Raw genomic sequence first — 144179 nt, forward strand, 5'->3', positions numbered from 1 at the left:
GGTGCCATCCTATACCAGCTTTTATATTGGCCATCAGGAGAAGTCCTTCCTATCCTGTCAACACCTAAAACCCATTGTCTGATTCAGAGTAATTGAGACATTTTCATGATCTGGACTCATGGTATAGACTGCTTCTTCCATAACCTAAAAACCTACTCCCAAATCATCTTAACCTGATTATTCTCAACTCAATGCGCCATATCACTAGACATCGATATCCATAAATACATGTCAAGTGGACCAACCACCAACAGTACCTCCCTCCACTTTGACAGCCGTCACCCATTCCATGTCAAAAAGGCTCTTCCATGCAGCCTTGTCACACGTGGACTCCCTATCCCCAGTGGAAAGCAGGAGTTGTCTAAATATGGCAATAGCACTACCAGAGCCACAGTATCCTATCCGTCTCATTCATAAATAGATCTCCCGTGCCATCTCCTCATTTCACACCTGTAACCCTGCTAACCAGACAATGGTCAGCACTCATCTAATCACCCAGGCCTTGAAAAGCTCAACCACATCCTTCACTGGGGCTTTGGCTATCTCAGATGGGGTATACTGTACTCAAGATACTACCCTATTCCTGCAAAGTAATGTTCCACTGCCCACACAATCTAGAGAACATCCTTGTCCGCCCCTAATCCTGTGAGTGACCCAGGTGCAAGACCTGTCCCACAGATCCACCCACCACCTCCTACAGCAGTCCAGTCGCAGGAATCTCCCACCATATAAAAGGCACGATCATGTGCAAAAGCAACCTGTTAAAAATCAGCTATGCTGCAATTACCATACAATTTTCCATGTAGGGATGACAAGTAACCAACTGTTCACTCGCAGTAATGTCCAGCACCAAACTGTGGCAAACCACAGACTTGACATTGCAGTTGCCAAGAGGCTGTACACCACTTCAACAACTGCTTCACTAGACATACCATTTGGATATTCCCTTCCAGTGCAAGTTTCTCTGACCTACGCAGGTGGAAATTGTCTCTCCAGCACATCTAGTGCCATCCACCTGACCTAAACCTCTGCTAATTTGTTTCCCACTGTATCACTTCACCTTTTCCCTTCTCTCTTCTGTACCCACCAATCTTTTCCCATTCAGACAATGTACTGTCTTCTCCAATCACTCTGCCACCCCCTCCCCCCCCACCCCCACCCCCCAACCCCCCCACCCCACCCCGTGCAGCTACTGCGGGTGTGTACATTTGGGTGTTTGTGTGGTTTCCAAACTAAACCATGTGCATTTTAGATATGTTAGATCCATATACTTTACCTGAAACTAATTCTCTGAGGTACTGAGACTACTGCTTCCTGGCTCTATTTTCAGCTAACACAGAAGTATTGTCTACAAACAAAAGTGTATGGGACAGGATATTTACCAGTGAATCATTCACACGGGACACCAAAAAGACTGTTGTGTGGCATGTAGACAACCCCCGAGATGGTCCACCAAGGCAGTGTGACTGCAGGAGCATACAGCAAAAACTCTACACAAAAGATGGTCCAGCACTTCTCAGAGCTTACAGTCAAAAATTATCAGGCAAGGTGTCCATATTATGCAAATTAACGTAGGATTAACAAGTGACAAATGCAGTTACCAAAGCAAATTAGATGATGAGCATGCCGTCAGTATTATAGCTCTATAGGAAACGCATTTAGGTGATAATTCAGAAGCTACATGCAAGATTACGCAATATAAAGCAATATCAATACTCCTCTCAATTGTTAGGTGCTACCACAATAAATGAAAAAAGAAACAGCTCTTGGATTATGCTGGCTTAAGCTGTCAGAAAATTAGTGATGTAGAAGTAATTAGAATAAAACTCAAAGGCCTGGTTATTACATCAGTCCACAAATCACCTAACGGAAAGTGTCTGACACTAGTCTTACACACAGCAACTAGACAGCACGTATATGTTTAAGATTTTAATTCCAAAACACAACCCGGAGATACATAAATAGAGACAAAAATAGAGAACCATTGTTCGAATGGATCAACACACAAGAAATTATCTAAGTTTGATGCCAAGGAATTTAAAACGTTTTGGGCAGGCAGATGGAAACTGATACAAAACCTTACCCATCCATCTTTTCCACTGATGAGAACAAATTACCACTGAATCACTCAATAGTAGTACTGAAACATTTTTCAAGGAGTGTACATTGGCTCACAAAAGTTATCATTGGTGCTGAAATATCAGTTACAAAATACATTGATAAACCCACATGGAAATTTGAAAAAGCTAACTCGATACAATACACCCAGGAAGTGGCGTTGAGTATGCAAGCAGTAGTAAATCGTGCCGTAGAAAATCGTATTACATTTAGTTTAAAGTGCATAGTCTGCCAAAACAGTATTCATAGCGGTATTTGTTTGTGCTCTTTTCCACATATATGGATCCATCTATCGTGTATGAACAACAGAAAAGTGATAAATCCGAATTGTGTATGTGGCTTTGTTAAGTGCAGTGGTCGAAAAAGTGCAGTCAAGATGTATAATGCTGGTACTGAAGAACTCATCTCTGATGTGCTGAAAGAAGAACTCGCAATAGCTAAAAAATATATGAATGACATCGAATCGTTAATTAATTCTTTGAATGTCGATTTTAATCCTTTTGTGAAAAATGTACAAAGTGAAAACTACAACACTCTCAAAGAAACCGTTACTGAAATTCAAAGTGCTCCAATATCTGCTATAGTTACGAAAAACTCGTTTGCGCCCATTGCACAAGAGAAACACCGACAAATGAAATTATTGAGAGAAGACGAGACAAAACCAAAAGTTTATATCTTTGCAGACAGCCATGGACGAGATTTAGCCACTATTCTTACGAATATGCAATCTAAATTTTCCGTTACTGCCACAGTAAAACCCGGGGCTCCTTTCCAGCAAATAATTAAAGATTTAAGCCCTCAACCAAACGATGTTTGTGTAATTATTGCTGGAGCTAACGATGTTTATAAAAATGAGTCGAAAAATGCAATCACAGCATTGCGAAATGCACTGGAAAGAATCTCGCCAAGAAAAACAATCATCGTTAGCATCCCATATAGACATGACCTAATAAACAGTTCATGTGTAAATAATGAAATCAAATTCACAAACAGAATGTTTCAAAAGGTATGCAAAGCATTCAAGGACGTGAAGTTTTTGGACAGTAATTCCGAAGAGAGAAACCATTTTACTCGGCATGGAATGGACAGGAACTGGCTAGGAAAACGTGTACTCGCTAAAGCATTATTAGCAGAAACATTCAAACTATTTGAAAACACCACTCCTCCAATCATTCTAAAAGCACCTGTGCCCATTGAAACTGTACCATTGGAAGAAATACATACAGTGTCGTCAAAATACTCCTTCAAACCTAATGGAACAGCTGAAGGGAAGACTTCATATGCAGCAGCACCTGTATGTGAATCAACACAAACAGGTCTTTTATACAAAAGCAAGACAGCACCAGCAGTTACAACTCAAGTGGGAAACGTTAGTCCACCGCCAACTTGTGAAGCAGCAGCATTTAAGGAGGAAGAACAGTCATCAATAGCAGAAACAGCAACACCAACCCCCACAGGATCAAGTGTACAAGCCGACAGTGTAGAAACCTCACCAACAGGAGATCCACCCTCTATGGCAAAAAGGAGCACAGTAGTGACTGCAGCTGCTCCACATAGGATGTGCCTGAGATCAAGAAAGTCCTCAGCTGCAAATGGGGATTTTTTATGGTACTGGGGCAGAAGGGGGAAGGTTCCAATCAGAATGTAAGTAATATAGTTAATAACAACAAATGTGGGTGTTACCAGCACAACAGCTCCCTCTTCCCTGCAGAAAACTGTTCCTGTAATACTGGTATATCAAAAGTAATAAAACTCAGTCCTAGCAATGGTAACACCACAACTAATCATGTAATTAAAAATGAGCTCAAAATTTTTCACCAAAATATTCAAAGCCTGCTCTGTAAGTTAGACCAATTTATTGTAAATATTGATGAACCAACAGGCGCAAATTGTGCTCATATTCTCTGTCTGACAGAACACCATATCACTTTTGGCATTGAAATGCTCAATATACCAAATTATGGTTTAGCTACCTCATTTTGTAGAAAGCATATGTGCAAAGGTGGGGCAGTTATTTATGTGAAAAACAGCCTGTCCTTTGATACAATAGATGTAGAGAAATATTGTGTAGAGAAAGACTTTGAGGCATGTGTCACAGAAATAGTAGAAGGTAACAAGAAACTGGTAATCGTAGCAGTATACAGGGCTCCATCTGGTAATTTTAAAGTATTCATGAAACAATTAGATTCTGTGCTATTGTATCTCACAAGAAAAAATAGGGACATTATAGTGACTGGAGATTTTAATATAGATTTCCTAGGAAGCTCATCTTCTAAGACAGAGTTTGCAAACTTAATGCATACCTACAACCTTGTCTCCACTGTCAGTTTTCCTACAAGAACTACTGCCACTTCCAGCACTCTAATAGACAATATCTTTGTAGATATGAGTAAAACTAATCACATCAAAGTTGAAAAAGTCATAAATGGACTCTCTGATCATGATGGGCAAATACTCACAATTGACAACTTTAATACAAATCAGAACAAAGCTAGTGCACAGTGGAAAACCATTAGAAACATGAATGAGGAAAATATCCAAAAATTCAAATTATGCATTCGGGAGACTGACTGGAGGTATGTTTATCTTGCAAATGATGTTAATACAAAATATAATTTATTTACTGATGAATTATCAGATATATTTGAAAATGTCTTTCCAAAAAAGGTCTGTAGACTACAGAACAGGCAATCAAGCAAAAAACCATGGCTCACCAAGGGCATAAAAATATCATGCCAGAGAAAAAGGGAACTGTATATAATATCTAGACAATCCAATAATCCCCTGCAGATGAAATATTATAGGACATACTGCAAAATCTTAACTAAAGTCATTAAAAAATCTAAAAGTATGTGCATGCAATCTAAAATTAACTGTTCAAACAATAAAATCAGAACAATTTGGAATGTAATAAAGAGGGAAACAGGTACTTCACCATCTGACAATGAAAAATCTGCTGTCCTAAAAATTAACGATTTGGAAATAACTGATAGTAAACAGATAGCAGACACATTTAACAACCACTTTCTAAGTGTCACCTCTCAAATAGGTTCAGTGGTGACCTAAGAGAAGCTTTAGATATTCTGAAACTTAACCTCCCACAATGTTTTAATGATATAAATGTAACACCCATAACTGTTAATGAAATAAAAAAAATAATTCACTCATTGAAAAGTAAAGGATCTTCAGGTATAGATAACATCTCTAATAAACTGTTGAAAGCCTGCAGTAATGATGTAAGTGTAGTACTTGCTCACATTTGCAACATGTCTCTTTATGAGGGAGTTGTTCCAGAGAGAATGAAATATGCCACTGTGAGACCTCTTTTCAAGTCTGGCGATGCTACAGATGTAAAAAATTATCGTCCTGTCTCTCTCTTAACAACATTCTCAAAGGTTCTTGAAAAGGCAGTGTATAACAGGATTGTGGCACATCTTGATAAACTTAATATTATTAACCACAGACAGTTTGGTTTTCAAAAAGGGGTTTCCACAGAGTGTGCCATATATTCACTCACAAATGATGTCTTGGAGTCTATTAATAGTAAGAAGTCACCAGTTAGTGTCTTCTGTGATATTTCCAAGGCCTTTGATTGTGTAAACCACAAGATACTCTTGGAGAAGGTCTATCATTACGGAATCAAAGGGCCTATAGGTAACTGGCTAAAATCATATCTTCAAGACAGGAAACAAAAGGTGGTTCTACATGGCTGCAACAAAGGATCTCCTAATCTAGTGGATTCTGAATGGGGCAAAATTCAGCATGGAGTTCCCCAGGGATCTGTCCTTGGACCCTTGCTGTTTTTAATATATGTTAATGATTTACCCCTGTCCATTAGTAAAAATTGTGAATTCACAATGTTTGCTGATGATACAAGCATTGTCGTTGATGGTCAGTCTACTGCTGATATGGAGACTGATGTTAATGATATACTCAGAGAAGTTACAGCTTGGTTTTCAATTAATTCTCTTTCAGTTAATATTAAAAAAACTATTTTTATACAGTTCCACACAAAAATAAAACTCTAGAAAGTATAGTAATTGCTCATGACAACCCGGAACTAGAACAGGTGCAATCCACTAAATTCCTGGGGGTTCACATTGACAGTAGGCTCAACTGGGAACAGCATGTGTCCCTTACTCTAAAAAGGCTTTCATCAGCAACTTTTGCTCTAAGAATAATTACTCATTTTGGGGACATCAACATTTTAAAATCGTCTTACTTTGGGTACTTTCACTCATTAATGAGTTACGGAATAATATTCTGGGGTAATTCACCAGCCTCAAAAAAAATCTTAAATGCTCAGAAGAGAGCAGTCAGAATCATGTGTGGGGTTCCTCCACGAACCTCATGTAGAAAACTTTTTATACAGTTAGGTATTCTGACCACAACATGTCAGTACATATACTCTCTGATGAATGTAGTTAATAAAGACTATGCTCAGTATGAAACAAATTGTTCATACTATAACTACAATACTAGAGGTAAAGATGATCTACATGTTGAACTAAAAAATTTAACACTTGTACAGAAGGGAGTAAAGTATGCGGCTATAAAGACTTTTAATGCATTGCCTAATTATATTAAATGTACAATAGAAAATGAAACGCTGTTCAAAGGTATGTTAAAAAAATACCTGCTCGACCATCCACTGTACTCGTTAGATGAATTCTTTTCCAGAAGTAATGCCCTCCCTTAATAATAGATGTATTTAGTTATTAGATGGATGATACAATATTATGTTAATGTTATAGTGTTAATGTTATAGTTATAATGTTATGTTGAGAATTGCTATACTAGTTTAATGACAGCTTGTAATATCTATATCATTGAATTATATTACTATTCTGTAGCATTAATTGTATTTGTACAATTGTATTGACATGTTCTACATTCAGGCGAATCACTCGCATGTACGGATCTATGGAATACGCATATCAAATAAAAAATAAAAACAACCCGCACTGGACACCTCAAAAGGCAGAACATTGGGAATTATTGTAGATGTAGCTAAATGGAATATCTGAAGGGAGGTAACAAAATAATGTGTACTAGGATGGGACAAACCTGCCCAAGTCCTCTACAAAGGATACCAAGGGTCTAAATAATGTTTTGATAACATTTTGTATTTAAAAATATTTGTGTGTATAAATTGTTCATGTTGATGTAAATTTGACAATTTAAGAAATGGTCATGCTTAGGAACAATGTAAGAAATAGGTGTTATGTAAAAGCCAGTGTGCTTTTGTTTGAAACGAAAATAGCTGTGGGGAGTGGAAAAGGTGCGAAAGGCGAATTGGCGTGCTACCTTGAGCAAGTGTGGGAAGTAAGTCACACAGTCTGTAGGCGGCAGTGATTGAGGTAACTCCTTTGTGGAGCCGAAGCTTTGCCTGCAAATTTCCATAAAAATGCCTTGGTTGAAGACTGCAAACAGCTTACAGCATAGCTGCGAGTTGTTGAGCTACTGTATGTAAAACTGAATGAAGCCAAGAAGAGAAATTGAGCCCATACAGCAAGAAACTTGCAGGCCATAGTGTGGGTAGTGTAGCCGTCATAACTGTTCGCCAAACCCAAGCATATAGCCACCAGATAAGATTTTTTTCTATTTTTACCTTTGTACAGCATGAACCATTAATTTAAACTGTGATTTAATAATCATTCTTGAAATTTACGGAAACTGGCTCACCCTGTCATTTCATCCTAATCATACATCCGTATAGGGTTCCTTCCTGGTGTTTGATTGATCCGAGTGTCCTGTTTTACAGACTTATGAAGTGCCAAGTTAATATAAAGAGGAACCATTTAAATTGCTTTAGTGTAAATAATAAAAATGTTTTCTTAACTATTGCAAAGTGTTATAGTTTGCTTACATAAAATTCAATCAGAGTGAAGTGCCAAGTTAATATAAAGAGGCACCATTTAAATTGCTTTAGTGTAAATAATAAAAATGTTTTCTTAACTATTGCAAAGTGTTATAGTTTGCTTACATAAAATTCAATCAGAGTGAAGCCAAGTTACTAGAACCTGTTAGATGGCTATACAGAATTAGTTCAAAGAATAATAGCTTTTGAAAGTAAATTCCACCAAGAAAGAGGTTTTCTTTAAGTGAAATGTTCAGTTAAAAAGTGTGTGCTTTAGTGTCTAAGTATTTAAGTTTCTTGATTATGGAAAGTGCTTTTCTAAAGGTTGTTCCCCCCATCCCCGGCTAATTTTTTTTACCTTCCTTGAAGTTATCTACTGGGCTTTTTCTTTTTTTAAATCATAATGTATAAAGATGTAGCCCAAAATTGTTTAAGTGGGGTAATTTATTCGAAGAGCCAAACTAAACAGTAGCAAGAAAGTAGGCAAAATTCACATTTCTGCTTCTCCAATACTTCACTATTTCATTGCCAGGATAGGTTGGTGACCATTAAGTACATGTTTTAAACCACTAAATGAACTTGGAAATGAGTTGTCCTAGCTTCAGTATATTATTATTCATACTGTGTTTCTATCTAGCCACTGGGTAAGATCTTAGGAAAAGAAGTGAATAGTCCAATTTACTTATCCATTAGACGCAACACACGGTAAATCCTGTAAGAAGGATAACTCTATTGATTATCTTTTCCTATAAACAGGACTATCCGTCCACAGTGTATTTTATTTGGAAACTAAACAAAATTTTAGTAAGAGGGTTATACGTGGCAACATAGAGACAGGGTTTCTGTTATTTACATAAAAGCTTACTAATATCATAATGGTAATGTTACAAGGTCCTATTAATGTGTGGTCATCACATTTGTTAAATGTCTCACCACATTCCTATTGAAACTATTTACTCTTCTTGTAAATAACACCTATGACAAATTTATACAAATGTCCACTAAGACTTTGCTCGTCAACTTTCATTTAGGTAACAGCGATCTTTTAGATGTATTTAAATCAGTACTGTTAAGAAATACTGACTAGCTTTATTTTCAAGAATCTCAAGTTTAAGTTATACATACTGTTATCCTCCAATAAGAATCATTGGCCGATTCTTCATCTTTGACAGGTTCAGCATGCCTGCAATGCAAAACATTACCTTTTGTATTAACACATGAAATCCAATTTTTAAATTTAATAAATGCTTATACAAACATAAAGTTTCTTCAAAAAATGTATTTCTGACAACTTCCTGTCACAGATAATTTTCACTGAATGTTTCAACCCAGTTATATTGCTGATGAGAAGCAAATGTTGATCTTTTCCCTCTCTTCCTTCACCATCTCCTGTTTTGTTCACCTTGACATATTTCTACCAAACAGACTACCCCAATGGATCCACTGCTTATATTTAACACACAGTAAATTCAGTGCAAATATTTCCTTAACACAGGATGTGCATTGATGAGCTTGAATTAATCAGAAAAATATAAACAGATACTAACCATTCCACAGCTCTTACAAAATACTTGCATTAAGTAATCATCAAAGCTACTTTTTGTACAGCAAGAGGACTAACAGTCAAAATGGTGCTACATGCTACAGGCAGTGCAATACAATTTATTTTACTCATTGCTACAGCAATAAATGTACTTATAAAAATATTCAGACTTAGACTATAATCAAATACAGAGAGAGAAAATATTCTAACTAAAGAGATATAGCAGCCATAGGCAGAAACAAATAAAAAAACTGATACTAATCTTAGCTTTGAGGACCAAAAGTTTCTTCATCTGGAAAATGTAAAAAGAGAAATGAGACTGTTCAAGAAATAAGGATGATAATTTAGGATCTTGAGTCATGGAAGATGGATGGTTAAATGAATGAAAAAACTAGACTGGACATGATGAAATTCAGATGCGAAAGAGCAGCAGATGATGTAATTTTAAATGCTGAGAAATAAGATCTCTTCAAGAGGAGCCACCAAAAGGTCAAATAAGTGAAGAACAAGCTGAAAATACCGGTAAATGGGCTAAAATGGCGGCAAATAGATAAACGAAACAGAAAGATAGTGCTGAAGAACAGGCAACCAAACAACAACAACAACAACAACAACAATAACAATAACAGCACATTGTAGCAATATATAATAGCAGTCCCACAACATCTGGAGGACGATTTTCCACTAACAGAACAATAAATTCATGAAGCCATCAAATCATTCCAAAACTTCAAAGCAACAAATGAAGACTCCACTACAGCAAAATTATTGAAATAGTCAGAACACACAAATGATCTACAACTGCTGTTTGAGAACATTTGGAAAGCTGAAGAGATTATTGAAAGCATTAATCCACAGCTATGAAAAAAAGGGGACACACAAAATGTCAACAATTGCAGAGATGCCTGACTTCTGCCAGTGGTATACAAAATATTATCAAAAATTCTCTGGACAGAGTTGTAGAAACTTTAGACAAATAACTGGGAGAATCTCAAGGAGCTCTAGAAAGGGAAGACCCTGCACAGAACAGATGTTTATTAGAAAATTGATAATTTTCCACAGACTGTTAATCACCAAACCAATAATAGTATCACGTATTGGTTTCAAGAAAACATTTGATTTGGTAGGCAGAGAAATTATGGGTAAAATCATCAAAGAATTTTGTGTTAAAGCAAACATAATCCTCAAAACACTAGCAAATAGGGTGACTGAAGCTAAATTTATGGGAGAAGTATCTCAACCATTTGAAATAAAAACTGGTGTTAGACAAGGGGACAGTTTATCACCTTTACTGTAACACTACATTCTAGAAAAAATAGAAAGTTATTGGAATTTGGAGAAAAAAATCACAAAATTGAACCAATAGTTTTAGGACGAAAAACAAATGGAATTAAGGTAAACTGCCTGGCTTCTGCAGATGATTCTGATATACTTTCAAAAAATCTGACAGACAGTTATTAAAACAAATCTTTTGGAAGAAATAGCAAAGAGAGCTGGTCCCAAAATTTCAGCCAAAAAAACAACATTGATGACAATTTCAAACAATGCATCAACATTCTTAGAAAAACAAAAATGTAAAATAGCATTAGTAAGTAAATTTAAATATATTGGACAAACTGTACAACAAAATGGACTAGAAGAATTAACAGTAGATGCAAGAGTCAGCAAACTGGAGAGAGCAAATCGTTTGACAAAGGATATTTACAACAAGAAATGTACAACTAAAAAAAACAAATTTAAACACTATCCCACAGTGGTATGACCAGGATGTTTACATGGATGAGGATGCCTAATGATGAACTATAAGCTGGACAGAACAGAGGTTCCACAAAGGAGCATTATTAGAAAATAATGGTTGCAATACAAGCTACAGATGGCTGGAAAATGAGAAGTAATGAGGAGATATACAAAAATTTTGAGAAAATATCAGAAGTAATGGCTAAAAGAAGATTAATCTTTTTTTAGAGACCTCTACTGAATGAGTAGTTCTGGAAGAAGCAATCAATGATTGCATGGATTACAGAAATAAGAAAGAAACAACATCAAACAATCAGAAATAATAGAAAGAAACCTTTTTACAGATAACATACTGAATGTAAAAGGATCATCACCTCTCCAAGATCAAAATTAATTTCATCCCTCTCAATAAGACTGTGAAAACCGGAAATAAATTTCATAAATATGATACTGCGAAGCTCAAAATCAATCAAAACGTAATGGAACAATGCCACCAGTAACTGACAGTTGAATCCCATAAATGGGCAGACATTGCCTCCATGATCCAACAAGCAGCTAATACTACAATCCTGACAGCTAAAAAGAGGAATCATACATGGTGGAATGAGGTTTGTGGTGAGGTGGTGGCCCAAACAGCAAGTGCATGGAAATAGTGGAACTCTACCAGGAGACCTGATGATTTTGATGTATTCCATGAAGTTCAAAAATATGCAGCCAGAACTCTACTGCATGAGAAACAGCAGTTAGAACAGATCGATCAGCGTTTCCAGATAAACAATGTCAGAGACTTCTATCAGACGTTCAAATCGAATTTGAAAGGATACCAAGCCCCTAGTTTTTGTTTTAGAGACAAAAATGGAAAGCTCAGTGTTGTGTACATAGTTCCGCGTATTCAGCGTGTACACAAATTTCCCACTAGAGTGCGCCCCGCTAAGCACAACAGCGCAGGCGCAGCACTCGTCCATCTCCCCACTACGAGATGGCGCTGCCATAGAGACGGACCAAATTCTGCTTCCGCCGATCCGCGTATTAATATGTAATGCAGCCAATGAGATTGCTGCTAACATAGAACACTTTCTCCTCGCGCATCACACACACGCAGTGATACATGAACGTGCGAGGTATTATAACGGGTGTAAAGATCTTCGATCAGTCAGTCTGCATTTGTCTGCACCAGTCTGCATTAGTCTGTACCAGTCTGCATTAGTCTGTACCAGTCTGTACGAGTTCTACAATTGTCTGTGCCAGTCCATAGTCAAGATCCAGTCTGCGCCTAATAAGATTACCATATTCCTATACATAGCCATGAAGATAAATGTATAGACACTTTTGTCAAGTATCCGAGATATATGTAAGAATAAGATTAACGTACCAATACCAAAGGAACTTCAGATTGTCAATTGTAAATAGCATCCAGAACCAAGTTAAATAATTTTTATATTTGTTATTATTTTAATAAATGTGTGTGAAAATTAATCAAGTTCTATTTAAAGTTGGTCACCATCAATCTGCTACTCTAAGTGTGCAAGTGGCATTTCTATCGTCTGACCTAATGGCAGAAGATAAACATGCCATGATAAGACCACGAGACATATTGCTGACACTCGCTTACTTCGTTAGAGCAACAAGTCAAATAATCTGATGGTGTGTGTACTGAAGGTCTTACAGTACGCACACCACACTCGGCCTGACCAACAAAGAGAACTGCAAGATAATGTCTCGTTACTTTGAAAACCTACTTAATTGTGATGAACCGAAAGAAAGATTCCCTGTATGTGCCCCAATCCACAAACTACCCCTCATCTCCATCTAGTAAAGAGGAGACCAAAGAGATCATCAACAACTTTAAGAATAATAAGGCAGCTGGAGAGGATTCAATAGTGGTGGAACTACTGAAGCTGGCAAATAATGAAACTCTAGATATACTAGTCCAACTTTTTGAGGAGATCTGGAGAGCTGGGATGATACCAACTGAATGGCAGTCAGCTTTAATCCATCGTATACACAAAAAAGGTGATAAATAGAATGTCAATAACTATAAGGGTACCTCATTAGTATCTGTTCCATATAAGATTCTCTCCAAAGTGATACAGAATAGAATAGAAGATCATTGTAACCAACTGATTGGGGACTATCAAGCTGGTTTCCGAAAGGGCGATTCTTGCGCAGAACAGATCTTTAACTTGAAGAACATGATCAGGTACAAAAAAAATTGGAAAAATAACTATGTGGTCATATTTGTTGATTTTCAGAAAGTATGTGACTCCATCGACTGACAGGCAGTAATGAATATTTTGGAAAAGTTTGGGGTGGATAATACATCAAGAAAGCTGATCAAACAAACTCTTACTAACACAGTGTCAAAAATTAAATTTATGGGTGAGGTACCTGAACCTTTTCAATTGTGTCTTGGAAAAGGTCATTCAAGAGTGGAGAAAGTTATTAGCCCAAGGAGAAACAAATGAAGAGTGGTTCAGACTTCGTCCTAAGAACAAAGGGGTGTGCATTGGCTGCTTAGATTTTGCGGCTGACCTAGCCATTTTTGCTAACAACATAGAGTCAGCAGTCAACAAGATAAATAGGCTGTCAGAAATTGCTGAAAAAAGTTAGACTCCAGATCTCTATTCAAAAGACAAAACATATGACGAACATCTGTGATGGACCTGAATGGATGATAACCAACCTGGGAAAAAATTGGATGAGTTAAGAATTTCAGGTATCTCGGTGAAGTCATCCACCTGGAGAATGGATTAAAAGAAGAAGCAATTGTCGGGATGAGGAAGTTAGACCAAGCATACCAACTGACAAAGAATACTTATAACAAAAAGTCTACGAGTATATGGGCCAAGTTCCAACATTATAATACAGTTGTAAAACCTGAGGGCTTATAAGCATCCAAATCTTTGACCACGAATAGACAAGGTAAGCTGAGCGGCTGGAAAAGCGTGAGTGTAGGATATTAAGGAAAATCCTAAGGTAATAGATGGGTCGATGGACAATGGCGAATGAGAGCAAATGAGGACTCGTGCAGCAAGACAGAACCTATCACAGCATCCATTACGAAGAAATGATTGTTATTTTATGGTATCTCATGAAAATGGACGGTGATCGACTAACAAAAAGAATATGGAGTTTCATCCCATCTAAGAAAACGAGGCCGAGATGGTTCAAAGAATGTGAAAAAGATCTTAAGCAGATTGGTATCTCAGAGAGAAATTCCTGAAAGGAACAAATTTAGAAGATTGGTGACCAACTACCAAGGTTTTAACATGGCATCAACATCCGAAAGACAGTGAGGACCATTATCTGAAGAGCATAAAAAGGCACTTCTTGCAGGGGCTCAGAAGATACTGGCAGGAAGTCAAAGCTGGAGCAAGAACAAGACCTGGACACTAGAGTGAAGTCGGTTGTTACCACGCAGTCCGTAGAGACTCACCTCAATAAAAAAAATAAGTAAATAAAAATAAAAGGCTTTCAATGCAGAAGAAATAGGGGATTGAGAACAACACGAATAGAATAAAGGGGGAAAAACATGAGGAGGAGATGGACGAGTACTGGAAAAACAGGAGACGACAAGGGAAGAAGAAGAAGTGAAGTTATTACATGATGAGAGATGGTGATTGGATTTGATTTGATTCAGTTTTCATTACATACACCGAAAAAATGAGATGATTCTCGAGGGTGTGGAACATGTCAGAATGTATAACACAAAACATTTTAATATAATGAATACTACCCTGATCATTTGTCATGAGATTGTCAAAATAGGTGAATACAATACAATAAACTGGAAAAGCTAATATTTACAGAATTAATACGCTGTCAGAATGAAACATTGTTATGCACTATTAATAAATTTATCATACACAAAATACTTAATATTGACTGTTGCAACCAAGTGCTGTCAAAACTTATATCTAACATATTTTTACTTAAGCTGGCCTAACAGTCTCTGTTAGGATATTCATCTATAGAGTAGAAGGCATTGCCTATCAAAAAGTCATTCAAACTCTGTTTAAACTGTGCTTTATCTGAAACCAAGTTTTTAATGGTTGCTGGTAATTTATTGAAAATGTGTGTTCCTGAATATTGGACCCCCTTTTGGACCAACATAAGTGATTTTAGGTCTTTATGTAGATTTTTCTTATTCCTAGTATTGATAATATGTATTGAGCTACTTGTTGGAAATATAGATATATAACTTGCAACAAATTTCATTAAGGAGTAAGTATACTGAGAAGCAATGGTTGGAATTCAAAGTTCCTCGAATAGGTTCTACACGATGTTCTTCAAAGACTGGTCCCAGATACTCCATTGCACCATTCACCGAACCTGATAACCCCGAGCCGTCAGTAACAAAAATTAAGTCTTGCTTAAGAGATTTACAACACTACATGCACTTGTTACCAAAGTCTCATTTACTTTTAGAGCTATCTGTTCCACTTCCTTTTTGGCCCCACTTCTCTCTGTCTTCACTATATCTGAAACAGTTCTTATTTTGTTGCCCGATACAATTATCATTTTCTCTTAATAAAGCTACTTCGATTTCTGGATTACTTGATTCAATATTTTGCAGTATTCTTTGTAATGCATTACAATTCTAATATCAGAAACGTTCCTAGATAGTAGATACAGTCTCCTTTTTGCCCCACATGATATCTTTATTCCTTGTATAATCCATGGTTTATCTTTTGACTTCTGTGTGATCTGAGTTACCTTTAGGGGAAAACAATTTTCAAAAGAGGAGGTAACTTTATTAATAAATGCTTTGCATTTTCCATTTGAGTCAGGTAAACATCTCTCCAGTTCATGTCTTTGAGCAATTTCCTGAATTCCTCAATTTCTGGCTTATTTATTATCCTCCTGTACTCAGATTTAATATTTTTTTATCCTGACAAGTTTCAACATTTAACACAAGATGCTGCACGTCGTGATCAGATAGTCCATTTACTATTGGTTTTGTGATATGACGTCTTTCCCCTAGATTTGTTCATAAAGATATTATCAATAGCAGTCTCAGAGCATTTACATATCCTAGCTGCAAAGTTCACAATAGGAACTAAATTGAATGATAATGTTAAAAACACCAGCAACCACTATTTCCCCTTCTTTTGTTTTTTACACAAGCTATTCCTTTCGCTTTGTGAAATGAAGCACTGCCTAGTTCCAAAACACAGGACTACTATGACAAGGTGAAATGTTCTCAGAGTGCTACATGTATGATAGTAAATGTAATCAGCACTATAGTTGTTTTCTGAGTAGTTATGCTGTGTGTGTTTCATTCAATCAGATGAAATGGAATAAAATCATCAATTTATTTATTTGGGCTCTTTATCACCAAGATACATTCAATGTTGGTTGAGGTTTATCTTTTGAATTCACTCCAGTGTAGATTGTCAAAATTTTATCAGTTGTCAATGTACTTGTAACACAGTTTCCGAATTTACTGCCATCCAGGAAAGTATCGCACTCAAATTATTCTCAGAGACTGAGAGATGGCTGAAACCGAGAGCAGAAAGCTCTGACATATTTAGTGATTAATGGAATATATATCAGAAAGGCAGGTTAGACACTGTAGGAGAGGGAGTGTCCATTGTCTCTATTGAGGTCAAAGCTGATTGTGACAGTGAAGTTATCTGGTTGCGTATAACAAGTCTAGGTGAAATCCCGTTAATTAATGGATAATCAGCCACCCAGTTCTGCTATGACAGTTTTGGAGCCATTCACAGAAAGTCTACAGACAGTAGCACGTAAATACCTAGATCATGCAATACTAGTTGGAGGTGAATTTAGTCTACTGAGTATAGATGGTAGCCTATGGCTTCATTGCAGGGGGTGCAGTCAATCTTGTGAAGCACTTTTGAATGTGGTTTTCGAAAATTGTCTTGAGCACCTAGTTTGCCATGCCACATGCAATGGAAATATCTTAGACCTTGTAGTTACAAACAGGCCAGATATCATCAATGACTTCAGCATAGAGATGGGGATTAATAATCATGATAACATCATAACAACTAAGGTTACAAAAATTAATAAATCAGTCAAGAAGGCTAGGAAAATGTTCATGCCAGAAAGAGCAGATAAGCAGATGTTAGCATCTTACTTAGACAGAACTGACATCACTTAGTTCCATTAAGATGGACGTAGAGAGATTATGGTCAAAGCTTAAACAGATCGTGAATTGCACTCTCAACAAGTCTGTACCTAGTAAACGAATTAAGGATGCAAAAGAGCCACTGCGGTTTAACAATGAAATTTGGAAAATACTGAGGAAGGAAAAGCTACTGCACTCTTGGTTCAAAAGAGAATGCCAAATGGCAACAAGGAAAGGTTACTACCACTGTCATACCTCAGCAAAAGATCTGGCTGAGAAGCAGGGGAATTATTGTCCTATGTAAAATCACTAAGTGAGTCAAAGAATTCCATCAAGTCACTTGACCAGTCTGGTGTGGCAGTAGGAGATAAATGTTTTAAATTTTGCATTTAAGAAATCATTCATGCAAGAGAATCATATAAACATACCGTCATTTGACAATAGCACAAAGACACCTAACAACAATCACCACAAGAGGCCAGCACTAGCACAAGTTGTTCACATGATATTCGTTGGACTGTTGCCTGTAAACCCGTCCCATGTCAGTGCTCTTGGAAGAGAGCTGTGGCAGTGACACGGCTCTGTTGTTGTTCCTGTGCAGTGATCTGCAAAGACGCGACGGTACGGGACGGGGGGTCGGGTCGAGATTCAAGCAGTGATTAAATACTTCATAAAGAAAGGTATGAAAGTGAAGGACATTCATGCCGATTTCCAGAAAACACCAGGGGACTCTGCTCCTTTGTCTTCAACTGTTGCTAAGTGGATAAATGAATTTCAATTTGGTCAGGAGAGCTTAGATGATGATCATCCATGAATAGGTCAGCCAAAACGTGTCACTACTCTAGAAATCATTGCAAAAGTCCGCATAATGATCAAGGAGGATCACCAATTTAGAGTGCATGAAATTGCTCACGCTTGCCAGATGTCATCTGAAAGGTATTCACAAGATGGGTGCCGCGACTCTTGACGCTGTGTCAAAAACGCATGAGAATGGACATATCACAACGATGTTTGGCCTGTTTTAGGAGAAACAAACAAGATCTTTTGTCCTGGTTTGTGACCACGAGGAAACTTTGGTTTACTACTATACCCCAGAGACAAAGCAATAATCAAGGCAGTAGAAATAATGCTGAATCTCCGCCGCCAAACTCCTTCAGCGGGGAAGGACATGGCGTCAGTGTTCTGGGATGCGCCACCAAATTCCTTCAGCGGGGAAGGGCATGGCATCAGTGTTCTGGGATGAGAAGGGGATTCTGTTTGTACATTATCTCCCCACTGGGCAAACAATTACTGGAGAATACTATGCTAACCTTCTGGACAAATTGCAACAAATGATATGCGAAAAAGGCCAGGTTTAATAAGGAAGAAAGTCGTCTAGCATCAAGCAAATGCACGCTCGCATGCATGTACCATCGCCATGGTAAAATTACACAAATTAAGGTATGAATTGTTGCCACACGTGCCTCTTCCCTAAACTTAAAATTTTTCTTTGTGGATGAAGATTCACTTAAATGAAGAATTGATAGCCTGAGTTGACAACTATTTTATAGGCCTGGAGGAAAATCATTGTCGAGATGGGATCGAGGTATTGGAACACTGTTGGACCAAGTGAATTAATCTACAAGCAGGGTACATTGAAAAACAAAAAAGTTTCAGTGACATAAGTACATTTTTTCTATTCTGTTTCAAGAACTTTTCAAACCACCCTCGTAAGCATCCCCGACGCCTGAAATAATTAAAAACAAATAAGTCGCCAGTTGCAGATGGAATCTCAATTTGGTTTTACAAAGAGTGCTATATGGCACTGGACCCTTACTTAGCTTGTATTTATTGTGAATCTCTCACCCAGCAGAAAGACCTAGCAACTGGGGAAAAAAATACAGAGGCGTCTCCTGTATATACGAAGGGCGAAAGAACAGACCCGCGAAATTACAGACCAATACCCGTAACATCAGTTTGCTGCAGAATTCTTGAACATATTCTGGGTTTGAATCTAATCAGTTTCATAGAGACCAGTAAGTTTATGTCCACAAATCAGTACAAAGCATCGCTCATGGGCAACTCAGCATGCCCTTTTGTCATACGACGTCTGTTCAAAAAATTCCAAAACTTTGTCCACAAAATTTTCTATGCTTATCTTTTAATTACTATGGATTGTCTCCTTCGAATTACTCTCCTCCACAATTGATACACTGCTCCCAATATCATTTCCACTTCCAGGAGCAGTCTTGACACACCTCTTGCTGGGTCGCATAAAGTGCCGTCTGCGAATTTTCTTTTATCTCATCTACCATTGCAGAACTTCATCCTTTTCAACTTTGGAAATAAAAAGAAGTCTGCAGGGGTCATACTATTCTCGCAAGGAACATCTCATTCTCATTTGTGAGATCCAAAAGTTTTTTTGGTCTTGACTCATGAGCCGTGGAATGAACTTGGCGGCAACACAATGCATTCCAAGATGCTGTGTCATTTCATAACATGATCCAATTGAAATGTTACATACTTCTACAATCTCTCAGACAGTGTATCTTCGACTGCCACACACAATTTCTTTGACGTTCCTGACACAAGCGTCATCAGGGGACATCTAAGAGCGTCCTGAACAAGGATTATTTTTGACTTTTGTAAAGCCATTTTAAAACGTGTGAATAATACATAAGACCAAGTATGGCTTAAGCACTCATCGCTATAGGCTCCCAGCATCATTTGGTGTGTCTGTGTAAAGGTTTTCTTGAGTTTCACGCAAAATTTAATGCAGATGCATTGCTCCTCTAACTTTGCCATCACAAAATTCACAAACCCAGATTCCATATTTCTTGATTTCCGAGAAGCATTTGACATAGTGCCTCACTGCAGACTTTTAACAAAGGTACAAGCACATGGAATAGGTTCCCAGACATGTGAGTGGCTCAAAGACTTCTGAAGTAATAGAACCCACTACATTATCCCGACGGTGAGTGTCCATCAGTGACTAGGGTATCATTAGGATCATTCCAGGGATGTGTGATAGGAGCGCTATTACTCATATTTTCTATGTGCATAACTGATCTGATGGACAAAGTGGACAGTAATCTGTGGTTGTTTGCTGATGATGTTGTGGTGTATGGAAGGTGTCATCGTTGAGTGATTTAGGAGGATAAAAGATGACTTGGGCAAAGTTCCCAGTTGGTGTGATAAATGACAGCTAACCCTAAATGTAGAAAAATATAAGTTACTGCAGATGAGTTGGAAAAACTAATCCATAATGCCAGAATCCAGCATTAGTAGTGTCATGAATGAAGTCACATTGTTTCAATATCTGGACATAACGTTGCAATGTGATATGAAATGGAACAAACTTGTGAGGGTCATGGTAGGGAGGGCGAATAATCATCTTTCGTTTGTTGGGTGGATTTTACTACAGTGTGGCTCAGCTGTGATGGACATCACATATAGGATGCTAGTGTCTGGGATCCACAAGGGGTCGAATTAAAGCAGACATTGGGGTAATTCAGAGGCAGGATACTAGATTTGTTAACAGTAGGTCGAAACAACAACATACAAGTATTATGGAGATGTTTCTGGAACTCAAATGGGAATCCCTGGAGGGATTTTGAGGAACACTGTGCTGACTGCAGAACAATTCTGATTGCACCAACATACATTATGCGTAAGGACCACGAAGATAAGAGACGACAAATTAGGACTCATAGAGAGGCATATAGACATTCACTTTTTCCTCAATCGATTGGCAGATGGAACGGAAAAGGAACTGACTACAGTTGAAATAAAATTACTTGATAGTTGGCACTTCAAACGCCAATAAGAGTAGTCAGCGTCACACTTGAACTGTCTGCTGTTGCCAAACTCCACCAAAATTGGCCAGTCACTTCCAATTCCTGGTTCAGCATTCTTTCTTGATGTATTTGTATCCCGAATTACGAGCCCGACACTTTTATTATGTATTTCATGACACGCGATAGCTACACCAAAAACAACACACATTAACAATGCTAATGAAAGACACACATTTCATTCATAGCACTAACCAAACACTACTGAATAACTCAGCACAAGGTGTGATTCAGTATCATACATATAGTTATCATATTCACAGAGATCATCTTACATTAGATAAGCTTTTCACTACATTGTGTGAAACTGAAATTTTTAAGGTTGCAGTTCATAGTTGCAACTGGGTCACTACATTCACATATATAAATACTTCATGCAGTGCTGTGGCATAGCACAATGGTTGGCAGATTAATCTAATGTGTAGCATGTCGTAGGTTTGAATCTCATCAATGTAGCAAAATTTTTATTTCTAAATCTAACCAAAAGAGTGTGATTATTATTTTCATTCAATTAATTGGTTTAAATGTATTTTTTTATTTTTAATACTTTACTGCATCATTTTTCATCATTGTTTTGACTGTTCTATTTGGTCTTATTTTTCTTCCTGTCACTATTTCTTCATTTGGAATCTGCCTCAGTCATCTATAATCCACGAACAAGTGCCCACATGGACTGTTCACTGGTTTCTAACATGGCAGCATGTGCAGCTAGAGTAAGGATAGTTACAGGTAACAAATGAAACGGAGAAATTTTAATTTGCTTTCAGCCCTGAAATTGAGTTTTTGTTGTCTTGAGTTTACCCTTAAGCGTTAGCTTTAATCGCCATGAACAAAGCGATCATGATATTAGTACTGCTGCAGACTGCTGACCACAATTTTCTCGGCTGGGTTAGGACACAAGTTTACAGTCAGGGATACAAAACGGGTCGTCTTCCCCAGTTCAGTCACTGGTCACTTTAAATCAATAGTCGACAGAGTATCCAACATTTCTGACATACCTTGCACCAGTCACTAGAAAAATTGCTCTGTGTTAAACGTTTAACATAATTTGTGAAGTGAGCCGCTTGTTTGTTGTCAACTGTAACCAAACGGTAGCTGGTAGCCAATGTGGCAACATTGTTGCGGCAAGTGATTGATGTCAACTATCAAGTAATTTTATTCAGACTATTGTAGTGAGACAGGGTACCTTCTGCCATGCACCATATGGTGGCTAGTGGAGTATGTATGTAGATGTGGAATCAGTCTTTCCTTCTCATCCCATCTGGAAAGTCTCCCCTGATCTGCAGTTCTGGGTAACTTTCTCAAAATCTACAATTTTTCCTAGACCTATCCTTCACCCCTCTTCCTTCCACTTCAACCCTTCTGCCTGAAGAATGAGCTACTGGCTCTGAAAGCTTGCCTAATTATAATCTTCTTTTATGTGTGTGTTCTGCCGCCACTTAGCAAGTAGATTGTTTATCTATCCAATTCAATTATCATGTAATCAAAAGCTGCATTTAACATGCCAAGTCTCTTTTACCAATCACTTTTAATATGTCCTACAGAATGTACTGTCTATCCTGTCCTTTTTTGAGATTACTGTTTTGTTGTACTTTTCTACAGGCATCATCTTACTTATTAGGAGTCAGTTCCTTCATGTTGTTGTTGTTGTGGTCTTCAGTCCTGAGACTGGTTTGATGCAGCTCTCCATGCTACTCTATCCTGTGCAAGCTTCTTCATCTCCCAGTACCTACTGCAACCTACATCCTTCTGAATCTGCTTAGTGTATTCATCTCTTGGACTCCCTCTACAATTTTTACCCTCCACGCTGCCCTCCAATGCTAAATTTGTGATCCCTTGATGCCTCAAAACATGTCCTACCAACCGATCTCTTCTTCTAGTCAAGTTGTAGAGCTGCATGTACTCGGGAAAAATTACGGCTGTAGTTTCCCCTTGCTTTCAGCCGTTCGCAGTACCAGCACAGCAAGGCCATTTTGGTTAATGTTACAAGGCCAGATCAGTCAATCATCCAGACTGTTGCCCCTGCAACTACTGAAAAGGCTGCTGCCCCTCTTCAGGAACCACATGTTTGTCTGGCCTCTCAACAGATACCCCTCCGTTGTGGTTGCACCTACGGTACGGCCATCTGTCTCGCTGAGGCATGCAAGCCTCCCCACCAATGGCAAGGTCCATGGTTCATGGGGGGAGTTCCTTCATAGTCAACAGTTAAGGAATGGGTGGCTGAATTCATATGTAGCATATGTCTCTGTAAGATGACTCATGAACAACTTCCTAGAATTACAATCAAATATGAAAATGCTGAGAAAGAACACAGTGTGATATTGCAAGATCAGTAATTAAAAAGATGTGCAAAACATTTGATGCCGTGGCCATACCAGAAAGTGAGTGGCATGTCTGTTGAAGCCTGACTACAACCTAATGTGAAAAACAATTTGGGACAATCTGACACACAACTGATTCTATGCACCAATCTGTTCCCGTGGATGAAATGAAACAGCAGTTGCACAAAAATAGCCAAGGTGACTTAATCGGAGAGAAAGAGTGGTCATTGTTTTCTAGGATGCAAAAGGGATTTCTATTTTAGATTAGCTTGCAAGACTGAAACAATACCTCACAAATACAACGCAAGTATTCTGACTCAACTGGATGAAAAAATATGGAGCCAAGACCCAGGGGGAAAAAAAAAGTTTATTGTCAGTGAAATGCATATGGTCACAAAGGCACTTTCACAATAGGAAAACTGGGAGTTTCAAGTGTGAAGTCTTCAAATATCTATTCCATTCTCCAATTTTTTCACATTCTGACTTTAGCTTCTTCTTCTTTTCTTTTTGTATGAATGATTCACTTAAGACTACATGCGTCACAGCTCAAAACCGTTTTGTGAGTCAACAACTGGATATGTTTTCACTGGTCTGTCTCTTGTAACTCCGTTGGACATGGAGGTAGCAAATGAGGATGTAGGATGTCCATGACATACTGCTGTGCTGTCAGAGTGACCTCAAGTCATATCCGATGCTGCCCCACACGCCCTCTCCCTATGTCGTTGTCATACTCACTGACAACTGTCATCGCGGGTCTTGCAGAATGTCTCACTGCTGGTCACATGACAGGTGCAGGTGTGAAAGGGTTACTATGTGCTCGGCGTACATTACAGCAATTCTCCCATGGGCTCGTCAGACACGGTAAACCGGAAGCTTGCTGACAAGCACACCACCCTTACGTTCCCAAGCAGTCCAACATGGGGCCACTACCACATCTGAATGACTCACAAATCTGCATATTGCATAATTCAATCAGCCTGGCAAATGGAGACACCCAATTAGGCCCCTTCAAATTTTGTTGCGTGCTGATAATGCTGACTCACAGACGTACAGGGCATCTGTGTCCTTCACAGGGATCACTCAACATCTTACACTCTTCACATCTCTTATAGCTCCTACCATTCTTGGTAACAATCCGAGACACAAACAAAGCTAATGCAATCTGGTGGCCTTTGTATCCATTTCAGAGAGTTGCGACTCTCATAATTTACCACTGGTATGCACACTCGTGAAACTACGTTGCTTCAGGGAGCTTCCCTTTTTTTTCTTCAAGCTGTTTAGTTCTTTGAATCCATTTTTCTTGTAGCTCAGAATAATTATTTTATTGTGTAGCAAACTTACAGACTAGCATTCTGGTCTGAGCTGTCGGAGTTGGCGGTCATGTGTGTGTGAGGTGTTGTGGGGCGGCGGATGTATAAGTTTGTAACAATAATAAAAAATCTGATTGCTGGATATATGCTTGCGTGTTGAATCAGTTTCTAGCTTTTAGAATGTTGTTATTGCTGTCTTTTGCCGTTCTCAACACTGGCTCTCTATTTACTCCGTGACCCCCAGAAAGTGATTTAATAAAACTTGGAGCCAGTAAATAGATATCCTAGTGCCCACTTTGCCTGAGAATGTTCTTATAGCTGCAGCTTATAGCTCTGAGGAATTAGGAGATTGTCCGGGATTTCTAATCAAAAACGGTTTTCCAAAATATTTGAGTATATTCTGAAATTCACTAATAAAAACCACAAGTATCCCTACAACCTAACTAACAGAGCAGTTCAGAGTCTAATGCGCTGATGCAACTATAAATGTCCGAATTAAATGTTAAAAGAATGCTCGCCATAATTTGATGAAAATATTTCATCAAACGCCACGCTAAATATTTGGTAGAATGTCTGTCCCGCGACGGCACGTGAAAATACGACAATACGCAAACTGAAGCTAGTTAATGAAAATCATTCCAGAATTAACACTTCACATGAAATGTTCTCATGGTTCCGCGTATCTCTAGTAACTTAATACGGCACCCGAGGCTGTTTGTAGCAGATACACTGATGCGACGCGACTACCGACACAGATGGCGTGTCATTCAGCGTCTGGAGAGAACTGGGGCCTTGCTTCCTCGCGCAGTGTTCTTATATATAAAGCCGCGGTGCGGACGGCTGAGGGAACGCCTGATCAAATCCGCTATCCCGACTAGCCGCTGGGCTAGTAACGCACCACTTCAAGTTACATAATAATTTATAGCTTCTTTGGCTGATGGCCGAAGAAGCTCTTAATTTAAACGTGCATTCAGCACGCAGGTAAGTATTGATAATAAAATTTTGACGTGGCTAAGTTAAATACTTTAGGCGAGAGAATTAATTTAATTGCCCTGCACGCACTAGATGAGCTCTGAACTGGCCCTGTTGAGATCCGCTATCGCTATAATTTTATAGGTATTAAAAAGAAACTTTACACATCTTCATAATCATAGCAGACCTCCAACCTATTTAAATCTAAACAACCTAGCCTTATTTATTAACCTACTTAATCTATCTCGCTTCCTTCAGTTTTGAGACGAAAACCAGAAAATCATGAATTTCCACTAAAATCTTAATATGTGAAATCCAAAGTACTGTTTTTATTAAATCATTATGAAAGATGAATCTAAATATAAATTTTGAAGTCTCTAGCTCTGTTCTGTTGCGCCAATGATTTTTCCAGAAAAACGTCCAAATCTCGGAAATGGCTGAAGTTATCGAACTGATATTTAACACACATTAATTTAATATTATTTCTGACATGCTAGAAAAGTTTTAGTTCATTTGTCCTGTAGAACAAACAAAAAGAGTGCCTCAGACTCTGTTCACTTAATATCTGTGGGTGGGTCACAATGAAATGGGGATATATACATTTTATCCTTCAACATTTTTCTGGAACAAAGTTAACAGAACCTTTTCAATTTTACTCTCGTGGTTACTTAACTGTCATAAAATCGTTAAACAAATGGCTCAAAACGCCTTTAGTCATGTATTAGAGAAAATCTATGCTCAAGGCATACAGTGATGAATCATATTTAATCTGAATTTATTATTTCTGGGCCGGAACACTGAACCAATGCTCGGTACATCCTTGATACATTTGCATTTTAAGCACTTAACTGACTCATCTTTGATTACTTTATTCTTAGAGATAGTATGAGTATGATTAGGGGTTGTTTTCTCAGCTTCTTTGTACATGTGAGTAACTTTTGGTAATAGTACAGTTTTGAGTGTTCAAAACACACTACGTTTAGTTGACTACAAAATCCACTTATTGGTCCTCTGCTGTTGTCAGTTCCACATCTGCAATTAGGTACTTACTTACTTTGAAGTGTATTTATGCTGAGCTAAAATAATGTTTCACGTCTGTCAGTATGTTATTTATTTATTTTGCTAGTGTATGTACTTATTTAACACTCACTCTATTAATATTTAAAGCATAGGATAGCACATTTATTTCATATTCATAGTGTATTGCAGCTGATTAGTTTGCTGACGTGGCAATCCATTTCCACTCAATCGGACGCTGAAACCACAGGTAGTCTCTTTCAGACCTACCACTAAACTGCATCAAATAATTATGGACGAGCGTAATGCTATATTCCTTAAACCTATAGGACACCATGAGCTGCTCTGTCTCATTTAACATAAGGGTACCTATGGTCGCATTCACGCCTCCAACTCATAACCTCAATACGTGTAGGTGTATCCTGTCACACACTACACTAAAATAATGGCCAGCTCCAACCTTATAAATACTTCAGGGACGTGTCCTTCACGTCTCAACCACAAACACTGTTCAATTCTATTATACTGCCTTTCCTTGCTACACAAGGTGAGTTTATCCTTACAACTTATCTGCATATATTTCATACCACTAAGCAATCTCTTTTACTATTTATTAGTCAGCTCTAAAGCATACACTAGGTCTCATTGACACTTCAGATCCTGCTTGTACATGAATTCATACATCTTTTTAAATTACTGTTGGTGGACCATTTCCAATAAAAGAACACTTTGTAGTTACTATATTACCAGGGTACTATACATAATTGTTACTCAAATACATTTGTATCTTAATTACGTCATACTTCCCTATTGTTTGTCACTATTAGGTTTGTCACATTAGGTATTTTTCTTCACTAATCGGTAGATAGAATGGTTGCATAACTCATGGCTTGATAGCCATGACAGAAAATTTTCATGTCTGGAAAGAAAAGGTCGAAAATTTTAGTGGATAGGAAAGAGGAAGAATGAGTGAGACCTGAAAGGGAAAGAAGATCTCACACAGCTGGGACTGCACAGCTGCCACACTGTGTAGAGGTTACAGAACAACCTCCTCCCTACAGCATTCATTAGCTTAATGCTGTATTGATAATTATACTGGAAAATTTAGTATTTGGAAAGAAAATGTCGAAATTTTTGAGGATAGGAAAGATGAAGAATGAGTGAGACCTGAAAGGGAAAGAAGATCTCACACAGCTGGGACTGCACAGCTGCCACACTGTGTAGAGGTTACAGAACAACCTCCTCCCTACAGCATTCATTAGTTTAATGCTGTAAAGAAGAGTTAGAAATTTTAGGTGGATAGAAAAGATGAAGAGTGAGTGAGACCTGAAAGGGAAAGATCTCACACAGCGGGGACTGCACAGTTGCCACACTGTGTAGAGGTTACAGAACAACCTCCTCCCTACAGCATTCATTGGCTACCTATGAATCTGCCAGGTCGATCTGAAAATACTTTATGATGCCTTTTTAGAACCTGTCTCAGTTCTTCCTTTTGATTGCCTGAAATCCTATCGATTTCCTGCAATTTAGCTTCTATTTTGTCTAAAATAATTGCTTCTTCTTCTTCTTCTGTGTTCAACTTATTGTTATTAAGATTAACATCCTCGTCCCAATACCTCCTGTTTTTCAGAACTCGTATAGGCAGCTCCCAAGTTTCATGATCAGTTACTACATGTTTATCACTAAAAGGTACTATAATTACTCCGGTTATTGGCAAGACCATTTTTAACTGGCTTCTTTCAAAGTCAACAACACTCTGATATTTCGACAAGAAATCTATGCCAATTAAAACCTCAATACTGAGATTGTTTACAATTAAACATGGATGATCAATTACATTACCATTTATGTTAAAGGGTAGCAAAGCTTCTTGCTTTACTGTTTTTGACACCTTGCCAGTAGCACCAATTATTCTTAGTCCTGATACCCTCATTACAGTAAGTTTGTCTTTACCAGGTAATGCATCAAAGAAGGACTGAGATATTGCACTCACCTCACTTCCACTGTCTAAGAGACAACGTACATTGATACCCAACATATTCACTATTATTATAGGGTGGCTTATTCTAGGTTGTACAGGTGGTTCCTCACATTCATCTAGTAGTTCCTTTTGGATTTGTCTCCAACTAAAGTGATCAACATCTGTCTTCATTACATTTAGGTCACAGTGTGTAGGGGTTTCCTGAATTACATTTTCAGCTGCCTTTTCCAGTCTGTCTATTAATTTTAAATCGAAACACCGCACGACTTCATTACATTTAGTTTGCTGAACATGACCCAAATTACTATAGTCTGAGCGATTCTGCGCCTCCAGACCGGGCATAACATTAGTTACAGCTAAACCACTTTCACCATTATCGTTGGTTTCCTTCTCAAGTGACAACTGGTCACAGCTACTGGGTTCATTGACCCCAAACAGCCTACCCTCTACATTCCTACTTATCTCCTGTCCTAAATCTATTAGTACATTATCAACATCCTGCACAGGCACTTTAGATAAGAGCACATCATCCTCATCGTAAATATAAGCATGAATTTCTTCTGCTTCTTCACCTGTCAATTCAGTATTTTGTAGCTCATCCCTACTGTTACACTGCTGCGCCTTCTCTTTCTCTTCCCACTTAGAAAGCGTTTCTAACACGGTATCTATCAAATACTGTGAGTGATCTAATATTTCTGTTGTATCCTTAGGTGCTACCGACATTTCATCCATCTGTTCAGTTTGAGTATTCTGATCTGTCTTACCCATTCCCTTAACTACTGGCTTAGGAAAAGTAACCGCCTGGTGAGCGCCAGTGTCCTCATAGACGGGAACTAGTTTTCCTGCCTAGGTCTACTACTGTTTCCTTTATTTTCATTATAGTTAGCTGGCATAGCCTTACTTTCCGTACTGTTGTTTACATGCATATTTCTGTTTGGAACAAAATTATTATCCCTTGGACGCCATTGTTGGTTCTGATAATTATTTCCCCAATTCCTATCTCTCTTAGGATGACGAACACCTACTGTTCTGATGTTTACATTGCCATTTTGCTCGTTCCTAAATTACTATTATTATTATTGGCATTACGGTTATTACGTGCTTGCTCCTCATTGGCAGCAACACGTTCTACACGTTCCAAATATTCAATGAAACGATCCAGATTGTCTCTAGGGGCTGATATAATTCTAGTTTGCCAGTACCATGGCAGTTTGGTTTCCAGACCTAGTATAATCATTTCTGGTTTTAGCTTTTCCGCCAAATGTGACAAACGTGAAATCCATGACCTAGCAAACTCTTTAATAGATTCCTTGCCTGCATTGAAGCGTTTTCCACTCCAAAATTCTCTCAACACTTCATTTTGCTTATTGCTAGACCAATATTCATTAATAAAAGCTGTTTTAAATTCCGCTAAAGTTTTACATTTCAACATAACATCAGCTGACCAACGCATGGCGTCACCTGCTAAATGGCTTCTAATAAATGAGATTTTCTCTCGCTCAGACCAAGTTGGTGGAATCACATCTTCAAAATCGTTCCAGAAATCTAGCGGGTGGATATTTTTATCTGGATCGAACTGCAAGAACTGCCGACACCCGATAAAAGCAGCGTTTGCAGCTACAACTTGTTGTACACTACCATTACCAGAAGTTACTGAAGCTACTTTACTTTCAATGTTAGCAATGTTAGTACTGATATTTTCTACTTTCATTTCAACATTATCTACTCTTTGTACAATATGAGTAGTGTCAGTTTTGATTGCTTCTACTTCTGCTTGACATATGTTTACTTTTATATTAACATCTTTAAATCTATCTGAGCACAGTTCAGATTCTGCCTCGATCTTTTCTGTTAACTTGTGCTCCAGCTTCGCATCTTCCATTTGGAAGTCTTTGCGAACCTCAGCAACTTCGGATTTAACTGTTTTATACATTTCAGAAAACTGTTGAGCAACCTTTTTCTTAATATCCTCATGATTGCAATCAATTTTACAATTCAAACTGTCAAGATCCTTTTCAACTTATTGCAACCAGCCTTGAAGGTATCGTCCATTACCTCCAATCGTTTATTAAAACTAGTTTGGCTGGCCACAATTTCATACTTTAATTCAGCATTATTGGATTCTAATTTATTGTCCATTGCCTCAAACCGTTTATTAAAATTTGTTTGACTGGCCACCATTTCAGACTTTAATTCAGCATTGCTGGCAGCTATTGCTTGTAATATAACATTTAAATCAACAGCCCCAGCATCTTTGGGTTGCTCACGAGCTGGCTTTTTATCACACTCAGGTGACGAAAAACTAGCTCCAACACCAGAATTATCAAAACTAACTGAAACTTCTGATTGATTAGTCATATCTAACTTCTCCTTCTTAAACTCTACCATCTCTGATGACTGTTTCATTTTTAATTCATCAGAGAAACTATCATCCACTAAATTTATCATTTCTACTTTCCGCTTTACTACAGGAGTCTCTATTATTGAATCATTGCCCCTTCCCACACTACTGCCAGGAGACAATACTTCATATTTCACCTTAACATTACTACTTTCATGCATATTTACACTCGAACCGTTGTCTGGATTTACAGTTCCCTCAACAGACATAGGTTCTGATTTAAGTTTAACCTCAGTTTCTTTTGACGGTTCCATCGCCGACAGTCTTTTAGTGCAGGTTAGTAAAATTTTTAACAGTTTTTCACTTAACTTAGTTCCTTCTGCACGACGTATGGCGTTGCCGGCGCGGCGTACCAGGATTCCTGATGCGACGTGGCACGTTAAACTGCAGACGGCTCTCCGACGGCTGTTGTGTGTTAGCGTGGCCCGCAATTGCAGGCTCTGCGTCGGCTGCTCCAGCGGACGACTGCGGTGCGGCGAGACTGGCTTCTCGCGATGCCGGCAGCACCGCTAGACTCAGTGCCAGCTCCGTCAATCCAGATGCGTTGTTAATCCAATTGCGTCGTCCACATGCACACGTAACACATTCACTGTTCTATACTCAGTTGCGTGTCGCATTTCACTCGCGAATCCGAATAGTTAAAAATCACTTTCACTTAGTTGTTTCCCGGCCGATGCACCATATGTGGGGCGGCGGATGTATAAGTTTGTAACAATAATAAAAAATCTGATTGCTGGATATATGCTTGCGTGTTGAATCAGTTTCTAGCTTTTAGAATGTTGTTATTGCTGTCTTTTGCCGTTCTCAACACTGGCTCTCTATTTACTCCGTGACCCCCAGAAAGTGATTTAATAAAACTTGGAGCCAGTAAATAGATATCCTAGTGCCCACTTTGCCTGAGAATGTTCTTATAGCTGCAGCTTATAGCTCTGAGGAATTAGGAGATTGTCCGGGATTTCTAATCAAAAACGGTTTTCCAAAATATTTGAGTATATTCTGAAATTCACTAATAAAAACCACAAGTATCCCTACAACCTAACTAACAGAGCAGTTCAGAGTCTAATGCGCTGATGCAACTATAAATGTCCGAATTAAATGTTAAAAGAATGCTCGCCATAATTTGATGAAAATATTTCATCAAACGCCACGCTAAATATTTGGTAGAATGTCTGTCCCGCGACGGCACGTGAAAATACGACAATACGCAAACTGAAGCTAGTTAATGAAAATCATTCCAGAATTAACACTTCACATGAAATGTTCTCATGGTTCCGCGTATCTCTAGTAACTTAATACGGCACCCGAGGCTGTTTGTAGCAGATACACTGATGCGACGCGACTACCGACACAGATGGCGTGTCATTCAGCGTCTGGAGAGAACTGGGGCCTTGCTTCCTCGCGCAGTGTTCTTATATATAAAGCCGCGGTGCGGACGGCTGAGGGAACGCCTGATCAAATCCGCTATCCCGACTAGCCGCTGGGCTAGTAACGCACCACTTCAAGTTACATAATAATTTATAGCTTCTTTGGCTGATGGCCGAAGAAGCTCTTAATTTAAACGTGCATTCAGCACGCAGGTAAGTATTGATAACAAAATTTTGACGTGGCTAAGTTAAATACTTTAGGCGAGAGAATTAATTTAATTGCCCTGCACGCACTAGATGAGCTCTGAACTGGCCCTGTTGAGATCCGCTATCGCTATAATTTTATAGGTATTAAAAAGAAACTTTACACATCTTCATAATCATAGCGGACCTCCAACCTATTTAAATCTAAACAACCTAGCCTTATTTATTAACCTACTTAATCTATCTCGCTTCCTTCAGTTTTGAGACGAAAACCAGAAAATCATGAATTTCCACTAAAATCTTAATATGTGAAATCCAAAGTACTGTTTTTATTAAATCATTATGAAAGATGAATCTAAATATAAATTTTGAAGTCTCTAGCTCTGTTCTGTTGCGCCAATGATTTTTCCAGAAAAACGTCCAAATCTCGGAAATGGCTGAAGTTATCGAACTGATATTTAACACACATTAATTTAATATTATTTCTGACATGCTAGAAAAGTTTTAGTTCATTTGCTTGATTTTTAAGGTATTGCGCAACATTTATGACGTCAGAGCTAGTTACAGCAGACTAGCTGACACTCAATGGAAACTGATGTGAATTTACTACAGCGTGAGTAGGCTGCTTCCCTACAGTGTGCTTGCTTGTGTGAATGAATGGTGTGTATTTCTATTTCTTTTTCTGATGAAGGTTGTGGCCAAAAGCTTATGTGTAAGTGTCTTAACTGTGCCTGTCTGCATTTTAACGTGCCATCTTTATGGTAATTAGCACTCTATCTTTTCCTACACTGCTGATATTCCAACCTGGAGTTTCCATTGTTTGAACTTACGGTCTACTGTTTTATGTTGCAGTGCACTTCTACAAGTGTAATACACAAATGTTGCCTTAGGAAAGAGTCACAATAACATCCATGTCTACCGTTTGCTATTTTTTACGAAATAGCACATCACACTCGAAATTTAACTTAGCCAATGAAATAAGTTTGAAGATTTATTGTGTGTAAGAGACACGAGGGCCCACTGTGTGGGAAATGTGGGAAGTTCTGTGCAGAGATGGAGTTATCCACAGACGCAGTAAGTCTTGGGAGCTATACGGGTGTTTAAACATCGACACCTGCTGGGATGAGGGGCCACTTACTCTGAGGTGGCGCTGTGCCAGCAACGAGCTCAACCCATTGATTAGCACCACAGATGACAATGAGCAACCAGCTGCTTCTCTGTGCAGAGATATAAAATTTATCGATTTTGGACATCTTTTGACAATCTGTCACATGGAGAACAATGTTTACTCTGGCAATTTTAACACTAATCTAGTGTTCTGCAACATATTAATGTGAAATGTTGTCTATGATGTTGAAGCGTGTAAGTTAAACTGATATCTGAGAATTTGTTGTTTTTGTGGCATTATCTGGAAAATGGCCTCTCTTGCAGCTCCAAGCATAAATGTCAAGTGAAGAAGAATGATTAGCACAGCACACTGGAACCGAGTAGGGATCCGGTTTACTGCTCGGCCACTAAATTAGCATATCGTGAGTACACCAGAAGAGACGCTGTACACACTTGCATATACTACATACACAAGTACAAGCATCGATCAAGCTACTGCGAAACTGCACTCTGTGTGACTCATCACTACATCAGAATACTGTAAATGTGGTGATTCCAATTTCTTAAGGTCTCTTCCTGTTTGTTTTCATCAGTAGGATCTTATTTTTCAAGTATGTGGGAATCCAATGAGCTGCCTGTTTGGATACATTCTTTCTGTATGTCCCACAAGTTGGATTCCTTGGAGACACATTGTAACAAGAGCTTTTAGGAATTTGCCTGGAGATTTCACACTGGGTTCTGTGTGATGTATCCCATCCTTTATTCTTGGACCTAAGATTTTTACTACAATTTTACATTCTTCTAATTCAGTTTGCTGTTTTCATGTCTTGTGCTGGACAAAGAGTCTCTCTCATGCATAAAGAAATTCTAATTTGATCACTGTTGTACAATGTTAGATTTTAGAGTTCCAGGAAAAATACTTTTAGTTAACTGAGAGACAGTTTGTACTTTCCGAAGTCTGGATTCTATGGCCTTCTTTTCATTATGATGTTCAGTGGTCTTTTTCACCAAATTATTTAAACTATTTAACACCGAATACTATGTCATTGCCTATATAAGTTCACCCAGTGCCATTTTGGTATCAGCCAAGAATTTTTTCTCCAGGTGAAATTAGTAGTCCAATTTTCCTAGCTTGCTCCCTTAATATTTCAAATTGCTTTAGCATATCAGTGATGTCTTTGTCAATTAGTATTATGTCATCGGTATAGGTTACACAATATAATTCTATCTTTAAGTTTACGTTCTAGTCAGTGTAATAGTGCACCTGCTCTTCTCCATTATCTTACAATTTTCTTAGGGGCATAGTTGAATAGCAATGTGATATGCCATCCCATTTTCATATTCTTATGTCTGTCTTAAATTACACTGCTTGAAAAAAAGTGAGACACTCAGAAGGTGGGGAGAAAACAAATTGAAACATAGCTAATTTAGAGGGTATGTGATGTTATTTCAGTGATAACAAAACATAGTCAAATTTACACAGAACTTATCAGTTTGAGCCCACTTATCAATACAGCAATGCACCCTGTCTGGCCTGGACAGTGCGGGAGGATGTCGTAAAGCTGCTGCATACCCTCCTGAGAAAGGTGATCCACAACTGTTGTAACTGGACATTGCAATCATGGATACAGGCAGTGGGATGGAGTTGACGTCCATGTTGGTCCCATAATGTTATATCAGGGACAGATATGGGGATTTTGCTGGCCACAGGAGTATATCAACATCACACAGACAATTTAAAGAGACACATACTACATGTGGACAAGCACCGGCCTGTTGAAAAATAGCACCACAATACTATTACACACTGCTGTACCATCAGAGTTCCCACGGCCATTACAAGCCGTGACCTGAAGTCATACCCAATGGCTCCCCACACCATGGGATTCCTTTGTGACCCACCCCCCCCAAAATGTGGAAGAATGGGACCTCTCCCCATCTCCCCGGGTCACTGTCAAACTTCTCCACGATAGTCATTTGGAGCAGTGCAGGACTGGGACTCATCAGTGAACATAATGTGACGCCATTCATTAGCAGTCCGTACTTCTTGATCATGGCACCACTTCACATGCAGTCATTTGCTTGGGTGTTAATGGCAGCCTATGCGCAGGACGGCAATTCCATAGTCTGGCTGCTCCTAGCTGTATGACACAGCATGTTGCAAGGAGACTATTACAGTGAACTCCTGTTTATCCGAAATGATCAGGACGGTGGTCAGTTCCGATAACGAAAATTCCAGATAAATCAAAGTCCCCCTGTTTTCACATGTGAACACTCCAAATTGCGTCAATATTGCGAAATACGATCGTAAAACGTGCGTAGGGTATGTAAAACATTACTGATATGGTTGCAAATAACCCTACACTTTTTTACTGAAAAAATTGTGTTGACATGTTAAAAAGGCACCAAACTATGATTGAAAACTCAAAGTTTTTAAATACTGTATAACAAAGCTCGTTTATTTTGCATTCTTACAGAAAAAATCTCCCTTATTTGGCAGCAGGAAAAAACAGGAGTTTTAATTTTATTACCTACTCTTTTGAATAAAAAATAAACTACTGAACAAAATTATGAAACAAATCTAGAGATTACTCAAAGGAACGAAAAGTCTGTCCAGAGGAACTTTCAAGAAAAGTAAAAAAAAAAAAAAAAAAAAAACTTTTTAAGTTATGGACATAGAAGTTCTAGGATGCTTCATTAGAGTTTATTTTCTGGTAACGAAGTCACGAATGCCTTTTTTTCTTTTTTTTTTTGCTTGAGAAACTATTGCTGCAACAATACATCTCCAACGTTGAAATCAAACTATTTCAGGATAAATCGTCTCCTCCTGTTGGCTGATGTACTCCAGGGCAGTTTGGATCACTTCGTAACAGAATGTGTGAGGAATATTTTTCTCTGATTCATCATCAGAAACATAGTCTTCTAACGCTTTATGATCGGTCACAATTTGGACGATTTCATCCTCAGTCACATGAAAAAATGCCATTTTCCATCCACTCTTCAATGTCTTCGAAGTGTGTGTCTTTACAACCAGCTTCTCCAGTAAATTCACCAAAATTATGTCAGCTTGAGTTTCGGTGTTGTCTCCTCCTTCCCACCACTTAGGTTGCCTTACGATCTAAGAGTTTTTCCAAGACCTAACAAGAGGAACTGGAGGAATTAGATTCCAAGCTTCAGCAATCAATGAATGACACTTAAAACATCAATTTTTTTAAGAGCTTCCACAAAATCATCTGCAGCATCAATCACACCTATTAAGTATTCCAGCATCTTGTGTCTGTAATGTTTTTCCATCGCCTCAAGAATACCTTGGTCCATCGGTTGACATAGAGATGTGACATTTTGTGGAAGAAATACAACTTTGATATCCCCATCTTGCAGATCACCTGGGTGAGAAGGAGCATTGTCCACAAGAAGTAGCGCTTTTCAAAGAAGTCCTTTTCCTTCCATGTAATTTACTACAGCTGAAACAAACTCTGCCTGGAACCACTCTCTGAAGATGGCACGGCACTGTTCATACATGCCTTAAGACTGATTCGTGTACCTCAGTGGGAAAGCTGGTTGGTTGGTGTCTAAATGCTCTTGGTGTTTTGGATTTGCCAATTAAAGTAAGACACAGTTTATGATTGCCAGTGGCATTACTGCAAGCGAGGACAGTAAATCTTTCTTTGATTTTTTTGTATCTGGAAGCCATTTCTTCTTCTTTAGAGGCAAGGGTTTTCGTTGGCAGCATTTTGTAATTCAACCCAGTTTCATCACATTTGTAAAGTTGATTGTCAGTATAACCTCCTTTGTCAATGATTGTGTGCAGTTTCTTCTTAAAATCAGCATAGCAGCTTCATCCCCAGATAATGATTTGGCACTGATGGCAATTTCATGGATGCCATGCTGCTTCTTGAAATGATCCTGCCAGCCATTACTTCCGAGGAATTCTTGCTTCTTTCCTTCTATCAGCTCATTAGCTCATTTTGACAAATTAGAGGACCTGAAACTGACACACCTTTGGCTCTTATTTATTCGTGCCACAAAAATAATGCCTCTTCTAACTGAGGATGTGCACCTTTTCTCATTGTTTTTCAAGATTTCACTGCGCTGCCCAATGCTTGGATGGAACAAAAATTTTTCAATTCCTGATCGATTTGTCTTCCGATCAGTAATTGTACTCCTACTCTGCAGCAACTTTTGTGGGTGGCTCACCAGCATCAATTCTCTGCAAAGTGTGATGCTCTTTTTCCAACAAGATCACATTCATTTTATGTTATGTGCCCTTAGTCACGTTCAGTGTTCTTTTTACAGACACTCGACTGAGTCCTTTATGGTTTTTGGCCCCTTTTATCTCTGGACACTTTAAGGCACATAGTGGGAGCACAAAACCTCAAATCAGACACACACAAATGCACAACTTGACAACACTCGAGATGCCGTAGACAAACTTTTGATTTTTGAAACCAGGCTGTGGCAGCCATCAAATGAAAGCATTCGATACATCTATGCCATTTCCTCTGTTCTACCCAAGCCCACGTGGCAACACAACAGGGTGTTGTACGTTCACTGTTAAACACTCAGCTTTGATGTACCGACAACAAGTGGAAAGAGTTAGGCGGCGCACTCTAATTGTCAGTTTCGACAGGCGTACGTTGCGCTCCATAGAACAATACTGTATGTACTGTACTTCCAAGGAGTTCCAATAGATGGCAGTGGCATGAAACCATGCAATACGAATAAGAAACGCACTAGAGCTTCAACCAACACACGCACGAATTGACGATACTTGGACTTTTGACACGCACCAGTGCACTGATTAGCAGTAGATTGCCAAAAAACACCAGCAAATGCTTGGCTCCAGGTGCACGCAAATTGAAACTTGTCAAGTGTCAATCTAGCTAGCCAAAAGTGTAGCTGCACAAGAGTTTACTGTACTTGTTCTCAGATGGCAGTCACAGACGTGAACAGGTTACAATGTACTCAGTACACTACACAGTGATGCTCCCTTGTAGTGGTCTGATGTAGTCAACTGGAACATTGATGATGAGTAAGCCCTTACTTTCCAACATCAGGCCACTGTCAGATCCAAATACTCCAAAAATACAGATGTTGCAAGGTTTAACCAGGGGACCAAATGGACATCCACAATGAGGTTTCTTTCAAACTCTCATCAGATAATGCTGTCTCACACCAATATGCAGCACCTTCATATCCTCCAGAGTGATGATTCAACATCTGACGCTATTCACATCCCTTATATACCACACGATGCTTGCTAAACAGCAATAAAAAAAAAGAACACTAATGAATAATGAAGGAAAAGACAGACTGTTACTTACCATAAAGAAGATACCTTAGGCTGCAGATGGGAAGAATTAAAAGACACTTACATAAAGCTTTCAGCCACAGCCTTCATCAGTAAGTAGTAATCTGTCTTTTCCAACATTGTTGATATTCCTACTGGAGTTTCCATTGTTTCAAGGACACTGATGCTTTTCTGTGAGTGTTTGCTTTATGATGTTTTCTGCATTTTAGCTTTTTTTTAAAAAAGAAAAAAAAAGAAAGAAAGAAAGAAAAAAAAAAAGATTTGTTGCTGGAAAACTTCTGAAGTCCAATAAAGGAGTTACAACAGCCATATATGGTTATCTGGTGGACCTTGCAGAACCAAATTCTAGGGCTGAAATATACTGTTGACCAATGGGCATTAATCAGAATGAATACTAAATAAAAAATTAAATTCAAGTTTACACAAAAAACACAGGTTCTATCACTGTTGCTTTTCATTCTATTTTGCTCTTATGTTTGCTATGACTTGTTAAGCAGAAATTTTCTTTCTATCTACAGAGTTACATTTGCTGTAATGTATCTTACCTCCATGTTGTTTCTTCTTTCTTCTCACTGCTGCCCCAATCATGGAAAGCAAGTCATCCTCACTGCATTTGCTTCGTATTGCATCTCTGAAACAACAGTTAAAACACCCGTTAAACAGTACCAGGCAATTACCACACAGTGAAATGTTGGTACACTAAAAAGGAAGAAAAACTTTGCAGAAATCTTCAACAGTAATCTTGTAGTCTGCAGTAGGCAACAGCAGGATAACAAACCCACTGGACAAGAATGGGAAAGTCATGATAGAAGTTACTTTTATTTTTATAAATAAACAGGTATCTTACACAAATGCTCAAGAGTATACATAGGATCTCGGGCTGAAGAGGTGGAGCAGAAACTGACATTAGTTTTGTTGAAGAGGGAGTACTGGAACACAGCACAATTTCTTGCAAAATGAAGCCAAATTTATTGATAAACTCTTAATTAATTGCCAAGCTCACTAATGTGACCATTTTATAACAGGTACTTACTGCTTGGAGTATATGTGACTTTTCAGGCTTGCCTAATAGATCTGTTGCAAAAACACTTTGGGTTCCCCACCAGATAACATTATGCAAGTCCCTCCCTCAATATTTCAGTGACACAACGTTTTGGCATCTTCAGGTGGTGGTGATTTCCACCATCACTGCTGCAAGATGCAACTGGCAATTTCCACGTGACAGCTTTGAAATTTATCATGTGGATGACTATGACCATCATATTTAGAATTCAGAGGATTTCATAGAATACCTGAAGATGCTTAAACTAGAACTTTCAGATCTTTTAGTTAGCTCAAATGTTATATCATTACTTACAAAAGTGCCCCTGCAGCCCTCATTAGAGGTTATTAGCAGCAAGTTTGAGAAAGAAATTGTGATGCTGTTTAAACATGTGCATACCTCATCCTATTTCTTATGTAACACCAACTACTTTAATCAAGTGGACAGTGTTCCCATGGGAGATCCTCTATTTCCCTTAGTAAATATCCAACATTCCTCCTTCTGGCAGAATGCTGAAGAGACATTTGTGGTGTGGCCCACATAATACAGACACTACCTATGTCCCTGCAGCATTTGCACTCGCTCCATCTGAATATTCAGTTCACTGTGGAAGTACAAAAAGATAGCAGCTTACCATTCCTGGATGTCACGGTTAGAAGAAAAGCTGACATAGCACTGGGGCTTAGTCTCTACTGCAAACTGATACACGCAGAGTTATATTTGAGGTCCAAAAGTTGCCGTCACCCTGCACAATGTGGTAGTGTCTTACACTCCCTGGCACATAGAGCACACGTGATTTCAGATACCGACAGTCTGCCTGGTGAACTGTAACACCTAAGAACAGTGTTCCAGCAGAATGTTTATTCTTGTAAACAGATTTGCAATGTGTTCTGAGCAAAGCAAGTTCAGTGTAGGGATGTAAATGAAGATACTTAGACAAGCACTGCAAATGGCTTTCTTGCCATATTTCAGTGGCATGTTTTCAAAATTAAAAGAATCGCTAAGAGAAACAGAATCAAGTGTGTTTTTCGTCTACCAGCAAAACTAAGGAATCGTTTGTGTTCAGTTAAAGACAATTTTGACCTTAGAAAACACAGATCATATATAAGATCTGATGCCATTATGGGAAACCTTATATAGGGCAGACACCTCACATTGTGCAAGAACACTGTGTTCAACAGCGCTGACAAAAATGCCACCCAGTAAATTAATGGTAGCAGAGCACTGCCTGAATACAGGGCACCACACGTTTCCCAAGAGGACTGAAATTGTATCCTCAGCATCATCACTCTAGGACTGTGTTTTTAAGAATGAGGCATGTATCCATACGGTGGGCAATCTTACCAACAGGAATATGGAATTTTGACTAAGCACTGCCCAGAATCCAGCACTGACTGCCATGAAATTAAAACAGTAGAAACCAGATCCTCCGATGTATGACCTGATGCAGTACCTTGCAGAGAGTTAATTCAGCTCTTAACCACACGAGTGTCCAGAAGTGCAGTCATTGCCCACAACACATAAGCAGAAGGCTACTATGAATGGCATTTCCATCCAACTGGGAGTGCCTGTCCACACATTCGTACTCCTGCTTCTAGCCTGACAAATTTCAATTCTGCTGTGCGAATATCACCAGCCACATCTTGCAGCAGTGATGACAGGACCCACCACTACCTGAAGATGACGAACAGTTGTGTTGGTGAAATATTGTGAGGCTTGGACAAAGTTATTCAGTGGCAAATCTGAGAAGATTTGTATACACTATTTTTCTGTGACGCAGGTAATGTGCAGCAAAATGTGATAACTTTCTGCATTTTCCTTTTTGTACATTTCAAAATACCCCAAAAATTGGTGAGAAACACTGAACATATGACATAACCAGATGACACACCCCACAGCATGTGCAGCAGTCGGGGTTGAGTGTAAATGAATGATTGAGCAGTGCAATACTTTCATTTGAGTAAACAGAGCAAATTTCGAAAACATTTTGTAAATATGATCTGTTGTAAATGTAGATGTTAAAAATTATTGTCCCTGCTGTAATCAAGCAAAAGCAGTTCTGATTTTGTGTTTATTGCTTCTGTCCCTTCTCTTGTTAGTAAAGAAAACATAGGTCATTTAATGGCGATGATGCTATTCTGAAGTTTATACTCATCTACTTGTTATGCAATATGGTAGGTTTTCATTGTACTGTACTTTGCAAGAAATCAAGGAAACTGCAAGACCGGTAAATAAAATAATAAACTTCTATATATAAAAATAAAGATGAGGTGACTTACCGAACGAAAGCGCTGGCAGGTCGATAGACACACAAACAAACACAAACATACACACAAAATTCAAGCTTTCGCAACAAACTGTTGCCTCATCAGGAAAGAGGGAAGGAGAGGGGAAGACGAAAGGAAGTGGGTTTTAAGGGAGAGGGTAAGGAGTCATTCCAATCCCGGGAGTGGAAAGACTTACCTTAAGGGGAAAAAAGGACAGGTATACACTCGCACACACGCACATACCCATCCACACATAAAGACACAAGCAGACATATATATATCTGCTTGTGTCTGTATGTGTGGATGGATATGTGCGTGTGTGCGAGTGTATACCTGTCCTTTTTCCCCCTAAGGTAAGTCTTTCCGCTCCCGGGATTGGAATTTTACTATCATTACTTTTTTTTTTTTTTTTTTTTTTTTTTTTTTTTTTTTTTTTTTTTTTTTTTTTACTTGTACCACACATATTCCACACGGTTCATGCTCACTCCTTCAATGATACTGCTCATCCTTCTCTAGTCTGTGAGTTGTCCCTGCTTTCCTGCGTGTTTGTTGGTTTAAACACCCTTGTTTCAAAAGAGAGTGACAGCTTAGATACAGTCTTGTCAACATTTTGTATTTTTATTTAGCAATTATTGTTTGAGCCTTATAGGTGAATGTCACAAGATATTGTCAACCACTGCATTCACTAGATGGGAATGGGGTTCATTTTTTAAGTTGCTGTTATCTTTTTCATCCTATCTTGGACTAGCTTTTCCATACTCCCACTCTATTTTACGTAGCCAAACAGTTATCCGCCCTTGCAAACTTGCTCCTTTACTACCAAGTCAACTAATACTGGGCAGCATAACAGAAGTTCCAATATCCAGTCTTTCACCACAATTCACCTACACACACTTTTCACTCACTGATTTTCTTTTTTCAATGTCATAAATATTTTGCTTTCACAGGCTGCTGTGCTTTGAACATAAAATTGTAGGAACATCTGCCTCACATGTCTTTTTTCTTTTTTTTAATTAAAGAATATGTTCCTTGCTTACTCCTATTTGCTTCTGATACATTTCCATTCTCACTTTTATTTTGTTTTGATCCATTTCTTTTTTCTTTGATAGACAAGTCAAACAACAATGGCAATATGTTGCAGCCCCCTGTGTTTCACCCTACTTACTATGAACTTACTTTTCTTAGCTTCCAATTTTATTAGTCATTTGGTTTTTAAGATACTTAAATTAATTGTTTGACCCTGTATTTTTATATCTTATTTTACCTTCAGTTGATAAAGGATTTCTGGTATGCTCACAAAGAGAGAGCTGATTCTTCCCACCCCTCACCCCCCTTACCATGTCCTGAAACAAACTTATCGCCAAGTCTTAGTCTAGTCATCAATTTAAAAGTGTCAGTTGTTGGTCCCATTGTCTAATAATTTGTACATTTATACACATGAAGTTCCAATTTTTATTTGGAACATATAGACTCTGATAATCATGAATCACAGTTGAAATGGCTCTGGGCACTATGGGACTTAACATCTGAGCCAAGGCAGGATTCAAACCTGCGACCGTAGCAGTCGCGCAGTTCTGGACTGAAGCACCTAGAACCGCTCGGCAACGGTGGCTGGCGAATCATAGTTACCATCACATGGACAGAAATACTGTGTTAACTTTAATACAACACAGGGACATAGCCAAAAATGTCTTTACATAATTTCCAGTTCTGATTACTTTCCTTTAATTTAATCTCACAAATAGGTTAGTGTAACATGATGCTGACAGAGGCAAATTATATATACTCACAAATTATTTAGCTAGAGGTATCTGGTTTGTATGTCTGGGAGGGAGGAGGGTGCAAGCTGAAAACTTCAAGAAAAGATTACTCATTTCATACCTGCTGGATTTAACTGCAGTTTATCTCTTCCATATACCAACCACATACCTAATGTGCATGGCAAACAGTTTGAAAGTATTATTCTATACTCAGCATTTGGAAATATCAGTTCCTTCATGAGAGAGGAAAGAGGGATAAGTTTCTGAAGGTCTCAAAGGTCACTCGGACTCCGTGACTAATGTGAGGACAAGAGGAACGAATGTGTCTATAAGAAGTTTTGGAATTTCACCTCCTGAAGGTAAAATACTGATCACTCTGTCAGTCTTCTAGTAATTTTATGGTTTCCTCGCATGAATTTTCACTTGGACATGATTATTCTATGTTTCATCACTCACCTGAGAGATATCTCTGAATACCCAAAGAGACACACCTCCAAACTGCCATCAGCTGTTATCTGTAAACGGTTGCACGTGCCACAGAAGTGTTCACTCATTGAGGTTATAAATCCCACACGTCCCTTGAAGCCCGGGACATGGTATGCCTGCAAAAAGAAATTGGAAGAAAATAGCTACTGCTGTTGTGTAAATACTATAAATGTGTTGCTCACCAAGTGGAGGAAGGAGAAAATGTGCATTAAGGGGAGTTTGAACGCCCTATCCTGACAATGTTAAATTTGGTGACTTAACTTCCCCGTATTTCAGGAACAACTGTAGCCATTGACAAGAAACTTTTACAGGACATTAAACTATATGTTCTGAGTCTTACAATAATTGCATTTCAGCCACTGCTTTTGGAAATGCAATTTTTTAATTACACAGTTAAAATTTTGTGTACTTTTTTGTATGTTATTCTAAATAATTTTATTTATGCATAATATTATGTTCTTCTTTTAGTTCAGAAGACTCAGAATACGTATGTTATTACTCCCTGAAAATTTTAATTCGCTACTCGAAGTAGTTTCTGAGATTTAGGGAAAATGCAAGAGAAAATCTAAATTTTCAAGAAGAGTTTTTAAAGTTTTAATAGACTGTAACTCAATATATGCTTAACATTTTATTTTTAGTCACTCAGAAGCACCCTGCACCATACTGTATATCATCCTCTTGACCTTTTTTAAGTTTTTTCTTGTTTTCTTCTTTCTGGACTCTGTAGTGGCCAACTGTGCTGCATACAGTGCTTTACCATTGCAAACCTTGTCCATCCATTCAAATTCTCTGATGCAGTTTGCTCCAGAATTAATTCCCATATGTTGTAGCACTTTCACGCTACCAATGTTGCCATCATTAAAAGCAATAACAGCATGACTGACCCCCACTTTAGTGTCTTCATTACAAGAAAAACATTTTTTGGTCTACATCTACATCTACATCCATACTCCTCAAGCCACCTGACGGTGTAGGCTACCTTGAGTACCTCTATTAGTTCTCCCTTCTATTCCAGTCTCGTATTGTTCGTGGAAAGAAGGATTGTTGGTATGCCTATGTGCGGGCTCTAATCTCTCTCATTTTATTCTCATCGTCTCTTCGCGAGATATACGTAGGAGGGAGCAATATACTGCTTGACTCCTCGGTGAAGGTATGTTCTCGAAACTTCAACAAAAGCCCGTACAGAGCTACTGAGCGTCTCTCCCGCAGAGTCTTCCACTGGAGTTTATCTAACATCTCCGTAATGCTTTCATGATTACTAAATGATCCTATAACGAAGCATGCTGCTCTTTGTTGGATCTTCTCTATCTCTTCTATCAACCCTATCTGGTACGGATCCCACACTGCTGAGCAGTATTCAAACAGTGAGCGAACAAGTGTACTGTAACCTAATTCCTTTGTTTTCGGATTGCATTTCCTTAGGATTCTTCCAATGAACCTCAGTCTGGCATCTGATTTACCGACGATCAACTTTATATGATCATTCCATTTTAAATCACTCCTAATGCATACTCCCAGATAATTTATGGAATTAACTGCTTCCAATTGCTGACCTGTTATATTGTAGCTAAATGATATGGGATCTTTCTTTCTATGTATTCGCAGCACATTACACTTGTCTACATTGAGATTCAATTGCCATTCCCTGCACCATGCATCAATTCGCTGCAGATCATCCTGCATTTCAGTACAATTTACCATTGTTGCAACCTCTTGATATACCACAGCATCATCCGCAAAAAGCCTCAGTGAACTTCCGATTTCATTCACAATGTCATTTATGTATATTGTGAATAGCAACAGTCCTACGACACTCCCCTGCAGTACACCTGAAATTACTCTTACTTCGGAAGACTTCTCTCCATTGAGAATGACATGCTGCATTCTGTTATCTAGCAACTCTTCAATCCAATCACATAATTGGTCTGACAGTCCATATGCTCTTAAATTGTTCATTAAACGATTGTGGGGAACTGTATCGAATGCCTTGCGGAAGTCAAGAAACACAGCATCTACCTGGGAACCCGTGTCTAAGGCCCTCTGAGTCTCGTGGACGAATAGCGCGAGCTGGGTTTCACACGATCGTCTTTTTCGAAACCCATGCTGATTCCTACAGAGTAGATTTCTAGTTTACAGAAAAGTCATAATACTCGAACATAATACATGTTCTAAAATTCTACAACTGATCGACGTTAGAGATATAGGTATATAGTTCTGCACATATGTTCGACATCCCTTCTTGAAAACGGGGATGACCTGTGCCCTTTTCCAATTCTTTGGAACGCTACGATCTTGTAGAGGCCTACGGTACACTGCTGCAATAATGGGGGCCAAGTTCCTTCGCATACTCTGTGTAATATTGAACTGGTATCCCATCAGGTCCAGCGGCCTTTCCTCTTTTGAGTGATTTTAATTGTTTCTCTATCCCTCTGTCATCTATTTCAATATCTACCATTTTGTCATCTGTGCGACAATCTAGAGAAGGAACTACAGTGCAGTCTTCCTCTGTGAAACAGCTTTGGAAAAAGACATTTAGTATTTCGGCCTTTAGTCCATCATCCTCTGTTTCAGTACCTTTTTGGTCACGGAGTGTCTGGACATTTTGTTCTGATTCACCTACCGCTTTGACATAGGAGCAAAATTTCTTAGGATTTTCTGCCAAGTCAGTACATAGAACTTTACTTTCGAATTCATTTAACGCCTCTCGCATGGCCCTCCTCACATTACATTTCGCTTCGCGTAATTTTTGTTTGTCTGCAAGGTGTTGGCTATGTTTATGTTTGCTGTGAAGTTCCCTTTGCTTCCGCAGCAGTTTTCTAACTTGGTTGTTGTACCACGCTGGCTCTTTTCCATCTCTTACGATCTTGCTTGGCACATACTCATCTGACGCATATTGTACGATGGTTTTGAACTTTGTCCACTGATCCTCAACACTATCTGTACTTAAAACAAAACTTTTGTGTTGAGCCGTCAGGTACTCTGAAATCTGATTTTTGTCACTTTTGCTAACCAGAAAAATCTTCGTACCTTTTTTAATATTTCTATTTACGGCTGAAATCATCGATGCAGTAACCGTTTTATGATCACTGATTCCCTGTTCTGCGTTAACTGTTTCAAATAGTTCAGGTCTGTTTGTCACTAGAAGGTCTAATATGTTATCGCCACGAGTCGGTTCTCTGTTTAACTGCTCAAGGTAGTTTTCAGATAAAGCTCTTAAAAAATTTCACTGGATTCTTTGTCCCTGCCACCCGTTATGAAAGTTTGAGTCTCCCAGTCTATATCTGGCAAATTAAAATCTCCACCCAGAACTATAACATGTTGGGCAAATCTACTCGAAATATTTTCCAAATTATCCTTCAGGTGCTCAGCCACAACAGCTGCTGAGCCAGGGGGCCTATAGAGACATCCCATTACCATGTCTGAGCCTGCTTTAACCGTGACCTTCACCCAAATTATTTCACATTTCGGATCTCCGTCAATTTCCTTCGATACTATTGCACTTCTTATTGCTTTAAACATGCCTCCCCCTTCACTGTCCAGCCTGTCTCTGCGGTATACACTCCAATCTGAGTTTAGAATTTCATTACTGTTTACATCTGGTTTCAGCCAACTTTCTGTCCCTAGTACTATGTGGGCATTGTGACCGCTTATTAATGAGAGCAGTTCTGGGACCTTTCTATAGACGCTCCTGCAGTTTACTATTAGCACATTAATATTGTTATTCCCTGTTGCATTTTGTCTACTCTTACCTTGCCGCATCTCAGGAGGTGTCTTGTCGGGCCTAGGGAGGGAATTCTCTAACCTAAAAAACCCACATGTGCACTCCACATATACTCCGCTACCCTTGTAGCCACTTCCTGCATGTAGTGCATGCGTGACCTATTCAGGGGGACCCTACATTTCTCCACCCGATAGCGGAGGTCGAGAAATTTGCACCCCAGATCTCCGTAGAATCGTCTGAGTCCCTGGTTTAAGCCTTCCACTCGGCTCCAAACCAGAGGATCACTATCGGTTCTGGGAACGATACTACAAATAGCTAGCTCAGATTCCACCCCGCGAGGCTTTCCGCCTTCACCAACTCCGCTAACCGCCTGAACGAACTGAGGATGACCTCTGAACCCAGACGGCAGGAGTCATTGGTGCCGACATGAGCAACAATTTGCAGTCGGGTGCACCCAGTGCTCTCTATCACTGCCGGCGCGGTCTCCTCCACATCTCGGATGAGACCCCCGGCAAGCAGACAGAGTGAACACTGACCTTCTTCCCCGACCTTTCCGCCATTTCCCTAAGCGGCTCCATCACCCGCCTAACGTTGGAGCTCCCAATAACTAATAAACCCCTCCCCCCATGTGCCTGCTCGGACCTTGCTGAAGGAGTGGCCACATGTCCACTCACAGGCAGAACGGGCGATGCCACACGGCCAGCCTCCACACTGACCCTCCACCTTGTGCTCCGCGAATGCCGCTGAACCCGCCACTCCCCTTGGGAAGAGGGTGGCACAACCGCGCCCGGTATCCGCAAAGATGTGTCGACAGCAGGGTCAGTGGGTGAAGCATGTAACACCTGGGGTGTACCATGCAACGCACCAGACTCACCACTGCCTGAAGACGGCTAACCGCGGCCATCAACACGTTCAGCTGTTTGCGAACAGTGGCCAGCTCCTCCTGTGTCCATACACAGCAGTCTCACATCCTATCCATCTTAAGAAATCAATTTACTGTAGAGAGTTAATCAACTTATAACTAGACTGCTAATTCACTAAAGGCGGCTGATAGTTGACTAAACTGTGGTTACTAGACACTTCCTGTAGAAAACAATGAAAATAGCACTACCTGTCTCTGGACTGTATTGAAAACAAACACTAGCACTACTGGTACTATGGCTGACTAAACGGACTTTCTCTGACTGTATTCAAAACAAACACAAAATCTATGGAACACTATTACTAGCACTCGACAATTAAAGCTTCCTAAAAGCAAAAACACACGGAAGAAGAAGTTACAAGTAAGAAAAATAGGGTTAATACTTAAATCAGCATAGTTCGCTGCACAGCAGACGTGACGCAGACAGCAGTTACGACGACACTGACGCTATAAGATTATTGAACGACTCATTGGGATTTTGAGTCTGACAATGCAGACACTTCTTCAGTAATTCAGGATTGCCAGGTCTCTGTAAACAGGTTTTATGATATAAACAACTGCTGCTGGGATATAATGTTTATGGCTGTATGACCTGTTTGAGTACTGGGCATTGCGGTAATTGCACCATGAACCAGATCCAGGAGGGCATGACCAACACATTCCAGTTCTGTGATAAGCTTCTCACCATAAGGCTGAGTGGCTACTACACTGTTATATGCATTTGAGTCTGCACAACCTAAGAACTTAGTGTAACACACTCCCCTTTAGTTTACAGATCGATTATAAATTTCAACAGCTGCACAGGCCTCCGTACGACTAGTTGTCCTTCATAATTTCTGTCACAGATATGCCCTTCTTCATTCCCTGATTTATACTTATAAGAATGTTTGGTTAAAATCTGGAAATCTATTAGCTTTCCAGTATCCACCACTGGTCACTGTAGCAACAGAATTCTTAGAACTTCAGCTGCGCTTCTACCAAGTGCCCCAAAAGCTACTGATATGTCAATCATACCATCGTTTATTTCAGCAGCTTCATTTGCAGCACCCTTAATTGACTCACATGCAGTGGATTTCACAGCAGCTCCAATAAATCCTGCATACTTGTCCATTTTACAAAGTGGGCGTGGCATATACATCACGACACACATTGTTTCTGCTGCAGTGTGTCCTTTGCCAATAGCTCTCAATCCATAAAACCACCTAACATTTATTTCAAAATAATTATCTTTACACTTATCAGAACTCCAAAATGAATGAGTATATTTACAACTGGCAGAATTAATGATAAGTTTCCTGGCTAGTCCATTTGATACCTCAATGTCTTCATGTAAACTAACTGGCCCTCCACATACATACAGCACACACATTCACATAACACCCCTGTTACGATGTGTAGATGTATCAGAATATAACCTAACCTACCATTTACATGAGTTTTGTTTTGAGATAACTGTGTTATCACTATGTTTTATTTTAATCTTCGAAGCACTAATGGGTGTTTCTCTAGATACTCATGAGTTTGCGAGTATTTCATTGTCTGTAACTTCACACACCACATGCTGAACACAATGTTTCTCTTTATTCAAAAATTTATTACCATGAAACCCACATTTCTTAAAAACACTTCATTTTGGAGTCATACTTTTTGAGAGATTTACCAGTCTATTCGTCACTATTCCTCAGAAAAATGTTAGCACTTCGATGTACAAAGCATGTTTATACTATGAAAAGATACGATACTATTTTTGACAGTGCTACCAATACAAACACATAATTTAACCTTTATAACACAGCAATCCACAGCTTTCTACAGGGTGGTCCATTGATAGTGACCGGGCCAAATATCTCACATAATAAGCATCAAATGAAAAAACTACAAAGAACGAAATTCGTCTAGCTTGAAGGGAGAAACCAGATGGCGCTATGGTTGGCCTGGTAGATGGCACTGCCATGGGTCAAACTCATATCAACTGCATTTTTTTAAAATAGGAACCCCCATTTTTATTACATATTCATGTAGTACATAAAGAAATATGAATGTTTTAGCTGGACCACTTTTTTCGCTTTGTGATAGATGGGGCTGTAATAGTCAAAAATGGTTCAAATGGCTCTGAGCACTATGGGACTTAACTTCTGAGGTCATCAGTCCCCTAGAACTTAGAACTACTTAAATCTAACTAACCTAAGGACATCACACACATCCATGCCCGAGGCAGGATCGAACCTGCGACCGTAGCGGTCGCGCGTTTCCAGACTGTAGCGCCTAGCACTGCTCGGCCACTCCAGCCAGCTGCTGTAATAGTCACAAACATATAAGTATGTGGTATCACATAACATTCCGCCAGTGCGGACGGTATTTGCTTCGTGATACATTACCTGTGTTAAAATGGACCATTTACCAATTGCGGAAAAGGTCGATATCGTGTTGATGTATGGCTATTGTGATCAAAATGCCCAAGGGGCGTGTGCTATGTATGCTGCTTGGTATCCTGGACGATATCATTGAAGTGTCCAGACCATTCGCCGGATAGTTACATTATTTAAGGAAACAGGAAGTGTCCAGCCACATGTGAAACATCAACCACGACCTGCAACAAATGATGATGCCCTAGTAGGTGTTTTAGCTGCTGGGGCAGCTAATCCACACATCAGTAGCAGACAAAAAGCGTGAGAATTGGGAATCTCAAAAACGTCGGTGTTTAGAATGCTACATCAACATCGATTGCACCCGTACCATATTTCTATGCACCAGGAATTGCATGGCGATGACTTTAAACGTCATGTACAGTTCTGCCACTGGGCACAAGAGAAATTACAGGACGATGAAAGATTTTTTGCATGCATTCTATTTAGCGATGAGGCATCATTCACCAACAGCGGTAACCTAAACCGCCATAATATGCACTATTGGGCAACGGAAAATCTATGATGGCAGCAACAAGTGGAACAGCAGCGACCTAGGCAGGTTAATGTATGGTGTGGCATTAAGGGAGGAAGGATAATTGGCCCCCATTTTATCGATGGCAATCTAAATGGTGCAATGTATGCTGATTTCCTGCATAATGTTCTACCAATGTTACTACTAGATGTTTCACTGCATGACAGAATGGCGATGTACTTCCAACATGATGGATGTCCGGCAAATAGTTTGCGTGCGGTTGAAGCAGTATTGAATAGCATATTTCATGACAGGTGGATTGGTTGTCAAAGCACCATACCATGGCCCGCACGTTCACCGGATCCGACGTCCCCGGATTTCTTTCTGTGGGGAAAGTTGAAGGATATTTGCTATCGTGATCCACCGACAATGCCTGACAACATGCGTCAGTGCATTGTCAATGCATGTGCGAACATTACGGAAGGCGAACTACTCACTGTTGAGAGGAATGTCGTTACACGTATTGCCAAAGGCATTGAGGTTGACAGACATCATTTTGAGCATTTATTGCATTAATGTGGTATTCACAGGTAATCACGCCGTAACAGCATGCGTTCTCAGAAATGATAAGTTCACAAAGGTACATGTATCACATATGGAACAACCAAAATAAAATGTTCAAATGTACCTACGTTCTGTATTTTAATTTAAAAAACCTTCCTGTTACCAACTGTTCGTCTAAAATTATGAGACATATGTTTGTGACTATTACAGCGCCATCTATCACAAAGCGAAAAAAGTGGTCCAACTAAAACATTCACATTTCTTTACGTATTACATGAATATGCAATAAAAAATGGGGTTCCTATTTAAAAAAACACAGTTGATATCAGTTTGAGCTATGGCAGCGCCTTATAGCAGGCCAACCATTGCGCCAGCTGGTTTCCCCCTTCGAGCTAGACAAATTTCGTTCTTTGTAGTTTTTTCGTTTGACACTTATTTCGTGAGATATATGGCCCGGTCACGATCAATGGACTACCCTGTATATAAAAAATTACAGATTTTATTAGGTCTTGAAGTAATGCGTGTAAAAATTTTAACATTTTCAACTAGTGTAGATTATATTTTAGAAAATAAAATAAAATACTTCCCACGCAAGTTTATAAGTAATATACATATCATTTTATTTGGAAAATTGCAAATTTTATAATCAGGTAAAAACCCGAAAAAGTGAAAAAGAATGTTTTCCGCTTCTAACTCCCCTTAAAGTTATGGAAATGTGCAAGCTTTCGGAGCCAGTGGCTTCTTCTTCTGGCAGAAACAATAAGGGGATGGAAAAGGGAAGAAAGAAAAGGATTGTCAAGGTTTAGGAAATGGGAAGAGTTGTAGAAAAGCTGCAGAGAAACCCAGGCCAGGACAGACTTACTGAATGGGATGAGAAATATGTAACTAAACCAGTCCATCTCTCATACCACCAGCAGATGTGAAGTATTATTGTGATTGGTAGTAAGTCATAAACATTAAATTATTTTCAATGTATGTTCATATGTAATACTGCACGTACCTTTGAGGTATCATTGGGCCCATTGGGCAGAGGATCAAAATTAGGCCACTGCTTTCTAATTATTTGGACCATTTCACTAAATGAGACCATCTTCCCATCATTCCATTTGTTGCCGCTGAAAGGCATGTACTCGATAAATCTTACATCAACATTTTTCTCTTTTGTTAACTCCACAAAACTGCACACTTCATCTTCATTAAAACCTCGCATTACAACACAATTTATCTGTTGAAGAAAGACACCATTAAAAACTTGGTATCAGATAAAGCATGGTTTAAACAGAGTTTGAAAGACTTTTTGATAGGTAACTCATCCTACTCAATAGATGAATATCTTAACAGTGGCTGTTAGGCCAGCTTAAATAAGAATGTCTGTTAGATTTCAGTTCTGAGAGCACTTTGTCATAACAGTCAAGATTATGTACTTTTTGTTTGATAAATTTATTAATAGTGCATAACAATGTTTCAGTCTGACAGCGTATCAATTCTGAAAATATTAGCTGTTCCAGTTTGTATTGTATTCACCTAGTTTGACAATCTCCTGACAAATGATCAGGGTATTCAAATGTTTTATATTTTTTATGTTATACTTTCTGGCATGTTACTCACCCATGAGAATCGTCTCATGTTTTGGGTCTTGGAACAAAAGCTGAATCTAATCTAATCTAACCTACAAAATAATGGTTCTACAAGTCTGTTGTTATTTTTGTATACCTCACTGATTCTGTTAAATTAATCTTTTTCTCTCTTTTTAGAGAATGTCTGAATTTATCTTAGCATGCCAAGCTGTTAACCTTCTTAACAATTTATGAAAATTAAACTACATACATCTCCAATCTTTTTCCCCACTCCAACGCACACATCTTTTGCTGAAAGTATTATTTTAACAATTACATGAAACTGTGCTGCCATTTGTGAAACAAAGTTGAAAGTGTTCTCAAGATAAAAGGTCTTCACAAAAGGAGCATTTAGTATCTCTGCAGGTGGTAATACTGACAGCCATCATATAAACAAGCCCAAATGGTAGAACATCCTGCTTTACACATACACGCAATGGCAGAAAAAAGGAAAAGAGCACACCTTTCATTCAAGCATTGAATATATAAACTGATGAGACAAAACACTATGACCTCCTGTTTGATAATGTGTTTGTCCACTGTTGGAACACAATACAGCAGTGATTTTGTGTGGGACAAGTTCAACAAATTTCAGGTATGTTCCCAGCATTATGTGAGGTATGTTCCCAGCATTATGCAGCACCGCATGTCTAAGCACAGGTCATGTAATTCCCATAAATTGGAGATCAGTGGTTTCTGGGTGCAGAACTGGTATCTGATAGCATCGCAGATGTATTCCATCAGATTCAGAAGGGGTGAATTTGATTCTGGCCTCGTGACACTGAAAGTCATATTGTTGAAACATGTCACCTTCATTAGGGACAGGGTGCGGACAGTGCACAATAACGTTCACACAGAACAAAGCTGTTATGGAGCCTTCAGTTACTACCACAGGACCCATAGAAGACCAGGTGAATGTCCTCCATAGCATAATATTGCTCCCACTGGCCTAAGTCTGTAGCAAAGTGCACCTTGCAAGCACCAATTCACTCTGTTGACAGTGTATGTGCACAAAACCGTCAAGTAGGTGTAATGCGAAACTCGAATGATTCAACCAGATGACACATTTCTATTGATTCACTGCCCAATCTCAATGCTCCTGAGCCACAGAAATTGTAATTCAACTGTGTTGTCAACATGGGAACATACAGGGGTTGTCTGCAGCAGAGCCCTATGTTTAACAATGTGCAATGAATGGTGTGCTCTGAAATACTCGTGCTTCCACCAGCACTGTGTCATCAGACATGCCACAGAAATTAGCTTCCTCAGCCGAATGTCATCTTTTTCAAAGGAACCATCCCAGCATTTGTCTTAAATCATTTAGGGAAATCAAGGAAAACCCAAATTTTGATGGCCCGATGGGATTCGGGTCCGTTGTCCTCTGGAAGTCAAGTCCACTGTCTGACCACTGTGGTGGCATGACCTAGTCTTAATTAAGCCAGAAAATCCTGGGAAATGCTGACATACTTATTGATTTAAGATATAACAATTTAAAACAATCCTCTCATGAATTTCACTACAATTTTCCGCTCTTTTGAAAAAAAATTTCTTTTGACTGTTTTGATGTTGTTTAGTATGTTTAAATAATGATGGCAGTCTCTATAAAAGGGCAGTTTGACTTTTAAGTTTAGTTATACTGTTTTAAACTACATCCTTCATCTATTTGTCCACCCAGAAGTGCTATAGGATATAACTTGAAGACTATGGTGAGGTGGCGGGGGACAGTCATGTGTTGAGAAGGAGGTGCTGCCAGAAATGAAGTGTGTGAGGTGACGTTATTGACACTGCATACAGGGAGAATAAAAATACTCTATTCCATATTCATTTACAATCTACGTCTGGCCCCCATATGGTTTTACTTTTCTCCAATAAGAAAAAAGAAATTGTCAGTAACTGTCTTTATAAGGTCTTAAAAGGAAACAAACAATAGAAATCTAGGCTGGAGTAATGACCATATTATAAAAAAGATACATTGCTATTCACTGTATACAGGAGATGTTAGGTCACAGACAAGCACAACAAAAAGACTACTAAACACGTAAGCTTTCCATCAGAAAGTCTTCTTCCAAAGTGGACAAAAAAAACACACACACACACACACACACACACACACACACACACACACACCCGACCGTTGTTTCTCCCATGATGCACAGTTGCTCCCAGTCTGGCCCTAGCAGCCGGAGACAGTGGTCATGTATGTGTGATCTGCATTTGCGCACATGTGTGTGCGTGTGCGTGTGTGTGTGTGTGTGTGTGTGTGTGTGTGTGTGTGTGAGGGAAAGGGGGGGGGGGGGTTTGCACCAAAAGCTTACGTGTTTAATAATAGGTGGTGTTCCTTTTCCCCCCCACCCCCCACCCCCCCCCCCCCCCTGTCAGCAACACATCTACACTATACAGTGAGTGCCAATCTATCCTTTTCATAATACTGTCGTTACCACCTTGCCAAGAGGCATATTGTGGAGTAATCTGAAGGGCTCTACTAATTTGTACAAGAGGAAGGAGAGCACAATCTCAATGTAAGTTTTTAGAAAACTGGTATGTGCATTACTTCTCCAAACCTTTCAGAAAGGATACGGTATGCACTTCATTCAGCAAGATGAGTAATAAACAATATTAGCAATACTGCATCAAACTTGTTCACTTTCATCTTTGGATTAAACATTCGATTTCAGAGAGTACAGAATTTGGCAGAATCAAATTTTGGGGATATGTGGAACTGGGACAATGGCATATTTGTTACCCATTCAACAAACTAAGCACTGCTGATTGCTACTTTTATTGTGTCTGCTGCTGCAATGCATATATGAAACTATAAGTGCAGCATCTATGATGGAATAAAATGTTATACAAATGAAACATACAGGTACAGTGAAATAGAGTAGTATGGCTCATCATTTCGGTCTCACAGATTAGCAGGTGTTGACTTGAAATATAATACTTAAGAAGTTGAATCCAAAGGAGAGGATGTACCGTATTTACTCAAATCTAAGCCGCACTTTTTTTCTGGTTTTTGTAATCCAAAAAACCGCATGCGGCTTGGAATCGCGTGCAAAGCAAGTGGAAGTTCTGAAAAATGTCAGTAGGTGCTGAAACAACTAATTTCTGCCGTGGAATATATGTAGCGCTACACAGGCATGCTTCGTAGGCACAAAGATAAATACTGGCGCCAAAACCTCTGCGTCAGTAAATAAATTAAAAAAAAAAAGGTGGAAGACAATTTTCATACATTATCCAACGAAGTAAATACAAATTCCGTATTGTTCATCTTCGAATGTAGCAGAACTTCAATGTATTACGAAAATCCGACCGGCAAGACTGTTTGGGATGTTTGTCAATATGGCCAACTCAATGTTCTGAATTTTTTCCTACCTGTGAGAAGAGACGGTTGCTAATAGGAACCTGATGAAATGTGAATCACATGCAGTATTCTCTTCATCATAAGAGTAATACGAATATAAACATTTTGCCACGTATTCTTTCGTGTTTGCTGCTATCTTATTTAAATCCTGTCTGCCTAATAAACTACGAAACTAGAGTGAGACAACAGCAAACGCGGAAGAATATACGTATCGTGTCATGTTTATATTCATATTATTCTTATGCCTAATAGTGATACAGTCAGAAATGAAGCACGGCAACTGACTAGATTTTTATATCCAAGATGACTCTAATTTCTGTGCAGAATTTGATGTACTAAAGAAGCGGCCTCAAAGATTTTCAAATGGAGAAAAATTTTCACCTAACTCTCGTTCAGAACATGTTCTATCATACGCAGTCTATTATTTGGTTCTTGTTGATCGTTATCAAAGAAAGCAGCAGTGTAAGGAACAACAAATAGTAGTCTCTTGCCATTGTTTTGCTAATGAGATGATTTCTCTCTCTTCTTTTTTTTTTTTTTTTTTTTTTTAAATTGTAGGCAGCGGTAGCGTGCACAAAAGCAAGCCATGCCACGAGTGATGACAGGCCACAAACACGCACTATCAGAATGCGACAAACAATGCATGACACAGTACAGTAATGCATTTTCAGCTTAGAGTGACATAAACGCCTATAACAAGGAAAACGGCACTTATCAGATCAAAGCAAAATAAGCGATTGATTCAAACCAGATGAAGCACATGAAAAAGGAAGGGTACCAGTATAAATACGGATGGAGCGCCTGACGCATAGCAAAGGCTACCTGGTAAAGCTTAACTGCTAAGCTTACGACTCGAACCAAACTACTGTAGCTGTATCGTCATTCATTCGACCTAAATTGTGTCTCATATTACAATGGACCGACTTTGTTTCGATTTGGAGATGCGGCCTAAAACTTTTCTCTCCCCTTGAACTTCGAGTCTCAAATTTCAGGTGTGGCTTAGATTCGAGAATTTTTTTTTTTTTTCTTTCCTTTATTTCGAGTCTCATTTTTCAGGTTTGAGTGCGGCTTAGATTTGGGTAAATACGGTAGGTGGTATTTCAACTAATTCTGACTATGAAATAAAACAAAGTACAGCAGGGAGCTCTGACAAATCAAAGAGCAGCGATGAAGATTCTGATGAATAGTAAAGTATGAGTTAAAAAATAAGATGCTACTGAGATCGTAAATTTTTGTTGTGTTGATGAATCTGTTAACAAACATATTCAAAAATGCACTGAAACATTGGCACATGTAGTGTTGGGAGGTGATAAACTGTCATTACTGTTAGAGGAGCTACGTATTTCTTGCTGTTCTACTCCTAAATGACACTGTATCTGAAGGTATAGAATGAATCTTCACTGGCTAGAGAAATGGGTAACACAATTTTACAAGTCTCTGCTGTCATGTAATCTCTTCAGGGAAATCATGACTGTACTAAGATTCGGTTTGTGGTTGACAAGGTCAGAGTCATTAAGAAATGCAAGGCAGCTACCATGTCAGTCCTAGAAGAGAGAGACGTAGCAAACTGTCAAAGCATGTACAGTCCCGGTCCATATGTTTGTGGTGATGTACTAACCAAGTAATACTGTGTGTCAGGCAGCGCATTACTCAAGAACCATCATGGAAAAAGGTGGAGTGGTAATTTATGTAAAAAACAACATATTTTACAATGCATTAGATTTAAAGAGCCATTGTATAGAGCAACAAATTGAAGTATGTGGTGTTGAGATTACTGTAAATGACTTCACGGCTGTAGTGTTAGCACTGTATAGATCTCCCTCAGGGAATTTGAATGTATTTCTTAAGCACTTAGATTCTTTATTATCCATACTGTACTCAAAGTCCAAGAACTTGATAATTACTGGTGACTTTAATGTTGATTTCCTAAATGAGAGCAATAGTAAAGCTGATTTAGTACATTTAATGGAGTCTTATAATCTGATGACAATAGTAGATTTCCCAACTAGGGTTGCTGTTAACAGTAAAAGTCTGATAGATAATATATTTATAGATAAGTCTACATGGAATGAGATCACTGTACATCCAATCCTTGGCCTTTCTGATCATGGTGGTCACTTGCTTAGGCTCAATTACATCAGTGTGTGCAACAGTTCCGAGCATTCTTGGAAATCTTTTAGGATAATAAATGAACAGGGCCTTAAAAAATTCAGTGATAGCCTAAAAGAGATAGACTGGAGCCGAGTTGATAGGGAAACAGATGTAAACAAAAAGTACAATTCATTTTTAAATGAATTCATGTCTGTATTTGAGTCCATCTTTCCCAAAAAAAGTAGTTAGAAATAGTCATATAGGCAATGCCAAGAAGTCTTGGATCACTACAGGGATAACAACATCTTGTAGAACAAAAAGGATGTTATACAGTTCTCTCAGGACTTGTAATGATCCAAAGAAATGACAACACTACAAACTTTACTGTAGCATTCTCAAGAAGGTTATAAATAAATCTAAAAGTATGTGCATAAAATCAGAAATTGAAAGCTCAGAAAATAAAATTAAAACTATAAGGAATGTAATAAAGAGGGAAACTGGCAGGACAACAGGGAACATGTCTCAGGTAGAGATTAAAACAGGGGACAGTATCATAAAGAAACCTGAGTTGGTTGCAGAAATACTTAATAACCACTTTTTGAGAGCAGCAGAGAAGACAAGCTGTAATGGTTCTATGGAAGAATCATTGTCCCTCCTACAGAAAGCTATTAGCAACAGAATCCCACAGTTATCCTTATCTCCATTTACTGTAAGCGAAGTCATAAGAGTAATTAGATCATTAAAAAACAAAAATTCTGCTGGTGTGGACAATATTTCTAGTAAAATACTGAAACACTGTTATAAATTTGTTAGTCCCGCCTTATGCAACATATACAATGCATCCCTACAAGATGGGATTGTCCCTGACAGACTTAAGTTGGCTGTAGTGATTCCTCTCTTTAAAAAAGGGGATAAAAGCATTGTTACAAACTATCGCCCAATATCCCTATTAACTACCTTCTCGAAAATTCTAGAAAAACTCATGCACAGGAGGATTGTAGACCATCGCAAATTCCATAGTATCTTAAGCAAAAATCAGTTTGGTTTTCGTGCCGGTCTTTGTACTGAACAGGCAATATTCTCTTTCAGCAACCAAGTTTTGGAAGCCATTAACAAAAAAATGTCTCCAGTGGGTATTTTTTGCGATCTTACGAAAGCCTTTGACTGTGTAAACCACCAAATTCTTTGGAAAAAGGCAGAATACTATGGTTTAGGTGGTACTGTTGGCTTGTGGCTACAATCATATCTACAGGATCAGAAGCAGACTGTAATGCTAAATGGCTCTTCTGGAGAAATTGCCTCGTCTGAATGGGGCATGATAACGTGTGGTGTGCCTCAAGGCTCCGTTTTGGGCCCACTGATTTTCCTCATCTTTATTAATGATCTTCCTCTTTGTTCTGAGACAAACAGCAAATTTACCCTGTTTGCCGATGATACCACAATTCTAATTGACGATTTGACTGATCATGATCTTGAAAAAACTACAACTACTGTTTTTAATGACATCTTAAATTGTTTCTCCTCAAATGGTCTCTCACTCAATGCAGATAAAACTCATTATATGAGGTTCCATACATCACAAAGTAATCCCAATGAAATTGACATAAAATGTAGAGATCAACCAATACAGAAAGTTGAAGAAACAAAATTCCTGGGTGCTTACATAGACAGTAAATGTAATTGGTCAGTTCACATTCTTCATCTATGTAAAAAACTTAGCTCGGCAACATTTTCACTACGGGTAATTTCTTCAGTGGCTGAAGTTGACACTATTAAGGTTGCCTACTTTCGCTACTTCCACTCATTGATGTCATATGCTATCATATTCTGGGGGAACCAACCGCTTGCAAAACAAGTTTTCACCATCCAAAAAAAAAAGCAATCAGAATAACGTGTGGGGTTAATCAAAGACACTCTTGCAGGTATCCTAACAACTGCCTCACAGTATATTTTTTCCTTGCTGACCTTTGTGTGCAAAAATTATTCCATCTACCAAGACAACAGTAAATTCCATGGTTATAACACCAGAAACAAAAACAATCTACATTTAGAAATGAAACGTCTCACTCTGGTACAAAAAGGAGTTTACTACTCCAGCATTAAGCTGTTCAATGCTCTACCACTACATATCAAATGTGTTCATACAGAACTGCCAAAATTTAAACGAGTTCTCAAAGATTACCTGACAGAGAAATCTTATTATACTGTGGATGAATACCTGAAAGAAAATGTATACCATCACTAAACTTATTGTGTCTAGAAGTAGTTCAATTGATTTAATTGTGCATTTGGGAATTAGCTCACTTTTTGTAACAACAGATTGGCTGTACATGTATTTACTCTTGTAGGCCTAATATCTGATTTAACTTTGTGCTCTTGCCTTTAACCTTTATTTGAAACTCCTTTTTCTGTCAAATGGTTGTTATGTTATCTAGCTGATACTGTATCTGTTACCGTATTTATAGTATGTCTTACTTAAACTATGTACAATTTGCCATTGAATTGCCCTTGTATAGTTTAAATTGAAACCTGTACAATTTGACACGTTCCATATCCTTGTGATTGACTCACTAACTGGATCTATGGAACAAGAAATAAATAAATAAATAAATACTGAAGTGTGATCCAAGTCGCACAAATATGGCTTTAATAATAACCTCCGAACAATATGCCTCTAAGGACTCAAAAAGACACAGAACACTGATGTGCACATTACAAACTAGAATCACACAGAGAGTCAGTCAGCACTGTTCCACACTAATATATGTGCGAGTCACCAGCAGATGGCACGGCAGGGACCGCACAGCACGCTTGGCTCCCAGAGACGGCCTCCAGCAGCCAGCCTGCAATGATCAGTCGGTGACCAATTTAAAGACGCATGTACGGCAACACCACTCTCGGTGCACTCACACTGACATGTACTAGTAGCACGATACAGCAGTGATGAGTAGTAGTACCCCTCCTGTCTTGTGCGCCTTTTATCTGGCTCTACAATTTACTTTCCTAGACCCACACAAATGCCTGATCCTCCTAATTCAATTTGCTCTGCAGACTATTTAAAACTTTTGAAGAAAAAGGAGCCACAATTGCACTTTGTGTGCCAGTTACTTTCCAATACATTGGCACCAGCTGATCTTATTTAAGAATACTCAACTTTCGTAGCCATACTTACAGCACATCCTTTGCTTCCTGGCCTAAATCCAAGTTAACTCCCAGCCCCCCCCCCCCCCCCACACACACACACCCCTCTCTCCCCCCCTCGCAAATCAGCTAGTTGTGTGGTGTTATCTCACGTCACACCCTAGTCTATGAGTGCCCAGCTGTCTGGCACCTGACCCCCCTACCTGCACCCCTAGCTAGCCCACAGATGGCTCCCCACTCTCCCACGAGCCACTAAATGCTTCCCTCCAAACCCCTCCCATCTCTCTCCATCTCTCACATTGCCTCAACCCACCCCATCCTACCCCACTCTAAAGCCCCACCTCACTCCAGAACACTCACCATGGGCCAGTAAAGAGCTGGCAGTTGAGCGACCACAGCATAAGGAGACATGCATGCGCATGTGAGAGAGAGTGTGTGTGTGTGTGTGTGTGTGTGTGTGTGTGTGTGTGTGTGTGTGTGTGTGTGGGCGCGCGCACATGTTTTCCCTACAGCTAGAAAAAGAAAGTGCATTCTGGAAGCTCACCAAGTAACGTACCTTTTAGTTTGGAAGGTAGAAGACGAGGTACTGGTGGAAGTAAAGCTGTGAGGACGGGTCGTGAGTCGTGCAAGGATAGCTCAGCACTTGGCCACGAAAGGCAAAGGTCCCAAGTTTGACTCTTGGTCCGGCACACAGTTTTAATCTGCCAGGAAGTTTCATATCAGTGCACACTCCACTGCACGGTGAAAATCTCATTCTACATACCTTTTGTTCGTGTGCCTATCGATGAGACAGTGCTTCTGCCTTTTGGTGAGCCATCTCCTTTATTCCTAAATAATTCGTAATTTTCAACAGAAACTTTCTGTACCTTATTGTTGCATCCTACATTACAATATGCAATTTCCACAATATGTGGTCATCTGTGAATATAATGGGGGTAACAACTGTAGGAGACCAAAAACTGACTGCAGTAAGCAAGTTCAAGTTATTGTACGCTGCAGTAGTTATGCAGAGGTGAAGAGGGTCACACAGGATAGGCTAGCATGGTCACCTCCATGAAACCAATCTTCAGATGGAAGATCACAACAATAAAAACATTTGATTCAGCATACAACAGGCTCCAAACAGCATACACAACCTGTATGCTCAGAAACACAGAAAATCATATTGGTTCCATCAGCAGGAAACTTCAGCCCGTAATTGTTATGGAACACTGCGGCGATTTTGTTCATTAATAAAACCCAAAACTGGGGAGTAATAAGAGAGTATTGTTGTAACTTCTTATCAACCTGGTTACCAAAATACATATTAAGAACACTGGTAAAGTGTTATTTTGAAGGGGTCACTCCAAAGCGCCACGAAAGTATTTGAGCAATGTATAAAATTAGAGAATCAGTGCACAATATTGAAAGCCTATCTACATTATCTATATCTGCATGACTAGTCTGTAATTCACAATTAATTGCTGGCAGAGGGTTCAGAGAACCACCCTCAACCTATTTATCTACCATTCCACTCCCCTACAGCATTTGAGGAAAACCAAACACTTCAATATTTCCGTACAAGCTCTGATTTCTCTTATTTTATTACAATGATCATTTCTCCCTATGTAAGAGGGCTCTAACAAAATATTTTCACATTCGGAGGAGAAAATTGATGATTGAAATTTTAAGAACCTGCTCCAGCAAAATGCTTTTGCTTTAATGACTGCCACCCCAATTCACATGTGATATCTGTGGCATGCACTTTCCTGTTTCCCAATAATACAAAATGAGCTGCCCTTCTTTGAACTTTTAAATGATGTCCTTTGTCAGTCCTATCTGGTAAGGATCTCACACCATGCAGAATACTCCAAAAGAGGACAGACAAGTATAGTTGTAGATAGTCTCTTTAGTAATCCTAATCTTCTAAATGTTTTACTATTAAATCACAGTCCTTTGTTTGCTTTCCCACCGCGTTATCTATGTGAGCATTCCAATTTAAGTTATTTGTAAATGTAATTCCTAAGTATTCAATAGACTTCACAGCCTTTAGACCTGCGTGAATTATCATGTAACCAAAATTTAGTAGATGCCTTCTACTACTCATGCGGATGACATAACAATTTTTATTATTTAAGGTCAGTTACCACTTTTTGCATCATATGGATAGGTAGCCTAAATCATTTTGCAGTTCGTTTTGATCATCTGATCACTTTACAAGACAGTAAATGATATGCAAGACTGTAAATGATAGCATCATCTAAGAGGACTGCTCAGATTCTTTCTTAAATTGTTAATGTAGATCGGCAACAGCAGGTGGTCTATAACACTTCCTTGAGGAATGTCAGATATCACTTTTGTTTTACTTGACGATTTTCCATCAATTACTATAAACTGTGACCTTTCTGACAGGAAACCACACATCCAGTTGCACAACAGAGACAATACACCATAGGCACACAATATGATTAGAAAATACTTGTGAGGAACTGTTTCAAAAAGTCTTCTGGAAATCTACAAATATGGAATCAATTTGAGAGCCCCAGTCGGCAGTACTTATTACTTTGCGTGACTAAAGAGCTAGCTGTGTTTTAAAAGGTCAATATTTCTGAATCTATCTTGGCTATTTATCAATGAATCATTATCTTTGAGATAATTCATAATATTCAAACACAATATATGTTCCAAAATCCTAATGCAAATCAACATTAGTGATATGAGTCTGTTATTTAGCAGATTACTCCTCTTTTCTTTCTTGAGCATTGGTGTGACCTGAGCAACTTTTCAGTCTCTAGGTATGGATCTTTATCAAATGAGTGGCTATATGTTGTTGTTGTGGTCTTCAGTCCTGAGACTGGTTTGATGCAGCTCTCCATGCTACTCTATCCAGTGCAAGCTTCTTCATCTCCCAGTACCTACTGCAACCTACATCCTTCTGAATCTGCTTAGTGTATTCATCTCTTGGTCTCCCCCTACTATTTTTACCCTCCACGCTGCCCTCCAATACTAAATTGGTGATCCCTTGATGCCTCAGAACATGTCCTACCAACCGATCCCTTCTTCTGGTCAAGTTGTGCCACAAACTTCTTTTCTCCCCAATCCTATTCAATACTTCCTCATTAGTTATGTGATCTACCCATCTAATCTTTAGCATTCTTCTGTAGCACCACATTTCGAAAGCTTCTATTCTCTTCTTGTCCAAACTATTTACCATCCATGTTTCACTTCCATACATGGCTACACTCCATACAAATACTTTCAGAAATGACTTCCTGACACTTACATCTATGCTCGATGTTAACAAATTTCTCTTCTTCAGAAACGCTTTCCTTGCCATTGCCAGTCTACATTTTATATCCTCTCTACTTCAACCAACATCAGTTATTTTGCTCCCCAAATAGCAAAACTCCTTTACTACTTTAAGTGTCTCATTTCCTAACCTAATTCCCTCAGCATCACCTTACTTCATTCGACTACATTCCATTACACTTGTTTTGCTTTTGTTGATGTTCATCTTATATCCTCCCTTCAAGACACCATCCATTCCGTTCAACTGCTCTTCCAAGTCCTTTGCTGTCTCTGACAGAATTACAATGTCATCGGCGAACCTCAACGTTTTTATTTCTTCTCCATGGATTTTAATACCTACTCTGAATTTTTCTTTTATTTCTTTTACTGCTTGCTCAATATACAGATTGAATATCATCGGGGAGAGGCTATAACCCTGTCTTACTCCCTTCCCAACCACTGCTTCCCTTTCATGTCCCTCGACTCTTATAACTGCCATCTGGTTTCTGTACAAATTGTAAATAGCCTTTCGCTCCCTGTATTTTACCCCTGCCACCCTTAGAATTTGAAAGAGAGTATTCCAGTCAACATTGTTAAAAGATTTCCCTAAGTCTACAAATGCTAGAAATGTAGGTTTGCCTTTCCTTAATCTTTCTTCCAAGATAAGTCGTAAGGTCAGTAATGCCTCACATGTTCCAGTATTTCTACGGAATCCAAACTGATCTTCCCTGAGGTCGGCTTCTACTAGTTTTTCCATTCGTCTGTAAAGAATTCGTGTTAGTATTTTGCAGCTGTGGCTTATTAAACTGATTGTTCAGTAATTTTCACATCTGTCAACACCTGCTTTCTTTGGGATTGGAATTATTATATTCTTCTTGAAGTCTGATGGTATTTCGCCTGTTTCATACATCTTGCTCACCAGATGGTAGAGTTTTGTCTGGACTGGCTCTCCCAAGGCCGTCAGTAGTTCCAATGGAATGTTGTCTACTCCAGGGGCCTTGTTTCGACTCAGGTCTTTCAGTGCTCTGTCAAACTCTTCACGCAGTATTGTATCTCCCATTTCATCTTCATCTACATCCTCTTCCATTTCCATAATATTGTCCTCAAGTGTATCGCCCTTGTATAGACCCTCTATATACTCCTTCCACCTTTCTGCTTTCCCTTCTTTGCTTAGAACTGGGTTTCCATCTGAGCTCTTGATGTTCATGCAAGTGGTTCTCTTATCTCCAAAGGTCTCTCTAATTTTCCTGTAGGCAGTACCTATCTTACCCCTAGTGAGATAAGCCTCTACATCCCTAAATTTGTACTCTAGCCCTCCCTGCTTAGCCATTTTGCACTTCCTGTCGATCTCATTTTTGAGACATTTGTATTCCTTTTTGCCTGCTTCATTTACTGCATTTTTATATTTTCTCCTTTCATCAATTAAATTCAATATTTCTTCTGTTACCCAAGGATTTCTACTAGCCCTCGTCTTTTTACCTACTTGATCCTCTGCTGCCTTCACTACTTCATCCATCAAAGCTACCCATTATTCTTCTACTGCATTTCTTTCCCCCATTCCTGTCAATTGTTCCCTTATGCTCTCCCTGAAGCTCTGTACAACCTCTGATTCTTTCAGTTTATCCAGGTTCCATCTCCTTAAATTCCCACCTTTTTGCAGTTTCTTCAGTTTTAATCTACAGGTCATAACCAATAGATTGTGGTCAGAGTCCACATCTGCCCCTGGAAATGTCTTACAATTTAAAACCTGGTTCCTAAATCTCTGTCTTACCATTATATAATCTATCTGATACCTTTTAGAATCTCCAGGGCTATATATGATTTCTAATGGAGCTATTGTATCAGCATTCTCTGAAAGAAACATAACTGCTTTATGACACTGAGGAGAGCTACTACTAAGTTACTCACAGTTGCAGTTGTTCTTGATTTGAATACTGCAATAATAACTTTGTTGTCTTTGGTGAAGAAATTTCAGAAATCCGTGTTTAGTAACCCTGCTTTAGTAGCACTGTCATCAGTAATATTACCACAGCTATTGCGCAGTGAAGGTATTGGTTGTGTCTTGCCATTGGTGTACTACACATGCAACCAGAACCTCTTTGGATTTTCTTCCAGATTTCAAAACGAAGTTTCACTATGGGAACTATTAAACACATCTTGCACTGAAACCCACCCTAAGTTTCGAGCTTCAGTAAAACATCGCTAATCTTGGAGATTTTGCATTCTTTTAAATTTTGACATGCTTTTTTTCATTGCTTCTGCAGCTGAGTTTTGACATATTTTGTGCACCACCCTTTTAATTTATTTGGTATCCTTTCAATTTATTTGGTATATATCTCTTAATTGTTGTCGATACTATTTCTCTGAATTTAAGCCATGTCTGGTCTACACTTACAAAGTCAGGCTTTAAGGAGTAGAGACTAAGTAGAGACCGTCTCCTTGGAAGGCACTAAGTTAATTTTTATATGCTTTCTCATTAAATGCCCTATTGTGTAGGGCTGAAAATTAATAGGGATAAGGTAAACAGAATGTGCAAAGTAAGTGGAAATTACTCGTCTCTTCCCCGATTACAGTGCAATAGAAGATAATACAAGATGTTGACAGATTGCCATATCTCGGTAGCTTTATATGTAATAATGAGGTCACAGATGCAGAAATCACCAGCAGAACTGGAAAATCAGTCCATATGGCAATTAGGTCTGTAATATGCCAACAAAGCTTTGACTACACTCCTTTATCGTTTATATGTGTGAGACTTGGAAAATGTCAGTAAAATCAGCACACAGTCTCCATGTTTTTCACCAACAATGCTAGAGATGAATTCTGAAGATGTTAACCCAACCAAGTTACAAACGATGAAGTGCTGAGAATAAGAGGTCTACACAGCCTGCACAAAATTATTGTTGAAAGAAGACTGAGGATTGCAGGTTATGTTCTACGCATGTAAGGTGGAAGAATCCCAAAATCAACACTGTTGTTGAAATCAATGGACAGATACAGATGTACAGGAAGACCTTTTAACACCTGGAACTTTTGCAATGAATCTTCAATCCATGGACACAAACTTGGAGGAAGGTGAGAACTTGGCAGCTGATCAAGTCAACTAGTGGAAACCAGTTCCTTGTATGGTACACAGCAAATCTGAGTAAGTTAGTAAGTAAGTAAGTAAGTAAAGTACAACTGGGGATTTTGCAAAACTGTTGGATGATCGATATTATTGTCTAGATTTGACACTGTTGGACTTCTACCTTTTCCTTGATGTGTATTCTTCAAATTGTGAGTTTTACGAGAAAGCTGATAGATACTCACCAATCAACCTTCCCTGACACGAACTGACATTGTCTCTTTATAAATTCTACTGTGCTAACAATTATCTACTGAGAATCCTCGACTAGGTCTCCGCAGCTCAAATGAGCCAGTTTCTTTTAAATTTCTGTCTTTGGCTATAATTGTCTTCCAAGTATGGTGACACAACATCCTGTCATGAAACTTTTGCCTTTACACTTGTTTACTTTTCTGGACACTGCCTTTTTCTGCACTGTGCACTAAATACACTATGTGAGTAATGTCCAATCTCCAACAACCAATCGTGAACTGTAAACAGCTGTAAACTCTACCAGGGCACATAACAAACAATTAACATTTGTGTTTTAGTGTTCTAGGCTGTGAGGTCATCAGCGGACAAATAATTTAGTACCTATTCCTGGACAGCCAGAGTGGCCATGTGGTTCTAGGCGCTACAGTCTGGAACCGAATGACCGCTACGTTCGCAGGTTCTAATCCTGCCTCGGGCATGGATGTGTGTGATGTCCTTAGGTTAGTTAGGTTTAATTAGTTCTAAGTTCTAGGCGACTGATGACCTCAGAAGTTAAGTCGCATAGTGCTCAGAGCCATTTGAACCTATTCCTGACGTGCTGTTGTTTGGAACAACAACTGACATGATCCAAAATATTACTTTCTTTTATTATAGCTTCACTTTTATTTTGTCTAATGATTACTAATTTCAGTATCAAATTCCATCATCAAGCCACTATATGATCAGAAAGCATAGTGTATCGTTAAAATATTGTTTAATAAACAGATTACCATTATATCATCATTCCTTAAAGTAATGTCCAAAGTGGAAGGACAGATGATTAATTTTGAGTATATACTAAAGTCAGAGTACTGAACCGGATATGAAAGAAGGAAAACCAGAAGGGCAGTGAGAGACGGGTGCCTTCTATCACCTTACTTCCTTAATATGTTCATCAAGGAAGTAATAACAACAACAAAGAAAAGATGACCAGAATCAAAAGGTAATTTCTGGAATACGCCATGGAAATGTGATAGGACCATTACATTTACAATGTATATAAATGATCCAGTAGAAAGTGTCAGAGGCTCCTTAATATTGTTCACAGGTACTACACTTGTCCATCAGAAAGTAGCAATAACAGAAGACAGTATCAATTTGCACAATGACCTGCAGAGGATTGGTGAATGATGTAGGCTCTGGCAGTTGACCCTGCACATAAATAAATGTAACATATCACACACACACACACACACACACACACACACAGGAAAAGAAATCCAATACTGTACAACTACACTATTAATGACAAATTGCTGGAAACAGAATCTACCATAAAATATCTAGAAGTAACTATCCAGAGCAACCTTAAAGTGGAATGACCACATAAAACAGCAATAGAAAAGCAGATGCCAGACTAAGATTCACAGGAAGAATCTTAAGTGAATGTAAATTACCCCTGTGTCCTTACCCAGTAAGACTGACAGAAGAGAGAAAGAAGATCCAATGAAGTGCGGAGTGTTTTGTCACAGGATCATTTAGTCGCTGTGAGATCATTACAGAGATGCTCAGCAACTCCAGTGGTAGATGCCATAAGAGAGCAGTTGTGCATCACGGAAAGATTTACTACCCAAATTTCGAGAGAGTAGTTTCCGAGAAGAGTCTGACAACATAATAGTTTCTCTCATATACAATTCACGAAATGATCACGAGAAGAAAATTTGAGAAGTTAGAGATAATACAGAAGTGTACTGACAGTCATTCTTCCCAAGCACTGTTCACAAGTGGAACAAGGCAGAGGGGATCAGTTGGTGGCATGAGACGTACCCCCTGCCACACACAGTTAGGTGGTTTTTGGAGCATGATGTCGATATGGAAACTTAATTGCATGCATATACACTGCAGATTGATGACATCACAATAGTAAATCAGAGTAGGAACTAAATAAAATGTTTCAGGCCTTAAATCAAGAAGTGGTAAAACTAAAGCTAAAAATGAATACAAAGAAGACAAAAGTTATGGCTACAGACAAGAAAGGAGGAGGAGGTAGGACTGACACAAGAACAGGCAATGAGCAACTCAAGAAAGGAACTGAAATTCAATATCTCAGTAGCATTTTGCAAGAAAACAATCAATATTTCAAGGCATTCAAGAAAAGAATAGCACAGGTGAAGAGTTCCTTCCAAAATAAGAAGAAGCTGCAACTGAATAAACATATCAGCTTCCACATTAAGAAAATATTTGTAAAGACCTTTGTGTGGAGTGTTCTGACACACAGATGCAAAATCTGTACATTAGAATAGCCAAAGGAAGCTCGCCTCAGACCTGCTGAAATGTGGTTCTGGAGGAGAAGTACAAGAACTATCTGCATTGACAGAAAAATTAAAGGAAATAGGAGAGAAGAAAGAACCACTGAAAGTTATAGGCCAGGGCAAAGCAAAATACACTGGACACTAAACTGGAGACGATAATCTTTTAAAAAACATTTCTGAAGGCAAGATCGTAGGTAAGAAAACAAGGGGATGACTGAGAACATCCTACTTAAACAATATGATCAATGAATGGGATTTTCTTCACACATGGAGATGAAGACAACTGCTGAAGAGAGGAAGCTGTGGCTGCAGAGACAAGGTTTAACCTTTTGGAAGAGTAAGGACAAACTAACACAAAATATGAGTCTGCATGGTAGCTACATATGGAATAAATGACAACTTCTTGTGTGCAGTCATCAAGTCACTTACCTCAGTAGGTGTCTTATCTACTAAAAGTAAAGGTCACTGTTGTGCTTTCAATAGATGTGAACTGCACCCTGAAAATGGTATGTCTAGTTTGCAGTTGTACAGAAGCTTTTTATTTTGCAAAATGGTTCAAATGGCTCTAAGCACTATGGGACTTAACATCTGAGGTCATCAGTCCCCCAGACTTAGAACTACTTAAACCTAACTAACCTAAGGACATCCCTGCCTGAGGCAGGATTCGAACCCGCGACCATAGCAGCAGCACGGTTCTGGACTGAAGTGCCTAGAACTGCTCGGCCACAGTGGTCAGCTTTTATTTTGCACAGAAATGTTTGATAATAAGATGAACTGATGCTGGCACTTGCTACTGAAACCAGTAGTACTTAGACACAACAAAAATGTGACTACAGAATTAAGAATAATTTTTCCAAACAATCGAGTATTTTTACCAAAACAACACTACAATAGTGGAAACTTATTTTAAACTAAAGACACAAAAGAAAAAAAGAGAAACTGTAAAGATCTTGAGTCTCATAAGACTCTCTTGGGAGGAAAATATAAGATTTTTAATTGGTAAACTTGCAAGGCATCCTTTTTATGTTGTATAAACTACGAAACTGTTAGCATCGTCAGCTAAAATTTACTTCTTCTGTCTTAATATACCTTCCTTCACTTACAGCTGCAGTGTGGGGACAGCGGTGAGGGTGGGAGCGGGAATGGGGGCGAGGGTGTGGGCATACTGCTTTAAAATGGTGATTCTTGTATTGATATTCTTAACAACAGATTTATATCTTTTGTTTATGAAAGTCTGCATGCGATGACAGCTGCACTAGTAATACCTTCACAGGGTCGTATTCAAGTTGCAAGGCTAGATCTATGCCAACCATGACACGCTCCCAGCCTTTCCTCCTCGTGATCTGGTTGTAGCGTTGGGACTGCAGGGTGTCTAAGCTGATGTTCAGACCGTCAAGCCCTGCCCTCTGCAAGGCAACCAGCTGTCTTGTCAACATGAGGCCATCGGTTGTCATTAAGACACTTTCGAGATCTTTTATTTCCTTCAAAGCACCCGTGAAACAGCAAATTATTCTAAAGAAACTGAAACAAATAATTTGTAACATTGCTGCTGCATATGAAACAAAACTCCAGTTGATAAATTGAAAATACAAATTCCTCAAAAGTTAACTGTACATTTGCCCTAATACAAAGAGATAAGAAGGGTTAATAAACTGAATTGAAGAATGCAAGTTAAGATAGCAATGAAAAAATAATTAGAGGCATAAGATCACCTACTGCAACAGGGAAATGGGAATCAATATGAACCATTACCCAGCTACTGTCAACTGATTCCATGTCTCCATGCACACTGTATAAACCACTGTGGGTTTGTCCGACAAAGTACATTGTTGTACCACACATTATGGTTTTTCCCCATTCAATGCTCATGTGGAGTGTGGGAAGAATGATTCTTTAAATGGTTCTGTGCATGCTGTAATTAATCTTGCCTTCATGGTCCCTATAGGAGTGATACATATGCGGTTATTGTATAATCCCTAAATACCTCACTTAATACAGGTTCCTGAAATTTCATAAGTTTGGTTTTGTCATATATTTGGCGTCTATCTTCACTTGTCTGGCATTTCCAATTTTTAGTAGCTTCTTGATGCTCTCCCATGCATCAAATAAATCTATGATCAATCATGCTACACTATTTTGTATACATTCAATGTCTGCCATTAGCCTTATTTGTTATGGGTCATACTTAAGCAATATTCTAGAATGGGCCACACAAGTATTTTGTAAGCAATGTCCTCTATAGACTGATTGCATTTTCCAGTATCTTACCAATGAATTGAAGTCTGCATTCTGCTTTGCCTACAAGTGAGTCTATGTCACCATTTCATTTCATCCAGATATTTGTATGAGTTGACCAATTAAAACTGTGATTATTTGATAATGTAGTCATACAATACTGTCTTTTTTTGTTTTGTGATGTGCTCCAATTTACATTTCTGAAAACTTAAACTCAGTTGCCTATCTTTGGACCAAATTGAAATGTTATGATCTGACTCAAATTTGTGCAGATTTTTTTCAGGCAATAATTCATTATCATCCAGGAAAAGTATGAGGTTCCTTATAATATCGTCTTCCAGAACATTAAGGTACAACATTAATGTAATGGTATAAATTACTATAACTGTATAAATAAGTTTATAAGTGTGTAAAATACATTGAACTATTTGTTACAACAAAATATTGTACCGGTATACTCAGCAAGATGTTAAATCAGCAGATAGCTACATTTTATGTTCAACATTTTGTGTACAGCATATATGCTGGAAAGGAATTATACCCAAATTAAATAAATCTGAAGAAATGGTAGTGTGTGTCTGGAAAAAAAATCCGTAAAAACTCATACAGTCCAATTTGCTATTATGTCACTGTTACTGAAATATAATACAAATAAACTGAATTCGATGAACATTCTCAGAGTGCAATATGCCTCAGAGTGAAATGCACAGTAATGTCAACATTATTTTTTAGGCTATGTTTGTGAAAATGGATGAAAGCAAACCACACATTTTGTTCTCAATCTGCGGAAGCATTATGCACTGTGAAACATTGTACTGCTGTTATACATAAAAGCTGTCTCATTGCCAACATCTTTCCCCTGCTGGCTGTTCTACACTTCTCATAACTAATTCAACACGTTGTAAGATATTTTATGCTGTATGACACCACAGTCCAATCTGGTTAGGATAGCATAAAAATAATATATGAATTTCAGTATTGAAACTGGAAAAGCAGAACAGCTCTCATCACACTGGATATCAAATCGAGGTTGGATTACAGCCATGGGTACATCATTTCATGCTACTCAACTGAATGTCATATGTCAGAGTTCTTCAACTGTAGTGGCTGGCGACTGGTGGCTGGCGGCTGGTGGCATACCCATCTCTTGGCATCCTGTGAACAGACGTTCTCCACAGGTGACAGATTTGAAGAAAATGCTGGATACGGCAACAGTGGAACACTCTCTGTATCGAGGTAGCTCAGTACAGCTCAGGTGATGTGTAGTCTTGCATTATCTTGTTAAAAGATAACATCAAAGAAAGACTTGTAAGGGATAGAACAATTTATCAGCTTCCTGAACATCCTTCCAACAGCGAGGAAAACAAAATAAACAAGAAAGAAGAACAAAAATACAACGCTGCTGACATTCCTAATTTAAACTAGAGGTATGTGATGCTGTAAATATGATTCCCAATTACCAAATTGTGAATACGCCCGATTTAAAAATTTATCACCATAATGTGCAATCCCTGCGTAATAAGATCGATGAAATTAACGTTCTATTAACACATGAACTTAATGATATCTCAGTGTTATGCATTTCTGAGCACTGGCTTAACCCAGAATTAATCCAGAATACTAAAATAAACAAATTTGTCTTGGCTGCTTACTACTGCAGGAAAAACAGCAAACAGTGTGGGGTAGCAATTTACACAAAGGATAATGTAGATTTTATTACACTACCTGACTTAACTAGGGCAAATGTCGAAAAGGATTATGAAATTGCAGCTATAAAAATTACTCAGTTCAACCTGGTTATTGCTACAGTTTACCGATCACCGTCTGGGAATTTTGAACTTTTCTTAAACAAAATGGAGTCATTGCTAAATAAAGTAAATAAAATGGATTGTGAATTTATAATCTGTGGTGACTTCAATATTGACTTCCTCATGAATAGTGGAAATAGGGAGACCATTTTGAACCTTGCAACGTCCTTCAATTTAAAGGCTGAAGTAAAAGCAGCTACCCGAGTATCAGAAACTTGTCAAACAGCTCTTGATCAGTTTCTAGTAAATAAGAGTTTACACAACACCTCACTAAAAATTTTCAATGCAGGTTTTAGTGATCATCTTGCTCAAATATTAAGCATAAAAGTACAAGGCAGTATTATTAACAACATGTCTTTTAGAACAGCATATCGAAGCTATAATCAGCATAATGTGAACTACTTCAACACCTTATTACACAAAGAAAAATGGCTAGGAGTGTACAAAATGAATGATATTAATGAAAAATTCGACACTTTCATTGATACATTAACCCATTTCTTTGAACTTGCATTCCCACTGAAAACATTAACCATACGGGGAAACTCTAGAACAAACAGCTGGATCACAAAGGGAATAAGGGTTTCATGCCAGAAGAGAAGACTACTTCATGAAATATGTAACTCGAAAAATTCCTCACCTGTAGTACGCGCATACTATAAAAAATACTCCAAAATATTAAGAAAAGTAATAAAAGCAGCAAAAATAATGCATAATGATGAAATCATTTATAATTCAGCTAATAAATCAAAGGCTATGTGGAGTGTTATAAAAAAAGAATGTGGAGAATACAAACAACCTTGGAAAAATATAACACTATCACATAAAAATAAAAAAGTAACAAACCCCTTAGAAGTAGCTAACACATTTAACAACTTTTTCACAGGTGTTGCTGAAAATATGTTACAATCAAACTTTAAGAGCATCCAGGCAAATGAATATAAAATAAGTACATGTAGAGGATCAATGTACATCGGTTCTGTTTCACAAGATGAAGTAGCTAAAGCAATAAAAGGACTAAAAAATTCCAAATCGGCAGGTATTGATGGTATACCTGCAACAGTGTTAAAGAAGAGCGCATCAAACCTAACTGAAGTACTCACACATTTATGCGACTGCTCACTTCAGGCAGGCACTTTCCCTGATGTGTTAAAAACATCAAAAGTTATTCCTGTATATAAAAAAGGGGATAAAGACAATGTAAATAACTACAGACCCATCACAATTTCCTCCTGCATCTCTAAAGTACTGGAAAAAGTTATGTATGAGAAACTTATGAAATTTATAAATAAAAACAGCATCCTATGTAATGAACAACATGGATTCAGAAATAAGAGGTCAACGACAACTGCTGTCTATGAGTGCATCAATTTCATCCTAAACCTGATGGACAAAAAACAGGAAACAATAGGAGTCTTTATTGACTTGTCAAAAGCTTTTGACATGGTGGACCATAAAATTCTGCTATCAAAGCTAGAAAGATATGGTATTCGAGGTCTGTCCAACAAGTGGATCAGTTCCTTCCTGACAAATCGTATGCAGGCAGTGTGCGTCAAGCACACAAATATTGAACTAAAAACTGTATCTAATCACTTATCTGACTATAAACAAATAAAATGTGGTGTACCCCAAGGATCCGTATTGGGACCCCTTCTGTTTCTTCTGTACATAAATGATCTAAGCTTAAATATTGATGCACACAAATCAATCATATTTGCAGATGACACCACGATTCTACTAAAAGGAGATGACGATGAACAGTTACAGCAGACAGTAAACACAGTCACGAAACAACTTAGCAGCTGGGCACAGAGTAATCGGCTTGTAATAAACAGTAAGAAAACCGTTGCTCTTAAATTCCACAATGTTCCTAACAAGGACATGTTTATCCCATCAGTCTCTATCAATGACGAACCAGTTGGTAACAGTACTGAAACCAAATTCTTAGGACTTTGGCTGCAGAGTGACATCAGATGGAACAAGCATATTGAATGTCTCAATGCAGAACTGACCAAAACACGTTATCTTCTTTGTTCATTAAAATCATGCTGTAGTGAGAAAACAGTATTGAATGCATATCATGCGTACTTTCATTCTCGTCTTAGATATGGGGTCACCTTCTGGGGAAACTCTAAAATAGCTAATAGCACTTTTAAACTACAAAAAAAGGGCCATTAGAATCTTGTTTGGGTGCAAGCCTAGAGACTCTTGTAAACCCCTGTTTAAGAAATCTGGTATTCTCCCATTACCGTGTGTATACATTATGGAAACCCTTTTGTTCTTTAAATTAAATGTAATAGGCAAGGACCAGAGGCTAAAAAAAACTGTGATATACATGAGCACTTTACCAGACAAAACAGGAACTTACATATGACTCAAATCAGCATAGCACTGTGCCAAAAAGGTACTTTTCACATGGGAGTTAAGCTTTATAACAAACTTCCTGAAAACATAAAAGCTATCACTGAGGTCAATACATTTGGAAAATCTCTAAAGTCATATTTACAGCATCACTGCTTTTATTCCATTGAAGAATATTTAAATTTATGAAATGTGTTATATAAATACTTGTGTGTAAAGTGTATTATTGTAAGCTTAAATATGTATGCTTTGAAATTACTTTCAGCCTGTATATTTATAACTTGACTTGTCCAATGTCTTATGCATAAGCTGCTATGTAGACAACAGGACCAATAAAATACAATCTACAATCACGGAGCCCTTGAAAATAGGGCACAGCGATAGGCCTTAACAAAACACAAATGCAATGACTGATGTCCAAATTACTGGATATGTGAACCAGAAGTTGTGACATGTATCCAGTTGCACTCCATACCATCACATCACATGCTGGACCCGCATGAGAATGACAGGTACAATCTGGCCAGGTCTGTTGGCATCAGAGCCTCCAAACACAAGTACATCAATTGTGACGATGTTGCAGAACCGAGACTCGTCTGACATGATGACACAGTGCCATTCCTGTGTCTGGCATTGTTGTCAGTTGCACCGCTGTCAGTTCACCTCTCTCTAGAGCTGCAATAAGGGCTTGACAGTCTGTGCTGCTCCAGATGCCATCACATTGTCTGTGTGGATATCTGTCTCACTGTATACAAGCCCACTTCCTGACTAAATGTACACAACTTCACTGCAGGATCACGTACGCATGAGCGAACACTTGTCTGCCCTCTCAGGTGCTAGTTGGGTGGCACTACTGAGGCCCTGCAAGGCATTTAGCATGGCCCTCCTGAACCTACCAATTCTATGTTGGCACAAAATGAGATTCTGAGCAATGCAAGCAGCAATATAGTGAAACAATAAACCAGAGTCTCAGCAGACCATGAGCCTGCCACTGCCAAATCTGGAATGCTGATAAACATTTCTCCTTCTTCCATTATGCTTAACACGGTCTTCGTGTAAACAACCAACACTGAAATAGAATTTCTGAATGAGAAACCCGCTCCATAAGCTTTTCTTGCATGCAGAATATGCATGGGAGTGCTGAAAAGTAATGCCTCTGAATTTTTTATTCTGTTCTCAATATCGGTCGAGGTATGACACGTCACGCATATTACTTGGTCAACTTTCCCACTTCACTGACTCATGGCACACCCACCTCCCGCAAACAGATGGAGTCGGCATAGGCAGCCCACTCTGACCAGAGATTGTGAATATGTTTACGGTGCACTTCGAGGAAGAGGCCCTGATGTCAACCAAATGGAAATCCATCTTCTTCTTTTCTTCTTCTTCTTCTTCTTCTTCTTCTTCTTCTTCTGTTGTGTGGATAACACACTTGTCATCTGGCCTCATGGAAGAGACAAACTTCTTGACTTCTTTGTACATCTGAACTCCACACGCCACAAAATCAAATTCACTATGGAGACCAAAGAAGAAGGAAGACTACCATAGCTGGACATCATAGTCAGGAGAATAATGGACAGCACCCTGTGCCACAGCGTGTATCTGACTCTATAAAACACAAACTCAGTTCTCCCTATGGCACTGTGAATAATTTCAATAACAAAAAGTGAGATGAATGTTGCAGCTTACAATTAATTTCCACTTTGGCTTTGTATTCAAGATCAGTCTTACCTGAGAGTGCAACATTACATCTTTAGTTAATTTAATTATATGTTCATTAGATTTTGGTTATAAGGCACGTTTTGCTGCCTAATGTTTTGTCTCCAAACACTGGAAACAATCCATGGAAGAAGAGGAGTATGTAAGACATTGTTGGACCAGGTTGGAAGAATCTGTGAATTTCAATACTCTGTAGAAGAGCTCAATCATTTGAAAATAACTTTCAGACCTTGTGGCTATTCTAACAGATATACATAGGGCACTACATTCTAAAATATTTGCATCTTTCAGTGAAAAACAAGCAACTAGAGGAAAAGTTCTCTTGCCACTTGTAAAAACAGTCGCAGATCGCGACCTCTGAGTGCTATAAAGAGAAGGTATTGACGCAGTGCTTAAACCAAACAGAAGACCACAACTGCAGCCATACTCAAGCAAATTGCTATGCAGTAGTTTCAGTGAATTTGACAATGATGTGGCTGCTCTCATAGTGGCCCAGTCATATTGTGGGGTACGGAATGCCAGTGACAGGGCTGGAATTGTAGGTGACAGATGGGTTTTTGGCAAAGCCTTGTATCAATACCTCCTTAATTATTGAGCTGAAAAACTGTAAAAAACATTCATGCAGTAAAATCACACAAAAAAATTTCCTATTTCTGCAGGTATTGTGCCTTCTGTTTCTTTTTCATTACAAAAACATATTGATTCAAGTTTATAAAGTCACAACTATGTCACTGTGATTTGTGTAACACACATTCTGGAACATGTTCCAGGAATGTCATGAAACAGACAGCTTTAAATAATTACTCTAGCTCATCTTTCAAGACTTGCATGCCAACAACAACACCATCTATCCAATCTCTTTTTATTTCACTTTCATGAAAAGATTTCTCCACAAAGGATATCATCTGCCATGTAGGTAGTGCAAGAGGAAATTCCACACTAACATTTGGGTAATCAAGTGGATTCTGTGTCTTGTCAGAACCAAGTACAATCAACCCAATTTCATCTTTACCACTGGTAAATATCTGGAAACATATTAAATGGTAAAAATAAGTTTTGTTTATAACAAGTTGTATACCAATAAAAACATCACACACAGATACTCTTTATAATATTATTTAATTGGATAGATAAAAAATCTACTCACCAAGCAGTGGCAGAACACACACATAAAAGACTGTTGTGATAGGCAAGCGTTTGGAGCCAGTGACTCCTTCTTCAGGCTGAAGGGTTGCAGGGGAAGCAAGAAGGATGAAGGAAAAGGACTGGAGAGGTCTAAGAAAAGGGGTAGATTTTGGGAAAGTCACCCAGAACCATGGGTCATGGGTGACTTACGGTACAGGATGAGAAGGAAAGACTAATTGTTGGGGACTGCATCGGGCAAGATTCGGAAACCTGAGAGCTTAAAGGTGGAAGACAGGGTAATATGCAAGACAGAGATTACTACTAAAACTGTATATGGTTAATAAGAGTGAGAAGGTAAGTGTATTGTATGCAACATTTGTGGGAGGGGGCAGTGAAAATAGACGGGAAAGACAATGAAAGATGTAGAAAGCTAAAACGGAGTGAAGCAAAGAGTAATTACAGTGAAGAAAAGCTGAGACAGGAGAAATTAACGTAAATTAAGGCGAGGTGGGTGGTGAGAACCAAGGACACGTTGTAGTGCTAGTTCCCACCTGCGGAGTTCTGAGAAACTGGTGTCTGGCGGAAGAATCCAGGTGGCATGTGTGGTGAAACAAGTGCCGAGGTCACGTATGCCATGTTGTAGAGCATGCTCTGCAACAGGATATTGTGAGTTTCCAGTATATACACTATGCCTATGCCCACTTATCCTAACTGATAATTTGGTGGTAGTCATGCAGATGTAGAAAGCTGAACAGTGTTTACATAATAGCTGGTATATGACATGTGTCGTTTCTATTTTTCGCCTAATCCGAAATTCTGGGTGACTTTTCCAAAATCTACACCTTTTCCTGGAACTCTACAGGCCTTTTCCTTTACCCTTCTTCCTTCCCCTTCAACGCTTCTGTCTGGAGGAGCCATTGGCTCCGAAAGCTTGCCAATCACAAATAATTTATTGTTTTTGTTGTTATAGTTACTCTTTATAACCTACTTAAAATACATCACGTACCTTCCTCTCCACAATTCTTCGAACACATAGTTTTGCCTTTTGCAAAAAATCACTGCGTTTCTGTATAACATACTTGGAGTCAAAGTGTCCAACATCTATTACAATTATAAACAGAAGAAAGAAAGTCATTGTATTTATTGGCAGTATTACGCAATCAAATATTTTGAAAGAGTTCCAGTGGTATAAATTTACAAAATCTTACAAATAAATATATACGTTTATTCTTTAAATCAATTCTTAGCAATAACATAATAGTATAAATTGCAGAATCAATATAGCCAATTTTAATGTAATGACTGCAATACAAATACAATATAACAGCGGTAAGTTATAACAAATGAGAGAGAGAGAGAGAGAGAGAGAGAGAGAGAGAGAGAGAGAGAGGCATTTAGACAATGATTCATTACAGTGTGAAACTTATTAGAATTAAAATGAAGCCATAGTGAATTATTACATTCCAAAACTAACAATTATTGTGTTCTTTCACCCCAAAATAATACATTCATTAGGCAATGTATACTTTTAATTTCAGAAATTTTTACAGCTCTGAACTTCACTGCTTCGATGAATTTATTACATGTGTCAATGAATGAGGGTTGATAACACTGCTTTAGTCATTCAATTGTTCGTCATGTGATATTCGCAATGTTCTTAATAACTTCTTATGTAAAGTTCTATCATCAAAAAGATAATCTACGTAAGTTTTAAAAGTCGCGAATCTTTAAACAACAACTTGAAAATGGGTATATCAGTATTTTGTATACATTCTAGCATTGCTAGATTTACTTTTAAATTTTAAAGTATATGAGCAGATTGAGCGACTTTCCATCCAGAAAATTTGCTGTTGGCAAGACCTCACTACAAAGAAAAATGGCCTTTCCGGAGTCAAATGCTAAAAAATTCATAAATACCAGCATTGTAAGTGATACAAACAGGTATTAAGCACCGGGCATAAATATCATTCTGCTTGACGAGAAAAAAAGTAGGTAGATGAAAGAGTAAATTGGGTGCAAGGATTGAACATAAACTAACCCAAATTGCACAAAAAAAAAAACATGAGGGTCACTGGTCAAGAATTGAGCACTGCCCCCCCCCCCCTCCCCCGTCCCTTCCTTTTACAGGCTTACTTTCACTTTTCAGATGAGACCATGTCCCCCATATGTGAAGAAAATAGCCAATATGTAAAGAGAATTACAGATAAAGAGTTTTCTAGAATGAGATTTTCACTCTGCAGCATAGTGTGCACTGATATGAAACTTCCTGGCAGATTAAAACTGTGTGCTTGACCAAGACTCAAACTTGGTGATCGTAGCCCCAGACCTGTGTTGCCGTTTTGGGAGGTAGATCTCATATCTGGAAAGAGGAGATGACAGTTAGGGTACTATGGGTGAGCAGCTGCCATCAATTTTTGATGGTGCAGAACCCACAATAGTGGAACTGCTGCCTAGTCCAAAGGCACCTGTTACCAGTCTTACCCCACAATAGTGTATCGAATCCAGACGTAATGTCGAAGCTGATAAAAAGTCATATGAGAGATTCCTGTAATCTAGGTGTGACTGCACCAATGCTGCATACAGCCATATCAAAGTAGAGTGGATCACACCGCTGAGGCATAGAAGAGCATTCAGGTGCGACCTACATGTCTGCTTTAGTTGGCAAAGACGGGGAAGCCATGTCAACTAGGCATCAAAGACCGGACCTAAAAAACACGATGACAGAAATGCATAACGTAGGTCATGGCAGCCAAAAAATGGATGCTATGAGTGAAAGCCCAGGATTGTGCTTGGTGTATTGCTCCCTGCATTCTGCCTCCAGCAATAGCCGTCGCGGACGAACAAAAATGATGGGGACAAAATATGTCATGCAGCTGCCGCCAGATCATTGATAGCCACAAAAAGGAGAGTGGCACTCAAAACAGAACCTTGTGCAAGCCCCTTCTCCTGCAGGGGGGGGATGCTACAGGAGGCACCAACCTGTACCCAAAAAGTGTGACATGGAAGAAAGTTCTGGATAAAAATCAGGAGTGGGCCATGGAGGCCCCACTCCTTTAAGGTGGCAAGGACGTTATGGCACCATGTGGTATCATAAGATATACACGCAGATCAATGAAAACTGCAACAAGGAACTGATGCTGAGCAAAAGCTGTTCAGATAGCACACTTCAAGTGGACTAAATTATCTTCAGTAGAGCGCCCTTGGCGAAAAGCACCCTGGATCGAAGCCAAAAGATCCGGGGATTCAAGGACACAATACAGCCTTCAACTAACCATATGTTCAAGTAACTTGCAGGACACTGAGTAAACAATCTGGACGACAGCTGTCCGTTTGAAGAGGCAATTTATGTGATTTCAAAATTGGAATAACGGCATTTTCTCGCTACTGGGAAGAGAATTCTGCATTGCCCCAGGGATGGTTAAAGAAAGGCCAGGTACACTGATGGAAAAATTTGCAACACCAAAAAATAATTAATGTAGAGTAATGAAATACCAGGAATATATTTGTTGAGACAACGTATGTAAAGTGATTAACGTTGCAGGATCAATGGGAGTGTGAGACAAGCCACTGCAAAGGTAAATGCAAATGCTGGTACGCTATTGTACACGTGTCATGTGTCAGTTTGTGGGATGGAGTTCCATGCCTGTTGCACTTGGTTGGCCAATATAAGGACAGTTAATGATGTTTGTGGATGGGTTGAAGCTGTCATCAGATGATGTCCAATACGTGCTCGATGGGAGGTAGAGCTGGTTATCGAGCAAGCCAAGGCAATATGTTGACACACTATAGCATGTTGGCTTACAACAGCAGTATGTGAGCAAGTGTTATCCTGTAGGAAAACACCTCCTGGAATGCTGTTTGTGAATGGCAGCACAACAGGTCAAATAACCAGACGGACATACAAATTTGCAGTCAGCGTTCGTGGGATTCATACAGACAGTTTTGTCAGTGGAAAAGCGAAAGCCATTGTTGATGCTCCACGAGTAAAGACAATCAAGACATTGCTGAAGATGCCACTAAGTGAGACAGGTTCATAGAGAATTGCAATAGAAGGCAAAATCGTCAAAAAAAAAGAGAGCCGGAGATGCCCAGTGGGAGACAGGCCATTATAGGGTTTATGGTGATAGCAAAGAGAATGACACTCAGAATGGAACCCTGAGACACACCATTTTCCTGGATAAAGGTGTCCGACAAGGCAGACCCTTCATGCACCTCGAAAACTCGGTCTTTTAAAAATGTCTGAAGGAAACAGGGTAGGTGGCCACGGAAGCCCCACATGTGAAGAGTATGGACGTTACTAGCTCTCTAGCAGGTGTCATAGGCCTTTTCCAAATCAAAAAACACAGCGACAATCTGGGATTTCTGCAGAAAACCATTCATGACATGGGTGGGCAAAATAATGAGATGGTCCACTGCAGAATGCCGTGTTGAAAGCCACACTGTGCATTCATAAAAAGTTGTGAGACTCGAGCCACCATATCATCCGGGCATGAATCATATGTCCCATCACCTTGAGAACACACTGGTAAGAGAGATGGAGTGGTAGCTAGAAGGAAGAGTGTGTGTGTGTGTGTGTGTGTGTGTGTGTGTGTGTGTGTCAGAGAGAGAGAGAGAGAGAGAGAGAGAGAGAGAGAGAGAGCTAATTTCGGTAAGAGCTAGATTTTCATCAATAAACTGAGTTGAAGCTGCTGTTGTGGTCATCATCCAACTACTGCTTTGGTGCAACTCACCAGCCTATTCCTGCCTTTGTAAGCCTCTTCATCTCTGCATAGTATTTCAACCTAAATCCACTTAGAATGGTGAACCACCATTCAGAGAATAACTTTTTAACAACACAGTTTGACTTCTGTAAAGGCTTCTATACTGAGAATCCAACATAATATCTCACAAATTCAATTCCAGTAGAATTAAATAGTGGAAATTATCCCCTCTGTCATCTTGCCAAAGCCTTTGACTGTTTAGATTAAAAAATTCTGAGAGGGGAAGCTAAAATAGTATGGCATTAAAAGTCTTCCCCTTGCATGGATTGAGTTGTACTTTAACTACAGAAAATGGAAGGTCACATTAACAAATGATAAGACAGGAATAAGATTAAACTCAAAAAGGGAGAACATAAAATATGGTGTGGCACACAGTGTTTGCTGCCAAGTCCGCAAAAATGATTTACTTGGGGCACTGGAGGGCTTTGGAAAAACTCTAATGTTTGCAGTGTCACAAACTTATTGATGCAAGATCTAAACTCATCCATACCAGAAACATCCAGGATAATAACAGAACAGGCTTGTATAGATCCACAGGTACCAGCTTAATGCCTAAAAACTTGTATTGTGCAGTTCTAAAGAAATAAAAGTGACTTACAGATACGAATATCAAAAGTAGGGATAAATGGGTAACTAGGCTCCCGTGTTCTAAGTTCCTGGAAATGCAGATACCACTCACATGTGAGACCAGCATGTGAGTCAGTTAACCGAGAAGCTCAGTTCTGCCCATTTTGTGCTTAGAAATCTCTTACTGTATCAAACTGGACAAAGGATTGCTAACACACTTTCACTCAGTTTACTCATATGGCTTAATCTTCTGAGGTACTTCAGCTAAGCGGAAAAAATTATTTATTCTACATCTTGAAAAAGCTTCTTCAGGGACCCATGGATTCTCACACTTACATGCCTATAGAAGTTATATTCCCTAATGGTATATGTGATTAATAACAAGATTTAGTTTAAGATGAACTCAGCAATTCAGAACTGCAATACTAGAAGCAAAAATAATTTCCATATATAAAAACCTAAAATCAGGTTTGCCACAAGTTTCTCCAAGTGAAATTCCCTGATATTTCTCTGATTCCACAGACACGTTTTAGAATTTTTCCCCGACAAATTTTGAGGTCTCAAGGGGAGGTAAAGACATAAGTCGACAAAAGAATGTAAGGGCTTTGTATTTCTCCCCCATTTTGTTTTAGGGTGCAAAAACAACTAGGGTCATATGTGTCCATGCCAAAACTGTGAAACACAAAGATGAAGAGAGGAGTTAAAAATGATTACATGTCAACGTTTAATGACGGAAGATAGGACAGCTAGAAACAGGGACGTGGAGAAAGGTCTATGAAGTACGCAATAGTGAAATGGAGGCCCAGAACTAAAAATTAAATGGCCTTCACTATATTGCTACAACTGATAAAAAGTAAAACAGAGTCGACAGCCCACGCATTGTTCACTAAAATGGCCAATAACTCAGATGGCAAACCCAAAAGGGAATGTAAACTCTAAAAAAAAAAAAGGGCATCCCCTCAGGAAATGGCAGACAGTTAAAAGTTGGGTGCAATGTGCACAAAGTAGTAGGGGAGCACCACTTAACAAATGGTGATGGCTAAAAAGGCAGTGCCCAATATGCAACCTAGTTAAAATGACCTCCTCGCCACAGGAGGACTGAGAGGAGGTTGTCCAAGCCACTGGGAGAGGCATAATAACCCAGAGCTTATTCCTATGAATGGAGGACCAGTGGCGATGCCAAAGTGACACCACCTCCTGACAGAAAGTAACAAGAGATCATCAGAGGGAATGCAAGAATTATTGGGCTGAAGTACAAGGAATGCAGCTTTGGCAGCAGTGTCAGCAACCTCTTGGACCGATATGACCTGGAACACACATAAACATCACAGTGGCTCCATAAAAAGTGAGCAAGTGGAAGCTTTCCTGGAACCGGTGCACTAAGGGATGGACAGTCTACACTGCACAGAGGCTTTGAAGGGTGCCAAGAGAGTCTGAGCAGTGACACAGTGAAAAGAGTATGTCAGCAGATGTACTCGATGATCTGATACAGGGTGAAGAGCTCTGCTGTAAATACTGAGCAATGTGCCGGACGTCAGTACCAAAAAATGTTGGTTGACGTTGAAGGCACACCTGACACCATGGTCAGTCCAAGAGCCATCAGTGTACACAAAGATACTACTGCAAAATTCCATGCTTAGGTCGTGAAACTGAAGGCAATAGACCGAGCCTGGTGCAGTGTCTTTAGAAAGTGAATGAAGGTCAAGGTGAAGATGGGCTGCCGCACGAAGCCAAGATGGTGAAGGGTTCACACCCATCGAAAAAGCTGCAGGGAGCATGAAGTGGGAGGACCAAGATAGTTTTGTATAAAGCAGGAGCCTCAGGAATTTTGTAGTTTCAATGAATGGAAGAGCAACAGGCCCAAGATGTAAAAATGGTGGGAGAAACCAGCTGTGCTACCAGAAATTCATACAAATGTTTTTGTCAGTAGAAAAACTTAAGCCACTGTCCATGCTCCATAAGTAAAGACGATCAAGACATTGCTGAAGACACCACTCAATGAGACAGGTTCATGAAGAGCAGCAGTAGATGGCAAAATTATCAACAAAAAGAGAGCCGGAGATGCCCGGCAGGAGACAGGCCATTGTAGGGTTAATGGTGACAGCAAAGACGACGACACTCAGGACAGAACCCTGAGGTACACCATTTTCCTGGATAAAGGTGTCCGAGGAGGCAGACCCCATACGTACATAGAAAACTCGTCTTTTAAAAATTCCTCAAGGAGATGGCGCAGTTGGCCACATGTGTAGAGAGTACAAACGATACCAGTCCTCCAACAAATGTCGTAGGCTTTCTCCAAATTGAAAAACAAAGCCAGTCTGGGATTTCCACAGAAAACCATTCATGACATGGGTAAACAAAGTGGGTGATAGCCAGAAGGAAGTTGTTTGTCCTTACCGGGCTTAGGTGTGGGTATGACAGTGCCTTCACAACAGTGGCTGGAAAACATGCCCTCTGCCCAGGTCCGGTTGTATGTATTAAGCAAAAAGTGCTTGCCCACAAGAGAAAGGTGCTGCAACACTTGAAAGTTAACAGTGTCTGGTCCAGGGCGGAGGATTGAGATGAAGTGAGAGCGTGGTCTAGCATCCTCATAGTAAAGGCAGCACAGTAACACTCAGGATTCTGAGAAGAGATGTTATTGCCCGAGTCTTCTCTGTTCATCTCCTATAGAGGTAGGCAGGATGATAGTGGGAGGAGCTCAAAATTTCTGCAAAATGGCGACCCAAGGTGTTGGAGATAGCAATAGGGTACACGATGATATTGTCTGCTACTGTCAGTGTGAAAATTGGGGAATGGATCTTGCTCCCAGAGAACCGTCGGAGGTTGGTGCACACGATGGAAGAGGGGGGTGAAACTGTTAAAAGAACTAGTGAATGAAGTTCAGCTGCCTGTTTGGTTATCCCAAAGAATGCGAATTACATCACAGCAGGCTTCAGTCCACCAAAGGACTGGGACACAGCATGGTAAAGAGGAAGTGTGAGGAATGGAATGTTCTGACGGTAAGGATAATGTTTGTAAGAAATTCCACCTGGTCATGACAACTGCGGAAATCGTGTTCGTTGAAGGTCGCCAGGGAGGAGTAAAGTCTCCAGTCAGCCTTAGTGAGCTGCCATTTCGATGTGCACGGAGGTGGGGTAGGAGTTAGCAAATGGATAGCACACAGGAAATGGTCGCTCGAGTAGGTGTCAGAAAGAACGGACCGTTCAAGATGATGTGCAGGACAGGCAGTGAAGAAGGAAAGGTCCAAATGGGAATAGGTGTGTGACGAGTCTGAAAGCAACATGGGTGCTTCTGTGCTAAAGAAGAAAAGGTTAAGTTGATTAAGAATGGCAGCGAAGAGGGCACCTCTCAGATAGGTTCTGGAAGAGCCCCAAATGGGATGGTGTGCATTAAAGTCCCCAAGCAGCAGAAATCAGCAAGGAAGCTGTCCAATAAGCTGGAGGAAGTCGAACCTGGTGACATCGAATGACGTAGGGATGTAAATGGTAGAAAGGGAAAAGCTCAAGTGAGGAAGGAATAGACAAACTGCAACAGCTTGATGACAGGTAGTCAGGGAGATGGATGGGTTGACTATGAATGTCATCCCATAAGAGCAGCATGACTCCCCCATGAGACAGAATGCCAACCTCGAGCGGAAGGTCAAAACAGACCAGGAAGAAATGTGAAAGCTCAAAGCAGTCGTGAGGATGAATTTTGTTTCCTGAAGGCAGAGTACAAATAGAAGCTGCGATTCTAAAAGCAGTCATAAATCCTCTTTGTTGGATCAAAGGCTGCAAAAGTTCCATTGGAGGACAGTCACGATGAGGACAATAGGAAGGGGTGTCACCTCGGCAGCTGCCGAGTGCCAGTCTGCGAAAACTCACTGCTACAGGGCACAGAGGCAAGAGGATCCTGCTCCATGTGGTCCTACAGAAGTGTCGGCTTTCTTCTGCTGTCGACATGAGGAATCCAGGGCACAAGAAAGGTTGGTGGGGCACACTGGCGAAATGGTGGCCGGCCAGGAGAAGGTATCACATGGCGACACTGTCAAAGAGGATCTTTGGGTCAGCGAAACAGAAGACCATTTGCCTTTGGTGGACTTTTTCGAGCCTTTCCAGTTGGCAGAGGGAGACTCATGTGTTGATTGGCTGGAGGGATGTAGCAAGTCTTCAAGGGACTCTTCCTTCTGTCCTTTCCGGCCTGCCGGTTGTGTAGCTGGTGAGTTGCACAAATACTCTGAGAATCAACGCTAATGAGGATAGTAGCAACTCACGGTAAAGATGATTGCTGAGCCACATCCAGGCATGTAAAAAAGACAATAACATTCTCACAACTAAACTTCCGCCATACCCTTTGTCAGAAAACAAGAGCACACAGATATTCAGACAGTCACCCAGACACAACTCATGTATACGTGATCACCACCTCTGGCTGCTGCGTCAACAATCTCTGAGAATCAGATTCAAATAACCACTCCTCCTGCCTCCCTGTCTCTTGTCGATAGCTGCTAGGCTAGTGGCAAGAAGTGGTGGTGGTACTGATTGCAATTCGAGGGGAGTGGTATAAAGGGGAGAAGCAGTAAGAATAAGGGAGTACGGAAGTTACGCACGTACTCAGCTGCACCCAGCCAGTGATGACACATGACATCTCAGTAAACAAACCATTTCATCTACTGAGACAAAAACAAGATTTTTCCAGTGCTCTTTTCAAAATTCCCTGATACATTTGAAATTCCCTGATTTCCAGAACATGTGGCAACCCTGGAAATACACATGATTGATGTGCCATAATAATATTTATTTCATATTAATAACCATCTAAGCTGTATTATTACACATTTATTGTGTTATGACCAGATTTGTTCACTAAACATATTCAGGTGGCCTACATGTGTAAAGTCATGACACAAATGGGCAATTTGAAGATGTTCAATCAATGAAACCAACTGCAACATGATAAATATGTAATAACACATATAATCATTAATATTGGTCTCAGCTGTGGTGCTCAGCATGATCAAAGTCATTTATTTTACAGTTCGTTATGAATCAGATTTTGGCTTTTTTGGACATCATCAGAAATTGTCTGAGGATGACACAGAATGCCAAAAGCTGGTTTATAACTGACTATAAAACAAATACTATTGTGGAAAATCAATGATGTGAATTTAAGCATTAATATATCTATGTTCCCTCAAGTACCAATGGCATATTTCCATGTAGACTGTGCACCTCTCCGTACGGTTCAGATTACAGCTTTATATTCTGCTAGAAAAGTGTAACAGTATGACAAGAGACGGACAGGCAAACAAAAATCCCCAAATCCTTAAAAATGAAGTAAAAAAATACCCCATGAGACAAGGTGTCCATAATTTATAAGAATACCTGGGCTCCAGAACGTAAATTCTGCATACTAATACTATTATATAGATCCTGACTTTACCCATATATAGAGAGCTGACAGTAGTCTGCGTCCCATTACATGAATGTTTTGTTTGAAGTATTATATAAAAATAGCAGCTAAATAGTATAGGACGAGCAGTGGATATTTTCAAAATCGCTGTTTTACCCCTGACATAACAAATCTACAAGTAATTTCATAATTATCAATTCGAGCAGAGTAGCACTAGCCATAATTTGTTGTTAGCATATTTTACAGACATAGGCAGCAGGGGATTACCAAAAGTTCTTGTTCTCTTATTTGCTTTAACCCGTGGCATCTTCAAGATGGTGACAGTCCTATTTCAAGCGTTTTCAATATGGAGACCACGACATCTATCACTACACCCATGAACAAACATAAACAGGCCCTAACAAGTGGAATATTTAACACCAGAAATAAAGTGAAACTAATGGGGGAACCGCTCAAAGTAGGGGTTTTGGGCAGTGTCAATCACCACACACAACAATAAGGATGATGACACCATTCCAAAATAAATATCAAACCAAAAATTATGCACACAAAATCCTCAACAAACCCTCAACAATCATCCCACCCCAAAACTGCGAATAACAGCTATTGGTATCATACATTTTGCCTGAACTAAACAGCTCCAATGAAGACAGTGATACTAGAAACCCACACATACACTGAAACTTTCACTTGGTCTATACGGCTCAAACATAGCCAGAGATACCATGAAACCAGACACAAAAACCTGGTACTGCAAATTTCACTTGACCTATATAGCTCAACCAAGGTGCACAATACTACCAACTGCCACAAATCAACAACACCAGACCACACTCCATAAAACCCACCGATATAAGCAAATAAATACCCCCAAAAAATAATACCAAATTAATCAAACATAAATTACCTCAATGAACCGTAAACAAATCCACTACATTACAAAAAGGAAAAAGGTCTTACCAACCACAGTTTCCCCCCCTCCACTCTCTCTCTCTCTCTCTCTCTCTCTCTCTCTCTCTCTCACACACACACACACACACACACACCTAAGCACCACTTACCAAACAACTGATGCCCATCCCATACATACATACATACATACATACACACATCAAAAAACGTTTTGCATCCCCTCGGTTCCTGAACCTGTGCAGAAATTTGCAATAGAGATCAACATCATTTCCGCCCTTTCTATTGATCATGAAAACCACACAGTGCATGTTGTACCACCATACAGCGAGACTCTCAGAGGTGTTGGTCCAGACTGCTGTACACACGGGTACCTCTGATACCCAGTAGCACGTCCTCATGGATTGATGCATGCCTGTGTTCGTCGTGCCATACTATCCACAAGTTCATCAAGGCACTGTCAGTCCTGATTGTCCCACTCCTCAACGGCGATTCGGCGTAGATCCCTCAGAGTGGTTGGCAAGTCACATGCCCATAAACAGCCCTTTTCAATCTATCCCAGGCATGGTCGATAGGGTTCATGTCTGGAGAACATGCTGGCCACTCTAGTCGAGTGATGTAATTATCTTGAAGGAAGTCATTCACAAGATGTGTACAATGGGGATGCGAAATGTCATCCACAAAGACGAATGCCTCGCCAATATGTTGCCAATATGACTGCACTATTGGTCGGAGGATGGCATTCATAAAACTTTGAACATAGCTGCTAAGGTTCAGTGCCCGTGTCAGAATTATATTAGAACAAATAAGCCCTCGGTCACAAATATTAAGTCAAAATTGACCAGGTTTCGATGCTACTATGAGCGTCGTCTTCAGAATTAGCCTGACTGTTCTAAAACATATTAGGTATATAATACATTCATAAAATTAAAGTTTGTACTTCATCTTTTCCAGTCAGTACAAACTTTAATTTTATTAATGTATTATATACATAATATGTTCTAGAACAGTTAGTGTAATTCTGAAGACGACGCTCATAGTAGCATCGAAACCTGGTCAATTTTGACTTAATATTTGTGACCGAGGGCTTATTTGTTCTAATATAAGGATGGTATTCACTTATAGCACAGCTGTCATGGTGCCTACCATGACCACCAACAGTGTGCATCAGCCCCCCATAATCCCACCCAAAACAGCAGGGAACCTCCACCTTGCTTCACTCATTTGACAGTGTGTCTAAGAGTTCAACGTGACCGGGTTGCCTCCAAACACATCTCTGACAATCGTCGGAAGGCATATGTGACACTCATTGGTGCAGAGAACGTGATGCCAATCCTGAACAGTCCAATTCAGCTTGTTATTGGGTTCATCTGTACCGTGCTGCACGGTGTTGCAGTTGCAAAGATGGACCTAGCCATGGATGTGTGGAGTGAAACTGCACATAATGCAGCCCATTGCACACAGTTTGAGTCGTAATGTGATGTAAGGTGGCTGCACGAAAAGCATTATTCGACACAGCGGCATTGCCGTCAGGATTCCTCAGAGCCATAATCCGTTGGTAGCGTCACCCACTGCAGTAGTAGCCCTCGGGTGGAATGAGCAAGGTATGTCACTGACAGTTCCTGTCTCTCTGTTTCTCCTCCATGTCTGAACAACATTGCCATGGTTCACTCCACGATGCCTGGACACTACCCTTGTTGAGAGCCCTTCTTGGCACAGTGTAATAATGCAGATGTAATCGAACTGCAGTATTGATCATCTAGGCATTGTTGAACTACAGACAACATGCCCTGGATTCCTCATGTCGACAGCAGAAGAAAGCCGACACTTCTGTAGGACCACATGGAGCAGGATCCTCTTGCCTCTGTGCCCTGTAGCAGCGAGTTTTCGCAGACTGGCACTCGGCAGCTGCCGAGGTGACACCCCTTCCTATTGTCCTCATCGTGACTGTCCTCCAATGGAACTTTTGCAGCCTTTGATCCAACAAAGAGGATTTATGACTGCTTTTAGAATCGCAGCTTCTATTTGTACTCTGTCTTCAGGAAACAAAATTGATCCTCATGACTGCTTTGAGCTTTCACATTTCTTCCTAGTCTGTTTTGACCTTCCGCTCGAGGTTGGCATTCTGTCTCATGGGGGAGTCATGCTGCTCTTATGGGATGACATTCATAGTCAACCCATCCATCTCCCTGACTACCTGTCATCAAGCTGTTGCAGTTTGTCTTTTCCTTCCTCACTTGAGCTTTTCCCCTTCTACCATTTACATCCCTCCGTCATTCGATGTCACCAGGTTCGACTTCCTCCAGCTTATTGGACAGCTTCCTTGCCGATTTCTGCTGCTTGGGGACTTTAATGCACACCATCACATTTGTCACATTTGGGGCTCTTCCAGAACCTATCTGAGAGGTGCCCTCTTCGCTGCCATTCTTAATCAACTTAACTTTTTCTTCTTTAGCACAGAAGCACCCATGTTGCTTTCAGACTCGTCACACACCTATTCCCATTTGGACCTTTCCTTCTTCACTGCCCGTCCTGCACATCATCTTGAACGGTCCGTTCTTTCTGACACCTACTCGAGCGACCATTTACTGTGTGCTATCCATTTGCTAACTCCTACCCCACCTCCGTGCACATCGAAATGGCAGCTCACTAAGGCTGACTGGAGACTTTACTCCTCCCTGGTGACCTTCAACGAACACGATTTCCGCAGTTGTCATGACCAGGTGGAATTTCTTACAAACATTATTCTTACCATCACAGAACATTCCATTCCTCACACTTCCTCTTTACCATGCTGTGTCCCAGTCCTTTGGTGGACTGAAGCCAGCTGCAATGCAATTCGCATTCTTCGGGATAACCAAAAAGGCAGCTGAACTTCATTCACTAGTTCTTTTAACAGTTTCACCCCCCTCTTCCATCGTGTGCACCAACCTCCGACGGTTCTCTGGGTGCAAGATACATTCCCCAATTTTCGACCTGACAGTAGCAGACACTATCATCGTGTACCCTATTGCTATCTCCAACACCTTCGGTCGCCATTTTGCAGAAATTTTGAGATCCTCCCACTATCGTCCTGCCTACCTCTATTGGAAATGAGCAGAGAAGACTCGAACAATGCCTTTCTCTTCTCAGAATCGTGAGTGTTACTGTGCTGCCTTTACTATGAGGAAGCTAGATCATGCTCTCACTTCATCTCAATCCTCCGCCCTGGACCAGACACTGTTAACTTTCAAAAGTTGCAGCACCTTTCTCTTGTGGGCAAACACTTTTTGCTTAATACGTACAACCGGATCTGGGCAGAGGGCATGTTTCCCAGCCACTGTCGTGAAGCCACTGTCATACCCACACCAAAGCCCGGTAAGGACAAACAACTTCCTTCTGGCTATCACCCACTTTGTTTACCCATGTCATGAATGGTTTTCTGTGGAAATCCCAGACTGGCTGTGTTTTTCAATTTGGATAAAGCCTATGACATGGCCATCCCTTAGTGCACCCGTTCCAGGAAAGCTTCCACTTGCTCACTTTTTATGGAGCCACTGTGATGTTTATGTGGGTTCCAGGTCATATCGGTCCAAGAGGTTGCTGACACTGCTGCCAAAGCTGCATTCCTTGTACTTCAGCCCAATAATTCTTGCATTCCCTCTGATGATCTCTTGTTGCTTTCTGTCAGGAGGTGGTGTCACTTTGGCATCGCCACTGGTCCTCCATTCATAGGAATAAGCTCTGGGTTATTATGCCTCTCCCAGTGGCTTGGACAACCTCCTCTCAGTCCTCCTGCGGCAAGGAGGTCATTTTAACTAGGTTGCATATTGGGCACTGCTTTTTTAGCCATCACCATTTGTTAAGTGGTGCTCCCCTACTACTTTGTGCACATTGCACCCAACTTTTAACTGTCTGCCGTTTCCTGAAGGGATGCCCTTTTTTTTTTACCGTTTACATTCCCGTTTGGGTTTGCCATCTGAGTTATTGGCCATTTTAGTGAACAATCCGTGGGCTGTCGACCGTGTTTTACTTTTTATCAGTTGTAGCAATATAGTGAAGGCCATTTAATATTTAGTTCTGGGCCTCCATTTCCCTATTGCGTACTTCATAGAGCTTTCTCCACGTCCCTGTTTGTAGCTGTCCTATCTTCTGTCATTAAACATTGACATGTAATCATTTTTAACTCCTCATTTCATCTTTGTGTTTCACAGTTTTGGCATGGACACATATGACCCTAGTTGTTTTTGCACCCTAAAACAAAATGGGGGAGAAATACAAAGCCCTTACATTCTTTTGTCGACTTATGTCTTTACCTCCCTTTGAGACCTCAAAATTTGTCGGGGAAAAATTCTAAAACGTGTCTGTGGAATCAGAGAAATATCAGGGAATTTCACTTGGAGAAACTTGTGGCAACCCTGATTTTAGGTTTTTATATATGGAAATTATTTTTCTTTCTAGTATTGCAGTTCTGAATTGCTGAGTTCATCTAAAAATTACTCTTGTTATTAATCACAAATACATTCTTTTGTCGACTTATGTCTTTACCTCCCCTTGAGACCTCAAAATTTGTCGGGGAAAAATTCTAAAACGTGTCTGTGGAATCAGAGAAATATCAGGGAATTTCAATTGGAGAAACTTGTGGCAAACCTGATTTTAGGTTTTTATATATGGAAATTATTTTTGCTTCTAGTATTGCAGTTCTGAATTGCTGAGTTCATCTTAAACTAAATCTTGTTATTAATCACATATACCATTAGGGAATATAACTTCTATAGGCATGTAAGTGTGAGAATCCATGGGTCCCTGAAGAAGCTTTTTCAAGATGTAGAATAAATATTTTTTTCCGCTTAGCTGAAGTACCTCAGAAGATTATGCCATATGAGTAAACTGAGTGAAAGTGTGTTAGCAATCCTTTGTCCAGTTTGATACAGTAAGAGATTTCTAAGCACAAAATGGGCAGAACTGAGCTTCTCGGTTAACTGACTCACATGCTGGTCTCACATGTGAGTGGTATCTGCATTTCCAGGAACTTAGAACACGGGAGCCTAGTTACCCATTTATCCCTACTTTTGATATTCGTATCTGTAAGTCACTTTTATTTCTTTAGAACTGCACAATACAAGTTTTTAGGCATTAAGCTGGTATCTGTTGATCAGTACAAGCCTGTTCTGTTATTCTCCTGGATGTTTCTGGTATGGATGAGTTTAGATCTTGCATCAATAAGTTTGTGACACTGCAAAACATTAGAGTTTTTCCAAAGCCCTCCAGTGCCCCAAGTAAATCATTTTTGTGGACTTGGCAGCAAACACTGTGTGCCACACCATATTTTATGTTCTCCTTTTTTGAGTTTAATCTTATTCCTGTCTTATCATTTGTTAATGTGACCTTCCATTTTCTGTAGTTAAAGTACAACTCAATCCATGCAAGGGGAAGACTTTTAATGCCATACTTTTTTTGCTCCCCGTCACAGAATTTTTGATTTCTAAACAGTCAAAGGCTTTGGCAAGATGACAGAGGGGATAATTTCCACTATTTAATTCTACTGGAATTGAATTTGTGAGACATTATGTTGGATTCTCAGTATAGAAGCCTTTACAGAAGTCAAACTGTGTTGTTAAAAAGTTATTCTCTGAATGGTGGTTCACCATTCTAAGTGGATTTAGGTTGAAATACTATGCAGAGATGAAGAGGCTTACAAAGGCTGGAATAGGCTGGTGAGATGCACCAAAGCAGTAGTTGGATGAAGACCACAACAGCAGACTTCAACTCAGTTTATTGATGGAAATCCAGCTCTTGCTGAAATTAGCTCTCTCTCTCTCTCTGACACACGCACACACACACACACACACACACACACACAAAAACACACACACACACACACTCTTCCTACTAGCTACCACTCCATCTCTCTTACCAGTGTGTTCGCAAGGTGATGGGACATATGATTCATGCCCGGATGATATGGTGGCTCGAGTCTCACAATTTTTGATGAATGCACAGTGTGGCCTTCAACAGGGCATTCTGCAGTGGACCGTCTCATTATTTTGCCCACCCATGTCATGAATGGTTTTCTGCAGAAATCCCAGATTGTCGCTGTGTTTTTCGATTTGGAAAAGGCCTATGACACCTGCTAGAGAGCTAGTACCCTCCATACTCTTCACATGTGGAGCTTCCGTGGCCACCTACCCTGTTTCCTTCAGACATTTTTAAAAGACCGAGTTTTCCAGGTGCATGAAGGGTCTGCCTTGTCGGACACCTTTATCCAGGAAAATGGTGTGTCTCAGGGTTCCATTCTGAGTGTCATTCTCTTTGCTATCACCATAAACCCTATAATGGCCTGTCTCCCACTGGGCATCTCCGGCTCCCTTTTTTTTGACGATTTTGCCTTCTATTGCAATTCTCTATGAACTTGTCTCACTTAGTGGCATCTTCAGCAATGTCTTGCAGTGGCTTATCTCACACTCACATTGATCCTGCAACATTAATCACTTAACATACGTTGTCTCAACAAATATATTCCTGGTATTTCATTACTCTACATTAATTACTTTTTGGTGTTGCAAATTTTTCCATCAGTGTACCTGGCCTTTCTTTAACCATCCCTGGTGCAATGCAGAATTCTCTTCCCAGTAGCGAGAAAATGCTGTTATTCCAATTTTGAAATCAGATAAATTGCCTCTTCAAACGGACAACTGTCGTCCAGCTTGTTTACTCAGTGTTCTGCAAGTTACTTGAACATATGGTTAGTCGAAGGCTGTGTTGTGTCCTTGAATCCCCGGATCTTTTGGCTTCGATCCAGGGTGCTTTTCGCCAAGGGCGCTCTACTGAAGATAATTTAGTCCACTTGAAGTGTGCTATCTGAACAGCTTTTGCTCAGCGTCAGTTCCTTGTTGCAGTTTTCATTGATCTGCGTGTATATCTTATGATACCACATGGTGCCATAACGTCCTTGCCACCTTAAAGGAGTGGGGCCTCCATGGCCCACTCCTGATTTTTATCCAGAACTTTCTTCCATGTCACACTCTTTGGGTACAGGTTGGTGCCTCCTGTAGCATCTCCCCCTGCAGGAGAAGGGGCTTGCACAAGGTTCTGTTTTGAGTGTCACTCTCCTTTTTGTGGCTATCAATGATCTGGCGGCAGCTGCATGACATATGGTGTCCCCATCGTTTTTGTTCATCCGTGACGGCTATTGCTGGAGGCAGAATGCAGGGAGCAATACACCAAGCACAATCCTGGGCTTTCACTCATAGCATCCATTTTTTGGCTGCCATGACCTACGTTATGCATTTCTGTCATTGTGTTTTTTAGGACTGGTCTTTGATGCCTAGTTGACATGGCTTCCCCGTCTTTGTCAACTAAAGCAGACATGTAGGTCGCACCTGAATGCTCTTCTATGCCTCAGCGGTGTGGTCCACTCTACTTTGATATGGCTGTATGCAGCATTGGTGCAGTCACACCTAGATTACAGGAATCTCTCATATGACTTTTTATCAGCTTCGACATTACTTCTGGATTCGATACACTATTGTGGGGTAAGACTGGTAATAGGTGCCTTTGGACTGGGCAGCAGTTCCACTATTGTGGGTTCTGCACCATCAAAAACTGATGGCAGCTGCTCGCCCATAGTATCCTAACTGTCATCTCCTCTTTCCAGATACAAGATCTACCTCCCAAAACGGCAACACAGGTCTGGGGTTACGATCACCAAGTTTGAGTCTTGGTCCAGCACACAGTTTTAATCTGCCAGGAAGTTTCATATCAGTGCACACTATGCTGCAGAGGGAAAATCTCATTCTAGAAAACTCTTTATCTGTAATTCTCTTTACATATTGGCTATTTTCTTCACATATGGGGGACATGGTCTCATCTGAAAAGTGAAAGTAAGCCTGTAAAAGGAAGGGGTGGGGGAGGGGGGGGACAGTTCTCAATTCTTGAGCAGTGACCCTCTTTTTTTTTTTTTTTTTTTTAACCTTTGCAGTTTATGTTCAATCCTTGCACCCAATTTACTCTTTCATGTACCTACTTTTTTTCTCATCAAGCAGAACGATATTTATGCCCATTGCTTAATACCTGTTTGTATCACTTACAATGCTGGTATTTATGAATTTTTTAGCATTTGACTCCGGAAAGGCCATTTTTCTTTGTAGTGAGGTCTTGCCAACAGTAAATTTTCTGGATGGAAAGTCGCTCAATCTGCTCATATACTTTAAAATTTAAAAGTAAATCTAGCAATGCTAGAATGTATACAAAATACTGATACACCCATTTTCAAGTTGTTGTTTAAAGATTCGCAACTTTTAAAACTTATGTAGATTATCTTTTTGATGATAGAACTTTACATAAGAAGTTATTAAGAACATTGCGAATATCACATGACGAACAATTGAATGACTAAAGCAGTGTTATCAACCCTCATTCATTGACACATGTAATAAATTCATCGAAGCAGTGAAGTTCAGAGCTGTAAAAATTTCTGAAATTAAAAGTATATATTACCTAATGAATGTATTATTTTGGGGTGAAAGAACACAATAATTATTATTTTTGGAATGTAATAATTCACTATGGCTTCATTTTAATTCTAATAAGTTTCACACTGTAATGAAACATTGTCTAAATGCCTCTCTCTCTCTCTCTCTCTCTCTCTCTCTCTCTCATTTGTTATAACTTACCACTGTTATATTGTATATGTATTGCATTCATTACATTAAAATTGGCTATATTGATTCTGCAATTTATACTATTATGTTATTGCTAAGAATTGATTTAAAGAATAAACGTATATATTTATTTGTAAGATTTTGTAAATTTATACCACTGGAACTCTTTCAAAATATTTGATTGCGTAATACTGCCAATAAATACAATGACTTTCTTTCTTCTGTTTATAATTGTAATAGATGTTGGACACTTTGACTCCAAGTATGTTATATAGAAACGCAGTGATTTTTTGCAAAAGGCAAAACTATGTGTTCGAAGAATTGTGGAGAGGAGGGTACGTGATGTACTTTAAGTAGGTTATAATGAGTAACTATAACAACAAAAACAATAAATATAATGGAAGGAAACATTCCACGTGGGAAAAATTATATGTAAAAAACAAAGATGAGGTGACTTACCGAACAAAAGCGCTGGCAGGTCGATAGACACACAAACAAACACAAACATACACACAAAATTCAAGCTTTCGTGACAAACTGTTGCCTCGTCAGGAAAGAGGGAAGGAGAGGGGAAGACGAAAGGAAGTGGGTTTTAAGGGAGAGGGTAAGGAGTCATTCCAATCCCGGGAGCGGAAAGACTTACCTTAGGGGGAAAAAAGGACAGGTATACACTCGCACACATGCACATACCCATCCACACATAAAGACACAAGCAGACATATATATATCTGCTTGTGTCTGTATGTGTGGATGGATATGTGCGTGTGTGCGAGTGTATACCTGTCCTTTTTTCCCCCTAAGGTAAGTCTTTCCGCTCCCGGGATTCGAATGACTCCTTACCCTCTCCCTTAAAACCCACTTCCTTTCGTCTTCCCCTCTCCTTCCCTCTTTCCTGACGAGGCAACAGTTTGTTGTGAAAGCTTGAATTTTGTGTGTATGTTTGTGGTTGTTTGTGTGTCTATCGACCTGCCAGCGCTTTTGTTCGGTAAGTCACCTCATCTTTGTTTTTTACAAAAACAATAAATTATTGATAAAATTATTTAATTGAATAGATAAAAAATCTACTCACCAAGCGGCAGCAGAACATACACATAAAAGACTGTTGTGATTGGCAAGCTTTCAGAGCCAATGGCTCCTCCAGACAGAAGCGTTGAAGGGGAAGGAAGAAGGGTAAAGGAAAAGGCCTGGAGAGTTCCAGGAAAAGGTGTAGATTTTGGAAAAGTCACCCAGAACTGCGGATCAGGCGAAAAATAGAAATGACACATGTCATATACCAGCTATTATGTAAACACTGTTCAGCTTTCTACATCTGCATGACTACCACCAAATTATCAGTTAGGATAAATGGGCATAGGCATAGTGTATATACTGGAAACTCGCAATATCCTGTTGCAGAGCATGCTCTACAACATGGCATACGTGACCTCGGCACTTGTTTCACCACACATGCCACCTGGATTCTTCCGCCAGACACCAGTTTCTCAGAACTCCGCATCTGGGAACTAGCACTACAACGTGTCCTTGGTTCTCACCACCCACCTCGCCTTAATTTACGTTAATTTCTCCTGTCTCAGCTTTTCTTCACTGTAATTACTCTTTGCTTCACTCCGTTTTAGCTTTTTACATATGTCATTGTCTTTATCGTCTATTTTCACTGCCCCCTCCCACAGCTATTGCATACAATACACTTAGCTTCTCACTCTTATGAACTCATGTACAGTTTTAGTAGTAATCTCTGTCTTGCATATTACCCTGTCTTCCACCTTTAAGCTCTCAGGTTTCCGAATCTTGCCCGATGCAGTCCCTAACAATTAGTCTTTCCTTCTCATCCTGTACGGTAAGTCACCCATGACCCACGGTTCACGGTTCTGGGTAACTTTCTCAAAATCTACCCCTTTTCTTAGACCTCTCCAGTCCTTTTCCTTCACCCTTCTTGCTTCCCCTGCAACCCTTCAGCCAGAAGAAGGAGTCACTGGCTCCAAACGCATGCCTATCACAACAGTCTTTTATGTGTGTATTCTGCCACTGCTTGGTGAGTAGATTTTTTATCTATCCAATTAAATAATTTTATAAAGAGTATCTGTGTGTGATGTTTTTATTGGTATACAACTTGTTATAAACAAAACTTATTTTTACCATTTAATATGTTTCCAGATATTTACCAGTGGTAAAGATGAAATTGGGTTGATTGTACTTGGTTCTGACAAGACACAGAATCCACTTGATTACCCAAATGTTAGTGTGGAATTTCCTCTTGCACTGCCTACATGGCAGATGATATCCTTTGTGGAGAAATCTTTACATGAAAGTAAAATAAAAACAGATTGGATAGATGGTGTTGTTGTTGGCATGCAAGTCTTGAAAGATGAGCTAGAGTAATTATTTAAAGCTGTCTGTTTCATGACATTCCTGGAACATGTTCTAGAATGTGTGTTACACAAATCACAGTGACATAGTTGTGACTTTATAAACATGAATCAATATGTTTTTGTAATGAAAAAGAACCAGAAGGCACAATACCTGCAGAAATAGGAAATTTTTTTGTGTGATTTTACTGTATGAATGTTTTTTACAGTTTTTCAGCTCAATAATTAAGGAGGTATTGATACAAGGCTTTGCCAAAAATCCATCTGTCACCTACAATTCCAGCCCTGTCACTGGCATTCCGTACCCCACAATATGACTGGGCCACAATGAAAGCAGCCACATCATTGTCAAATTCACTGAAACTACTGCATAGCAATTTACTTGAGTATGGCTGCTGTTGTGGTCTTCAGTTTGGTTTAAGCACTGCGTCAATACCTTCTCTTCATAGCACTCGGAGGTCATGATCTGCGACAGTTTTTACAAATGGCAAGAGAACTTTTCCTCTAGATGCTTGTTTTTCAGTGACAGATGCAAATATTTTAGAATGTAGTGCCTTATGTATATCTGTTAGAATAGCCACAAGGTCTGAAAGTTATTTTCAAATGATTGAGCTCTTCTACAGAGTATTGAAATTCACAGATTCTTCCAACCTGGTCCACCAATGTCTTACATACTCCTCTTCCTCCATGGATTGTTTCCAGCATTTGGAGATGAAACATTAGGAAGCAAAACGTGCCTTATAACCAAAATCTAATGAACATATAATTAAATTAACCAAAGATGTAATGTTGCACTCTCAGGTAAGACTGATCTTGAATGCAAAGCCACAGAGGAAATTAAATATCCGCTGCAACATTCATCTCACTTTTTGTTATTGAAATTATTCACAGTGCCATAGGGAGAACTGAGTTTATGTGTTTTATAGAGTCAGATACACGCTGTGGCACAGGGTGCTGTCCGTTATTCTCCTGACTATGATGTCCAGGAATGGTAGTCTTCCTTCTTCTTTGGTCTCCATAGTGAATTTGATTTTGTGGCGTGTGGAGTTCAGATGTACAAAGAAGTCAAGAAGTTTGTCTCTTCCATGAGGCCAGATGACAAGTGTGTTATCCACATAACAGAAGAAGAAGAAGAAGAAGAAGAAGAAGATGGATTTCCATTTGGATGACATCAGGGCCTCTTCCTCGAAGTGCACCGTAAACATATTCACAATCTCTGGTCAGAGTGGGCTGCCTATTGCGACACCATCTGTTTGCGGGAGGGGGGTGTGCCACGAGTCAGTGAAGTGGAAAAGCTGACCAAGTAATATGTGTGACGTGTCATACCTCGACCGATATTGAGAACAGAATAAAAAATTCAGAGGCATTACTTTTCAGCACTCCCATGCATATTCTGTATGCAAGAAAAGCATATGGAGCAGGTTTCTCATTCAGAAATTCTATTTCAGTGTTGGTTGTTTACACGAAGACCGTGTTAAGCATAATGGAAGAAGGAGAAATGTTTATCAGCATTCCAGATTTGGCAGTGGCAGGCTCATTGTCTGCTGAGAATCTGGTTTATTGTTTCACTATATTGCTGCTTGCATTGCTCAGAATCTCATTTTGTGCGAACATAGAATTGGTAGGTTCAGGAGGGCCATGCTAAATGCCTTGCAGGGCCTCAGTAGTGCCACCCAACTAGCACCTGAGAGGGCAGACAAGTGTTCGCTCATGCGTACGTGATCCTGCAGTGAAGTTGTGTACATTTAGTCAGGAAGTGGGCTTGTATACAGTGAGACAAGTATCCACACAGACAATGTGATGGCATCTTGAGCAGCACAGACTGTCAAGCCCTTAATGGAGCTCTAGAGAGAGGTGAACTGACAGCGGTGCAACTGACAACAATGCCAGGCACAGGAATGGCACTGTGTCATCGTATCGGATGAGTCTCGGTTCTGCAACATCGTCACAATTGATGTACATGTGTGTGTAGGCTCTGATGCCAACAGACCTGGCCAGATTGTACCTGTCATTCTCATGTGAGTCCAGCACGTGATGTGATGGTATGGGGTGCAACTGGATTCATGTCACAACCTCTGGTTCACATAGCCAGTAATTTGGACAGCAGCCATTGCATTTGTGTTTTGTTAAGGCCTATCGCTGTGCCCTATTTTCAAGGGCTCCGTGATGTTATCTTTTAACAAGATAATGCAAGACTACACATCACCTGAGCTACCTCGATACAGAGAGTGTTCCACTGTTGCCGTATCCAGCATTTTCTTCAAATCTGTCACCTGTGGAGAACGTCTGTTCACAGGATGCCAAGAGATGGGTATGCCACCAGTCGCCAGCCACTACAGTTGATGAACTCTGACATATGACATACAGTTGAGTAGCATGAAATGATGTACCCATGGCTGTAATCCAACCTCGATTTGATATCCAGTGTGATGAGAGCTGTTCTGCTGTTCCAGTTTCAATACTGAAATTCATATATTATTTTTATGCTATCCTAACCAGATTGGACTGTGGTGTCATACAGCATAAAATATCTTACAATGTGTTGAATCAGTGATGAGAAGTGTAGAACAGCCAGCAGGGGAAAGATGTTGGCAATGAGACAGCTTTTATGTATAACAGCAGTACAGTGTTTCACAGTGCATAATGCTTCCGCAGATTGAGAACAAAATGTGTGGTTTGCTTTCATCCATTTTCACAAACATAGCCTTGAAAAACAATGTTGACATTACTGTGCATTTCACTCTGAGGCATATTGCACTCTGAGAATGTTCATCGAATTCAGTTACTTTGTATTATATTTCAGTAACAGTGACATAATAGCAAATTGGACTGTATGGGTTTTTACGGATTTTTTTTCCAGATACACACTACCATTTCTTCAGATTTATTTAATTTGGGTATAAATCCTTTCCAGCATATATGCTGTACACAAAATGTTGAACATAAAATGTAGCTATCTGCTGATTTAACATCTTGCTGAGTATACCGGTACAATATTTTGTTGTAACAAATAGTTCTGTGTTTTTTACACACTTATAAACTTATTTATACAGTTATAGTAATTTATACCATTACATTAATGTTGTACCTTAATGTTCTGGAAGACGATATTATAAGGAACCTCATACTTTTCCTGGATGATAGAGTTGTCTATAATGAATTATTACCCAAAAAATATCTGCACAAATTTGAGTCAGATCATAACATCCAAAGATATGTAAATTGGAGCACATCACAAAACAAATAAAAGACAGTATTGTATGACTACATTATCAAATAATCACAGTTTTAATTGGTCAACTCATTCAAATATCAGGATGAAATGAAATGGTGACATAGACTCACTTGTAGGCTAAGCAGAATGCAGACTTCAATTCATTGGTAAGATACTGGAAAATGCAATCAGTCTATAGAGGACATTGCTTACAAAATACTTGTGTGGCCCATTCTAGAATATTGCTTAAGTATGACCCATAACAAATAAGGCTAATGGCAGACATTGAATGTATACAAAATAGTGTAGCATGATTGATCATAGATTTATTTGATGCATGGGAGAGCATCAAGAAGCTACTAAAAATTGGAAATGCCAGACAAGTGAAGATAGACGCCAAATATATGACAAAACCTAACTTATGAAATTTCAGGAACCTGTATTAAGTGAGGTATTTAGGGATTATACAATAACCGCATATGTATCACTCCTATAGGGACCATGAAGGCAAGATTAATTACAGCATGCACAGAACCATTTAAAGAATCATTCTTCCCACACTCCACATGAGCATTGAATGGGGAAAAACCATAATGTGTGGTACAACAATGTACTGCGGTAGCACACACCAAAGAACAGTCCAAGTCCATACACTAGTTATGTGGATTGTGACCAGTAATGAGACAATTGACCATCACAGGCTGTGTTCAAAACGACCACTGGCAGCACTAGTATATGCTCCCATTCTGGTATGGAAAGACTGCTGCACACAAACCAGTATTTCAGCAGGGACAATCCGACAGGCTGCAGTAATACATCATTGCATATCATCAGATGTAGTTGGTATGCCCTTGTAGACAGTCTTTCAGCTTTCCCCATAGAAAAAAAGTCTGCAGGCATGAAATTTGGCGAATGGATCAATCGAGATACAGGTACTCTACATCCAATCTAATGATTTGTAAACAGTTTGTGAAGCCATGTTGTACTTCATGCACTGTGGGTTGTACAGCCATCGTATTGGTACCACAAGTTGCTCCTAGTCTGCAGAGGAATCTCTTCTAGCATCCGTGGAAGATGATTTGTTAGGAGGCTGTGATACTTGTGCGCATCCAGTGTTCTTTCTAAGAAAAACGGGCCTATGAGCTGATGGTTCACTGCCCCACACCACACGTTTACACTCCAAGGATGCTGACATTCCACCTGCCACAGCCAAAGAGAATTTTTAACAGACCAATTGTGCTTATTTCAGCATTTTACCAGGCCACGATTGTTAAAATTTCCTTCACCACTAAACAAGATACATGATACATCTGGAGTATCCTGTCTTAATGGCCATGTATGGAAGTTAACACAATTCTTTTGATCAATTCCATGCAGCTCTTTATAGAAAGGGATAAACCTATATCAATGGAGAATGCATAGGACACTTGCCCGATTAATGCCATTTCCACATGCGATTGTGCAAGAGGTAACATGTGGATCAACTACTTGTTTCATCTGTTATGTTGCTAAGAGTTAGGCTATGACTTCCACATAACTGGTTGAAGAGGTTGATAACATCATACCTAGCAACTACCCAGATTGAGTGGCACAAACTAGTATTGGTGTGGAAACTTTTAAAAATATTGTATCTCATTGACAACTTGTACTAGAATCCTGCAACAAACCCCACTGACATTCTGATTTACCATATTTTTAGTTTGTTAATGTCAGTAAGCACAGTTTCATTTAAAAAGTGTACATCTGCACAAGAAAGAATTTTTACAATCTGTTGATTGGGTAACAATAATGAGTCCCTGACAACCAATCCATTCTGTCAAAGCTGCAAATCAATAGCACTTCATACTTGTGGTGCGAGCTTTAGGCATTTCACCCTGTGACTTGGTCTTCAAAAGTGAAATAATTGTGGGTCAGGATGAGATTGGGTAGGGGGATTAGGAAAGAGGTGGTGGGTTTGGTATCAGGAGGATGTTTGGAAAGTGAGGCTACGGGCATGGGGGATGTTGTAAAATGATGTTGCATCCATAGTAACCAGCAAGGAGTCATGTGGTAGCAAAACAGGAAATGCAGAAAGGCGGTGAAGGAAGTGAGCATTGTCTTCACTGTAGGATGGGAGGTTACAGACAATGGTTTGCATGTGATGTTCAGTGGGAGGATTGTACCCAGCCACAGTTGGACAAGTGGAGAGACCTGTGTAGTTGGGTTTGTGTAGTTTGGCGAATAGGTAAAAAGGAAGGAGTGGTGTGAGGAGGGAGATAGATCCAGGAGTCAGGTTATGGGATGGACATAAGGTCTTGGAGAGCTGCTGGAGTCTTGTTGGAATTCAAGGATGTGATCATGGTTGTAAGGTTTGTATGCAGAGGTGTTAGAAAGTTGGTGAAGACTCTCAGCCACATAGTCACTATGATTCATGAACACTGTGATGAAGCTTTTATCTGTAGGGAAGATGATAAGGCACGGATTGATTTTCAGGATATGGGTAGGTGTGTGTTACATAGGAGTGATGTTGGTCTCACTAGGGAGAATTTAGGAAAGGAAAGTAAGGCCGGGTTAGAAGTGACGAATTCCTGAAAGATAACCAAGAGATGACTGGCTGGAATGGGAGGTTCAGGATGGGAGGGAGGCTGGAACTGTTTTAAGCAAGGTTCTATGTGAGGTTTTTGTTGGCTGTTATTAGTGGGATGCATCATCATCATCATTTAAGACTGATTATGCCTTTCCGCGTTCAGTCTGGAGCATAGTCTTGATCTATTTCAACAGTTTTTATACCCCTTCCCTTCCAACACACACACACTAGCCACCAAGGAAGAGCCTACAGCTTTGATTCACCCCCCCCCCCCCCCCTCTTCCAGTCATACCCTCATACCTCTCTAATGCACATTGAAGAAATTTCAGCTGCAGAGATTAGGTAAGGAAAGAAGGTCCTTTACAAGTCCAGCACACTTGAATTTAGGTTTTGGGCTAAAGGTGAGGCCTTTAGAAAGTACCAAGACTTCTGCAGGGCTAAGAGTTGTGGCAGAAAGGTTGACAACAGTTTTACAGGATTGGTGCTTAGGATGTATATATCTCGTGGAGGATGGAGGAATTCATAGTGATTGTGGAAGATGGAGTAATGAACAAAGCATAGTTAGGGAGGTATGAGGGTATGACTGGGGGGAGGTTGAATCAAAGCTGTAGGCTCTTCCTTGGTGGCTTGTGTGTGTGTGTGTGTGTGTGTGTGTGTGTTGGAAGGGAAGGGGTATAAAAACTGTAGAAATAGATCAAGACTTCACGACAACTAGCAGGTTTAAATGGGTGGGTGTTGTAATAGATACGTAGAGGTGGAGGTGATGAGGCTTGCACAGGATAGATTAGTATTGAGAGCTACAGCAAACCAATCTTCAGACTACCACAGCAACAACAAGAAGGTCATAAGATGGAAACAATTTTGCGTCGTAGTATCTCCCTCTGTTTCCACTCCATGAAGTTTTCACTTGTGGTAATGTGGCGTGTGTACAGAGATTTATCGGGTGTTGTTATTTTTTATTGGACTGTATTAACAGGATTTATCAAGAGTGGTGATAACATCAATTTGTGACAATAAATCTTTGTCATGTGCAATCTATAATACTGTTGTTCCATTTGTAATAAACAATTTCTTTGATGCTGTTTTCCCAAATAAGCCTAAATTTTACTGTTATTCACATGGACAGAGGCAGAGTAAGACATGGGAGATAACTTCAGCTGATCTTCGAAGATCAATTTCTTGAGACAGAGACAGTGTCATTATTATTATTGTTATTCTTTACTTCCTCAGACGTTAAGTCTGGTTAAAAATGGAAAGTGACGTGGACCTTGATAAAGCGTCACTTCCTTTCAACTGTATGGTATGTGTTATATTGCATTTTGGAACTTTTGGGTAATTGAACATGTATCAATAATTACTGATTTCTGTAGTTGTATATATATGTTTGGATGTAGCTGTATTGCATTGATGTACTGGTGGATATTGTGTGGTATGACTCCTGTAGTTGATAGTATAATTGGTATAATGTCAACTTTATCCTGATGCCACATATCCTTGACTTCCTCAGCCAGTTGGATGTATTTTTCAATTTTTCTCCTGTTTTCTTCTGTATATTTGTTGTATTGGATATGGATATTTCGATTAGTTGTGTTAATTTCTTCTTTTTATTGGTGAGTATGATGTCAGGTTTGTTATGTGGTGTTGTTTTATCTGTTATAATGGTTCTGTTCCAGTATAATTTGTATTCATCGTTCTCCAGTACATTTTGTGGTGCATACTTGTATGTGGGACTGTGTTGTTTTATAACTTTATGTTGTAAGGCAAGCTGTTGATGTATTATTTTTGCTACAGTGTCATGTCTTCTGGGGTATTCTGTATTTGCTAGTATTGTACATCTGCTTGAGATGTGATCTAATGTTTCTATTTGTTGTTTGCAAAGTCTGCATTTATCTGTTGTGGTATTGGGATCTTTAATAATATGCTTGCTGTAATATCTGGTGTTTTTTGTTTGATCCTGTATTGCAATCTCGAATCCTTCCATCTCACTGTATATATTGCCTTTTCTTAGCCATGTGTTGGATGCGTCTTGATCGATGTGTGGCTGTGTTAAATGATACGGGTGCTTGCCATGTAGTGTTTTCTTTTTCCAATTTATTTTCTTCGTGTCTGTTGATGTTATGTGATCTAAGGGGTTGTAGAAGTGGTTATGAAATTGCAATGGTGTAGCCGATGTATTTATATGAGTGATTACTTTGTGTATTTTGCTAGTTTCTGCTCGTTCTATAAAGAATTTTCTTAAATTGTCTACCTGTCCATAATGTAGGTTTTTTATGTCGATAAATCCCCTTCCTCCTTCCTTTCTGCTTAATGTGAATCTTTCTGTTGCTGAATGTATGTGATGTATTCTATATTTGTGGCATTGTGATCGTGTAAGTGTATTGAGCGCTTCTAGGTCTGTGTTACTCCATTTCACTACTCCAAATGACTAGGTCAATATTGGTATAGCATAAGTATTTATATCTTTTGTCTTGTTTCTTGCTGTCAATTCTGTTTTCAGTATTTTTGTTAGTCTTTGTCTATATTTTTCTTTTAGTTCTTCTTTAATATTTGTATTATCTATTCCTATTTTTTGTCTGTATCCTAGATATTTATAGGCATCTGTTTTTTCCATCGCTTCTATGCAGTCGCTGTGGTTATGCAGTATGTAATCTTCTTGTTTAGTGTGTTTTCCCTTGACTATGCTATTTTTCTTACATTTGTCTGTTCCAAAAGCCATATTTATATCATTGCTGAATACTTCTGTAATCTTTAGTAATTGGTTGAGTTCTTGATTTGTTGCTGCCAGTAGTTTTAGATCATCCATGTATAGCAAATGTGTGATTTTGTGTGGGTATGTTCCAGTAATATTGTATCCACAATTTGTATTATTTAGGATGTTGGATAGTGGGTTCAGGGCAAGGCAGAACCAGAAAGGACTTAATGAGTCTCCTTGGTATATTCCACGCTTAATCTATATTGGCTGTGATGTGATATTATTTGAATTTGTTTGGATATTAAGTGTGGTTTTCCAATTTTCCATTACTATGTTCAGGAACTGTATCAATTTAGGATCTACTTTGTATATTTCCAATATTTGTAGTAACCATGAGTGGGGTACACTATCAAAAGCTTTTTGGTAATCAATGTATGCGTAGTGTAGCGACCTTTGTTTAGTTTTAGCTTGATATGTCACCTCTGCATCTATTATCAGTTGCTCTTTACATCCTCGTGCTCCTTTGCAACAGCCTTTTTGTTCTTCATTTATAAGTTTGTTCTGTGTTGTATGTGTCATTAATTTCTGTGTAATGACTGAAGTTAATATTTTGTATATTGTTGGTAGGCATGTTATGGGGCGATATTTTGCTGTGTTTGCTTGATCTTTAGGTTTCAGACAAGTTATTCCACGTGTAAGTGTATCAGGGAATGTGTATGGGTCTGCAATGTCACTGTTAAATAATTTAGTTAGATGTGAATGTGTTGAGGTGAACTTCTTTAGCCAGAAATTTGCTATTTTATCTTTTCCAGGGGCTTTCCAATTGTGAGTAGAATTAATTGCTTGGGTGACTTCATGTTGCAAAATTATCACTTCAGGCATTTGTGGTATCATCTTGTATGTGTCTGTTTCTGCTTGTATCCACCGTGCATGCCTGTTATGTTGTACCGGGTTTGACCATATGTTGCTCCAGAAGTGTTCCATGTCTGTTATGTTTGGTGGATTGTCTATTTTAGTGTGTTTGTTATCTATTGTCTGGTAAAATTTCTTTTGGTTTGTGTTGAATGTTTGGTTTTGTTTCCTTCTATTTTCACTTTTTTTGTATCTTCTGAGTCATTTGGCTAATGCTTGTAATTTCTGCTTCTTTTCGTCTAATTGCTCTGTCGCTTCTTGTTGTGAGATTTTACCCAACCTTTTTCATTTTCTTTCCGAGATTTCATTTCTTATAAATTGTGTTAGCTGTCCGATGTCTTTTCTCAGTTTTTCTATTTTGATCTGTAGCCTGTGTTGCCATGCTGGTTTTGTGGGTTTCTTGTGTGTGTTGGTTGGTTCTGATCTCTGCCTAGTGTGTATATTTAGTGTAGTGAGTGCTCCTGTATAAACCAGTAGTTGTAACTCTTCCATAGTTGTGTTTTCATTTATTTTGTTGTGTATGATTGTGTTGATAGTTTTTAACGTTGTTTCGACTTGTAGGTTATTTGGCGGTCTTTGCAAGAATGGTCTAATGTCTGTATTTGTGTCTTTGTATTCTATATATGTCAGCTGAAATTTTTCTTCTATATCTAACATGTGTGTCACTTCATGTTCTATTTGTGCTTGTTCTGTTGGCTGTCTTAAGATTTCGTTTTCCTCTGATTGTTTAATTGATGCGTGTTGTTCTTTGTTTGTTTGCTCTGGGATGTTTGAGTCCATTACTGTATTTTCTTCTTCTTCTGATTGCACATTATTTTGTTCCAGTATTTTTTGTACTTGTTGTTTGATGTTTTCTAAAGTACAACAAATATTATTATTATTATATTGAATTATTGTTAATTAATACCCCCTTTAGGAGAGCAGTAAAGCACCATCAATTTTCAAGGTTTTTTTCTGTCTCTTTCATTTGTCTTTCAAAAACTTCTCATATATTCATTGTGATTCTTCTTCCTCTCTTCTGTACCGTTCTTCCCCGTTTCCTTCTTTCAATATCTGCTGAAATTTCTGTTTTCCAGTTATTTACTCTGTATTTTTTCCTGTCTGTGATGTCTTCTGCGGAGATGTTTAGTTTCTTGAGGTCCTCCACGGTTTCCTATACCCAGTTGGTTTTCACTTTATTAGTCATAACTATATTAAAAATATTCTTGGTAAGTCTGTTTTTGTGCATAATTTGTATGTGTCTCTAGAACTTTGTCCTTCTTTACCTGGTGTTGTTTTTAATCCTCTGTTTGTATTTGTACAGTTCTTTTGTCAATATGTCTATCCAGATCCCCTCTCTCTGAACTGGCCTGTAGATCTTTCCTTCTGTTTTTCCATCTCTTTGATTTTTGTTCTTCCCTTCATGGCTGTTGTTCTGAGGTGTACAAGGCCTGTGGTAACTACTGTACTACAGTGTCTTAATTTGGCATTGATGGAAAAACTTCTTTTGTTATAATTGTTCCATATAAGTCTGAATACCTTATGTAGTTTTGTGATTCTTTTTTCATTGGATGTTGAATTCAGTCCCATTTTCTGTGTAATCTCTTCCAGGCACTGGAAACTTTCTTCATGTGATATCGTTCCATACTTTGTTACTAGTGAGTGTCTGTCTCTTCACATTGTGTCAATGTACAAGTTTTTTTCATGTAAGATTTGTAGTCGCGTTTTGACTGAGATTTGATAAATAGTTTGTAGAGCTTTTTTGTCTTCTTTTCTGTTATTTGTTATGATGGCTATATCATCAGCAAAGGCCAGACATTTTATCTACATGTGCATATATATTCCGCAAGCCATGGTGTGGTGTGTGACATGATCTGACTACACGTAGAGTGCAGTCTTTGTTTGGCACGGCACTCGGAGGGCGACGGTTCAGTCTTCACCCATCTGTCTCTTTTGTCCCATGTCCTGATTATTTTCTCCTCATGCCTCACTCCTGTCTTTACTTTGAACGGTTCATAGATCTCTCCCATGAACTTCACTTTCGATATTGCATTTATCATGTTTCTTGTCATATTAACATCAAAGATAATGATAATCTGCAAGAATAATGTAAGGCTAGCATCTTTTTAGTCACATGTTTCTGCTGATACAGCTTATATTGTACACCTGGCAATACAATGTCAATTTTGTTCTGATGACAACACATGTCACCTGGGAATAGTAGATGTACTGGCAATGGTTTCAGTGTCATCCGCCAACAGATAGTGTAATGGCATAGCTATCAGAGTGCTATATGTGTCTACCCCTTAATAGGAAATGCTCACAGCCAGTGTGATGCAGACATGTGAAGCAAGCAGGCAACCATGCCAGGAAGGCACACTTGTGATTCTTATAGCCAACGAGTGAGTTTAAAAAGGGGTCAAATTGTGGGCTTCCGAGTGGCAGGATGGTCCTTTCGGGGGAATTGCCACACAAGTTGGATGTGCTGCGTCAGTTATGCAACATTGCTAGTATCAGTAGTCACGTGAACATTCTCACACACGTAGTCGAGGTTCTGGACATCCACACAGCACAGATGCTCACTAGGATTGTTGTACTGAAAGGGCAGCAGTTGCAGATCGTACGGCTACCACAGCACAGATAAAAGGTCTTGTGAGCCCCAGATGTGTCAACACAAACTGTTGCGAAGCAGTTATTGCCAGTTGCGTTACGGACGTGCACACATCTATCCCGTCTTCCAATCGTGCCTCAGCACTGACATGCATGGCTCGAGTGGTGCCATCAGAGGATCTCTCTGAGGATGCCATGGCACGCCATGGTCGTAAGTGATGAAAGCAGATTCTGCTCCCACACAAGTGATGGTCGTATCAGCAAATGACATAAATCTGGTGAGCACTCTCTTGTAGAGTGCATTCGTCCAAGATACAGTGGCCCCACCCCAGGCCTTATGGTCTGGGGTGCGATAAACTACAACTCTCATTCGTCTGTTGTGTTTCTGCACTTGGTACATGCAGAATGATGTTACACCCGTTATTTTTGCATTCTTGCAACTGGAAGGTAATGTACTGTTCCAACAGTACAGTGCTGACCCACACGCTGATCACGAATCTCAGTGTTCTCCGAAAGATGAGCAGTGACTTCCTGGGCCAGCATGTTCTACGAGTTTGTCTCCAACCGAGCACATGTGGGAACATGGGATGAGAAGTGACTCGTGCAACTTGTCAACCAACAACTCTTACATAACTATGTGAACAGATTGAGCATGTGTGACATAATTTATCTCAGGACAGTATTTGCCATCTGTACTATCGACTGCATGCCACAGTCAGTGCCTGCATTGTCACCAGTGAGGGCTACACCACATACTAATGTGTGTGTTTTAGCACGGGTCGATACATGCTAGCTGAGAAGCATTTGCAGTATTGATCTGTAAATGTGATCATTTCATGTACTCCATATGCACTGTTACAACATTAAATCTGGAGTGAATTTTCTTCTGGCAGTGGGCACAGACTTTTACCTCACAACTTTGATACATTTTACTTTTTCTTTTTCTTAGTCTTTATCCCCTGCTATCACAGTCTCAGCATGTTAATGTGGATTTGGTAGTATTAGTGGTAAATTGTGGCCAGATGCCCTTTCCGTGCCACCTCCCCACCCCCCCCCCCCCTTCCAACCCACACCAGGATGAAAGTTATGTACCCTGTATCTGTATGTATCTAATATTATCGTGTGTGAAAGTGTGAGAATGTTTTCAAAATGTTTGAGGATCATGTAACTGATGTGGGGTGTGCATACCAGTCTGCTATTCATCTAGTCGGATGTGGACAACAGCCTAAAAACTATGTCCACACTGGCTCTAGCTGCATGCTAACGTTGGCATCTACCCAGGAGTATTACAATTTCGATAGAGTACAGTAGAATTTTAATGATTTATACAATACTTTTATGTCATGAATTTTAGAAAATTGATTGAAGATGTCTTTCTGTTGTTGTTTAATTTATGATATAGCCGCAACAGAAAATCCAACAGAATATGTTAATTATTCTGGTCTTGTTCATTCCGTATTTGTTCTGTGTTAAAGTAATTGTTCAGATGCATACAACATAGAAGTTAAAGTAAGGTCTATGATGGCAGGCAGTGACTGGGCTGTTGTCCTGACAGCAGGTAGGGTGCAGCCTTTGTTCACCGTGGCACTAGGAGGGAGAGGGTTATGGCCTATCACCCCAGCTTCCTTTTACCCCTGGGAAATATCCCCAGGAGTCATCTGATAACAGGTTGGCGTCACCTGGGGCCACCCTGCAGTCACTGGAACAAGGAAAAATCCCCACCTTTTATGTTTTATTGGGAATTGAGCCCAGGACCCCCTGATTGGAGTCTAGTGCGCTACCCACTAGACCACCACAACCACCGTGCTTATGGGATATGAAATGTCTGCATCTATATGACTACTCTGCATTTCACAGCTCAGTGCCTGACAGAGGATTTATCAAACCACTTTCATACTTTTTCTCCACCGTTCCACTCTTGAACAATGTGTGGGGAAAAGGAACACTTTAATTGCTCTGTGTGATCTCTGATTTGTTGTGTTTTATTATAACAATCATATTTCCCTATGAAGGTGAGTGCTATGAAAATGAAAATGTTTTTGCATTTGGAGGATGAGGTTGGAGACTGGAATTTTGTGAAAACATCTTGCCACAGCAAAAAAGTATTTCTTATTGTGATTACCATCTCAACTTGCATATCATGTCCGTGACTCTCTCTCTCCTAATATTTTACAATAATACAGACTGAGCTGCCCTCATTTTGACTTTGATTTCCTCCATCATTCGTATCCCATGGTGTACTTGTGCATTGTCATCTTGTAACACAACCAATGATCATCCAAACGTCGACTATATGACAGGACAGTAGGTTCGAGGATCCTATCATCACATTGCACAGCCCTCAAATAGCCTCATTCGAAATGAGATGTGTCAGACATCTGTATACCATACTGGCCCAAAATATGACCGATCCATCTGCCTGCTAAACTTAAAAGACTGGACTGCAGGTCTGAAACTCATTTTTCACTGGAGCGGACACAAATGAACAAGAATTCTCTGTGGCTCTGAACAGTAGCTGAGCACAAGCAGACACCATTCTGTTGCATTTGGTTAGCATTCACAGGTGTTCACTCGTGTTCTGCCCATTATCAGTCTTTCGATGAACTGTCAAATGAAGTCTCCATTATCTCTGCATTGGTGAGAGCAGGAGAGAAAGAGCTAAATTCTGGTGTTTCATCAGCGAACTTTTGTCTTCAACTCAAGATCTTTGAGCAGCATAATGGTCTGAAGAGAATGTAATGTTTCTGATAACAGAATAGATGCTCGTGAATTCCAAGATGTCTACACCATAAATGCCAAATAAAAAGAAATACAATTGACAGAGAGCTTCCGAGGTACTGGGAACATGAGAAAGATGATAATTACAATAGACACTTTCATCAGCCAGGAATGGAGTGAATAAGCACGAGCTTCGTATTTGTTTTTATTAAAAAAGAACAGCACAACAAAGTTCCTTGAAAGTAAACATGTACAAAAATGTATCTATCATGCTGATTAAAATTATGTACATACCCCACACGAGCTTTGTATTTGTTTTTATTAAAAAAGAACAGCACAACAAAGTTCCTTGAAAGTAAACATGTACAAAAATGTATCTATCGTGCTGATTAAAATTACGTACATACCCCACAAGCCACCTTAGTAATTTCTTGTCCTGTTCCACTGACAAATAGTGCTAGGAAAAACGACAGTCTATATGCCTCTGTACAAGCCCTAATTTCTCTTGTCTTTGTGGCCTTTAAATGAATTGTAAATTGGTGGCTGTAGGATCATCCTGCAGTCAGCTTCAAGTACGAGGTACCTAAATAGTTTAATAGTGTTTTGTGAAAAGAATATCATCTTCCCTCCAGGGGTTACTATTTGAGTTCATGAAGCATCTCTATAATACTTATGTGCTGGTCAAACTTACTGGTGATAAATCTCTGAATTGGTTCAATGTCTTCCTTTAATCCAATGTCATGCAGATCCCAAACACTCAAGCAATGCTAAAGAATGGGTCACACTAGTGTTGTGTCCTTTACAGATAAGCTACACTTTCCTAAAATTCTTGCAATAAACCAGTTTGGCCATTTGCCTTCCCTACAACCAAATTTGCTTGTTTCATGTCTTACTGCTTTGCAACATTATGCCTAGGTATTTAATTGACATGACTGTCAAGCAGCATACTACTGATGCTGTATTCAAACATCATGGGATTTTTTTTCCTTCTCATCTGCATTAAGCTACATTTTTTTTTTATAATTACAATAAGCTTCCATTCATCTCACCAATCACAAATTTTGTCTAAGTCATCTTATATCCTATGAATATAATAGAGGGAAACATTCCACGTGGGAAAAATATATCTAAAAAGAAAGATGATGAAACTTACCAAACCAAAGCGCTGGCAGGTCGATAGACACACAAACAAACACAAACATACACACAAAATTCTAGCTTTCGCAACCAATGGTTGCCTCGTCAGGAAAGAGGGAAGGAGAAGGAAAGACAAAAGGATATGGGTTTTAAGGGAGAGGGTAAGGAGTCATTCCAATCCCGGGAGCGGAAGGACTTACCTTAGGGGGAAAAAAGGACAGGTATACACTCGCACACACACACACACATATCCATCCACACATACACAGACACAAGCAGACATTTGTCTGCTTTACAAATGTCTGCTTGTGTCTGTGTATGTGTGGATGGATATGTGTGTGTGTGTGCGAGTGTATACCTGTCCTTTTTTCCCCCTAAGGTAAGTCTTTCCGCTCCCGGGATTGGAATGACTCCTTACCCTCTCCCTTAAAACCCATATCCTTTTGTCTTTCCTTCTCCTTCCCTCTTTCCTGACGAGGCAACCATTGGTTGCGAAAGCTAGAATTTTGTGTGTATGTTTGTGTTTGTTTGTGTGTCTATCGACCTGCCAGCGCTTTTGTTTGGTAAGTTTCATCATCTTTCTTTTTAGATATATTCATCTTATATCCTTATATATAAAAACAAAGATGAGGTGACTTACCGAACAAAAGCGCCGGCAGGTCGATAGACACACAAACAAACACAAACACACACACAAAATTCAAGCTTTCGCAACAAACTGTTGCCTCATCAGGAAAGAGGGAAGGAGAGGGGAAGACGAAAGGAAGTGGGTTTTAAGGGAGAGGGTAAGGAGTCATTCCAATCCCGGGAGCGGAAAGACTTACCTTAGGGGGAAAAAAGGACAGGCATACACTCGCACACACGCACATATCCATGTCTGTATGTGTGGATGGATATGTGCGTGTGTATACCTGTCCTTTTTTCCCCCTAAGGTAAGTCTTTCCGCTCCCAGGATTGGAATGACTCCTTACCCTCTCCCTTAAAACCCACTTCCTTTCGTCTTCCCCTCTCCTTCCCTCTTTCCTGATGAGGCAACAGTTTGTTGCGAAAGCTTGAATTTTGTGTGTGTGTTTGTGTTTGTTTGTGTGTCTATCGACCTGCCAGCGCTTTTGTTCGGTAAGTCACCTCATCTTTGTTTTTATATATAATTTTTCCCACGTGGAATGTTTCCTTCCATTATATTCATCTTATATCCTCCTATAGTCACTCAATGGCGACATTTGCTCATACACAATAGCGTCATCAGCAAACAGCCTCATAGTGCTGGCCACGTTGGCTGTCAGATCCTTAATGTACACTTATTAGCCAAAACATTATGACCACTGCCCACTGCGAGTTGGATGCTGCCTGGTGGCATTGCAGGCATGTGATGCGGTAACAAAAATATGTAAATAGAGCAGACACAGATGGGGGCTCACTTTAGGGAAGATATGGGCTGCAAATGGGGAAATCAGTTGAGATAAGTGATTATGATAAATGGCAGATTATTATTATGCTGAGCCTGTGACACACATCTCAAAAGCAGCAATGCTGGTCAAATGTTCATGTGCTATCTATCACTAGGTGCTAAATGGTTAGACATCCATGACGCTTCACAGTACTTGGGGTTTGAGGGCATGTCTGTCTGCAATGTAGGATAGACGGTGATTTGTAGCAACTCTGCTGAAAGAGCACAATGCTGGTGCACGCACAAGTTTTCCATAGCACACTGTTCATTGTAAATTCTGGAACACGGAGCTCCACAGCAGACCACTCCTACATGTTCACATGTCTACCCAACAACATCATCAGTTGTGATTGCAGTGGGCACAGGACCATTCGGATTAAACCATCAATCAATGGAATTGTTGGCTCTTTGCTACACCAGGTTGATAGGTGTCTCCACAAAAACCATCATTGAGGAGAATGGCGGCTCCAAATGTGCAGCACACCATGGATGCCGGCTGGTGGGAGCAGCATTATGCTTGGGAGACATTCTCCTGCACTTGCATGTAGTAATCGAAGACATGCCGACAGCTGTGAATCACCTATGTCCCTTCATGCTTGATGTCTTCCCCGACAGCGATGCCATCTTTCAGCAGTGTAAATGTCTGTGTCTCAGAGCCAGAATCATGCTACAGAGGTTTGAAAAGCATTATAGTGACGTCACATTGATGTCTTGGTGGCCATATTTGCCTGATGTAAACCTAAAGAACCCATCTGGATCGCTATTGAGCATCATTACCACGTATGCAAATCAGTGAAATGTTATTTACGTGAATTACAAGACCTGTGTGCAGACATCTAATGTTTCATACCTCCTCAAACCTAACAACAAGCCGTCTGATCCCTCATACGCAAAATCAGTGATGTATTTTGTCCCAAAGATGGACAAACAAGCTATTAAGCAGGTCATAATATCTTGGACCACCAGTCTATACAGGATGTTACAAAAAGGTACGGCCAAACTTTCAGGAAACATTCCTCACACGCAAAGAAAGAAAATATGTTATGTGGATGTGTCCGAAAACGCTTACTTTCCATGTTAGAGCGTATTTTATTACTTTTCTTCAAATCACATTAATCATGGAACGGAAACACACAGCAACAGAATGTACCAGCATGACTTCAAACACTTTGTTACAGGAAATGTTCAAAATGTCCTCCGTTAGCGAGGATACATGCATCCACCCTCCATCGCATGGAATCCCTGATGCGCTGATGCAGCCCTGGAGAATGGCGTATTGTATCACAGCCGTCCACAATATGAGCACGAAGAGTCTCCACATTTGGTACCGGGGTTGCGTAGACAAGAGCATTCAAATGCCCCCATAAATGAAAGTCAAGAGGGTTGAGGTCGGGAGAGTGTGGAGGCCATGGAATTGGTATGCCTCTACCAATCCATCGGTCACCAAATCTGTTGTTGAGAAGCATACGAACACTTCGACTGAAATGTGCAGGAGCTCCATCGTGCATGAACCACATGTTGTGTTGTACTTGTAAAGGCACATGTTCTAGCTGCACAGGTATGAAATCATGATAACAAGCTCCATAGAGCGTAGGTGGAAGAACATGGGGACCAATCAACACATCACCAACAATGCCTGCCCAAACGTTCACAGAAAATATGTGTCGATAACGTGATTGCACAATTGCGTGCGGATTCTCGTCAGCTCATTCATGTTGACTGTGAAAATTTACAATTTGATCACGTTGGAATGAAGCCTCATCTGTAAAGAGAACATTTGCACTGTAATGAGGATTGACACAATGTTGGAGAACCATTCGCAGAAGTGTACCCGTGGAGGCCAATCAGCTGCTGATAGTGCCTGCACACGCTGTACATGGTACGGAAACAACTGGTTCTCCCGTAGCACTCTCCATACAGTGACATGGTCTACGTTACCTTGTACAGCAGCAACTTCTCTGATGCTGACATCAGGGTTATCGTCAACTGCACGAAGAATTGCCTCGTCCATTGCAGGTGTCCTCGTCGTTCTAGGTCTTCCCCAGTCGCTTAGCCGTCTTCGAACGTCTTGCTGTCGGGACACCTTCGTTCTGGAAATTTGTCACGATACAAACGTACCACGCCATGGCTATTGCCCCGTGCTAATCCATACATCAAATGGGCATCTGCCAACTCTGCATTTGTAAACATTGCACCGACTGCAAAACCATGTTCCTGACAAACACTAACCTGTTGATGCTGCGTACTGATGTGCTTGATGCTATTACTGTAGAGCAATGGGTCGCATGTCAACACAAGCACCGAAGTAAACATTACCTTCCTTCAATTGGGCCAACTGGCGGTGAATCGAGGAAGTATAGTACATACTGACGAAACTAAAATGAGCTCTAACATGGAAATTAAGCATTTCTGGACACATGTCCACATAACGTATTTTCTTTATTTGTGTGTGAGGAATGTTTCCTGAAAGTTTGGCCGTACCTTTTTGTAACACCCTGTATAGGGAATGAGAGTGGTCCTATCATACTTCCCCGGGGCACTCCTGAGAATAACCCCAATACCCCTGCCTCTGATGAACACTCACCATCAAGGACGACATTCTGGCTTCTACTACACAAGAAGCCATCTCGAGCCATTCACATATCTTGAAACCTAATCTGTAATTTCAGACCTTCATCAACAGTCTGCAGTGGTGCACTGTGGCAAACACTTTCTGGAAATAACAATGTGGAATCTGCCTGTTCCCTTCATCCGTGATTTGCAGGATATCTTGTGAGAAAGGGGCAAGTCAAGTTTCACACGAACGATGATTTCTAAATCTGTGCTGATTTGTGAACAGAAGCTTTTCTGTCTCGTGGAAATCAAAGTGAAAATACATTCAAGAATTCTGCAGCAAACCAATGTTAAGGATATTGGTTTGTAATGTTGTGGGTCCATTTTTTTACTCTTCTTATATACAGGAATTACCGTGCTTTTTCCAATTGCTTAGGACTTTGTATTAAGCAGGAAATTACAATAAATGCATGCTAAGAACAGGACCTATGCCATAGTGCACTATTTGTCGAGAGACCCATTGCTGAAATTTTGACATTATGTTGGCTAGACAGTAGGCTGGAGGATTCAGTTCTGATACTGCACAGCTCTCAAATTATACTTACTAGTTATTAGAGGCATTTGATATCCATAGGTGACACCAGACCAAAACCAGGCTGACTCAACTATGTGCTGAATCTGTGGGTCTTCACACTTCAGACATGCATTGGTACCTGGTCATTTCCGCACCCTTCTACAAGGATCATCAGGTATCAAAGAAATGCTTCACTTATTGTGAAAGGAATACAATACCACTGATCCAAGTTCCGCTGGAGGACACCCTGTATCACCACTAGTAATTTCCTTTCCTGTTGTACCACAAACAGAGTGAGGGCAAAATGACTTGTCTATATGCCTCTGAATGAGCCCTAATCTCACTAAACTTGTCTTCATGGCCCTTACATGGAATGTACATTAGTCGCAGTAGATTGTTCTGCAGTCAGCGTCAACAGCCATTTCTCTAAATTTTCTCACTAGTGGTCCTTAAAAAGAATGTCGCTTTCCATCCATCAGTTTCCATGTACACCACGATTCTTTGTGCACTACATTGCCCGGGGGTTTGTACTGTAGTACATAATGGACACCTAGAGACCCCACTGAATGGGTTGAGATGGTTGTGTACCGTGTGAGTCAACACAGCTCTCCCCATTAGCTGCAAAAAAAGTCACAGTGCAGTTACATTAATTTCCCGAGGTACTACCTGTCAGCTATAATTTGAAGTTAGCAGTCATCAGTTGTTGTTGGCTCTGAGCAATCAATGTAGTGCTGATTTTTAACATTTTGTTACTGCAAAGGCTGTGGAATGTTCATTTGATGTCGCTGTAGCGTTTGCCAATTGTGTGGTAACTTTCCATGCTGACAAACATTCTTACTGTAAAGTAACAATGCTTGGGCAGTCTTTAAGCGTTAACGCTTTAATCCCTTTGCAAAGTCAAATTTTTTGATGTTATACTGGACATGTGATCAGTTTGTTTATTTATTTATTTTTGTAATTTTATTTTGTGGTTTAGGACAAAAACTGTAGTGGTAGTGTATTTCTCCTAAAGCCCTTTTGTGAGCTGCTATTTCCCACTGTGAAAATGAGGCAATTTTTTTTCCAACTACACAGGTGACGATAGTAGTGATCAGACAACAAACAAAAACTATTTGTTGTAGCAATTTTTATGCACCTGGTACAGTGTACTATCACAAGATACCAGGTACATCTACAGATGGTAATATATATTCCCAAAAGCTTTGTAAAACCACTAAGTGGTTGGCAAGTATGCTTCCCAAGATTCACAAAAGACATAATTGTGTAATACCGTGTTTACTCGAATCTAAGCTGCACTTTTTTCTGGTTTTTGTAATCCAAAACACCGCCTGTGGCTTAGAATCAAGTGCAAAGTAAGCGGAAGTTCTGAAAAATGTTGGTAGGTGCCGCCACAACTAACTTCTGCCATCGAATATTTGTAGCACTACACAGGCATACTTTGCAGGCACAAAGACAAATACTGGCGCCAAAACCTCTGCGTCAGTAAACAAATTAAAAAAAAAACGGGGGTGGGGGGGTGGAAGACGAGCTTTTTTCTCTGCCCCAAGTTTCGACCACTGCATTTTCATACTTTATCCAATGAAGTAAATACAAATTCCGTATTCTTCATCTCCGAATGTTGCAGCCTTTCAATGTACTACGATAATCCAACTGGAAGAGTGTTTGGGATGTTTGTCAATATGGCCAAGTCTACGTTCTGAATTTTTGTCCCACCTGTGACAAGAGATGGTTGTTAATAGCAACTTTTATGAATTGTGAATCACATGCAGTATTCTCTTCACCATAAGAATAATTCGAATGTAAACATTTTGCCATGTATTCCTACGTGTTTCCTGCTATCTCATTTAAATCCTGTCTTCCTAATAAACTACAAAACTAGAGAGAGACAACAGCAAACGCGGAAGAATATATATATCATGTCATGTTTATATTCGTATTATTCCTATGCTGAATAGTGATACAGTCGGAAATGAAGCATGGCAACTGACTAGATTTTTAAACCTAAGATGGATCTAATTTCTGTGCAGAATGTAATGCACTAAAGAGGCGTCTGCAAAAATTTTCAAACGGAGAAAATTTTTCGCTAAACTTTCGTTTGGAACATCTATCATATGCAGTCTATTATATGGTTCTTGTTGATCATTATCAAAGAAAGTGGCAGTGTAAGTAACAACAAATAGCAGTCTCTTCCCATTGTTTTGCTGATGAGACGATTCCTCTCTTTTTTTTTTTTTTTAATTGTAAGCGGCGGTAGCGTGCGCAAAAGCAAGCCATCCCGCGAGCGGTGACAGGCTGTAAACACGCATAATCAGAATGCGACAAACAATGCATGGCACAGTATGATAATGCATTTTGAGCTTAGACTGACGGAAACACCTATAACAGAGAGAACGGCACTTATCAGATCAAAGAAAAACAAGCAATCAATTCAAACCAGACGAAGCACGTGAAAAAGGCTCTCTAGTATAAATTCGGACAGAGAGCCTGACACATAGCAATGACTACGTGGTAAAGCTTAACTGCTAAGTTTACCACACGCACCAAACTACTGTAGCTGTATCATCATTCATTCGACCTAAATTGTCTCATATTACAATGGACCAACTTTGTTTCGGTTTGGAGATGTGGTCTAAAACGTTTCTCCCCCTTGAATTTCGAGGCACAAATTTCAAGTGCGGCTTAGATTCAAGAAATTTTTTTTCCTTGATTTCGAGTCTCATTTTTCAGGTGCGGCTTAGATTCGAGTGCGGCTTAGATTCGGGTAAATACAGTAAGTGTACTTCCCAAACCATTTTGAGAAACTATTTTGATGGAAAGCATATTTTCCAAGAGCCATTAAAACACTGTTATTTGGTGGGCTGTATACTTCTCACAGCCCTAAAAGCTATGTTTCATAACAAAAAGAAAGTAAACTGGTGCAGCGGACTATCACTGGATGCCAGGAGCATGCAGAGTGGTTCAATGTATTCCCATAAATGCATTAAAGAAACACAGCTACTGCTAAGTATATCTCTCATGACCAGTAAAAGCCTTAAGTGACTCTTTGCAGCAGGTCGACAGACTGTACGGCCCACGTGAGTCACACTGTCCCATTAACGAATGGAGACACAGTGCACTCTGCTAAGGTAAATGAGAGTGCAGGTTCGCTTTCACCTACATTACACAGTCAGTTGTACTTAGTGATTTCTGGTAGACAAAAGAATATTGAGAAAGGAGAAATGAAGGAAGATAAGTGTTTAATGTCCCATAAACATTGAGGTCTTTAGTGTCTGAGCACAAACTCTGATTGTTTCAAGGATGGGAAGGCTATTTATTGTGCCCTTTCAGAGAAACCATCTCGGCATTTGCCTATACTGATTTAGAGAAAGCTCAGGAAACCCAAGTCTGGGTGGACTAGATGGAGCTGTAGAGAGCAAAAACTGTAGAGGAAAACAGAGACTGGAATACATCCAGCAGATAATTGAGGCTGTAGGTCGAAAGGGCTACTCTGAGATGAACAGGTTGCCACAGGAGAGTAATGCATGGACTTTAACTGTTAGTCGCCCTGAATGTGAGTCCAGTGAGCTCACCACTGTGCCACCTCGCTCGATATATTGTGAGAGAAGTTCCTGATTTAACCATTTCACAGGATGTGGGAAGTGTACTTACCATCAACTGTATTTCTTTACTGTATTCCTGAGAACACATCATACGAGCTCTGTATGCACCTGGCACCTGATGTTAGTTTGCTGCACCAGCTGAACTCTCTGTCTGTTATGAAATGTAGCTTTTAATTGTCATTAAATGTCACTTGTTCCTTTCAGAAGCAGTTGCAACTATATGTGCCACCAAATAATGTTGTTCTGAAGGCCACTGGGAAGTATGCTTACTACCAAAGTAATTTTTCCATGATACAAGGGGAATATACTTACCACAAAATTAATTTCTTTTTTGGACAGCAGAAAGGATACTTACCACCAACTGACCATACTTACCACTAATTTAGTTGTTTTACTATGCTCTTGGGAAAATGTTGTACCTCCTCTGGATGTGGTTGACCTTTTGTGATAATATGCTAAACAACTGGTGTCTGTTTGTCATGACATCAGTGCTTTTGTCACTTGTTACAACAGAACACATTGTTTCATTCTGCAATATATGCTATTGTGACTTGTCTCAGCTTGTTTCTTTACGTAGTGTTGAATGAAGTTTCTAGGATTGTAAAATAGATAGTCAAATAAAACTCATAACAGCTTACTAAAGACAGTGGGAAGTATACTTACCACTATAGTTTTCTGCTCCTAAATCACAAAAATAAAATAATCAAAAATGAAATGTAGTTGACACTTCTAAAATGATACCAAAACAATTAACTTTACAGGGCTGCTGCCCTTTATGCTGTCAATGCCACGTTGGGACCAGTACAGTAGTTTCTGTTCCGTGGAGAACCAACCGTACCTGCACATAGGCTATTATTAAGGTGGAATCACCACTTCAAAAGGCATTCCAAAGCTGCTGCCAGCTTCCCTCTGTGGAGTAAACCATCTGCCATTCCTGTCTGCTCCTAGAGAATATGTTGCATGGCTAAATATGGTTTCTGTTAGAAAGTGTTTGTGCGTTGTGTATCTGAGGTGGGACAGGTAGGTAAATTCACATATCCAGGTAAATTATTGGTGGACTGGCTAATAAAACAATTTTTACTTTAATTTTGAATATTTGGGGATTTCCAGATTGCTCCTAATGTCGGCTGGCAGATGTTAAAAGGGTGTTGCACCTGAATATAAAACAGTTTTCTCAACCCTAAGCTTCAATGCATATTCTCTATGGAAATTATTTATATTGTGATTGTTATGGTTGCAAACTTTGCAATTAATGCTAAATTCTCTCTTGTCCATTTGAGCAGCTCAGAGGTCAGCATATCTTGCTGCTATGTGGAGGACCCAGGTCCAATTCATGGTAATGCCTTTTTCTTTAAAGGGCGAAGCTACTCCACACCCACACTGACATGGTGACCATCACCAAAGTTCTACCATCACCTCCGTTTGCTTCGTTACAATTGAGAAGTGCACAGGATGTGGGGTCATGATGTTGTCCGTAGGATTACCCACTAATACAGGTACTTTGAGGCGATAGAAGTGGTCAAGAAGTGAGCAGAACGTAGCAGTTTTAAGGGCAGAGGGAGAAAAGTGCCGAGGCAAGCACCAAAGGAAAAGAACTTCTGCAATAGTCTGGACAGATAGTAAGAGCAGTAGCAGTTTCTTTCTGTCTGCAAGGGTGAGGTTGTCATTAGTTTTGGGTATCGTGCGATGCTCAATACCACTGTCGCAGCTTAAAACACTCTTTACGAGTGTCAGTCCTATTGAGGAGGGGTACTCCTGGGCTGTGCACCTGAGTGTCTCCTGGGCCACCTGCAGCATCTGTACTTGTAACATGCCAAGGTCATTATACAAGTGGTCAATTGGCCATAAAGAGGTTTGGTTGGATATGTTTATGTTTAGTGTGCAATACTGCTTTCCCGTATTGCCAGTTGGTCAGCTAGATATTTGCAGCTGGCAATGCCATTTAGTTTTGCTGTAATGCAGGGATTCACCAGTGTTTATTTTGTCTGTGAGCTTGTGCTGTCCACAGGTGATTAATTGTCCCTAGATAGAAGTGTTTTTCAGCAGTTGTGTTTTCACCCATGGTTGTGGTTGTAGTTTCCCAGGTTAAGAATGAAGTGATTGTCAGAGTGTCTCAAGTTCCTGTACAGTCGTGTGGTGAGTTTTTTGAATATCTGTGTGTGAGTCTCAAGGCAGTATTCTCTGTGAAGGTCGACAGTGTGTGTGTGGACTGTGGTGCACTTCGTTCTGTATCACCTGTAGGCAGCACAGGCGGTCAGAGCCACGTAACCCCAGACTGCAGCTGCATGTATCATCATGGGTCTAATCAGTATCATCTACACGGACCTCGATACCCTCATATTCAGTGTGCTTTACCTGCTGAGCTTAGAGTAACACTGTTTGAGCCTTGCATTTGCTCAGTTGGCCTGTCACTGAAGTGTTTGACTTTCATACTGAAACGTATCGGGCGTGTGTGTAGTGTTATTCGTCTGCAGTCTTAATGTGGGGTCCTGCCCACTCATCTCGTATAGGGTGCCTAAAGGATGCTGCATTCTCAAAATGCTATACAACAATTCAAGCAAACAACATTAATAGTTTTTATTACAAATAAGAAGTTTGACAATGCTTAACCTGGAATTTACAATGGTGTCGCAAGCAATAGGCGACATGCAGTATAAATCAGAGTCCTTTGCTATATACAATGTTCGTGCAAGTTTGACACACAGTTTGTGGATCACTAATAACTGTTATTGTACCATTCTGCGCTAGGCCTGTCCGTATACTGTCCTAATCCTGTCTAAATACTGAGTGGCCGAGGCTGGCAGGAGCAGCACTTATATTCTCTTGGTCTAGGGGCCTGCTCCCGTCGTGGTGTGGTCCTTGCCAATGGGCTATTGGCTGCCTTCTTTGCTCTTGCGATCTTAATTTTCATTCCAGAGCTTGTGGGTATGCCAGAACACTTAATGTTTGTGCAGTTGTTATGGCTTGTCAATGAACAGAACTGCTTCACACTTGTCAGCATTTGCTTTAACACACTGTCATTCCAGCTAGGCAGTTTTGCTTGCAGTTGCGAATTATGCCTGATGGTTTCCAGTCTTGCAGTAGGATGGTAGTGTCATCTGCGTAGATGGTTGCCATTGTGTTTTGTTCAGTTGGAAAGTCATTGACGTAGAGATTAAACAAGAGGGGCCCTTGGATGCTGCCTTGGGGTACTCCCACTTGTATACTGTGTTGTGTTGACTGTTTGCCCTGAACGTCGGTGTTGAAGCTTCTGTGGGTGAGATATGAGTGTGTAAGATGTATGAGCTCGTCGGAGACACTAGCAGTGCAGAGTTTGCGAATGAGACGATTGTGCTGTAGATGACTGAAGACCGGGAACAGCGCTCCTGTAGCTTTGTTGGTGTTGGGGGTGTGTGTAATATGTTCTACTACGCGGAGGAGTTGTTGTGTTGTGGAGTGGTGATTGCTGAATCCAAATTGCTCCAGTCTCAGCGAGTCATTGGTGTTGCAGTGCATAGTAAGATGTTTGAGAATCATCTTCTCAACAATCTTATTTAGGGAGCTCAGCAGGCTGATGGCTCCGTAATTTTGTGGTAGGGAGTGGTATTTCCCTGGCTTCCTGAACATCAGGACAGGGAAGTGTTGATGTTGTAGAATGGTATTCGTCATATGTGTGAGATGCTCTATAGCTTTATTCATGAACTCCTGGGTGACACGGTTTTGAAAGTGATTGGGACCAGGAGCTTTTCTAGCTGTTTTGTGCTTAATAACCTGTGTAATTTCATGTGTAGCAGTATGTATTGTTACACTGCACTTGGGCTGGGTTACAAGCCATGTAACCTCCTGGTCCATTTCAAGTAGCAGTGCTGGATTGGAAGGAGCCAGATTCAGTGTGAATGATGTTGCTAGTGTTCTGGTCATCAGCTCATGCTTCTCCTCCATGTAGTATGCTGGTCTGTAAGGTATTTGTAAACTTGGTGTGTAGTATTTCTTCTTGGTGGAGTGGACAGCTATTTGCCACACTCCAGGTCATGTGGTGTGCAGCCCTGCGAGTGTATTGTCCCAGTTTGTGGTTTTAAAAGTTTTAATTTAGCCCGTATGATCCCCTGGAGCCTGCTAATATTCTGTTTGTACAGCCAATATCTCCCGAGATGATCTCTCATTGACATCGGCCCCTGTATTTCTGGGAGCAGGGCCATTGAGCATTCTTGTGGTATAAGTACTGTAATGGTACCTGCTATTGCATCCTGAACTGTGGTGGTAAGGGCTTTGACAGCTTCAACAAGTTTCCTGCTTTGTGTAATTTTGGGAATTTGTGGGATACGACTTTTCAAGCATTTCCTTGAACAATGCCCAATTCACATGCTTGTAGCTCAGTATCCTGTGAGATTCATCATACTGCTGTGTTTCTTCCGAGTAAAGTATTACAGGTGTTTGGTGAGGCCAAATCATGTAACTAAAGGATGTTCTGAAATTCCCGCTTTTTTCCATGCAGTTGCTTCTTGTGATAATCAGAGGCTGATTTTGACTAGTTAGAAATACTGCCAACTCCCCAATGAAATGTTGGTTGTGGTCAGATTTATATGTAGCGTAGCTAGAGTATGGGTTGCTCCAGAGTGGTTAATTTTGTTTTACCTTGTACGGAAGCAACAAAGAGCGTCCAGCGGAGTTAAATACCCTTGGCAGCAGAAATAAGTTTCACATGAAGTACACACAGCCTATCCTGTCTCAAACGCTTGACAGCTACACAGCGAACATTATTCAAATGTAGATGGCAGCTGTACCTTGAAAGTAAGCGTACCTCATGAGTATATCAGCAGTACATCTTCTGACATGCTTGATGTGAATGTGAACATAGAATAATAGTTAAAAACAACTATAGAATTGGTCAGCAGAATCACCATTTGAGGTTCCGTAAACGTCCCCATTGGTTGTTTTCATGTCAGGTCTCCAGGTGGAACACATCGTCATCTGGTCACAATACTATGGCTGTGAGCCGTCGCACTATCAGCCGGAACACAAATATCCATCGACCGTGGGTCCACCGCGCGTGCGCGAACACAACTGCCATCTAGTGACAGGCACAACAGCGCACAGGTGGTGAAAGCTCGTGGGAACAATAGATATAAAAAACTGACAGTTTCTGATGACCGAAACAGGGACCATTGTGTTTCTTAACATCAAACAGAACAAGGTTCTAATTGTTAGTTAAAGGGTACCTCTTATCTCAATTCAGAGTATTGTTAGATAGCGGCATTCCAATGGCTTCTTCCACTACACAGTCCCAATACAGCGACGCAGGGTCAACCACTTGTCTCATCGTACAACATTTCATATTTTTCAGTAAGACAATGTTCAGACACTCAGATTTTTCTGGCTGAATTAAATGTGCGTGCCGATCGTGCTTCACGCAACGATACTGGAGCGTACAAATAGTTCGTCCAATACAGGCTTTCCCGCAACTGCGGGAATTGTGTAGATCCCGGGCTTTCTCGAACCAAAGTTATCCTTCACTAAGCCCAGCAGAGCTGTGGTCTCAGGCGGTGGACGGAAAATACTTTTAATATCAAACTTCTTTAAACTTTTTCCTGTTTCTGAAGATATGCTCCCCGCAAAATGTAGGAATTCCGCAGATTTGCTTGTATCTTCTGTTAGTTCCCGCGAATGTCCAGTCTCCAGTTCTTGCGTCAAACTGTCTGCATCTCAGATTGCGTAAACCCTTTTCACCAATGTAAGTAGGACCCCATTGCGTTGGTAGGATTGATAACTGCCTGATGGATAAAGATATCTGTTCGTATGCGTGTGCTTCAGATAAACTGTCCTAATGTCCCATCACCCCTCCTGTGGACCAAGACACCTAAAAACGGATGTTCGCCGTCCTCTTTGACTTCCATAATGAACTCAATATTGGGATGCACACAATTAAAATGATACAGAAAACGATCCAGAACATCCCTCCCAAATGGCCATCCCATAAACGTATGGTCGACGTATCTCCATGAACAAGTTGGTTTAAAGAACCATGTTGCAATGTCCTCAATCTTCCACAAATTGGCGACCACGGGGGATAATGGACTCCCAATAGCCACTCAGTTTGTTTAAAACTTTTGTCATTAAGTAAAAAAATACGTCAACGTCAACACATGGCGACAAAGCTTGTTGTTTCTTCGTCCAATTTTTCACAAATTAACTGCAAAGAATCCTCAAGAGGAACTTTGGAAAACAGAGACGCAACATCAAAACTAAAGAGCCAATTCTTGGGATTGAGACTCAGAAGTCATATGTTGAATAAAAACCAGAGAATTGGAAATAAGATTATAGCAATTTCCGACAGGGGGACTGAGCATGGACGCTAGATACTTAGCCAACTTATAAGTAGGAGTGCCCAAATTTCTAACAAAAAGCCGAAGAGAAAGTACTTCCTGTCTACCTTAGGCAAACCGTATAATCTCGGCTGGACTGCAGAACCAGGTCGACGTTTTTCCCAGAACTTCATCAGATAATGAAGTCTCTTTTAATGACTGGAAGAGTCTTGAGAGTCTTGGGTTTTATACGGTGAGTTGGATAGTTCTGCAATCTTTGGTATGCCAAATGTGCAAGAGAGAGATAAATTTTAAGCACATAATTGTCCCGCAAAAGAAGAACCGTTGAACTGGCCTTGTCCGCTGGAGGAATTACGAAATCTTCTCTGAAGGACCGGATTGCGGCTCTTTAAAGCGAGATGTTACCTCGCGGGGGTGGCACCTGACACAGCTGAGACACCTCTTACCTAACCTCATCAGCTAGATGGTCGGGAAACCTGGACACGACTTGTTCAACGGCAGAAATGTATTCCGTAATTGGAACATCACTGGGTGTATGGGTAAAATTGAATTCCTGTTCCAATACTGCAGGCATAGCATCGTTCACTCTTTCGTTGTGAGACTGATCACATGTCGACGGGTGTTATCAGTGTAGACTGCGAAGAAAACCGTTGAATTTTCGAAGATTTCCTACTGACGGCGTTTGCCTACACCCAGTCTGATATTGCCCAGGACGAACTGTCGACCCAATTCCAGGATGCAGCGGAAGCAGCGCTGAAACTGCCAAATGCAGATAAAATAAATCTTTGGATATGAAATCCAGTTGTGCGCGTATAAAACTATTGCGCTCCCTTAGTAAGGCAAAACCAGCACGCTTCTTAATGGTGTTGGCCATTCTTGTCTCAATGTAATCAACAATTCTGGCAAATTTAGGTACTAAAACTTCATTCCAGCATCTCAGCCAAAAAGCGAGGTTGCTCAGTAATTTCCCCTTCTTACGAAGTTCATGAAATACCCTTGAAAGTTGAAACGTCCCCTCACCGTAGAGGATCTTCATGTGATTCCGTAATCTCTGCCGGCGTAATAATTGGTTGTATTCATGTCGGGGCTCCAGATTCAAAACATCATCTGATCTGGCTGGAGAGCCGACATGAATACCCATAATCACGTATCAAAGGCCAATGATGCAAACAAAATGGTCTTCGTCTCTTCGGTTTGGAGTGATCATGTGTACATGCGTGAACTCGAGTACACAAGTTATGTGACTAGAAGTGAGACAGGGTCATACAGCGTATAAATTCTCAACCATGCAGTTGAGAAAGATCCAAACACCATTTCAACCTCAATATTCACAATTTTCCATCGTGTTTAGCCTAGGATTATTGTTTGCCCTCAGATAAACCAAAAGTAAAGAAACACATAGTATAGGATGTTATGTTGTCCATACTGCAAATGAAATAAATCTTTGGATATGAAATCCAGTTGTCTGCTGTTAAAGTCTCAGCAAGCCTTAACAGGTAAAGTTCAGACATTTTGTTAAGGTCACGATTGTCCAGAAACGAAAGGGCTGTTCTTAAAATTTCGGACAGTTGTCAGACAGGTATACACGGTGCTAAGTCGGAACTGTCCATTACCGCAACTAATTTCCAGCTGTATGAGGGGGCGAAAGAAGCAACACAAGGTACTTTGTTTCAGCAGTGTTCCGAAACGACAGGCAAATGATGTATTTATTATAACGAATGAAACATTGCACAAATAACTGACAGGACACTCAATATTTAGTCTGTCACGAATTACATGCGGGACACATCCAGAAATTAGTGAGAATTCTTAAATGGATGAAGTTTATCACAGACGCTCATGGTGGGGAGGGAGGGGGGGGGGTTGGTGGCAAGTGCAACTCCTTGCTGTCTGTCCCCTGACGTCCCCCTCCTCCCTCCCCCCCCCCCCCCCCCCCCACTTCTGTAGCCTATGACTAAGTATAAATCTACGAAGTGCGACACTATGAATTAAATTTCAAAATAGGATATAAAAAAGTTTGCTCAAATGCGATTGCACAGATTAGAAATGGAATTCCTGAAAAACCACCCATGCTTTCTGAAAACCGGGGAAAGTGTTTTAACAATATAGCTATGCTACTATCTTGGGAAAATCGAACGCATTTCTCGCAGTTACAGTGGAAAATTTACTCACAGAACATCCAGTAATATGCAGGCAGCACTGTGTGGTGGAAAAATTTCATAATTCACACAGTACTTACATGAAACTAAGTTTATTACTGTCTGCCAGCACTGAATCAGAAAAAAAGATGGTTCACCACTAATCTTGATAACCACAGAGAATACATGCAACTATCTAAATATGCTCCTGAGCTGTCCAGAATGCTGTGTTCCAATAACAGGTACATGGCTGTCCGGACCTCACTGCTGCTCCGTCCCAACACACGACGACCCGGAAATACTAGCGGTCGCTCTAAAGATAGTACGACAGTCCTCTTATCGATAAGCGCCGCTGGTGCCACTCACGGGCAGGCAAGCCAGCAACTTAGTGACGCCAGTAAATCTAATAAGAAACAGGACGGCAGTACCGCAAAGACAAGATGTTAAGCAATAAACGGCACTAACACGAGCCGCGCACGGCTCAATCAGGGTATGGTATAATGCAGGACAATATAATTACATGGTTTTCAGTGTATGTAGTATTGCGATCTTCGATTTGCTTCCTTACTTTATACCACTTTATAACGTAATAACGTAGTCCCGAAACATGTTCTGGTTATTATATCACACATTTAACAATTGACACGAAACATTGTCAGTACTGATTCATGAACCAGTTGTACGTTGCTTGACAATACATATACAAGCTTAGAATTTAGGACCTTAGCCACAGTCTTCCCACGTGGTATTGCTTCAGTTTATCCTGGTGTACAGCTGTGTATCCAAAGTACTGTCTGTTTTTTTAATTCATCTGTCTTTCGACTGGTTTGGAGTCCTACATCGCTTCCTATCTTCTGCACTACTTTTCATCTCTACAGGGTGTCCCCGAAATGTTGCGACAAAATTCAAGGAGTTGTAGAGGGTGTCTTGAGGAACAAATGGAGGATAGGAGTACGTGTCTAGAAATTTCATCCAACGAAGCTACAGAACATCGAAGTCATAGAAGCCTATGTCCGCCACTAGGGCACCCCTTCGGCAGCAAATTCACATTGTACACTGACGAAATGTAAGAGGAACGCCTCGCAATGTTATTTCTTATTCAGTGATCGCAACTGATTGCCATGATCGCCATTGGAGAGGATGGAGCTAGCTGCTGCGTAGACAGGCCTTGTCTCCAATGAATGCGATGTTCTGTTGCCTTGGTGGATGACTGTTTCGGACACGGGTTTCCATCTGTAGTTTATTTTTCTCCTGTATTTTAGAGGGTTCCAGGAGAAAAATAAACTGCGGGTGGATACTCGTGTCAGAAACCGCCACCAACCGAAGCACCAGAGCATCGTATTCATAGGAAACAAAGCCGTTCTAAGCAGCAGCTAGCTCCACCTTCTCCACTGAAGGTCGCGGTAATCAGTCGATCAGTGAATAAACAAACAACATTAAGAGACTTTCTGCCTACCGTCCTTCAGCGTGCAAAGTCACGTTTGCTGCCAGCGCCTATAACATCGGCGCGCTCTAGCGTCGTTGAACGACGTTCCCCAACACGGGTTTCTACCCGCAACGTATTCCTCAAGATACCATCTACAACCCCTCGAAGTCTGTTTCAACGTATCTAGAACACCAAGTTTATAATTTCTTTGTACTAGGACGCGTGTTCTAGTATCTGTCTACACCTACATTACTTTTTTCCATTTCTAATTCCTTCCAGCGCAAAATTAATTTTAGCGGCCTGCGTGGCAAATGTTCCATTAACGTGACCATTCTACTGGTAAGGCTTTCCCATAGATTTAATATAGGGCCTATTTGTTTTTTCAAAATGGTTCAAATGGCTCTGAGCACTATGCGCCTTAACATCTGAGGTCATCAGTCCCCTAGAACTTAGAACTACTTAAACCTAACTAACCTAAGGACATCACACACATCCATGCCCGAGGCAGGATTCGAACCTGCGACTGTAGCGGTCGCGCGGTTCCCGACTGTAGCGCCTAGAACCGCTCGGCCACTGCGGCGGGCTGTTTTTTCAGTACCTCCTTGTTTCGTATCCAGTCTCTCTACTTTACTACCTTCTTCGATAGTACCTCATCTGAAAGGATCAAATTCTCCCCAACTTCTGATCGTTTGAAGTGGCGTAGTGATGAAGATAAGGGTCTCGTACTGGGGAGGACGGTGGATTCAAATACTCGCCCCACACTGAGATCAGATTTTCGTGGCTTCCCTGAACCACTTCAGGTCACTGCATGGATAGATCCTTTGAAAAGCATACGCCGATTTCCCTTCACACCCTTCACACATCTCAGTTTATGCACAGTCTCTAGTCATGATGATGCTGAAAGGAAGCCAAATCTTCGGTCCTTCTAATTTATACTTCTCAAATTTTCGCTTGGTATATATTTCAGTTCCACACAATGATATGCTCCAGAACTTTCTTCAGGTATGCCACATCCACTTGACGAATCCACCCCTGCAAGAGCTGTCATCTGCAGAGAGGAGTGAGAGTGTTTGTCATACCAGGAACATAAGAATACAACCCTGTGAAAATGGCTGCTGTCATCCTGGAAGACGGGAGGGTCCACAGCATATCCATATCAAAATGTAGAGGGGTAATGCTTAATTACAGATAATGCAGAGATGAACATCGTGGTTTATTTTCATGGCAATGAATGGTCGCAAGTCACGGTGCGAAAACTGCCCCAAAACATCACAGAACCACCTCCGGCCTGATCCACAACTTCCACTCTTCAGTATGGCATGATTGCACTCCAGTCAACTACTGCCCAGATACTGTGTCGTTTGTCCAATTAAAGACGTCCAACTCCACATGCCGCTGAGAGCAATGACCTTTTGCGAAGTACCTCGTTTCGAAAGTCCATGGCATGCAGTTCCATTCGCAACGTTGGTTCGCTGGAAACTTGTTGCATTCTTTCAGTCCTGGATCCATCAGGTGGGAGAGGTGAGAAAGTAAGAAACTGAGAGCCCCCCCCCCCCCCCCCCCATTAGGATCCTACTGTGGATCCGTGTCCGCATTGAATGACTGCAGCAATTTCTGTCGGGTTGGAAAAATATAGTCATTGGCGAGGTGTGACATCCGTCACTAGTCACTGTCGGTTAGGGTGTTTTAACAATGGCTGCTCTTAACATGTGTTACATGACTGTGAGTGGTCCACCATTCCTTGTAGACAATCCGCAATGATACACCAATCAAGTTCTTCATCTCAGAAGAACAATGTCCTCAATTATTTGGTGCATATATTCCAATCTCTGTTTTCACCTACAGTTTTTACCTTCTACAGCTCCCTCTAGTACCATCCAAGTTACTGCCTAATGTCTTAACACATGTACATGAGCTTTAGGCTGCATTCAGCACAGGACGTTTTCGGAGACTATAATTGTTTCAGCGTGATAGTAAACCCTGTTGTGCGGCAGTATCTGTGGTTTGTGAATAACAATATTCCTGAAATGGACTATGCTGCCCAGTGTCCCGACCTGAACCCAATGAAACTCATTTGGGAAGTGTTAAAAGATCGACTTCGCTCCAGAATCCAACATCACTACCACCTCTGGTTTCAGCACTTGAAGAAGAACAGACTGTCATTCCCTCACTGACATTCATGCACCTCACTGGAAATGTCCCCAGCAGAATTCCAGCTATCATAAATTAAAGGGTGGTCATATCCCATGAGTAATAAAGGGACACACACACACACACACACACACACACACACACACACACACACACACACAGCCAACAGCCGACCCACCAGCCCTTCGCATGATCTCCGTCACAATTTCACCCAACCCCTCCCTCCCCCAATCACTCCACCCAAAAAATTATGTTATGTGTAGCGCTGCCCTGCCAGCCGACCAACAGAAGTTCATCTTTTGTCCCTGTAGTCACTCAGTAAAGTAGGTCGTAAAGTGTGTAGGCTGTACAGGAAATTGGTCGGTCGGTTGGTGTGTGTGCGCAGTGCCCTTTATGTCCATTACTAGATGCTGGACACTTTTGATCAGAAGGTGTACCCACCACTTGGCCGGCATGACATACTTCAGAGCGGTGGAGGGTAACGTGACAGCTTGGCAGAAGTCCTACACAGGTTGTTGTTGTGGTCTCCAGTCCTGAGACTGGTTTGATACAGCTCTCCATGTTACTCTATCCTGTGCAAGCTTCTTCATCTCCCAATACCTACTGCAACCTACATCCTTCTGAATCTGCTTAGTGTATTCATCTCTTGGTCTCCCTCTACGATTTTTACCCTCCACGCTGCCCTCCAATGCTAGATTGGTGATCCCTCGATGCCTCAGAACATGTCCAACCGATCCCTTCTTCTAGTCAAGTTGTGCCACAAACTTCTCTTCTCCCCAATTCTATTCAAAACCTCCTCATTAGTTATGTGATCTACCCATCTAATCTTCAGCATTTTTCTGTAGCACCACATTTCGAAAGCTTATATTCTCTTCTTGTCTAAACTATTTATTGCCCACGTTTCACTTCCACACATGGCTACACTCCATACAAATACTTTCAGAAACGATTTCCTGACATTTAAATCTATACTTGATGTTAACAAATTTCTCTTCTTCAGAAACGATTTCCTTGCCATTGCCAGTCTACATTTTATATCCTCTATACTTCGACCATCATCAGTTATTTTGCTCCCCAAATAGCAAAACTCCTTTACTACTTTAAGTGTCTCATTTCCTAATCCAATTCCCTCAGCATCACCCGACTTAATTCGACTACATTCCATTATCCTCGTTTTGCTTTTGTTGATGTTCATCTTATACCCTCCTTTCAAGATACTGTCCATTCCGTTCAACTGCTCTTCCAGGTCCTTTGCTGTCTCTGACAGAATTACAACAATATCGGCGAACCTCAAAGTTTTTATTTCTTCTCCATGGATTTTAATACCTACTCCGAACTTTTCCTTTGTTTCCTTTATTTCTTGCTCTGTATACAGATTGAATAACATCGGGGATAGGCTACAACCCTGTTTCACTCACTTCCCAACCACTGCTTCTCTTTCATACCCCTCGACTCTTATAAGTGTCATCTGCTTTCTGTACAAATTGTAAATAGCCTTTCGCTCCCTGTATTTTACCCCTGCCACCTTCAGAGCTCCAAAGCGACGAGTTGAGCTTTTTTGAGGGGGTGGCTGATATTTTGTCCTGTGAGATTGTCTGTAGTGACGGGTGCCGGCGATGTGCCCGCAGGGCCCGACGTGGGAGTGGAGCGGCGAGCTGCCGCATGTGGCGTAGACGATCCAGCACCAACACGCGATCCAGGGCGATGTGACGGAGCTGCAGCTGGCCGCTGTGTGCTGGACGTCCTACTGCCGGCAGGCGCTGTCTTCGCCGCTGGACACTCGCATCCTGCTGCGCCTGCTGCAGGACCTGGACGCGCGCTGGCCACACGAGACGCTGTCCCGCGAGGAGGTAAGCGCTAAGCGGCCCGCGCGCGCCCGCATAGCTCGCCAGATACCGGAGGCCCATTTTCACTATCATATTCACACGTTGTCTAATTCGGCTCTGCTATTCCGATCAAATATCGGTTTTCCGAGCGTCAGTTGTTATACACCATGGTCGACCAAGTCGTGCAAAATTTCACTTTTGCACAATGTGCTGCTTCCAAGCGCTCCGAGGTTCGGTCTGTCTCGTCACTGTTTGGTACGTCTCGCCTTTGCTCGGTCCCTCTCGGTATAGCGCCACATTTCATACAGCAGAGCGATGCGACACTTCCTTCCAGCATTTGATGAGGCTTCTTTTGATCGACACGGCTTTCTTCAGCTCGCCAGGGTCTTGGTGTAAGCACTGTTTATCCTTCGCTATTTGTTCGTGGTATAAAGGAAGTTGGTCCAGTGGTTATTCGCACAAAAACAGGCAGTCTAGTGATCTATCGTCACAAGATGTGGATGGGAACGAGAACAGAAGGTTGAAATTCTCCATATCCATTATGCAGTCGCAGTAATATATGAGTAGCAGAAATTTCCTATGGAACATTACACACCACTCAGATAGAATTTAAAGATTTAGTTGACGGGCTGGCCGGGGTGGTCGAGCGGTTCTAGGCACTACAGTCCGGAACCGCGGGACCGCTACGGTCGCAGGTTCGAATCCTGCCTCAGGCATGGATGTGTGTGATGTCCTTAGGTTAGTTAGGTTTAAGTAGTTCTAAGTTCTAGGGGACTGATGGCCTCAGAAGTTAAGTCCCATAGTGCTCACAGCCATTTGAACCATTTTTTTAGTTGACGAGGAAAGAACCAGAAATTACAAAGATTATCAGACGAGATTCTGTGTTCTGTACATCAAAAAGCACTTTGTTTTAAATTAGCAGACGTAGCTGACGTGATGACATTGATGGTTCAAGTAGCAAATATTCGGAAGTAGAATACATTACTATGCCGTCAGGTATAACTGTTTCAGTGAAACTGTACGAAGAGTATGGAGACTAATCCATTTCGCAGAAAAAGTTCCAGGACAGGCTTTTTTTTGTTTCTGAGCTTGCAATACCAAAAGGGAACAAATGTTGCTTTCATGTTAATGTGTGTGTCCTCTAAATGACCTTGCACGTGTTTCCGTGAAACTCACTATGTGGCAAGGCTGTGCTTAGCAACACCCTGTCTGGATTCTTGGCGCATTAGTTTTGGTGACACAATCGATGCTGATTCTGAGCAAAGAGTGAAAAATAAGATATGCGTTAAGCTGGGAAAACCCTAGTGAAATGTGGACGATGATTAAGCAACTGCAGCGAGGCCCTTTCAAGAATGCAACTGAAAGAAAACTCCATCAAGATATCACATACATACGACAGCCTGTGACAAATGAGCTTACAAGCATAGAAGTTGAAAATTTCCCTGCTTTCTTTCAAGACCTCCAGAAACGTTGGTAACTGAAGTACAATTTTCTATATTTTTTTTAATCTGTCCTGTAACATTTCTGACAAAGGGAGTATATTCAGGATGAGTCATGCACGACGTAATACCCCTTTTATTTCGTGAATGATTTTAGATACCGAAGCTAGGTTTTGGGCCAATGATAGCACGCTAAGGGACACGTAATTTGGTGTGTAATACAGAATCTTCACTTTTGTATCGATCGTGATTATGAGGCAAGTATAATTTTTTAAAGAGAATGATATACTTTCTTAACGGCATCCGAAAGTGCATGAGAAGACGACTGCAGTGATACAATGCTTGTTAATTTTGTAGTAGAAATTCCTTGCAAAAGAATGAGAGAAATATTCTAAAACTGAGTCATCCGGAATCAGATATTACATTGTAAACATGGTCATGCCAGTCTACATCGTTGTATTAAGCTTTTCGACTGTTTACTTCTCTGTGCCCCAGAACTAACAAAACTGTGTTGTCTGTCAGCAGATCATTTATGATTCATAATTTCTTGCATGCTGACATGTACACCAATGTGCAAAAGTTAGACACGCTATTATGAGACGAATGTCAAGAAAATTCTGTGAAAATAGTAATGAAAAACTGCTCGAAAAACTGTAGTTGTTCCAACAAAAACCTGGAAAAGTACGTACAATTGAAACAGCTTTCCTTAGTCCCATCTGATACGCCAGAAACTAGCATATGCCATAGTCTCACAAAAAAAATCGTAGGTGTTTCTAGGTCGTATACAAAATGAGGTTTTATTTTAGTAGCGAAGGCGTGCCTTGCTGCATTGGCATATAACGGCTGAGTCTGGTCTGACAGCTTGGTGTTATTTCACAGCAATGGCCTACTCTCGCCTCATTGCTTCCCAGTTTTAGTGCATTTCTCGGATTCTCTTGCGAAAGGCTTCAGTGTCAGTAATAAAAGCGCTATATCATCGTAACTGCCTTTCCAAGACCTACTGAATATAGTTATGAAAAGTATACATTTCCATTAAAAAAAAATCATACTTGTATCAACATCTTGGTTGATGCCTGATATCAGGGCATTATCCATACAAAACAGTGCCCCTCAGG

At 40.0% G+C, this 144179-nt stretch overlaps 1 protein-coding gene across 1 annotated transcript; it reads right to left on the reverse strand.

Moving 5' to 3' along the window:
• Positions 1–9105: 9105 nt before the first annotated feature.
• LOC124575367 (molybdenum cofactor biosynthesis protein 1-like) lies at positions 9106–82281 on the reverse strand. The gene is made up of 7 exons (XM_047131172.1): positions 82153–82281; positions 80826–81046; positions 73164–73419; positions 53816–54040; positions 44699–44844; positions 39719–39804; positions 9106–9161 (listed from the first exon to the last, which is right to left on the reverse strand). The coding sequence occupies exons 1-7, from the start codon at positions 82279–82281 to the stop codon at positions 9106–9108; spliced, it is 1119 nt and encodes a 372-aa protein (XP_046987128.1).
• Positions 82282–144179: the final 61898 nt, after the last annotated feature.

Source organism: Schistocerca americana, unplaced genomic scaffold (genome assembly GCF_021461395.2).
Source record: "Schistocerca americana isolate TAMUIC-IGC-003095 unplaced genomic scaffold, iqSchAmer2.1 HiC_scaffold_24, whole genome shotgun sequence".
Lineage (NCBI taxonomy): Eukaryota > Metazoa > Arthropoda > Insecta > Orthoptera > Acrididae > Schistocerca > Schistocerca americana.

Coding starts and splice junctions, on each gene's coding strand:
- LOC124575367 (XM_047131172.1), bottom strand. CDS start 82,281: ATGACTTTCTTTCTTCTGTTTATAATTGTAATAGATGTTGGACACTTT. Junction 81,047..82,152: donor GAAGAATTGTGGAGAGGAAG/GTACGTGATGTA, acceptor ATATGTTTCCAG/ATATTTACCAGTGGTAAAGA. Junction 54,041..73,163: donor TTGAATACGACCCTGTGAAG/GTATTACTAGTG, acceptor TTTCTTCAACAG/ATAAATTGTGTTGTAATGCG.